Source organism: Mercenaria mercenaria, chromosome 17 (assembly GCF_021730395.1).
Source record: "Mercenaria mercenaria strain notata chromosome 17, MADL_Memer_1, whole genome shotgun sequence".
NCBI lineage: Eukaryota > Metazoa > Mollusca > Bivalvia > Venerida > Veneridae > Mercenaria > Mercenaria mercenaria.
The window spans coordinates 14293662-14437840 of NC_069377.1; the positions used below are offsets into that span (position 1 = coordinate 14293662).

The 144179-nt window shown below is 34.4% G+C and overlaps 6 protein-coding genes across 7 annotated transcripts; 2 read left to right on the top strand and 4 right to left on the bottom strand.

Moving 5' to 3' along the window:
- Nucleotides 1-1068: 1068 nt before the first annotated feature.
- On the bottom strand, nt 1069-47638 carry LOC128550305 (E3 ubiquitin-protein ligase RFWD3-like). 2 transcript variants are annotated; one of them, XM_053529112.1, is made up of 16 exons: nt 47512-47638; nt 37534-37676; nt 34721-34835; nt 29296-29374; nt 28481-28585; nt 27069-27165; nt 23226-23524; nt 22735-22820; nt 21108-21210; nt 18994-19172; nt 17701-17824; nt 15705-15806; nt 15200-15363; nt 12105-12308; nt 6167-6542; nt 1069-3725 (listed from the first exon to the last, which is right to left on the bottom strand). In XM_053529112.1, the coding sequence occupies exons 2-16, from the start codon at nt 37655-37657 to the stop codon at nt 3576-3578; spliced, it is 2307 nt and encodes a 768-aa protein (XP_053385087.1). In that variant the 5' UTR covers nt 37658-37676; nt 47512-47638; the 3' UTR covers nt 1069-3575. The 2 variants fall into 2 exon arrangements, with proteins under 2 accessions (XP_053385087.1, XP_053385086.1); XM_053529111.1 differs by having other exon boundaries at nt 23226-23527.
- A 14284-nt stretch (nt 47639-61922) lies between these two features.
- LOC123536900 (retinol dehydrogenase 7-like) lies at nt 61923-66656 on the top strand. The gene is made up of 5 exons (XM_045320396.2): nt 61923-62412; nt 62705-62966; nt 63441-63604; nt 64302-64557; nt 65293-66656. Exons 1-4 carry the CDS (start codon nt 62082-62084, stop codon nt 64547-64549), a joined length of 1005 nt encoding a protein of 334 aa, XP_045176331.2. The 5' UTR covers nt 61923-62081; the 3' UTR covers nt 64550-64557; nt 65293-66656.
- Nucleotides 66657-71692: 5036 nt separating this feature from the next.
- On the bottom strand, nt 71693-77934 carry LOC123537078 (retinol dehydrogenase 7-like). The gene is made up of 4 exons (XM_045320633.2): nt 77397-77934; nt 76060-76321; nt 75239-75402; nt 71693-73068 (listed from the first exon to the last, which is right to left on the bottom strand). The coding sequence occupies exons 1-4, from the start codon at nt 77722-77724 to the stop codon at nt 72821-72823; spliced, it is 1002 nt and encodes a 333-aa protein (XP_045176568.2). The 5' UTR covers nt 77725-77934; the 3' UTR covers nt 71693-72820.
- A 1542-nt stretch (nt 77935-79476) lies between these two features.
- Nucleotides 79477-82798, bottom strand: LOC128550219 (dehydrogenase/reductase SDR family member 9-like). Its single transcript, XM_053528772.1, has 3 exons — nt 82721-82798; nt 80732-80952; nt 79477-80170 (listed from the first exon to the last, which is right to left on the bottom strand). The coding sequence occupies exons 1-3, from the start codon at nt 82796-82798 to the stop codon at nt 79954-79956; spliced, it is 516 nt and encodes a 171-aa protein (XP_053384747.1). The 3' UTR covers nt 79477-79953.
- A 3520-nt stretch (nt 82799-86318) lies between these two features.
- LOC123536482 (uncharacterized) lies at nt 86319-95915 on the top strand. Its single transcript, XM_045319686.2, has 5 exons — nt 86319-86369; nt 89589-89711; nt 90030-90112; nt 91106-91223; nt 94449-95915. Exons 2-5 carry the CDS (start codon nt 89597-89599, stop codon nt 94604-94606), a joined length of 474 nt encoding a protein of 157 aa, XP_045175621.1. The 5' UTR covers nt 86319-86369; nt 89589-89596; the 3' UTR covers nt 94607-95915.
- A 919-nt stretch (nt 95916-96834) lies between these two features.
- On the bottom strand, nt 96835-124608 carry LOC123536481 (myomodulin neuropeptides 1-like). The gene is made up of 2 exons (XM_045319685.2): nt 124256-124608; nt 96835-98215 (listed from the first exon to the last, which is right to left on the bottom strand). The coding sequence occupies exons 1-2, from the start codon at nt 124308-124310 to the stop codon at nt 97380-97382; spliced, it is 891 nt and encodes a 296-aa protein (XP_045175620.2). The 5' UTR covers nt 124311-124608; the 3' UTR covers nt 96835-97379.
- Between the last annotated feature and the right edge of the window lie 19571 nt (nt 124609-144179).

Below are 144179 nucleotides of genomic sequence, written 5' to 3' on the forward strand. Positions count from 1 at the left end.
TAAAATTGCGATATCTCTGCCAAACATAGTCGTAATCACAAAAATGAGACCATTATTTAAAGAGAAATGACTGAAATTTTAGAAAATAACATATTTGAGTTAAATAAATGCATTTCAAAAGGTACGCAAAAACTGAAAGCAAGTAGAAAACAAAAATTTCTAGAATTTTGAACTTCAAAAGAAGATAATAACTACAAATGTTTGTGTAATTTATTATTTTTTTTGGGTTTTCTACATTACTTTTATGTGGCTTATCATGTGGTAACAATTTTGTTGGGTCTGAAAGAGTTACTTGAATAAAACAGTCCTTTAAAAATGGTCATGTCTGTTTTATTTTTTCCCTGAAGATTCATCTTTATATCGAAAAAAAAATATTGTCGAACTATCAGACAGCGACAACTACCATTGTTTTGTAGAACCAAGGTATATGGTAAATTAACATTTCAAAATAAAAGAGTTTTACAAACTTTTATTTTTGACCCCAAGTGAAACAAAAAAATGCATTTGATTGTGACTGAGGCGATTAGCAAGTCATACCAAACTTTAATGTGCGAGGATGCCACAATTGCTTTCATGGTTGAGTGATGAAAGACGTAACTACTCATCATATTTCATATGAGTAGGTGTGTTGTTTTGATGTTAACTGATGATTGTCCTTCTTTGCAGGTTTTTACTGTTTATGAAAGAAACGATATTGTGGTGTGAGGCAAAATGTTGTCTGGTGTGAACATTGAAGTTCTACATATTTCAAACGGAACAACCCTAAAAAACTAATATTTAGTCAAGTAATCATAATTGAATTAGCTTTCATCTTGACTTAATTTCTACAACAGTACAATGATGAATAAATGCGCAATGGACAAAGTGACATTATTTCTGGATCAACCCTCATATTACCACTTACTGCCATTCTTTCTTCAAGTTTTGAGGCGTCCCTCTTCCATGAATGCAAGCTTTCATGAAATAATTACAGTCCTCATCCATATTATTTCATTAATTTATGTCTGATTTGGGAACAATCGTAAAAAGAATGTTATAAAAATATCAAACAATAAAACAAACTGCGAGAACAATAATTAGTGTGTATTTCATTAAAAAAAACCTCGAAGTTAAGCATGCAGCAAATGAAAATAGTTCCATCGAATGTTTATGCTTTTAACAATCAATAGATACTTACATTACAACAACAGGCAGTATATTTATTGCAACGCATATCTTAAATTGGGAGAATGTTTTCTCTAAGCTTTAACCAACTTAAAACACACACACATTTCCTCGGCATTTAGCAAGTTGTTAGAATACAGTTTTCGATCGAGAAGTTTTTGCAAAGGATGTATTTCTTTTAAATACAACAAAGCATAAGGCATATACATAGATGTTTCCATGCAAGATCAAAACACCTTTTAACACCAGATGCTATATTTCCGCGATGTTCAAATTAATATGTAAGATATGGTGTTCACAAGTGAGATATTTTGATCTTACATACGTATAAATCAAGTAAATTTTCTTACCATTTCATGATTTAATAAAATTTCAACGCATTTACAGTTTCTTAGTATAGCATATAAAGATATATTTCACTGTAATTTTCCATTAACTCAAGCAAAAACATGTAATAAAAGAAGATATAATTTAACAAAGTTAAAAGACTACTGAATTTTCTCTTAATCACATTATATGTATGTATGTGTAACTTGTTTATAACACCCCCTAGGGAATGGCAGGTCAAAGGTTCAAGCCACTCTTGTGGTTGGCGAGTAACCAGCTCACTTTTTAAATGGTTATCTACTGCCAACCTGCCTGCCTGGTGTCTGGCATTAAAGGAAAGGATTCAAGAGGCAGAAGACTGTGAACAAGACAAAGGTGTCTTAAAAGCCAATTGCAATTGACATTATTATAAACAAACAGTTTTAACTTTTCACATCTAAAAACCAGTTATCAAGAACAATTTACTTTCATGTATGCTTAGTCTACAAATGCAAGACCACTCTAAACTTGCAATTAACTATGCATTCTCTAAGAAAAAAATTAACTGGCAGTAAAAATTTAACTGCTGGCAAAATATGCCATTACAATTTTTCTTCTTTCACAATTTTAACAGCATGCACAGAGTAGTGAGAGCAAACTGTTCTGAATTTTAGCTTATTTAACTATATGTACTTAGACCACTTTTGCCTAACCCCTAAAACACAGATATGAATCAATCTCAACAAACTCCACATAATCAAGAAGGTAAAGTATCAGTAACAACATATTCATAAATATTATCATTTTCAGCTTGCCTAGAATCTAAACATAACAGATCCTCTCAGTTTTCTAGTCACACAGTTCATGTGGCATAATACTTCTTGGCATTCAATCCTTTTTCAATAGGTTTAAGGATACTAGTATTTTTTAAATGCATTTCACATTCGAACACACCAACAACCAAAGTATGCGATACTGAGCAAATGTCTTAATTGTTCTTCTTTTTTTGAATTGGGAAATCATTAATATTCATGAGGAACTACTTTTGTTGATTTTGTTGTTGTGTAAATCAGAGTCATTTTATTCCAACAAATGGAAGTCTCAGTTACTGTACCTTTGAAATTTGAAATCCACGAATTTAAATCCCCATGAAATGGCAATTTTTGCTAAAATCACTAAATATTATGCCCTAAAAAATAACGATTATACAGTGCATCAACCTGAGATATCCTGTTATCTTGAGTTAATTAAAGCTTAAACTCGTTTATACCCATGAAAGCACATTGGTAGGTAACAATGAACACATACTCATTTTTCTCATCTGAACACCACAATTATATGTAGTGTTGAGCACATGTCCTCATTTCTCTCATTTGAACACCTCAGTGTACATATCTTCATTTCTTTAATCTGAACACCACAATCATATGTAGTGTTGAGCACATGTCCTCATTTCTCTCATTTGAACACCTCAGTGCACATATCTTCATTTCTTAATCTGAACATCACAATCATATGTAGTGTTGAGCACATGTCCTCATTTCTCTCATTTGAACACCTCAGTGCACATGTCTTCATTTCTTTAATCTGAACACCACAATCATATGTAGTGTTGAGCACATGTCCTCATTTCTCTCATTTGAACACCTCAGTGCACATGTCTTCATTTCTTTTATCTGAACACCACAATCATATGTAGTGTTGAGCACATGTCTTTACTTCTTTCAACTGAATACCATAATCATAATGCAGAGTTGTGCACATGCCTTCATTTCTCTAACTTGAAAACCTCAGTGGCATATAGTGTTGAGCAAATATCTCCATTTCTCTCATTTGAACACAAAATATTATCAGTGGGAGATTCGAGGAATGCATATTCAGGTATATAGCCTTTTATAATTCCCTGATTAAAGGTACATTAAAATCTGCTGTGTAAACAGAGCAGTAACAAATGTTTTGTTTACCCTATCATGTGAACCCAACAGCATAGTCGAATTTTTCGACAGCTCCATTTTGAACACCTTATGCTGTTAATCCATGAAAGCACCACTGTATGTTGTATAAACTGCATGTACTTTAACCAATTTTCAGGCTAAATTACACTGTCATTCCCATTTGTACACCTTACATAGTTTATCTGTCAGTGTAGCGAGGTACATAGTATTGTTTATATTCATTGAACACATATCTACTGTCACTCCCCCTGTAGCCAGTCTCTGTGATAACTGACCGCTCCCTGAGTCCCAAATGTGAACCTGAAAGAAGAAAAAGAAAACATATTCTACAAGTGATATGATAATAATGTTAATGACAGGATATTCTCTTACAAAAGAAACCCATACTGTGAAATCTTCATGCAATTTTTTGGTTTTGCTTTAAATTTGCTCTTATATGGGAATACAAGTCTTCCTCCACCATCAAAATTGGAAATATCGCCATATGGTCTAAATTTTGTCAATGTGACTTGAAACCTCAAAACAGAAAACAACTAGAGTGTTAATGAAAAAGGTATGTCTGTCCTCTGAGATAAGAACCTGGAGTTTGCACATGATACTCTGTCTCATGAAGGTAAACATTCATGACATATATAAACAAAATTCATTTATGCATGTCAAATTTATGGCCCAGACAAGGTCTGAAATGACTTTTTACCTTGAAGTGTCACCTTGTCATTTGAAATTGGAAGTTGTGGTTTGCGCATGACGTTCCAACTCAGTGAGGTAAACATTCATACAAAATACAAAAGTAAGACTGCTCCATGCACGTCAAAAATTACTGTCCGTACAAAAAAGTCTGGATGAACAAATGCATGCACTAACACACTCATGCATATACACTTAACTGCCATATGGACAATTTTTTTTTGTCTTAGCTTTTCTCAAAGGGGCTCCACAAAAAGGGTAATAATTAAAATATGGGACACCTAGAGCTATGGTTCCTTGTCACTGCATTCCCACTCACTGACCTCTATCAATATGAAAAGTATGAAGTCAATACATTACATAGTGTTCAAGCTATACCCGGGACAAGGTTTTCAAAACAAGAGCTGTCAGAGCAATCAAAGCAATATCTCAATGGACTTTGAAAATATTTGGGGTGGTACGCAAACTTTAACATTTATTCTAAGTAGGAAAGGGGCCATAATTCAGTCAAAATGCTTAATAAAGTTGCCTCCTCCTTTTCACAGACTGGGGTCATGATGGTAAACAAGTATGCAAAATATCAAAGCAATACCTCAATGGACTTTGAAAATATTTGGGGTGGTACGCAAACTTTAACATTTATTTCAAGTCGAAAAGGGGCCATAATTCAGTCAAAATTGCTTGACAGAGTTGCCTCCTCCTTTTTACAGACTTGGTTCATGATGGTAAACAAGTATGCAAAATATCAAAGCAATATCTCAATGGACTTTGAAAATATTTGGGGTGGTACGCAAAACTTTAACATTTATTCTAAGTAGAAAAGGGGCCATAATTCAGTCAAAATGCTTAATAAAGTTGCCTCCTCCTTTTTACAGACTGGGTTCATGATGGTAAACAAGTATGCAAAATATCAAAGCAATATCTCAATGGACTTTGAAAATATTTGGGGTGGTACACAAACTTTAACATTTATTCTAAGTAAAAAGGGGCCAAAATTCAGTCAAAATGCTTGATAAAGTTGCCTCCTCCTTTTTACAGACTGGGTTCATGATGGTAAACAAGTATGCAAAATATCAAAGCAATACCTCAATGGACTTTGAAAATATTTGGGGTGGTACGCAAACTTTAACATTTATTTCAAGTCGAAAAGGGCCCATAATTCAGTCAAAATTGCTTGACAGAGTTGCCTCCTCCTTTTTACAGACTTGGTTCATGATGGTAAACAAGTATACAATATAAAAGCAATATCTCAATGGACTTTGAAAATATTTGGGGTGGTACGCAAACTTTAACATTTATTCTAAGTAGAAAAGGGGCCATAATTCAGTCAAAATGCTTAATAAAGTTGCCTCCTCCTTTTTACAGACTGGGTTCATGATGGTAAACAAGTATGCAAAATATCAAAGCAATATTTCAATGGACTTTGAAAATATTTGGGGTGGTACGCAAACTTCAACATTTATTCTAAGTCGAAAAGGGGCCATAATTCAGTCAAAATGCTTGAAAGAGTTGCCTCCTCCTTTTTACAGACTGGGGTCATGATAGTAAACAAGTATGCAAAATATGAAAGCAGTATCTCAATGGACTTTGAAAATATTTGGGGTGGTACACAAACTTTAACATTTGTGTGACGCTCACGCTAACGCCGACCCAAGTAGGATAGCTCCCCTATTCTTCGAATAGTCGAGCTAAAAAAGAATGATAATAAAAATATTATACCACTGTTCCTTGTCGCTGCACTCTCTCTCATTTACCTCTATCAGTATCAAAAAGTATCAAGTCAATATCTAACATAGTATTCAAGTTATCCTACTGGCAAGAAGTGTGATGAATGGACGTACATACAGAAGAATGGAAGACGAGGTGGCGCCTATATCCTCCCTCCTTTCGTTAATAAATATTCAATTTAAAATCAATACAAACAAGGTTTACAGGTAATTACATGTGTTAAGTTACGTGTACAAACTGTATGACATTGAGACAGCACTAAACCAGTATGTCTCTCCTATTACATGTGGGACACATAATAAACATACTATAATAATCATACTTACTGTATTGTCGGTTTCATCACCAGCACAGACCAGCAATCTAGTAGTATCAGCAGGATGTTGATGCACTATCGTTTTCGAGAGGACAGTCTGCATACGACCTCCATGAAACGTATGTATCACATTACAGGTACATACGTTATCTATCACAGATGGAACAGTGCTAATGTTTCTTGAGATCAATTCACATAACTGATGCCGAATAGTTGGATGTCGACCAGTTGGACGGAAACTGGCAAGAATATGCCGTGTATTTGGTTCTATGTGCAAGCTGGTGAGACTGCCCTCTAGTGGCAACAAATGGATTCTATGTTGGTCATTAGGCAGCCATTCGAAGAATGATACCCTATCTAACTGACCTATCAGCAGACCTCCAGATCTGAAAAACACGACAAGATTCGTCAGAGGACAGCAACACTGGACTATTCAACAACCTTGTCAACTGAATGAATACAAGAGGGTCATGATGACCCTAAATCGCTCACCTGAGTAATATGAGCCACATGTTTCAAGTGGCAAACTGATGCTAAAATATTAGGAAGTAGGTCAATAGGTCACATCCATGGTAACTGAAAGTCAGTTTTAAGATCGGTATGCAAAACTGTACGTCATCCAAATTTCATGGCTGTATCTCAAAAAACAAGAAAGCAGGTCAGTAGGTCAAGGTTACAGTAAGGTGACACGTAATCACTTGGGTACAACAGGTAAATATAACTAGAACTGTCACAGGAGTGACTCATACCCCCACCATACGGTCTTGTCACAGAAGAATGGCAACCATAAGAAATCTTAAAAATACTTTGGAGTACTTCATCCTGGGCTTCCACATATAAGTAATACTAGTATAATACTAGTAAAGTAATACTAGTAAATATATTAAATCTCTAATATTAGAGATACACTAAAAGTGAATTTAAAAAAGTGTCTTACCGACCCATGTTACCACAGAAAAATGTTTTTACTTTTTACATAGGACTTATAATAAAAAAGTTAGAAAAATACCTAAAATATTGAAAATCTAAAAATAGGATTTCTAAAAATAGACTAATTACTGGAATTTAAGGGGAAGAAACTCAGTACAAAAGTTAAAAAAAAGGTTACTTCCCTTTGGCTCTAAGCCAATCAGAATGAGATATAGTGAAAATACATCAAAATTAACCTTAAATTCTAGGTAAAAGGGGACACAATTCAAGAAAAATTAGTGTCAGAGTTATGCACCTTGTGTCACATGATGTGGGTGATGAGGTGGAACATCTGTTTTAAGTCTGAATCAAATCCATTCAGTAGTAACTGAGATATAGTGAAAATACATCAAAATTAACCTTAAATTCTAAGTAAAAAGGGACATAATTCATGAAAAATTGGTGTCAGAGTTATGCACCTTGTGTCACATGATGTGGGTGATGAGGCGGAACATCTATTTTTAGTTTGAATCAAATCCATTTTGTAATAATTGAGATATAGTGAAAATACATCAAAATCAACCTTAAATTTAAAGTAAAAGGGGACATAATTCATAAAAAAATTATGTCAGAGTTAAGCACCTTATGTCACATCATCTGGGTGATGAGGTGGAACAACTATTTTAAGTTTTAATCAAATCCATTTAGTAATAACTGAGATATAGTGAAAATACAACAAAATTAACCTTAAATTCTAAGTAAAAAGGGACATAATTCATGAAAACTTGGTGTCAGAGTTATGCACCTTGTGTCACATGATGTGGGCACATGATGTGGGTGATGAGGTGGAACATCTATTTTAAGTTAGAATCAAATCCATTCAGTAGTAACTGAGATATAGTGAAAATACATCAAAATCAACCTTAAATTCTAAGTAAAAAGGGGCATATTTCATAAAAAAAATGGTGTCAGAGTTATGCACCTTGTGTCACATGATGTGGGTGATGAGGTGGAACATCTATTTTAAGTTTGAATCAAATCCATTTAGTAATAACTGAGATATAGTGAAAATACAACAAAATTAACCTTAAATTCTAAGTAAAAGGGGACATAATTCATGAAAACTTGGTGTCAACAGTTATGCACCTTGTGTCACATGATGTGGGTGATAAGGTGGAACATGTATTTTAAGTTTGAATCAAATCCATTTGGTAATAACTAAGATAATAGATTTCAGGATGCGACGGGACGGGACGCGACGGGACGCGACAAAACTGACTCCTATATACCCCCCTCAAACATGTTTGGTGGGGGTATAATAAACAGTCTAGGAAATATGATCTGATAATTTTTGAAGTATTTTTTCCTATATAACTCATATAACAAGTGACCACCAGGGTGGGGCCTCTTTTCACCCCAGGGGCATAATTTAAACAATCCTGTTAGAGGTCCACTAGGCAATGATACAAACCAAATATCAAGGGCCTAGGCATTGAACTTTCAGACAAGAAGATTTTTATTTTTACCCCTATACAAGTCTATGTTAAACCCCTGGGGCATGGCCTCTTTTCACCATAAAGTTATAATTTGAACATTTTTGGTAGAGGACCACAAGGCAATGCTACACACCAAATATCAAAAGCCTAGGCCTTGCAGTTTTAAACAAGAACATTTTTAAAATTTTCTCCTATGTAAGTCTATGTAAAACTTGGGACCCCCATTGCAAGGCCTCTTCAACCCAGGGGCACAATTTGAACAATCTTCATAGCGGACCACAACTCAATGCTACATACAAAATATCAAAGGCCTAGGTCTTGTAGTTTCAGATTTTTAAAGTTTTTTCCTATATAAGTCTATGTAAAACTTGAGGCCCCCCGGGGCAGGGCCTCTTTTTAACCCAGGGTAATATTCGAATAATTTTGGTAGAGGACCACAAGGCAATGCTACATACCAAATATCAAAGGTCTAGGTCTTGTGGTTTTAGACAAGAAGATTTTTAAAGTTTTTTCCTTTATAAGCCTATGTAAAGCTTGTGACCCAGGGGGCGGGGCTTCTTTTCACCCCAGGGGCACAATTTGAATAATCTTGATAGAGGACCATAAGATGATGTCACATGCCAAATATCAAGGCTCTACATCTTGCGATTTTGGACAAGAAGATTTTAAAGTTTTTCCTTTCGGTTGCCATGGCAACCAGAGTTCTGCATGGAATTCAATTCTTTGAACAATTTTGAAAGGGGACCACCGAAGGATCATTCCTGTGAAGTTTGGTGAAATTCTGTCCATTGGTTTTCAAGGAGAAGTTTTTTTAGAAAATGTTGACGGACACATGACACACGACGGACATTGAGCGGTCACAAAAGCTCACCATGAGCCTTTGGCTCAGGTGAGTAAATAAACGTCCAAAAACAGGCACCATTTGGTAAAATTGCAAAGCAGTGTTATGCAACCTTTACAATGCATGTCAGCTCATCACAGTGGGTAAGCCGTTCCCGTCTGTGGTAACCGAGATACAGTACCAACTGCAAAGTTAAACAAGAAGGTCAATCGCTCACCTGAGTAATACGAGCCACATGTTTCAAATGGCAAACTGATGCTAAAATATTAGAAAGAAGGTCAGCAGGTCCCATCCATGGTCACTGAAAGTTTTATGATCTGTGTGCAAAACTGTACATGTCATCCAAATTTCAAGGCCGTATCTTAAAAAACAATAAAGTTGGTCAGAAGGTCAAGGTCACAGTCAGTTGACCCCAAATCACATAGGGCCATCAGATAATTATAAGTTAACAGTCTAGGAAATTTGATCTGATAATTTTTGAAGTATTTATTCCTATTTAACTCATTTAACAAGTGACCCCCAAGGCGGGGCCTCTTTTCACCCCAGGTGAATAATTTGAAAAATCTTGTTAGACATTCACTAGGCAATGCTACATACCAAATATCAACGGCCTAGGCCTTGAACTTTCAAACAAAAAGATTTTTTTCCCCTATATAAGTCTATGTTAAATTTGGGACTCCAAGGACAGGGCCTCTTTTCACCCTAGGGGCATAATTTGAAAAATTTTGATAGAGGACCACAAGGCAATGCAACATACCAAATATCAAAAGCATAGGCCTTGCAGTTTCAGGCAAGAAGTTTTTTAAACTGTTTTCCCATATAAGTCTATGTAAAACTTGAGACCCCCCAGGGCAGGGCCTCTTTTAACCCCAAGATTATAATCTGAACAATTTTGGTAGAGGACCACAAGGCAATGCTACATACCAAATATCAAAGACCTAGGTCTTGTGCTTTTAGACAAGAAGATTTTTTAAGTTTTTTCCTACATAAGTCTATGTAAAACTTGGGACCCCTGGGGCGGGTCCTCTTTTCATCCAAGGGGCATAATTTTAATAATCTTCATAGAGGACCATTAGATGATGTCACATGCCAAATATCAAGGCTCTACGCCTTGCAATTTTGGACAAGATTTTTTAAAGCTTTTCCTTTCAGTTGCCATGGCAACCAGAGTTCTGCATGGAATTCAATTCTTTGAACAATTTTGAAAGGGGACCACCGAAGAAACATTCCTGTGAAGTTTGATTTTATTCTGTCCAGTGGTTTTCAAGAATATTTTTTTAGAAAATGTTGACAGACGGACGACAGACAACACAAAACGCACTTTGAGCGCACTTTGAGCCTTTGGCTCAAGTGAGCTAAAAAGGGGCATAATTTTGTAAAATAGCAAAATAGAGTTATGGAACCTGTGCAATATAAGTCAGTTTAAATATCTCTGTGAATATGTGTGTTAAGATTCAATCCATTCTAACATGTGGTTACTGAGATTCCAGCTTACATACAAAAACTTAACCTAATCCGGTTGTGGATGCCTATCCAGAGGCGAGTCCAAAAGCTCTCCCTAATCTGAATAACCAAGCTAAGAAAGCTTTACAACATAACACTCCTGAATTCTCATGTTCTGAAGGGTCAAAACATGCCAAACGCATCGACCTATATGTGTATTGCCCTGTAGGATCCAGAAGAATTCAACAACTGAAGATGGGGAACCAGTTTTTCATGTTTCTTTTTTTTCTTCACCTTTACTATACAGTCAAACCTGTATAAGCAATCCTCTCTATTAAGCAGCCCCTTCTCTGGAGTAGCCACTTCTACATTCCCTTTCTATACTTCAAAGAATAAAATAACCTGCATTAAGCGAGACCCTGTCTTAAAGGGTCATTTTTGCTCCTCCTCTTGACTGGCTGTTAAAGACATGTTTTACTGTATCTAGGAAACTTAAAATAAATGAGCCGTGCCATGAGAAAACCAACATAGTGCATTTGCGACCAGCATGGATTCAGACCAGCCTGCGCATCAGCGCAGTCGGGTCAGGATCCATGCTGTTCGCTTTCAGAGCCTACTGCAATTAGAGAAACTGATAGCGAAGAGCATGGATCCTGACCAGACTGTGCAGATGTGCAGGCTGGTCTGAATCCATGCTGGTCGCAAATGCACTATGTTGGTTTTCTCATGGCGCGGCTCAAATGCTCTTTTCATTGTCTCAAAAGATGTTCCCAGAGAGCCGATCTTACAACACTAAGGAAAGCAATCAAATGAGCCTGATTAAATTGTTATCATCAACATTGATTCTTCTTTCAGTTTTTATTTTGTTCTTCTTAAAAATATTCCATATGGTGAAAAGGAAGTATGATTCCCCTCACTGTTAAATTCCCAGACTGGAGTCATAGTGTGAATGTCATACTCAAGACCCGCATGATAAACTAGAGCTGTTACTTCTGATCCATACCTATACAATTCTGCTTTGTAAAAGGAAATGTGTTTTTTTTCCCCCAAGGGAAAATGTCAAGCAGATCTTAACTTCTAGGCGATCATTTGCAGGAAGTTTCACTGGAATATGTCTAAAACTGTGAAAGTATTGTAGCAACTTTTTTGCCAGATACCAACTGACCAGCCAACTGTAATATGACTAAATACAATGCCACACTTTCCGACAGTGGTTTACAAGACCATCATAAATTGTTTGTAGGATTATAAATACTAACCTGAAATCAGCTCTCCTGTCAGCACACATATAACACAGTGAAGCAACGGGAGACCGGCTCCCTTCACGGTTGAATTCTCGGACTGGGCCTTCAGTGTTACGAATATCAAATTCTTGAACCAGTCCATTTTGTAGGCCTGCGTAAAAAAAGTTTCTGTTCTCCGCATTCCATACACAACTCCATGCTGGCATGGGAGTGTCATATCTGAATTACATATATAAGTAATTGGTGATAATCAAGCATTACGTTCATTGAAAAGTCTTATTTTTAAAGAAAACTAGAGCTATCACTAAAGGTGATGAATGTACCCCCCGCATGCACTGACACAGTACACTGCAATTTGACACACACAAGACTGTATAATTATGTGGACTGTATGTATATAGACTGTATGTATACAGTATAGTAACAAAAAACAAAGTCCCATAACTATGCAGAATATTTATCTAAAAGAATGTAACATGCACCATGCACACATAGGGTTGGTACTGATCACTTGTGTGAAGTTTCATTAAATTGTGTGCAAGGGTTTGGTAGATTGGTTAACAAGAAACAAAGTCCCATAATTCTGCAATTTTTGTCGCTGAAAGAACCTAACATGCCCCATGCACAACTACTGTTGTTACTGATCAGTTGTGTGAAGTTTCATTAAATTGTGTCAAGGGGATGAGGAGAGATGGTGCGCACAAGATTGTGTCTATGTATATAGTATAGTAACAAAAAAAACAAAGTCCCATAACTCTGCAAATTTTTTTTCTGAAAGAATCTAACATGCCCCATGCACAACTACTGTTGTTACTGATCAGTTGTGTGAAGTTTCATTAAATTGTGTCAAGTGGATGAGGAGAGATGGTGCGCACAAGATTGTGTCTATGTATATAGTATAGTAACAAAAAAACAAAGTCCCATAACTCTGCAAATTTTTTTTCTAAAAGAACCTAACATGCCCCATGCACAACTTCTGTTGGTACTGATCAGTTGTGTGAAGTTTCATTAAATTGTGTCAAGGGGATGAGGAGAGATGGTGCGCACAAGATTGTGTCTATATATATAGTATAGTAACAAAAAACAAAGTCCCATAACTCTGCAAATTTTTTTTCTTAAAGAACCTAACATGCTCCATGCACAACTACTGTTGGTACTGATCACTTGTGTGAAGATTCATTAAATTCTGTCAAGGGGATAAGGAGAGATGGTGCGCACAAGATTGCGTCTATGGACAGACGACCAGACGGACAGACAGACAGACGGACAGACAGACAACCTGAAACCAGTATACCCCCCCTTACAACTTTGTTGTCGGGGGGTACAACTAGAAATTGCTTTTGTAAAAAGCATGTCTCCCCCAATGCAAAGTCCTATAGGCAAGAAGTCAATAAGGGTCAGGAGTGAAAGTCAAAGAGACACTTTGATCAAGTGAAACGAAAATAAATAGGGGTCATCTACTCTGCATGTCCAATCATCCTATTAAGTTTCAACATTCTAGGTCAAGAGGTTCTCAAGTTATTTTCTGGAAATGAGTTTACATGACCAGGCCCCTGTGACCTTGACACAGGAAACAGAAGTGGTTCTAAAGTTACTGACCGGAAATGGTTTTCAATGTTCAGGTCCCTGTGACCTTGACCTTTGACAGAGTGACCCCAAAATCAATAGGGGTCATCTACTTTGCATGACCAATCATCCTATGAAGTTTCAACATTCTGGGTCAAGTCGTTCCCGAGTTATTGATTGGAAATGGTTTTCCATGTTCAGGCCCCTGTGACCTTGACCTTCGACGGAGTGACCCCAAAATCAATAGGGGTCATCTACTTTGCATGACTAATCATCCTATTAAGTTTCAACATTCTGGATCAAGTCGTTCTCGAGTTATTGATTGGAAATGGTTTTCCATGTTCAGGCCCCTGTGACCCTGACCTCTGACGGAGTGACCCCAAAAACAATAGGGGTCGTCTCCTCCATAAGCCCTACCAACCTATGAAGTTCGAAGGTTCTAGGTCAAATGGTTCTCCAGTTAGTGCTCGGAAATAAAGTGTGACGTACGGACGGGGCAAAAACAATATGTCTCCCCCAGAGGGTGGGGAGACATAATGATTTTATTATTTTATACTGTCAGAATGTATACGAATGAAAATTACAAATCATCTATGAGGTGAACCAGCTTTCTTGCATTTTTTATGAGTATTTTCAATTGCTCCATGCAATTAACCACAAGAACCAAGGGTGGAGGACAGCTTACCTATTATATACCGTCTTGTGTTATTTGTCACAGTAATCAATGGCTTGTGAAAGGTTAGAACTTGGTACATCTCAGCTCTACCTATCAATCTAACCTCTAAATATGTAAATGAGCCGCACCATGCGAAAACCAAAAAAGTGCATTTGCGACCAGCATGGATCCAGACCAGCCTGCGCATTCGTCTGGTCTGGATCCATGCTGTTCGATAACGGTTTCTCTAACTGCAAAAGGCTTTAAAAAAGGCTAACAGCATGGATCCTAACCAGACAGCGCAAATGCGCAGGCTGGTCTGGATCCATGCTGGTCGTAAACAAACTATGTTGGTTTTCTCATGGCGCAGCTCAAATATCTTTCCAAGTTATGTCCTGCAACTTTCTCTTGCAAAATCATCCCTCTTGTAAAAGAACATCTGTTCTTTTATTAATATTTTTGTTCCACTTAAAATTTTGAGTTGCCACACCATACACAAATCATGCCATACTGCAATTTTTCTAGCTTTTGATAGTGGAAGAAGATCCTAACACCCCTTTAGGCATTGTTTAACGCATGTGCCAGCACCTTGGTAGAGCCACCAACCCTATGTATGGCAGCTAGTTGGCTTTCTCACATGGAGAATTCTATGCTTCAACTACGGTTTCGAAATCATATTGGTAAGGGTAAAAGATTTTGTTAACAACTTCAACTAATCAGACAGAGGCCTAGGCAGCTAGTTGGCTTTCTCACATGCAGAATTCTATAATTCTACTAAGGTTTCGAAATCATACTGGTAAGGGTAAAAGATTCGGTTAACAACTTTAACCAGTCAGACAGCGGCCTTGGAATCATTTATAGATTTATCAACTTTTAAACAGATACTTACGATTGAACTACAGCATTACTTAGAAGACTGGTCATTTTGACTTTCTTATCGAGCCCGCAAGACAGCAACATGCCATCTTCTACTGTGGGGTGAAACGCAACATCTCTGATAGCTTTGGAATGTATTGTTATGTACTGTGATGTTTTGAAATCAAGTGTACATATCTATAATATAGTAAATTTGACATATATTTTACTTCATGTAAACATCATTTCTATGGAATATGACACTGACAGTAACAAAATACCTCATCTTATTTTGAGAGACACTCTTCATACGAAAGTAACACACCTTTATAAAACGTACGAAGTACTCAGACTGTAACTAAAGTTTGATTCAAATAACACTGGAATGACATTTAATCACAACTACACGTAGGTAATTAAATTGGCATTTTAAGTTTATGTAAATGTAGAACAGGAACTTTAACACCACCAGTCATGGTAAAGAAGTGAAAGTTTCACATCTGTTCCTCCAATAAATTCTTCTTCAAAAACAAACATACCTTTTTCACCCCAAATCCTGGAAATAAGGGACTTGAAGATGGTTGAGAAGCAACTATGGTAGCCAGTGAGGGACAGTGTGCCATGACACGGCAGTTACCAGCCTATAAAAATCAATACATGAAAACTTTTTACCAAAATACAGCCTTGTTTTTTATTTAGAATTTTGCACCCTGGAGCTGAAATGTCGAAAGAAAATGGCGTTAAGGAGAAGCAAGTATTGGTACCTCTGCAGCTTGTGTGTATCTAGGTCTAACTACAGTCACCACTATTTACCTATATACAGTCGAACTTCGTTAACTAGAGCTTGATGGGACCAGCAAAATTTGTTCGAGTGATCGGTTGTTCATGTTATCGAACAAAATTCATTGTACAGGGATTTTTCCGGGACCTGATGACAAGTTCAAGAAAAGGGTGGTGAAGAAATTTTATTTATTTGTTGGATTTAACGTCGCACCGACACATGATAGGTCATACGGCGACTTTCCAGCTTTAATAGTGGAGGAAGACTCCAGGTGCCCCTCCGTGCATTATTTCATCACGAGCGGGCACCTGGGTAGAACCAACGACCTTCCATAAGCCAGCTGGATGGCTTCCTCACATGAAGAATTCAACGCCCCGAGTGAGGCTCGAACCCACATCGATGGGTGAAGAAATTATCCGAGTTCAAGTTAACAAAGTTTGAGTCCATCCACTTAGCTCAGTAGGGACAGTGTTGGTCTACGCATTGCTGGGTCGCGAGTTTGATTTCCGAGCGCAGCGTATGTTCTCCATGACGATTTGATAAAAGAAATTGTGTCTGAAATAATTTGTCCTCCACCTCTGATAATTCAAATGGGGAGGCTGGCAGCTACTTGAGGAGAACAAAGTTTGACTGTAGATGACTCCTAAAGAAGTCGTCTGAATTTTCAGTTTGAGGACAGAGATACAGAAGAAGCTTCCTATTTCTGTAGCAAGAAAGCAGCCATAAGCAAAACTTTTAGGAGAAACAATTTAAGAAATATTTGTTTGAGGAATGAGGGTTAAAACTCATGACTCCTGCTTTTGTAGTCTGTTGACATTATCACTGGACAACAGCAACCAATGCTCGAATAAACATGCAACTTGGTAAAAGCTTTTTAACCTTTAGCATGCTAGATAAATTGTCGTCTGCTGGAAATGTCGTCTGCTAAAATTGTAAAGTTCATTCAATTTGCTCCAAAATTGGAAGAAATATTGTCAGAGTAGCAAACAGCTTGGAACCTGATCAGACGCCGATTTAATCGGCGTCTGATCTGGTTCCAAGCTGTTTGCAAAGGCTGTTAAATTTGCCTGCAGCAGGCTAAGGGTTAATTCACTTGAAATATTGGTTCTAAATAGCAAAGTTTTTTTTTTTTAACTGACCACTAAAAAACAAGAGCTGTCCATAAGACAGCTTGACTTTTCTCAGTGCTCAACTCTTAATTAGACCTTTGCCAGTAAAATTTTTATAAAACTTGAACCAAAAAATTCTATGTTAAAAAGGGGCATAACTCTGTCAAAATCAGAGTTATAGTGATTGTTTCTCCTGGTGTAGACTTTGATAGTAAATAACTATTTTAAGTTTCAAGTCAAAAGCTACTATTGATAGTAACGGAGATATTTGACTTTATCAAAAACTTTAACCAAAAAAATCCTAAGTTAAAAAGTGGCATAACTCTGACTGTTTCTCCTGGTGCAGACTGATTGTAAATAACTATTCTAAGTTTAGTGACAGATATTTGACTTATTCGAAAATTTTAACCAACCGCGACGCAAACACAGACTGTGTCGCCGGGCGAGTTCAATAGCTCCACTTTTTCTTCAAAAGGTTGAGCTAATAAACAAAAATAAAACCTTCATAACTACAACCATAATTATCTACTGTTATCCAATCTTAACTTATATAAATTTTGCCTAATGCATTGCAGAAAAGCACTGTACAGGAAGATCATCATGTCCACTTTAAAAATTATTTTGCAAATAAAGAATGAGACTTACATCCCAGATCTTGACTTTCTTGTCAATCACATACCGTCCAGCAATCTGTGACTTGTTTAATCCTTGACCGACTTCCATCTTCTTTCCTGAATTCAAGGCTGGTAACCCTGGTAATCCTGAACCACTGTAATGAAATATCATCTTGTCAAGTACTGACTTAAAACTTGAAGACAAGAGATATTTTATGGGTGGTGGTTACCGCCAAAATTAGTAAATATACAACCCATTCATTAACAAGTCTGTCAGTGCATAGCATTTCAACGCCATCTAGTCTAAAACTCCATCCCGTCCAATACATTTGCATTCAACGCATTGTATATTGAAACCATTTAATGCAAAACTTCATTCCATCCATTTAAACATGGAACGATGCATTGAAAAACTTGTTGCGATGCATCGTAATATGAAATAATCCAACAAAACATACCATGCAGCTCAATGTGAAACCGTTTAATGCAACATGAGTTTGTGCAGTGTAAAATGAAACGATTCATTAAAGCTTGACCCAGTCTAATGCAAACTGAAACCGTGTTGTGTGATTTGGAGCAGCGCATCAAAATTTGATGCCATTGCACCCAAATATGAAGCCATTTAACGAAACACTATGCATTAGACGGCGTCAAGTGTTTTTCTTAGAAATAATTTATAGCCAAACCATGTTTTAATACTTTTTATACATGATGGGCGGTTATACATTGGGCAAAATAATTTTGTGAGCCCCGAGTGAAATTATTTTGTAAGATGTATATGATGATGACTAAGACACATACTATATCATGAGGATGTGGACACACATTAAATCATTAAGACTTAGACACACATTCTATCAAGAGGATTTAGACACACATGGTATCATTACAACTGAGACATATTGTATCATGTAGACTTACGTGTACTTGTATAAAGAGGACTCGGACATGAATTATGTAAAAAGGACTACGGCACATATTTTATCATGAACATGTAGACACACATTATACCATGAGAACTTGAGGACTTAGACACACATTAAATCATGTCAAATACACCATATGAAAACCACTAAGGGCCATAACTTATGTAAATCATCTGTAATCAGACATACTGGAATCATTGGCATTTTTAATAGTTTATAATGAAACAGCTGACACAGTCAAAATCTCTTCAGAAATGTGTACAGAACAGCTCACAAGTTTATGACAAACACACATACACCCACAGGTGTGATGACATATACCTGACCTTGACCTTCCAAGTGGGATAACAAGTATGTTTTCTTTTCTACACATATTTAAATATTATAATATTATGTACCCTGTCTTTCTAAGTTGTGCTTTCAAGGTCTCTACTTCCAATTTAAGCCTATTGTTTTCCTCTATAGTCATTTGGTACTGTAGACGAATTTGTGCCCCTTCCATTTCAGCTCTCCGTTTTGCATCTCTCTCTTTTTCCAGGTCTTTCAAAGCCCTATCTTGCTCTGTTGTATCTAAAGCCTGTAAAAAAGATTTTTATTTTGCATAAATTTATAGTCGCAATTTTTTTTAGGATGAATCTTAAAGCCAATACACATGGCTGTGTGAAAAAGCTTTAGATGAAGATAGTATAGATTAAGGCATAAAATCACTCCAAATGCTAAACTACCAAGATACTAGAGATGCTTTTGAGAAAGGCGCATGTCTCCCACAACTACCCCTATGAAAAATGACTAGTTTCTCTGGATGGTCTAGATGAATGGATTCAATTAGGTCTGGATAAGTGGATCCAATCAGTAATTCAAGGGCCATAATTCAAAAGTGCCTGGGCCGATTTGGCTAGTTATCGAACTTGGCCGAGGTCTTAAGGTCAAACACATTTTGTTCAAGTTTGGTGAGAGATGTTCCACTTAGAACGAACGAACGAACGAATGCACACACGCACGCACACACACACACTGGAGCAAATCAATTTGCCTCCCACACCGCTGTGTGGTGGGAGACATAAACATAAGGAACAATCTGTTATCAATGAAAAGAAATCAACATTTAATTTTCATGGTTAACTTTTCATGCCAAGCACCAATATTTCAGTCATGTAACTTGCAGCAATAACCTCATATTACTGCCTAACTGGAATAACACGTCAAAGATATACAACAAGATATCCCATCCGTCACATTTCACTGACATCAGGCTGACTTAGAACTATCGTCTTATTGCTATTAAAATGCCAAGCGAGAAAGCTACTAGAACCATTGTTATAGTCTTCGGTGCGATCCAGAAAGAAATCAAAAGTCTAACAATGCATATAAAGTGAATGCTAATATTTAAGAGAACAAATCTTAGACACAGAAATTTGATACAATGTTAGTTTTTGCCAAAATGGAAAAGTGATTCCAAAGATTTAGTGAAGACTGACAATAACTTGCATTCACTGGCAATAAATTACCTTTACTGACAATAACTAAATCTTAACTGACAATAACTAAACATTTACTGGCAACAGCCTACCTTTACTGACAATAACCTATCATTACTGACAACAACCTACCTTTAAGGCCAACAACCAACCTCTACTGACATTTAACTAAAATTTTCCTGACAAAACCTACTTTTAGTTACAATAACCTACCTTAAGTTTACTCACAATAACTAAACTTTTACTGATAACAACCTTCCTTTACTGACAACAACCTACCTTTACTGACAACAACCTTCCTTTACTGACAATAACCTACCTTTACTGACAATTACCTACCTTTACTGACAACAACCTTCCTTTACTGACAATAACCTACCTTTACTGACAATTACCTACCTTTACTGACAACAACCTTCCTTTACTGACAATAACCTACCTTTACTGACAACAATCTTCCTTTACTGACAACAACCTTCCTTTACTGACAATAACCTACCTTTACTGACAACAACCTACCTGACAATAACCTACCTTTACTGACAACAACCTTCCTTTACTGACAACAACCTTACTTTACTGACAATAACCTACCTTTACTGACAACAACCTCCCTGACAATAACCTACCTTTACTGACAACAACCTTCCTTTACTGACAATAACCTACCTTTACTGACAACAACCTTCCTTTACTGACAATAACCTTCCTTTACTGACAACAACCTTCCTGACAATAACCTACCTTTACTGACAACAACCTTCCTTTACTGACAACAACCTTCCTGACAATAACCTACCTTTACTGACAACAACCTTCCTTTACTGACAATAACCTACCTTTACTGACAACAACCTCCCTGACAATAACCTACCTTCACTGACAACAACCTTCCTTTACTGACAATAACCTACCTTTACTGACAACAACCTACCTTTACTGACAATAACCTACCTTTACTGACAACAACCTTCCTTTACTGACAATAACCTACCTTTACTGACAATAATCTACCTTTACTGACAATAACCTACCTTTACTGCCCTCCCATACAACACTCTAATATCCTGTCTTTTGGCCTTTGCATTACAGTGTGGACATTTACCTCCCTGACCCTTCAACCACTTTTCTATACAACTGTAAAATTCATTAAAAATCGTTTTCAAGATGTATATTCAAAACTTGTATTTAAAACAATTTCTGTCTATTTTATTGGACAGTAAATTTAACCAACACTTTCAATTTTTGGATTTAGTACTTGAAGAACCACTTAAAAATTGCACCTGCAATGTTTAATAAGCTATGTTTAAGGTATCAGATCACTAATAGAGAACCTCCTTTTTGAAGAGTATTCAATTCCTACCACAAGCCTACTTTAACTGCAATTCTTAGGGGGGGCGTAGGTTCAAGCCCTACTGGGACCAATTTTTTTTTCCTTATTTTCCTTTTTTCTAGTAAGTTTTTACTTCTTTCAAGACTTATTATTGATTTCTTGTACAAAAATGGAAAAAGATGAATCTTATAAGCGATTTCTTGGTGTTCAAAGTGAATTTACTTACTTAAACAGAAGGGGTAGAGTTACACATCTTTAAAAATATTGAGTTACATGCAGTGAAAGTTCTCTATTTTGCTTTCACTCTTAGATTATATATTGTGGAAGAAATTTAGGTAGGTTTTATGTCTGCCTTAAGGTTATTTTTAAATGGAGTAAGCAAAATTCAAAACAGAAACACAGCATTCGACCTTATTTTTTCAGAGTTGAAGTATGAATTCTGTATCATTAAATCCGTTTACTTGAGGCACCATAGAAAAAAATGATATTGACATTTTTATTTTGTGTTTTATAATTGTTTACCAATAGTTTGATGTTTCTTTTATCAAAATTAATGCTAAAATGAGTTCTCTTCAAACGTTTTGGATAGTGACTATCACTTTGAAATTTGTCTCTACTTGAGCTTGAGGAGATACCATAAGTTATACAAAATTTATTAAAAAAAACGCACGGTAAAAGTTGTTGAAAAATTGCAAAATAGTGCAAAACATGGTTACCTTTCAGAATATACCAAGCAAAGGCCATTCTGTAAACATTACTATTTGTGATCTAATACCTTAAAATCAGTGAAATAGTGCATTTAATTTTTTAACAGTTGCTTCAAATTTTGGTCATTACTCAAATCTGATTTAACTTATGGGCACGCAATTTCGTGGTTTTTGTCAAAGCAGCTCTATCGCTGGGATTACAACTTTTGAACATAAAATGAATGGGAACAGGACTTTCACAGATTGACTCAACCACAAAAGTTACAACCTCAGAAATATTACATATATATAATACTAATAAAATGGCCATAAGGTTAATTTTGCAGTGATTAATCAACAATAATGTTCATTCTGTTCTGATTAATCAATAATCAGATTCAACTTACACTGATAGATTAACAAGAAAGTTTTCAATGCCTTCCAACACTAAAAATATAAATACGAGTTATACTTAAAATATCTTTATTGCTTTTAACCATGAATTTCCAGGTTTTCAACAAGTTCATAAATTTCTGAAGTTTACATAATTCAATTTCTTTTGACTGGAATTTTCTGGAGTTTCTATAATACTCTAAATGCTATAGGCCATCGTTTTCTGCAGATAAAACTTTTATTTCTTACCTTTGCCCAAACAAATGTCCACATCTTAATGAACACAACCTATGAAGTCCAGATGTTGTCCATGCCTCGAAACAAATAGGGCAACACTGAAGAATAAATTCAACATGACCATACCACCTTGGCAAAACTCAAACTTTTTGGGTTTTCAGTACAAATGCTTCCCTAAAATGTGTGTATTCTCCTTAGAAAGTCTCCCTCTCTTGTTAGAAAAGTTTGTCATGAACAGAAATTTCACTATAAGTTAAACAAGAACTTCTAATGACAGCATACTACACTATTTGAAACCCTTCTACATTTTTATACAAGCTTACATAAAAAAGCTTTACCACAATTTTCTTAGTTGAAAAAGGTCAAAAATTCATAAACTGTATTTTGTAAATATAAATTTCTGTCAGAGCTTTTTCATCTTCACATGCAATGGAAATTAACCCTTTGTAGTTTGAGCACTAGGGCAAAGAAATGTTTTATAAGTGATAGAATACAATACATACATCACCATCCTCTTCCTCCTCCTCTACTTTCTTATCTCCACCTGCTGTAGGTTTTTCAGGGGAGTGAATTCTTTTCCTCTTTGGACTTCTAAAATCTGCTGGTGACTGGCCATGACCTCCAAGGATCTGAACAACAGGCACAGGAACAGCTGAGCTGGGTCCAGGTGTTGCCGGGGCAACAGAGGAGGCAACTGCTGGAGTTTCTACCAAAACTGCAGCACCAGAAGTTGTTGCCGTTGAATTTGAAGAGTTAGGATTAGCAGAGTGCTGATGGCTGTCTTGCTGATCTCTGTCTTGTGCTGCTGCAATAATTATATGCATTTTACATAATAGTTAAGTTTGAGATTTCACTTCCCATAAATTTTCAGGGATTTGAAAAAAATTACAAATGTATATAGTGTTATTTCTAGAGCGACGCAACGGGACGCCCCGCCCTGCCCTTTTTTACTGCCGCCACGCTGCCCTTAAAATGTGCCCTCTTGCCTTTGATCTTCTGTTAAATCCTGCCAATTTCCCTGTTGACATGCCTCGACGATTTTTTGATCAGCAAATTACGTCACGGCGAGTGCGAATCAATGAAGTGTTAAAACTAATTGATAAAGAGTATGGATCCTGTGTAATGTCAAAAAGGCGTTCGTAAGCGGCCAGCTGATTACCGAGCACGTGAAAAGTGCCCTAGATTTTTTTGTGTGCAAAATTTAAATTAGCCTGGACCGTTGTTTAGTATAATAACAAGTATATATCAATGCAGTTTGATTCTACTGTAATTTCAACTAGAAAATGCACAAATTTTAATGAATATTGAAAGTAAAAGAAAGTTTACAATGTCCGTTCACGAGTCTTATTACTCCCTATGTCGTATGCATTTTTTCCATATTTCCTTCAAAAAAGCTGACAGTCGGTGTATTTTTTATGATGAAAAACATCAAAAAATGAGGAACTATCTTTGGTTTACCCTAGTGGGTCATGTACACTGAGTAAAAGCTACTTTCAGACAACATTCCGAAAGTGTACCAGTATCCGGATAGTATATTTTGGATATGCGTTTTAGTAAACTTTAACCTGACTGTAATAGCACTTTTCTGTTAATGAAATATTGATAAAGACCTGATCAATACAACATGGCTTTTGATAATTATTACTTTACAATGTGACCTGAAACAGGCCTTTTACTATGTTGTTTACAACATGATCTTGGTTTCAAGATTAAGCTTATATTAAGGCCCTCCACTATTTTATATGAAACAAGTTGACATTCTTGGTGACATTTTTTAAGAGAAAGGCTTGAATGGTTTAAACTAAACTATAAAGTAAGTAAAATAACTATGTAAACTATGTTACTGGTTTTGGGAAGATTTACCACTTTATTCTGTGACATTTCTTTTAAGTGTGCAATAAACATAAATGGAATACATATTAACTATAGACATTTAGAAATTCAACTACTGCTATGGTAACTTTCACGTCTAAAAGAGAACCCTGCCCCTTTCGGACAGCACCCTGCCCCTTTTAGTCAGCACCCTGCCCTTTTTGAACACAGAAATAACACTAGTATATGTCGTACAGAAAACCGTATAATGTGATAAAAACAACATACTAGGAATAATTTCTAAATTAAAATTTACAGGAATTCTCAAGATACTGAAAATAAACCATTTTTAGTCTCAAATGAACTGTGAACTTAACCTTTGACCTAGCAATCCTCAAAACCACATGAAACATCTACTGATCCAAATCAACCATCCAATGAAACTTGACAACAAAAGGCAACAAGAGCACCACCTTGCGGGTGCAGACGCTCATCTGATTTTTTTGTCTCTGTATATTGTTTGTTTGTTTGTTTTGTTGGATTTAACGTCGCACCGACACATGATAGGTCATATGGCGACTTTCCAGCTTTAATGGTGGAGGAAGACCCCAGGTGCCCCTCCGTGCATTATTTCATCACGAGCAGGCACCTGGGTAGAACCACCGACCTTCCGTAAGCCAGCTGGATGGCTTCCTCACATGAAGAATTCAACACCCCGAGTGAGGCTCGAACCCACAGGAATTAACCGCCTCGAATGAAACTCAAACCCAAATCGGTGAGAGGCAAGTGATTTGAAGTCAGCGACCTTAACCACTCGGCCACGGAGGCCCCCCTCTGTATATTGTCATACCATGATTTTCTAAGTCCAAAAAGGGCCATAAGTCTTGCAAAAAGCAATGTAGAGTTACGGTACTTGTTGTACAGAGTCAGCTTTTAATGGCGGATAACTGCTCCAAGTCTTAAAGCAATAACTTTGACCGTTAAGGAGAAAAGTTGACCTAGACATAACTTAACCAAGAATTCTATTTTCCAAGTCCAAAAGGGGCCATAATTCTTGCAAAAAGCAGGATGGAATTATGCTTCTTGCTGCAGAGAGTCAGCTTTTGATGGTGAACAAGTGTTGCAAGTTTTAAAGCATTAGCTTTGAAAGTTTAGGAGAAAAACTGACTTAAACACAAAACTTAACCAAGAAATCTGATTTTCTAAGTCCAAAAGGGGCTATCATTCTTGCAAAAAGCAGGATGGAGTTATGTTTCTTGTTGTACAGAGTCAACTTTTGATGGTGAACAAGTGTTGTAAGTTTCAAAGCAATAGCTTTGATAGTTTAGGAGAAAAGTTGACCTAAACATAAAACTTATCCAAAAAATCTGATATTTTCTTAGTCCAGAAGGGGCCATAATTCTTGCAAAAGGCACAATCGAGTTAAGTTTCTTGCTGTACAGTCAGATGGTGAACAAGTGTTGCAAGTTTTAAAGCAATAGCTTTGATAGTTAAGTTTAGGTGAAAAAGTGACCTAAACATAAAACTTAACCAGGCAACTCCAATGCCAATCAAACGATGACAATAACTCATCTTTTTTTTTCGATAAAATCAAATGTGCTAAAAATGTTTTCCAGTTACATATTGAAAATAAAATTGTCTGTGGACACACAGGCATGAGCAAAACAAAATTCTTAAACAATGTTCACCAAACTTGGTCAGATTCAAGGTCAATTGGTCAAGGTCAATCTCCTCTTCAGGTGAGCAACTTAGGCCTATTTAGGCCTCTTGTTTATTATTCTAAATACACCTTTTACTTATTGATGATTGTGAAACTGGGTTTTTATGATAAAACATTTTCTTTTGCTCATGTGCCTCCACATTTGGAAGAGAGACTTATAACAATGCTACAGACCAACTTCAAAGAAGGTCCATATATCAGGTCATAAGAAGAAGTCATCTATAGGTATTTCTAATAGGTTAGGTTAACTGCCCGCCGTTACATGACTGAAATACTGTTGAAAAACGGCGTTAAACCAAAAACAAACAAACAAACAAACTAAACAGGATCAACTGCCCTTATTTGAACATGTTTGGGAGAGGACCTTAAAATGAAGCTACAACCCAAGTTTGATAAAGATCCCTTCAATAGAAGTTGTCTAAATGTATTTCTATTTTTAAAATATATCTAGTGGTTCATGAAAAGGTGTTTAAAGGTTTTCTCTAATTTTAACTCTAGCAGCCCCTGATAGCTCATCCTAAACAATCTTCATGTGAGGTAAAAGAAATAGAAATTTAAAACTATCAAAATTTATCAAAACATTTCCACACTTGACAACTTTCTTAACACCATTTATCAACATTAAATTCAGCTAACAACCCTGTTAACAAGATTATAAGTGATAGTTCTACTATTAAACAACAAGTCGTATGTGGAAATATTTTAAAACTGCTTAAACAATAAAGATTCAAGATGTGATGTATGTCTGACACGCATTGAACATCACAAAGCCATCGAGACTTTTCTTAAGTAAAACTTGAGAACAAATTTATACCTGACTCTTCAATATAGACTGGTTCATCAGGAGGTACTGGGTTTGCTGGTCTGATCACATCATCATCATCATCATCTACATCATTGTCAGAGTCACTCTGAAATTAAAACTTTCATTTGTTTTGTTTTGATTGGGTCTGACGTCATACCAACACAATTTGTCATATGGCAACTCTCAGCTTTGATTGTAGAGGAAGACACCAGGTGCCCCTCCATGCATTATTTCATCATGGGTGGGCACCTGGGTAGAACCATCAACCTTATGTAAGCCAGCTGGAGGGCTTTTCAACACCCCATGTAAGGTTTGAAACCACATCGATAAGGGGCAAGTGATTCAAAGCCAAAGACCTAAACCACTCAGCCATGGAGGCCCCTTAAAATTTTAATTTGCTGATGTAAGCTAAAGTCATTTTTTTACCACAGCAACAACAAGAGCTCACCCAACAGACAGCAAACTTGATTTGATGTTGGAAAGTGGAATGTAGAATATGTGTAGAAAACGTTCTAAGTTAAAACAAGAGCTCTACATACATTAATCTTGCTATTTTGACTTTTGTGCTCATTGCAACCTATCATCATTGTCTGAAGTCAGTATCTTTAACAATTTACGCTCTGGACATGCAATATGACAGACACAGACAGATCTGAATTTCAATTTCTGACCTTAACCTTTGGCCTTCCGACAAAGTTTAAGTGCTCTACACATAATCTTGTGGCCACCTACCTTAAGTTAGTATATGTCAATGCTTTGAATGTTTTTTAACTTATGCGCAGGAGCTCTGACCTTCACCCTTGATCTACAGAGCCAGTTTTTAAGCTATGCAGAATGTCTCACTGCCAACTACTATCATGCACAGTTTTAAGTCAGTATCTTGAATGGTATATGCTCTGTGCAAAAATTTTGACAGACAGGTCTAGTAAGTATGTCCAATGATCCATTTTTCTGAAACTCGTGTACAAGAGGGAGATAATTTATTTAAGAGACTGGTTCCAGTGTATGGACCGTGTCATACTCTCTAATAGTTATTTAACCATTTCAACAGAACTTAAAATACTCTCCCATTCACTTTACCAAAAATAAAGCAAAATATACATGCATTATACCATTTTGCCAGAAAAGGCCTCTGTTAAGATCTTAAAATCCAGCTCAAAGATCCTAATGTTTTCCTTTATCATTTGGAATTTTCTCGTTTTGTTTTTTCTAATATACTTTGTGGTCAAACACAGACATTTTTCCTCCTGACTTTATAAAAAGGAGTTACTAAATGGGTAGGTATTTTACTTGTTTACTTGTTCCTCATATGTAATTTTGTGAATTTACTCAACCATAAAATCCACGAAAATTAGTCCCAACAAATATTAATGATTTCATAGTAAATATAATTCTGAGGCCCAAGACAAAAACTGACTTACTACATGTTCTATATCTGAGGACCCTTCGCCTATCGATATGACATCACTGTTATCAGAGGATGGCCGAGAATGGTCATCATCCAATTCTATCACACCTCCAACTGGCTGAAAAAAAAAAACCACATCAGAATTAACTCACAAACCTCATAATAGGAATAGATAAACCTTTAAAATGTCTTTCTATTTTTTTTACAATAATTTACCTTCAATTCAAACAACTCGATCTAACAAGAGCTTCATCTTACAATGTTAACTCACTCTGATAGATCAATTTCTGCCAGCTCAACTGCAATGAAGGTCTGAAACTTGTCTGAATCTGTACTGAAGGCCTGAAACTTGTCCGAATCTCAACTGAAGGTCTGAAGCTTGTCTGAATCACTCTCCAGGTCTCTCCCTGGAAAAACCAGTACTGGTCTCATATGGTGACATCAGTGAGACCCGAATCCACAATTAACTGTCTGAGCCACAGACATCTTTACCACTAGACTGCTGCTCAGTCATATCAAACTGTGTAGATTACTACATCCATCAACTTTCTGCAAGTCAACTGGATAACTTCCCCACAAGGAAAAACTAGAGCTGCTTTTGAGACAAGCAGCTAACGCCTGATGGCGTTTTGGCCGGGTTTTCTGAATTAGGTGATAATGAGTTAAAGTTCACTGTGGTGGGAGACATAATTAAATAATGAATCTACAGCAGTGATGAGCAGCAAACTTAAAAACCTGATTTAATTCTAAGCAATCAAAAACAAATTTGAATAACTCCCTTTAACTGTTCTGAAATAAATAAAGATAACAAAAATTAGTTCTCTGTACCTGCACCGGTAGTCCCCCTCCGATAGTAAGTGGCCTTCGTTCTCTAATTACCCAATGCTGGAGGTCCACACCACCTGTACTGCAAGAAGCAAACAGAAATATTGAACATACATGTTTGTTTGTTTGTTTGTTTGTTTTGGGTTTAATGCCGTATTTCAACAGTATTTCAGTCATGTAACGGCGGGCAGTTAACCTAACCAGTGTTACTGGATTCTGTGCCAGTACAAACCTGTTCTCCACAAGTAACTGCCAACTTCCCCACATGAATTATCAGAGGTGGAGGACGAATGATTTCAGACACAATGTCTTTTATCAAATCGTCACGGAGAACATACGCCCCGTCTGAGGATCGAACTCGCGACCCCGCGATCCGTAGACCAACGCTCTCCCTACTGAGCTAAGCGGGCGGGCTTGAACATACATGTACAGGAATTGAAATTACCAGATAAACATACATGTACAGGAATTGAAATTACCAGATAAATAGAATCTATCTTCATTCTTTATATAGTTTTCATTCTCATACCTCAATTTTTCAAGTACATGTTATTCAGAAAGCACACATCTGACAGGATCACATGACAGATCTATGTTAATAACAGAAAACTGTACAGTGACAAATATCATACTGAAACTAGGTAATCTTGAAATTCCAGTTACTTCTAACAAATTCTAAAAATTCTTTCTTAATATTTACACACATTTAAGTCAAAGTCGTGAACTGCGACTTTGGTTGTGTCAACGTGAATTTCAAGTCTAATCAGTCAAATTCCTATGTATTTAAATTACTATTTACATGTATTTCAAAATGTCACGAGGTAAAACTACAATGTAGAATTATGCAACAGGTACATTGATCATGTTTTTAAAGTTGCCCCAGTTTGTATTGCGTTAAAAGGAAAGGCAACTGGTGATTTACCAAACACACTGTTCCATGAACGTTCAGAGGGGAAAAGTTTTAAATTCTTCGATGACTTGATGAAAACAGCTGAATTTTAGGAGAAAATGCGCCGGCTAAATATTGTTTAAGTCAAACTGACAGACATTTAACGATTTTGTGATACATACAATTGTCAAAAGAAAGTCAATCTGTAACAGAAACTATGGAGGACCATCTCAGTGTAGTAATACATTTTTGTGCATGTCGGTACAGAACAGTGCTTCATTATGCTTTTAAACTTGTCGGTTTTGATTGCATGAATTCATTTATGAATATGTAATATACCATACCATTAAAATGTCGAGTTTAGATTATTACTTCTTGTCATCAATTTTAAATATATATATATACTACAAATGTACGTAAATTTACTTTTATTCAATATTAAACCGCAATGCATGATGGTACGGTGATTAAATAAAGAGTCACGATTGTCCAAACAGAACATCGTAATAAACCATGTCATTAAACAATTTTTTTTTCATAAATGAATGTAACAGTAATCGATATTTATTTTATTATTAATCTACCAAAATCTGTCATTTTTTATAAAACATGCGAAAAGAAATGGGTGTACCAGTCACTTCATGTACCAGACACTTTGTGTACCACTTTGACACTTAGTGTACCAACTATATATTATGTAAAGGCTTTATCTTGTAAATGCAATCACAAAATAAACCAAAAACTAATAAGTTCTGTACTCCTTATATGTATAGTAAACATGTATGACTATGGCAACACATTCTGACAGCTAAAAAAAAACCCACCTGTACAAAAGTATCATGTTAACCCTTACTATGCTGGACATAACTGATTGTTCCTATGCGACCAGCATAGATTATGATCTGCACTGTTCGCCATTCAGTCAGTATCTTTTTGGTAAGCACCCCTTTAAACAGTTAATGGCACTGTCCAAATTGCAAGATAGACAAGTTCATCATAGAAATTTAGCAACTACTTGTAAGGGTTAAGCTGAATTCCGGTTATCTCATCTGGAGTTCAAATACCAAGTTTCAACTGTGCATGCCTGTTATGCTCAGACAAAGCCACTCATAAATTTCAAACAGTAATCAGTCAGTGGTGTAACTGATTTAAGTTATGTAACCTGTTTCAGTTACTTTTTCAAACATTTTATAACCTGTTTTAGGTATAAAATATAGTTAGGCATAAAAAAAAAATATGTTTGTTTCCTGTAACATGCTGAAAAAAATGGGGGTCGGTAGGTAGGGAATTTTTTTTTTTTTTTAATTTTTTTTTTTAGTAGATGTCAGAACATTTCAGTGTTTAGTAACCTTATTATCGCCAATTAACTGCCTAATCAGGCCTCAACCTTAACTTTTTTCAGCAGTTGCCAGCAGGTTCACCAACTGCTAAAATCTAGTTGACCTGCTCAGACTTTAGTGGACCTCCAATTCTATCTCATAAATTGTGATGCAGTAGACGTCATAACTTCATATGACTCAAAGAAACAGGACTTATTTCTAAATAATTAAAAATGGAAGACTGTAGCAATCTGTTATCCCGAAAAATAATTATTTTGAAAAGTGTCCCAAAATATGGACACAATCAGCACCAGTGTTGAAAGTGAAAAAAAAAAAACATCAACAATTATCGGTAATCATTCTGATGATAAACTAAGTAATTGGCCTCGTTTTCATCATCAATTAACACCCCCTCAAAGAGCTAAAAGAAGTGTGTCGGATATTGTGGCATTTGCAGAGGAGATCAGAGCTGTATAGTTTCCACGAGATTGTCATTGCATTACGTCATGTTTTCGCGCCATGTGACACATCACTGTCTGATCGTACTTTCTCGATTCCTTTTATTGTTGAGAAGATATCAGTAAAAAAGTTTTTTCTTTAATTTTTTAAAAGCGAATGTGCAATATCCCGAATAAACTGACATGTAAATGTGTCAGACCGTGAACGATGCTGACCTATTTGCCCTCAAGAAATTTACATTATTGTTTGAGAAGAATATCTAACAAAGTGTTGTGTCAAAAAATATATGTACGAAGACTCGTTTAAAACTTATTAAAAATCGCAACAACATCATACTGCCTCATTTTAAAACCACATTTCTATTTACGTTCATGAGGTCACGTAACCTATTCTGCCGTGCTAACAGAAATCTGTCTGCCAAAAAATCGTTTTACTCCATGTATTTAAATTGCTGCTGCTTTTTCATTATTTAAGATTTTTTAATTGTGTTTTTTGTATTTTCTGGTCAAAAGTCTAAATTTTATTACCATAGTATGTACCGTTTATTTACTTTAAATAGGAAATAAATAATCAAGATCGCGCTGTTTGAAATTTTACAAAACGTTATATGAAAATTTGATCGTTTTAAAAGAATTTTGCCTACATTCCTGTCGATATCTTATTAGAATTGTTAAAGAATTCAAACTGTATTAGTTCTCAAGGGGTGTTGAATATCTGAAGCGATTATATTAAAAAATGAATGCACTACGCGCGTTTTTTGTGTCAAAAGTAACTGCGATGTAAATTAAGTATTACCATGGGGCGCACGTGCTGTGGAATGGAAAATTACCAGCATGACGTTTTGATAGTTTTACGATTCGCGGGTAAATTCCAGTCAATCCAGGTAATTTTGCCTGATGTAGTTACTCAATTTGGTAAAGTTACCACGTAAAAACCACTCACCCGATCGGTGGAGTAGTCCATTCGTGCTATCCTGACTTTAACTCGCCAGTGCTTATAACTGTAGAATGCCGTACTAAGGCAAAATCAACTTTCGTTTTGTGAATTCGCCGATATGGATACGATCCCCCACCCCCCACCACCCCTATTTTTTCACTTTTAAGGGTTTTATTTTATTTGCAGACCGTGACTGAAAATTGGTTGACCGTCGGTCTACCCAACTTTTGATAGTGGACCTGCCGATATTTTTGGTTGCGTTGGTCCAACGGTCCACCGCTAAGGTCGAGGCCTGTTTAAATTACTAATCAAATAAATTTGTCGAAAATTTGCTCCCGCTTTTCAATAACAGATGTTGTTCATACAAGTTTTTTTTCTACACTGATTCCTTTTGTTCAGTAAACATTGTGTAACAGGCAAAGTTCATAGTTTTGCAGACAGACATAGCTTCAGGCCGTTTTTGCCAAATAGAGATTTTCGGGGCCACAATTAATCTTTTGTCGCAAATGGACAGCGTGACCCCTGAACAAGTGGTACAAACATGATAATAGACTGCTCTTCTACGAATTGTTTATCAATTAACGTTTACACCTTGATCAATAAACACCTTTCATAATGAAGTACTAAATACAAACCGCGAGATAACCACGTGTCAGTCGGCGCGTGGCGTGATTGACATCTGTCAGTAGCTAATTAGTATATGACGCTCCGCCTACTGCCATACTTCCGCTTGTGGCGGCGAACAGTATTGAAATTCACCGAGATTTTGATTGACAAGGGGCAGAACTTTTGAACTCGATATGCATCAAAGAAAACTTCTCGATTTTCGCGGGTGAAAACCCGGAACCTCGAGTCTACCGACAAACAGGCTTTTCGCCATGTTGTTTCATGCCGACAGAACCAGAAACGTTCGTGACTATGCGCGACGAGGTCGGGTACAACTAAATTATCCCTATAATCAATAAAGATATGATCAGAATCTCGAATTTCAGCCCATAAAAAAATTGCGGTCGGCGGTAAAAACTTACGGTCGGTCGGGTTACAGGAAACAAACATATTTTTTTTTTAGGCCTTAACTCAGGTAAGTTATTAAAAAAAAATATCTTGCTGTTCTCACCAAGTGACCTCTAAAGTGAAATTAGCAGCACACTGTGGTTAATCAAATTCTCTTTTAGTCTGATAATGACTCGATAAGCATAATGGGATGTTAGGAGTGTTATAGCTTTAAAACCTTTGCATAAACCTTTATCAGCCTTGCGTAAAAATTTTACTGCATAGTTGGAAAGATAAAAGTTCAAGGATTCAGGAAATAATTGCATTAGTCTCATTCAAAATAAGGAATTGGCACAGGAGGTCTTTGTAATATTAAATGATAACTGAAACAAGTTATGAAACTATAAGCAATAACTCAAATGGGTTATAAACTGCGTTAACTTGAAACAGTTACACCCCTGACTGTTAATTTAAAAAAAAACAACAACAAATGTTTTAAAGCAAATGTTCCCAAGAACTCCTTTAAAATTGGAGTTTTCCCCCTGGACCTCAAACCCTTACCTGTTTTCATTCAAATCCTATTGGACAACGTCATTTTCAAAAGCATATTTTTAGCTGTGTTGGGTTTTGGTGAAAAAACTTAATAAAAATTTATTTATTTTGACACAGATAACAGAGAAAGTCCTTAAAACAAAAGAACTTGAGTTAACCCTATTTAGTGATTTGACTAGTACATGTACTTGTGACTTGTGCCTTCAAGTAAAGGAACACCAGGACTCAAACCTGTAATCTCTTGGATAGGAGTCAGATGTTCATATAAATGTTTGATTACCTGTGTGCTGCTCTGTTTACGCTGCTATCAGCTGTTGAATGACCTCTCTCAGTCTGACCTGCATATACAGTTGCTATCGGCGACAATGGCTCCACATCGATTTCATTTATATCCACTGTAACAATATATAAACAAGGCAGATTTCAGTACATGTATTAGACGTAGTAACGCTTCAGCATACTTCAATTATATCAACATTCAACAAATAAATCAAGTTTTTCCTAGTTAGCTTAGAGTTGCTGCTTGATCCACTTCTTCCGAAACAATATTTTTCCCTCATGTATGAATGAATTCTGCATGTATACCCGAAGTGAGGTTTCCAATCAAAATCCATGTGGGCCAATTCAATGTCCTTAACTACTCCTCCACAAAGGTCCCACATCATATTTTAGAAATGTCTTGAGGGATATACAAAATATGATATAAAATTCATGAACTAAAAAGCAAACAAAACAGCGAAATAAATGTACTGATCTATATAGCAAGCTTAAATAGTAACGTATACAGTCAAACTTCGATGGCTCGAACTCGAGGGTCCCGTGGAAATTAGTTGAGTTTTCCGTTGTAAGAGCCATCCAAATGGCGGCCATTTTGATTTTGGGAATTCGAGGGCATGATGTGATATATTGTCATATTCTACCTTAATGTGTGTATGATACGATGATAAATAAAAAACGAACGCTGAAATATGCTTTATTATTATTTATTTTCAAACATGACATAGATAAAACACAGATAGAACACTAATATAATTATAAGAATTTGGTGAAGACAGCATCAAATAGAAAGACATGAATAACAAACCTTTTTGAATCATAGCCCAGTACAAATATAATCAAATATATTGCTTTCCTGTAGCCGACTTAGCTATCCCCCAATATCCGGGTCCTTTACTAAGTTGTTCAGCCGTGCTAAAGCAGTATGAAAGTTGACGTCGGATCTCCAGTTTTTAAGCAGAAAAAATAAAGACAGACGTAGTATGTACATTGCTCAATCATTTTAAATAATTTTATTCGTATAAATCAAAGCCCATTAAAGCCCATTAAAGCATTGCAGTGAACGAAAGTCACATTGTTTAATTTGTTTGTCGTATACCGGCGCTAATTACGAAAGCGTGTGAAAATTACGCATGCGCCGGTTAAAGGGGAAGCTTGGCGAATTGTCAGGTAGAAGTGTGAAAACTTAGTAAACACAAGCCATCCCGGCAAAAATTGTCTGTTCGACTGAATAGGTGTAATTATCACTGTAATTAAGTCGAGGGGACCACCAAATGAGTTTGAGAGTTCGAATTATCGAAGTTCGAGCGATCCGAGGTAGAACTATATAGAATAGTATCGCTCACCTGACCTACAGACCTAAAGATCATTACGATTAACATTCTGACAAAGTTTCATTAAGATATGGTCATAAATGTGGCCTCTAAAGTGTTAACTAGCTTTTCCTTTGATTTGACCTGGTGACACAGTTTTTGACCCGACATGACCCAGATTCGAACTTGACCTAAAGATCATCAAGTTTAACATTCTGACTAAGTTTCATGAATATACAGTCATAAATGTGGCCTCTAAAGTGTTAACAAGGTTTTCCTTTGATATGACCTAGTGACCTAGTTTTTGACCCCAACTGACCCAGATTTAAACTTGACCTAAAGATCATCAAGATTAACATTCTGACAAAGTTTCATTAAGATATGGTCATAAATGTGGCCTCTAAAGTGTTAACTAGCTTTTCCTTTGATTTGACCTGGTGACATAGTTTTTGACCCGACATGACCCAGATTCGAACTTGACCTAAAGATCATCAAGTTTAACATTCTGACTAAGTTTCATGAATATACAGTCATAAATGTGGCCTCTAAAGTGTTAACTAGCTTTTCCTTTGATTTGACCTGGTGACCTAGTTTTTGACCCGACATGACCCAGATTCAAACTTGCCCTAAAGATCATCAAGTTTAACATTCTGACTAAGTTTCATGAAGATACAGTCATCAATATGGCCTCTACAGTGTTAACAAGCTTTTCCTTTGATCTGACCTAGTGACCTAGTTTTTGACCTCACCTGACCCAGATTTATACTTGACCTTAAGATCATCAAGATTAACATTCTAACCAAGTTTCAATATGATATGGTCATAAATGTGGCCTCTACAGTGTAAACTAGCTTTTCCTTTGATTTGACCTGGTGACCTAGTTTTTGATCCTACATGACCCAGATTCAAACTGGACCTTAAGATCATCAAGATTAACATTCTGGTCAAGTTTCATTAAGATTGGGCCAAAATTGTGACCTCTAGAGTGTTAACAAGCTTTTCCTTTGATTTGACCTGGTGACCTAGTTTTTGACCCCAGATGACCCAATATCGAACTTGTCCAAGATTTTATTGAGGGTAACAGTCTGACCAAGTTTCATTAAGATTGGGCCAAAAATGTGACCTCTAGAGTGTTAACAAGCTTTTCCTTTGATTTGACCTGATGACCTAGTTTTTGACCCCAAATGACCCAATATCGAACTCGTCCAAGATTTTATTGAGGGTAACATTCTGACCAAGTTTCATTAAGATTGGGCCAAAAATGTGACCTCTAGAGTGTTAACAGTCAAACTGTTGACGACGGACAGACGGACGACGACGGACACAGGGCGATCACTAAAGCTCACCTTTGAGCACTTCGTGCTCAGGTGAGCTAAAAAAGGAATAAATTCGGGACTGGGCGACAAGTTCGAGCGATCCTGGGTGTTCGAAAGATCCGAGTTCGAGCCATTGAAGTTCAACTGTATTTAAATGCAATTTTAATTTAAATACAAGTTATACTTACATTCTACATCTAGTGAAGGCAGTCTTGGAAATAAAGGCAGCCTATTTCTAGCCTGTGAAATCTGTGTAGATGTTGCAACTGGAGATGGTGGTAAGACTTCTGAGTGGGACACATTTTCAGCCATTGCAGATAATCATTTTACACTGGAAATTACAAAAAAAAAAAAGATACAAGTGAGTTCAAATTTACCAATCTTTTTGTATCAGTTCAAGTTAAACAACAACACTTGACCACATAGGCAATGAATTTCTTACTTGAAAAAAATGATTGCAATGTTTTATACTCTTAGCTCATATTGTCTTGACAGGTCAGGCTTTTTAATGTTAATGTCAAACATTTGATCCCTGGTGGAACAGATGAAGAGATCCCCAAAGCTAATTAAGACACAAGCATCAAAGCCAAGGGTCATGCCACTCCTTCAAATAATGTTATCTACAGTCAGTCAGAAGTGAACCCATTCATAACTTTATCATGATATCAGGTAGTGATGGGACATCGGTTAGTAAACCGATGTGATGTATCGGAAAAATAATCGGTTGAATGTAATTTATTTTCATACTTGTTTATTCAGATAGTCATGTCTTTAAAGTGACTGTTTTTCTTAAAATTCATATGCTCTTTTGAAAAATAAAGAACTACCATTAATCAGATGTTTTAAAGCTGGTTCATGGTAAACAGAAACTTGTTTAGTAATGACTAATTAGTTGCAGCCAGGGAAACAACAATAAATTGCAATCTGGTTTACATACATGTATCATAGACTCATAGCTGTCATTTGTGACAGTTGACTGGTATACCTGTACCTGTAACATATCTAGCATACAGCAAGGAAGTACAGTCTTTCTCTGGATGACAAAAATAGTGATTGTAGAAAATCATTAAATGAATTTACTTATTTTTCGGTAATATTAATATTTTCATACAATGGTTACCATAGCCTGACACTACTGAGTAGCACCATGTTCCAACTACTTGTTGCTATGGCATATAACAATGTCATGAAGCTTGGTAAAAAATGATCAGATAAAAATCAGAGTTTAATCTGTTTCCATATGTACACTGGTCAGCGATACTGGGTAAACGGAATTTTGGCAAAAAAAAATCATGACAACTCGATGACAACTGCAATTGCATAAAAACACCAAAGTTCTTTCCATTGAAATCACGTCATGGACACGGAAATTTGATGGCATTAGTGTCCAGTTTCAACAGATAAATTCCCTCGGGCATACCGTTGTAAAATACGAAAATTTATCAAAGTTTCGCTAATTTTTTTGGCCCCACTTTTATTGACGCTATGGACGCCGCCATGTTAACAGCTGATCCTAACTGTAAGATGTTAAATCCATTTTCATTGGATAACTGAAACGAAATACTAATGATTGAGTGTCGGCATACTTCTGTTTTATCCGTTATGCATGCAGGTAGTCCATATTTCGGATATTTCTAAGGTAAACAAATTCTCACGCACCATATTTCCCTTCGGAAACCTTCGTTCATACCCGTGTAGATTCGTACCCGCTATCGACTCTGAGAAAACATAATCGATTATTTGAATCGGTTGGACTTTTCTAGCCGTCAATCGATTATATCCGCTAATCGGCCCATCACTAATATCAGGCGTTCTAATTGACCAATCAGAGGGTTGCATTTTCAAGCACCTGCCAGTTTCCACTTGGGTAAAATGAAGTATTTCTACAATGAAATAAATATCACATATTTCAGAAGTCAGATTAAATTTTTGACTTCACATGCTCGCAACCATCCTACAAAGAACAAAACCTCGAAGTTTCACTGAAAAATTATGTGGATTTAATACTTTGATTTTAGTTTAAAGTTTGAGATTTTACACAGGGAGTCTATGATAAAGTCCGAGTAAAATGTAATCATTACCCAAGTGAAATTAGTATCATTCCGCAATGTTATGGACGTGTTAAAATTATGAATTGCTCGCAGGCTCAAATCTGTTGATTCCAGCTTTCAGTAGATCATACTTATCATAATCATATGAATTGGGCTCACATTTCACTACATATTTTTCAATTTTGACACTATCATCGATCCTTATAGATGAAATGGTGGCTATCAAGATAAAACCTAAAACAGTCCTAGAAGAGTGTAAGAGATTACGAATCAACAAATTAACAAGAGCTCGTCGAACACGAAATGCCCCCCTTGATGCATTCAGTAATTGCACAAGGAACAGAAATTATTTGTTCACTGTAAACAAAAGTTCTACTGTTCTGGTTCAATGTGACCTTTGACCTATTGACCTCAAAATCAACAGGGGTCATCAGCTGGTCATGATCAACCTCCTTTGTTAAATTTCATGATCCTAGGCCCAAGCGTTCTCAAGGTATCGTCCGGAAAGGGTTTAACTGTTCCGGGTGAATGAGACCTTGACCTATGGCCTACTAACATCAAAATCTATAGGGGTCACCTACTGGTCATGACCCAACCTCCCTATCAAGTTTCATGATCCTAGGCCCAAGCGTTCTCAAGTAATTGTCTGGAAACGGTTTAAATGTTCCGAGTCACTGTAACCTTGACCTTTGACCTACTGACCTCAAAATCAATAGGGGTCATCTGCTGGTCATGATGAACCTCTGTATCATCTTTCATGACCCTTGGCCCAAGCGTTCTCAAGTTATCAGGGATCGAATTTAACTTTTTTTCCAACTAGCAAATTTTTGCTAGTGCCATTTTTTTCCACTAGCAAAATGATGGGTTCCACTAGCAATTATTTAAAAGCTGTTTACGTGCTAAATTTAAGTTGTTTTGTTGTTGTTTGGTTTCATATAAAACTTCACGGTCCGGACAGGCTTGGGACTTTCTGGTTTTGAAAGTACAATACAAACCAAAGTACTCAATGATTCTTTGGACTTTTGGCTGGAGGCTGATGTTTTAAGTTTTTTCTCAGGTCACTGCCGGTAGTGTTGCTAGCATTTTCGAGCTCCGTGGGCCTTTTTGCACCAAGAAACGTTATTTTCCTCTCCATTTTCGCAGAACTTTGCAAATTACAGACATCCAAAATGAAAACAAATATTACCTAGACGCTTACTTACATATCCGATAATTACTTTTGTATAAAGCGACAAGCGTCTAGAAGCAGTCACGTGATTATCGGTAAAATTAACTGCCCGAAAGGAGTTTTTAAAGAGAAAAGGACAGTTTGAGCGAATTCCCCGATTTTCAAACGTGATCGCGAAAATATTCGAGTGCCATGATTTTCTACTCGCATTTTTTTATTCTTACTCAAATTTTGCGAGTTAGCGACCGTTAAATTTGATCTCTGGTTATCATTCAGAAACCGATTAACTGTTCCTGGCCAATGTGACCTTGAACTTTGACCTAATGACCTCAAAATCAATAGGGCTCATCTGCTGGTTTTGACCAATCTCCCTATCAATTTTCCTGATCCTAGGACCAAGCGTTCTTGAGTTATCACCCGGAAACCGTTTTACTGTTCCTGGTCACTGTGACCTTGACCTTTGACCTGCTGATCTCAAAATAAATAGGGGTCATCTACTGGTGATGACCAACCTCCCTATCAACTTTCACGATCCTAGGCCCAAGCAACCTTGAGTTATCATCCGGAAACCGTTTAACTGTTCCGGGTCACTGTGACCTTGATCTTTGATACTGACCTCAAAATCAATAGGGACCATCTCCTGGTCATGAGCAACCTCCCTATCAACTTTCATGATCCTAGGCCCAAGCGTTCTTGAGTCATCATCCGGAAACCTTTAACTGTTCAGGGTCACTGTGACCTTGACCTTTGCCATACCAATCTCAAAATCAATAGGGGTCATCTGCTGGTGATGACCAACCTTCTAATCAACATTCATGATCCTAGGTCCAAGCGTTCTTGAGTTATCATCTGGAAACGGATTGTCTACATTCTGACCAACCGACAGACAGACCGACCGAAGAGGGGCATAAAAATATTAAGTGACAGTCAGACTGCTATAGGCACAGTGATTTTTTTTGCGCCGATTTGACTCCGAAATTCGGCGTCTTCCCAACTGACAAAAATGGTCAAAATTCCCAAAAAATGCTTAAAAATTCCCCAAAACGAGATGATTTTTCCCAATTAGATTGATTTCTTGTGAAAGTTTAACTAAAACGATGCAAATAATCATAAAAATTCCGACTCTAATTATGGTTTATTCGCAGAATTTTGTTGCCAACTCGAAGCACGTTGTTTACATAAAACGGGTCACGGCATAGTACGGCATTTAGTATGACTTTCATCACGGTCACTAAACGCTTTTTCATGCGTCAAAATGAGTCGGAAAAAAAATTGTTAGAAACTTACCTAAATTATCGAAAAATGTCGCATAATTCCAAATATTATAGTAAGAAAATAAAACTTAAACACGCCATCGGTACTCCGGACATTTGAACATCTTTTGGTAAAGTTAAAGAGAAATTAAATTCAAATCAAACGTCAGAAAAGCAAACTGATCTGTCCAAGAAATCTGAGTCCCCACAAAATGACCCTCAGAAATCAACAGAAGCTCATGGTGACCCTAAGCTATCTGAGCCATCAGATCCTGTGACATCAGAAAATAACCTGTCTGTCCTGTCTGTTCAACCTCAGTGCATATTTGAATGAAATAAATTTACCTTAAAATCAAAACTTTTCAAAATGATTTCTTTATTAAGGTTTGTTAAGTTTTCCCAATTTTGAAGTTTATCGCGCTAAAAATTCCCAATTGAAAAGGCAAAAAAAGTAAAAAAATCACTGAGGCATTGTTAATCTTGGATGGGAGAATAAAACACACAAATTCTTGTCATCAGAAATACTGCAACTGTGAAAAGATCTAGAAATGACTGGAGCAGACATCCACCTTGATTGGACCCCTGGATATGCTGGTATCAGTGGGAATGAGACAGCAGACAGACTGGCCAAAGAGGCAGCTATAGAGGAAAGCATGGCAGATGATGAGATAGTTACAAGTCAAGCAGATATCTGTCATGCTGCTAGGGAGTTGGTTCATATGAAATGGCAAAGAAGGTGGGATATCAGTGAGAATGGACGACATTTATATCAATTCAGGCAAGAAGTTAAACCTAAGTACATCAATTTCCAGGGATTGAAGAATCAGAAAACATTTCTCCAGCTGCAGATTGGTTATTGCCTTAATGAATATCAAAATAAAGTAGGAAATAAAGACATGCCATTCTGCAGATGTGGAGAACCAGAGACTGTGATACACTTTATAGACGAGTGTCCCATATATGAAGCCCATAGAGAAAGGTTAAAGCAGGAGTTATTCCTTAACATGGGTATCAGAGACTTCAGCGCTGAACTTTTTCTTGTAAATACAGCAGATGATCCCTACAAAGAACACCTGGAAAACTTGTCAGCTGTAACCAGGAAGGTCTAATACGGGGGAGTAGAAACTCCGTATAAATCAATACATTTATCTGTAATATGCTGTCGTCCATACCTGTAAATATCGACCAGTCATTAGTGAACGATATTTTGTTTTAGCCACTATCGATTAGCGTGTAATTAGCATATTACCTCATGTTAATCATGGAGCTGTAACACTTATTGTTCAAAGGGTTTACCAGTCACATGTTAAGTGACGATAATTAGATGATCAGAGATTGATCTAAAGGGATTCTGAAGCAAAAACAGCATGCGACTGCATGTGGTGACATGCTTAATTATTATGAATTAACTCGAGCTCACTTCCCTGAAGAAATATTTTACCACGTAACTTCAAACCTTTATCAAAGGGCCGATTTTTGTTGGATTTGAAAAAAAAAATTGAAAATAAAAGAAAGCTAACACTTTTCTTAATCTTGTAGAGCCATAATTATAATTATTGTTTATAATGTCAGATTTCTACATACAGAAACAAACATTCTTCTTGAACGTAGGGAATGTTTCAAACGAAATTGTTGTTTAAACTCCAAAAATTAGTTTAATAAATTTAATGTTAAAACTGATGTGTGAAAAATACAATGTATTTAAATTAAAATAACAATATTTTTTTTAAAAAAAAGGCCGACAATGAAGTTACATTTAGTATTCCGAACTTTCAGATAAAACTGCAGAAAATCATCTAGGTTTAACACGCATTTAAATGGTGAAGAACAGAGCAATATCATAAACAAATATTTTCAGGCAACAGTTTACAGTTTTGACTTGCTATTTTCATTAAAATATGTCCTAATTTTTTTCAGGGGTGTAGAAATGTTTTGAAGTAGCAGGAAAATCAATCAAAGTAGAAGGAAGGGGGGTTTGGGGGTCCTCCCCCAGAGGGGTCAAGGGGACAACGTCCCCTGTTGGGGGGATCAGGGGGGCGTAGCCCCCCGAGCCGACAGTGATTTTGACCTCTCTGGAAGACAAAACTCGAGTCATCTGAGGCAGGTTTTTCATTATTTATTTGGCTTGTTGATGAATTTAATTATGTAAAAGGAAATTCAAAAAACATTTATAATTGGCACATATAATATTGACTAGTAGACACAATTTTACATTGACTAGAAAATGGCAATATTTGGAACATCACCAACTGTTCTATCATTAGTCATCACTATCATAATCAGACTGAGAATCAGATTCATTCATTTCAAGTCTACATGATTTGTCATAAGCCAACAACTCTGCTCTAATAATATCAGAAATTTCTTCTCTGCTAATAACATTTTCAGCCATTGAATCAGTTTGAACCTCTGCTTCTGAAAAACATTTCTGAACATTGTTCAATCATAATATTACAGATTAAATATTTAAATGAAATCTAGGTCAATATTTTGAGGTTCAACACTCATAACAATTCCTCAAGACTCAAAGAAAATTCTGCATATTTATTTCAAGCCCCTTTCCCCCCCCCCCCCCTTTAAAACAAAACAAAAATGCAAAATGAATGTTATTAGTGGTCAAAAGTTCATACGAAAACAAAGCATATGACTCACTGACCAAACTTCTTCAAGAGAGTTGCTGTAAACCAGTGTCATAATTATAATTACAACAGAGGCACGCAAATTCTAGATCTGGTTCTAATACACAAACGAGTTGTGTTTTGTGTACTTTATTAAATAAAAACTTAAATATTTTTGATTAAAAGTCAGATCTAGTTAATAAATTACGTGTGTGCGTGTGTGTTTTTTGTTTTTGTTTATTTGTTTGTTTTTCGTTTAGTGACACGCTTGCGAGCCGCATTATGCGGCATATATATATGTACTTTCGTTTTGTGTATTCCAGATTTCCCGCGACAACAAATCAGTCTGTGAAAACAAAAATATCGGTCTATCACGCTGGTATAAACTTGTAGATTCAGTTGCATGATATATACGTTTTACTTACTACGCTTCCTCTGTGGTTGAAAAAAAAACAATCAAGTGTTTTTTGCTTGAACTAGTCACCCTCCATTGCGGTGTACACATCGTAAAATTTCACTAGAGGTATGCGACTAATGACGTCACGCACCGAGCTAATGCTGCAAGTGCGTGTTTAACAAGAGCACCGCCTTGCGGGTGCTGACGCTCATCTGATTTTTTTTGTGTAATAGAAATATTGTCCTACCCATGATTTTCTAAGTCTAAAAAGGGCCATCATTCTTGCAAAAAGCAGGATAGAGTTATGTTTCTTGATGTACAGTGTCCACTTATGATGGTGAAAAACTGTTGCAAGTTTTAAAGCAATAGCTTTGATAGTTTATGAGAAAAGTTGACTTAAACATAATACTCAACCAAGAAAATGATTTTCTAAGTCCAAAAGGGGCAATAATTATTGCAAAAAACAGGATGGAGTTATGTTGCTTGCTGTACAGGGTCAGCTTATGATGGTGAACAAGTGTTGCAAGTTTCAAAGCAATAGCTTTGATAGTTTAAGAGAAAAAGTTGACCTAAACATAAAACTTAACCAAGAAATCTGATATTTTCTAAGTCCAAAAGGGGCCATAAATCTTGCAAAAAGCAGGACGGAGTTATGTTTCTTGCTATACAGGGTCAACTTATGATGGTGAACAAGTGTTGCAAGTTTTAAAGCAATAGCTTTGATAGTTTAGGATAAAAGCTGACCTAAACATAAAACTTAACCAAGAAAACTGATTTTCTAAGTCCAAAAGGGGCAATAATTATTGCAAAAAGCAAGATGGAGTTATGTTTCTTGATGTACAGGGTCTGCTTATGATGGTGAACAAGTATTCCAAGTTTCAAAGCAATAGCTTTGATAGTTTAGGAGAAAAGTTGACCTAAACATAAAACTTAACCAAGAAATCTGATATTTTCTAAGTACAAAAGGGGCCATAAATCTTGCAAAAAGCAAGATGGAGTTATGTTTCTTGCTATACAGGGTCAGCTTATGATGGTGAACAAGTATTCCAAGTTTCAAAGCAATAGCTTTGATAGTTTAGGAGAAAAGCTGACCTTAACATAAAACTTAACCAGGCAACGCCGACGCCGACGCCGACGCCGACGCCGACGCCGACAACCGCTCAAGTGATGACAATAACTCATCATTTTTTTTCAAAAAATCAGATGAGCTAAAAATAGCAACGGGTTTTTCAGCGGAAGTAACAAATTATTTACTCACCAGGTGGGTACAACTATAGATTGAGCCAATGCAGCTTCGTATACCATCAAGTTTCCGCGGATTTGAAGACAAAATTGACAAAATTTATTTTCGATGTTGCGGAAAAAGTAGCCGGTGAGAATGCTCAAATAGCCGGTTGATTTTTCCGGCTTACGGCCCATTTCTACACCCCTGTTTTTGTTCTAAATACTCTGAATCAACAAGGCAAATATCATGTAAAAAACGACATCTTTCTCTCTGGGTAAGACAAACTTGTCTAGATTTAGCCATTTTCACAGGGCGAAAAGTAACATTAATGTAGATATTTTCCATTTAAAACCAGATGCAGGCAATAATTTCATGGCAGAACTTTTGTTTTCAACAAAAAATTCAACAAATGCTTTCCCACATTTTCACTGAAAGGATGAGTTAAACTGTAAGGCGTAAGTGTTTGAGTAATAGCAGAATAACCTACGGCATACGCTTCAATTGGACGACAGCATAAGATAAGATAAATGCCGGTTTCCAGTCCCCATATCAGTTGTTCCAGCTGTAACTGATGACTTCGCTGAAGCATCCAAAAGATCTGTTTAACAGGCTGGGCACATCTCCCAATCGGGGTAAATTACCTCGTTTGGGGTCATATACCCCGATCGGGGTAAAACAAGAACAATAGAAAAGTACAAAATTTTTGATAACTTTTTTATTAAGGAAGTGCTAATGCTCATATTCTCAGGTCAACTTCTTATAATATAAACAGTTGATAATATGATAATTTTTTAACAGATTTTTGTTGTAAAAATTTCAGATTTTCACCATTTTTTAACATATGCAAAATTGATAAAATGGTACATAGGCATATTTGTAATGATGATATAAAGCTTTAAAAGTAAAAATATTTATGTTAGCACTTTAAAGAAAAAAGAAATATCAATTTTTTTATGCTTTTCTATTGTTCTAATTGTACCCCGATCGGGGTATATTACCCCGAATGAGGTAATTTACCCCGACTGGGAGATGTGCCCAGCCTGTTTAAGTCTTTTTATAAAACGAAAACAACCGAATTTCGCGAAATACTATACTATGAGTCTATAAGAGAACATACTAAAGGAGAAAAACATATAACGTGTATGGTATATACCGGAGAGACAACAGGTCCATTAGGCTTTGACAAAACGAAACAGATGAAAACGGGGGTATTTTTTGTATCATGACCGGGCCATGTCTTGCTCATACATGTGGCACAACAGTCATGCGGAAAGCCTTGGCCAAAGAAAATACCATGGTCCCTACAAGCTCCCTGGTCACACCACTGACATATTGATCAGTAGGAAGGCATCTGTACCACAGAGACGAACAGTTGTCGTCCAGAACCAATTTTCGGATATTATTTACGCCGGAATCTTCTTTCATACCCAACCTTTTAACAACAGAAGTATTACCTGAAATTCAGTAAGGTAGGATATTAATTATACGCTTATTAAGCGAGTTCGTACACGCTCATTTCTTTCTTAATCAAAGTTTGGAACTTGCGCCAAATCTCGCTAACGCAAACTTTTCTGGTTCCGGTTTATTATTTAAACTCCTAATTCCCGTACCACAGTTCTTACACGGTCAGAGCCTGAGCTGTCAGGGGACAGTGACGCTCAACTATACAAATTCTTTTTACCTAATTTAGATGAAGGGAAATCAAATGATGATACCATAACAAACAGTAAAATACTAGAAAATATAACTTCAACGAAGCCGTCTAACAAATACAAACCATTTTCACAAATATATCTGAACTATCACAGTCATTTCTTATCTATAGCATATACTTGTAAATAGAAATAATAATATAAACGCCTGTATAGTGAATCTCTCCACTGTTTTGATCAAAAGAAAGTTTGTAAGTAAGTATTTAAATGAATTTAGTGTGCTAGAATTGACTAAGGGATGTCTTTCCAAATTTTCACAGCCACTAAGAAAAAATAGATTTATCTCAAATGTGCTGGAGGTCAAACTTCGTTTTAAATGGAAGACTATAGTATGCATTGTAAAAAAACTTTATTGGATCCATGCTGGTCGCAAAGCCACTATGTTAGTTTTCTCATGGCACGGCTCATTTGTGTAACATATATAAGGAGGTGCAAGCTTGTTCAATGGTTTAGAAACCAAACATCCTTTAATTATCTAAGCCTGTTTGAGAAAGTTAATCATTTAAGCTCATAGAAGAGAATACTTTCTTACATACCAGACGGGGATTTCCGGTATTTTTACCGGTGCTGGAAAAATCCATCTTAAACCCCGGGGTGTAAGATGACTCTCGTGCTTTAAATGACGTATTACGAACTACATATATGTAGAAGATTTATGTAGTTATTTATATTTCATTTCGAAAAACGAAATAAAAATCCAATACCTTGACAGTTCCTCTTTGTTCCTGATAGTATATTTCTCGATTCAAAACACGTTATTTTATCAAAAATTCATAACGTTACGCTGGAACTGATAAAACAAAACCGGAACTAAACATTGTTATTTGTCTTTGAAACGTCATGACGTCTTTCCTGTTTACGGACGTTGATTTCCCGCGCTTTGTTTAAATACGCTGCTATAAAATATAGTTCTAAAAAGAAAACCGTTCGACTGATTTTATTTTTATTATTATATCTTTATATCGGTATGCAAGAAAAAGATTCTGTCACTGGTTATAGGTGCAGATGGGAATATCCGGCTCTCGGATAACTGTTTAGGCTGTAACTCGGTAGGAACCGCGTTACCGCCTAAACAGTTACCCTCGAGGCCGGAAATTCTCATCTGCACCTACAACCAGTGAAAGAATCTTATAGGATGATGTTTGGTTGGACGTTTTCAATATGAAAAGACAAGGATGAATATCCAGCAGGTAAAGCCACGTACCAAAAATGCATGGGGACAGTCTCTCTAAAGTACAACCCACAGCACGCGGACGCACACAAAACCAACACACACAGACAAACACACGCTCAGACAAAGACCAAGCAAACACATGAGGACAAAACAAACAAATAATGAAACACAATGGGGCACCGCACATGAACGGTCAGAGTTAGATTTATGGTCTAACTTTATTCAACAACAACAACAACAACAACAACATTTATTCAGCAATTAAGCATTTTTATAAATGCTTCTAGCCTTAACAGAGTTGACATGTAGCGAGACATATTTAACATTTAATATAATAATACAGATACTGAGAGAAGCTTTGCAAGATTATTATTATTACATCCAGAACATTCTAACATACAATAACTATGTTAGATGGAAAAATGGTGTTGCTTCTAAAATGAAACTAACTTTCAATATCTTGTCTTAGTTTATTCGCAAAATAAATACATTTTGAGAGATTTAGTAATTCCTTTCTATTTTCCGTAGACATCAAATTATCAAATTTATTTAGAGTGGGCCATCTATAATAATATGGTTTTAAATATTTTCTTCGTAATTCTATATATAACGGACATACAAGAAGAAAGTGATATTCATTTTCTAAAGAATTAAGATTACAAAATTTACATTTTCTATCATTTCGATCCGTGTTGTTATATCTACCTCTTTCTATTTCCAAATTATGTGACGATAACCTAAATCTACTAAGAGCAATTCGAAACTTTTTATCTTCAATTATATTTAAGTACTTTTCAGGATTAAATGAATGTTTAAATCTACTGTAAGAGAGTAATCGTTGAGAATTGTTAATGCTAGCATACCAAGTTTGATAATAATTGTCTAATATTCTCTGTTTTATAGTAGAAAAAGAAATACTGTTACTATCTTGACTTATCCATATATCCGACAATCCCAGGTTTTCTAACAATATCTTTATTTGAAACGCCCAGTTTGAATTATTATATGTAATATTATTATTCGCATCGTTACGCAGCATATGATAAATTCTTTTTTGTAATGAGTTTTCATTCGAATTCAGTAAACGAAACCAGTAGCGTACCATATTTATCTTTCTATATATTATCATGGGAACTCTTCCTAGTTCTCCATACAGACCAATCAAGTTGGTTGATTTATTAACGCACAAAAGTTTACGACAAAACTTGGTGTGAATAATTTCAATGTCTTTCCCATCATTCATACCCCAAATTTCAGAGCAGTAGTTAAGAACAGTAGCAACTAATGAATCAAACAATATACATTTTTCGCTCATTGAAAATTCGTAACTATTAAAAATTGTAAACAATTTATGCATAGCCTTAGACGCATGCTCTGCTATGCATTTTTGTGTTCTATGCCAACTTCCATTTTTAAAGAAGTATACCCTCAAATATTTAAATGACGTTACAATCTCTAATTTTGTATTATATAAAGAAAAGTCATAATGAGTGTGTGGCTAGTACTTTTTTCAAAAATCATAACCTTAGTCTTCGTAGTATTGATCTTTAATCCCCATGTATTACAATATATTTCAACGTCATGTAACATCGATTGTAAAGTTTCTGGTGAAGTGGCAAAGAGCACTTGGTCGTCTGCATACAAGATGAGAAATAATATTAAGTCTTCGTATGAAAATATTCCATCTAAATCAGAGTTTATATTATCAACAATATCATTCACGAACATCATAAACATCAAAGAAGAGCTAGGGTCACCCTGTTTTACGCCGAAATTTGAAACAATAGGTTCAGATATTTGATTTTTGTATTTAATACATGAACGCACAATATTATACATAGATTTAATTGCTTTGACCATTCTAGAGCTTACTCTTTCTGTTGTTAATTTTTGCCAAAGAAATGACCTATTTATCCTGTCAAAACATTTTTCATAATCGATGAAAAGGGAATAGACTTTATAACAGAATTCAATAATTTTGAGATTACCGAGTGAAATATAAAAACGCAATCGACAGTACTCTTTCCTTTTTGAAAACCAAACTGATTATTTGATATTTTCTCATATTTAACTGTCCATTTTGTTAGCCTATTTAAAAGGATCTGAGAGTATATTTTTGCAAATATATTGTTCAGCGTTATACCGCGATAATTTTTTACATCAGTTTCATCACCGCCTTTAAATAAAGGTACTATAAACCCATCTCCCCAACATTTGGGATACTCGGAATTTGTGAATAGTCTGTTAAATAGTGATAGTAAATATGGTGAAATTACATCATACGACGCCTTGATAATTTCTGCGGATATGCAGTCGGGACCGCACGCTTTAAAATTATTTTGTTTAAAAACTGCTTCGCGGATCTCATATTCTAATATCACCCTATCTAGTTCCTCATCATAAATGTCTGTATTTGGCTCGTTTTCTATGTCATTAAAATTGCTATTTACATGGTCACTCAATAATGTATTAAAATGATTGTATAAATCTTCTATTTTTATTTCATCGCTATCACTATTTTTATTTTTATGGCATTTCTTTATTGATTTCCAAAATTTACGAGGTTGACTTTTCGCAATTTTTTCTAATCGTTTTCCTTCATTGAGCTTAAATCTAGCTTTTGCCTTTTTCCTTATTCTGTTATACTTAGTACGCATGCTTGTAAAATTAAGTCTATTTTCCTCATTTTTGTCTTTTACGAATGTATTTCTTGCTTTCTTGAAATTATTTTTTGTTGTGTAACAAGATTCATCAAACCATTTCGATTTATTAGATAATCGAGAATTTGAATTCGAGAATTTTATTGACTTTCCAAATATTTTTAATGCGTTTTCATGTAAAAAGTTGGTTATTATTTCAACCTGGGAATCAACTGTATAATTTTCATCATAACATGCGTCAAGTTCGTGTCGATTGTTTAATAAAAGTGACTGAAATTCGTTGACTTTTTCTTCGTCCCATACAATCTTATTTTCCGTATGATATTTATTATCCGGATTATTTGACTGGTCGCACGAAATAGAACGTTTCCCTTTAAAACTAAAATATAAAGGTGAATGATCTGAAAAACTGTTCCAGTCTAGTATTTAAAATCCGAGATAACACTATAATTCAAAAAATGTGATAAAAGATAATCCGTGACACTTAGGCCACGTGGTGAACAAAACGTGTGTTTACCTAATCCATGATCTTTATGCAATCGACCGTTCAAAATGATAAAACCTGTACTTTTACATAAAGAAACAAGTTTTCTACCGTTATTATCAATGCATCTATCCTGATTAGAACGGGTGGGTATAAATTACTTGCAATAAATCATCATCATCATCATCATCGTAATCAAGATACTTGTCATAATCTAATATATCCGGTAAATCTGATGACCTTGAGTTCATATCACCTAAAACAAAACTTTTACCAAATTTGTCATATTTTTCTATGCCTTTTTCAATTTCTTCAAAAAAATCTAAATCCCTATCATTTAAGACTTTCGTTGGTACCAATTAACAAGTTAGTTGTCTTATTTTGATGGAAGGCCATATTGTTAGACATGTACAATTTAAGTTATCAGCTTTGATAATATCACTTTGCACTTTTCGTTCAACAATTAAATGATACGTTATAGTCGCTTACATGCATTATAGAATCATCGGCATTTAGGCCGATGTTTGAGTTTTCAACTGTCAATGGAAGATCACTTTTACATATCAAAAAGAGCATGGGGTCAAGTACAGACCCATCTGTTACGCACGTTTTATACACGATAATGAAGCTTTGATATTATCTATTTGGACAATTTGAGTTCGACGCTTTACGTAATATCTAAACCAGGATAAAATTTCACTACAATGATACGGTTTCAGTTTGCATCAGAGAATGTTATGATCAATTCAATCAAAAGCCTTACGGAGATCTAGGAAGTTCAACACACCATGCACCAACTATTCTTCCTGAGTAAATAGCCTTCGCCCGTTTATCAGTTAATACAATAAGAGCCGTTGACAAGAATACGTGTTTCGGAAGCCAGGTGGCCCATGGTGTATAGTATTTTATTAATTTAGTGGTGTTGAAGAACTTATGCAGCTGGATAGCAATATTTTTCACTACCTTGAAAATGACTGATGTAAATTTAATTGCACATTTCCTCCTTAGAATACGATTTAAAAAACTGGAAATATTTAGCTTGTCGGGAAACACTCCATACTGATATCTACTGTATAAATATTGAAAAAGTTAAGTCAGTGTCGTAGCAAAACTTGATAATTCTTGGACCAGTACCATTTGCCGGTAACTTTATCACTGTTCAGAGATTCTGTTATCTTTTTTTCTTCAAATGACGTGATATAATCAATATTAAATAATGAAGAAAAACAAAGATATTTAACATACACTTGAAGTTTTAATTAATTTTGTTAAGTTGTTTTTAAACAGTCTGACTGGATTTATTTTGTTATACGTGTAGCCATTTGAAGTGTATATGGTTCGTAAGTACATGTATATAATTCAGAATACTATAAAATACATCAAGGGTATTTGCTTGGTCAAAATTGCTGGTTATAAAGTCCAGTCAGCAACTGATCAAGTCCATTTTAAATGCATCCTCATCAAAATGTTTAAAAGACCGATATCTAATTCAAGTTTGACCTGACGGTGCTTTTAAAGTAAAAGTTGTTTTTACTTTTTCGAAAAGTATACCGGAAAATAGCAGTTTACACTAATGGGCAGTATACTTACTTCTGTTCTGTAATTTTATCTGGATAAAGTAGTATAAATATGTTTGATTTAGGGAATTACTTGTTTTTGGTGATTCTGGCTGGTGTTTAATCCACTTGCTTTGCATTTAAGTTATTAACACCTGCATCTGGAGAAACCCCATACTTAAAATCTCCAAGAGGATGCACTTCTAGGATTTTGAAAATTGCTTTATTAATTTAAAGGCAGTGACAAAACCTGTTTCACGTTGAGATCATATATACATCCACATGAAATGTAGTATGTTTTTTATTTCATCTTGGGGCTGAAGTCCCGATTTCTGTAATCTTTCCTCATGCATATCATAATATCCGGATGTATTCTGTGCCTTACGGGTATGGAATGACCCAATCGTTCGGCCTGGCTGTAGTCTTGGATGCATTTCACCCGCTTTTCAGTCCCCTACTGGTTGAAAACCAGTTTATGGGACAACAGGAATGCGCTTTTCAGTCCGACATTCCGCCCGTCCGTCCATGATTTCGTGTCCGGTCCATAACTCTGTCATTCCTTAAGGGCTTTTAATATTACTTGGCATAAATATTTCCCATGATGACGTGTCATGCACAAAACCCGGACCCCTGGCTCAAAGGTCAAGGTCACAATTGGAGGTCGAAGGTCAACAGGGTTTTTTTCCTGTCCGGTCAATAACTCTGCCATCCATGAAGGGATTTTAATATAACTTGGCACAAATGTACCTCATAATAAAACGATGTGTCATGCACAACTTTCAGACCCCTAGCTTAAAGATCAAGGTCACACTTGGCAGTCAAATTTTAACATGACATGAATAGGGTCTGTTTCGTGTCCGGTCCATAACTCTGTCATTCATTAAGGGATTTTAATATTACTTGGGACAAATGTTCACCATGATGAGACGACGTATCATGTGCAAAACACGGGCCCTTCGCTCAAAGGCCAAGGTCACAATTGGAGGTCGAAGGTTAACAAGGCTTTTTTCCTGTCCGGTTCATAACTCTGCCATCCATGAAGGGATTACAATAGTACTTGGCTTAAATGTTTCCCACGATGAGACGACGTGTCATGCGCAAACCCAGAACCATAGTTTAAAGGTCAAGGTCACACTTGAAGATCAAAGGTCAATAGATTTTTTTCCTGTCCGGCCTATAACTTTGTCATGCAAAACAGGATTTAAATATCAGTTGGCACAAATATTCCCCTGGATGAGACAACGTGTCATGCGCAAAACCCGGGCCCTTAGCTGAAAGGTCAAGGTCACACTTGGAAGTCAAAGGCCAAAAGGGCTAATTTTTCTGTCCAGTCTGTAACTCAACAATCTTTAAAGAGGTTTTAATATTACTTGGCAAAAATGTTTACCACCAAGAGACGGAGTGTCATGCGCAAGAACCAGTTCCCTAGGTCTAAGGTCAAGGTCACACTTAGAGGCCAAAGGTCAGATACAAGAATGACTTTGTTTGGAGCATTTCTTCTTCATGCATGGAGGGATTTTGATTGTAACTTTATTATTACTGGCCTTAGAGAAAAATCGAGACCACTTTTCTGTGGTACAGCATGCATGTTACATCCAATTTTTAGGTGTATTTTGATCTCTGCCTGGTGAAAAGTTTTGTGTAGACTTATATTATATAGATTTTTTAGGATTAACTTCCCTTTGTTGTTACTATAAATAACTTATATTATAACTTTTTATAATTGGCCCAAAAATTTCCATATGAAAATACAGGTGCTAGTGTAAAAAATGCTATTACGGGCATATATTGTGACATTCTGGTTTATATTTATAGATGTTATGTAACAATCAACAACTGTAGGTTTTTGTATCCGAGTGTTTTGTTATAACATATTGTATATATAGTACAATATTGTTTATACATCATTGACAGATATCAGTTCATAATGTTATTCTGCCATAGAGAAAATTAGTAAATAACCATTCCAATGGGCTTATCGTTACCTATCAAACGAAATGTAGACTAGAGTCTTATCACAAAAGGGGTGTAGGGGGAGTTGATATAGACCCTGGTGTGTCCAGCTCAACGCTCACTTTTTGTACGCTTTAAACTGATGAACCCTTATTCTGTCCATTTTAGTTATCTAATTTATGGACCTCTGTTGTTATTTCACAGAGGAGCAATGTAATGTTCATTTGCACAAGACGGAAGAAATGTATTTGTTTGGCAAATGCAACAAAAATGTGCTACACCCCTAGAAATAATACAAAAATATTGTATTGATTACTAGTATTCAGTGCGTTTGCACACAATCCATCATTTACAATTGTAAGAAGTCACCATAATGGGCAAACGTTTTCATTTTTATTACTTTTACTGTACGAAACCAATAGGGAGCTTTTTGTTTTGCTTATTAACAGACACTATTTTAGATTCTACCGCAGTCTAAATTTCAAAAGCATGTTCAGTGTAACAGTCTGCCAAAATTTATGCAGTTGTTTATACATGTATCATGCTATGTAACTTCAAATCGTCAACTTGAGCTATTTATTAACTTCTGTTGCACCAAAACGATTTCTTAAAAATGAACTGCATTGGGAAAAAATACATGAAAACAGGGTCTAAATGTATAAAACCAAACCTTGTTTTGGTACCAGACTCAAATTTCCAGTATATCATTGGGTTTTCCTGAGCAAAGTCTCGAAACTAACCAATGGCCAGGTGTTATTCTAAGACCGGTCATCAAGTTAAATTTGGAACAAAGTCTAAGAATTGTACTGAAAATCAGCCCCTGACTCTTCTCAGTTGTTTTCAACTGACACTTAATTCTATTATGCATTTTCCACGGCTGTTTGCCTAGTACAGCATCGATCTACTTGCATGATAAAAGGCCAGCAGATATTTGCAGTACCTCCTCACTGTTTACGTAAAATATTTGAAAAAAATTACATATACAGCCTGCATATCTACGCCCTGTTCATGATAGTATATTCATCGAAACAATTAAAGCGATTAAGCAAACATCGTAACGTTACGATATCGGTAATGAAACTAAACAGGAACTCTGTATTATTGTTTGCCCTTAAAAGTAAGTAAGTAAGTAAGTAAGTAACGACTTTATTTCTAGAATCTACACATTGGGCTTCACTATCTACCATGTGGGCCACAGAAATAAAACGTAATGACATCCTTTCTGTTTACGGACATACATTTCACGCGCCTTGTTTAAATTTGATCTAAATTGGCCGAAACTCCCGTATCGTAACCTTTGAAAAGCAAAATAAATGTATCACTAAATGCTCGCCTTTCAGATTATTTCGAACCCGAGATTGTCAGATACTGTACATGTAATTATAATATTTGTCTGTTGCAGATGGTGGCATATTTCTTCCGTAAGATAACCTGTTAAGTTCGCGAACAGATTAAACCTTACATTTATCTAGCTAACGCGAATCTTTTCGCGAACCTTAAAGCTTTAGATTCAAGATCAAAACTTTTAAAATGAGCAGAACCAACTCATATAAAGAAAGCAGTGTTTCATATGAAAAATTTAATAGCCAATAGAACATGCTATATATTATTTGTTATTTTATCTTAGAATCCGGAAAAGGATCCCAGAATGGTTTAAATGTGATTCTATAAATGTAGAAATGTAAAACATGTACATTTTCATTTGTTTGCCATAATAATGGTCTAACTTGAGCCCTAAAACTGATATTTAAGTGAGTTTTTCGCTGATTTTTTTTTCATTGTTTCTACTTACCCACCATATGTAATTTTTGACAGATTGTCTTAGAGAAACAATTATTGTAAGAAAAATAATGTAACGATTCATATATAAAAGAAAATATAAAGTGTAAGATAAACTTCTCACAGTTGATGGTAAACAAACAACATTTTTTACTATAAAGGACATTGGACATTATGCTAGGGATTTTGCCATAAGTTCAATGCTGTTTCTTGACTTCAATAGCAGATAGTTTTATTTAATGGCTTCAAATACGGATGAATAAGTTATATTCCTATCAAACTGTCACAAAAGATAATTTCATTTCATATTCGTTTTCTTGAAATTCTAACAGTTTGTAACTAAGGGTAATATTTTTGAAACATTTAAAATGTGTATTTTTAGTTAAAATAAGCATTGGCATTTAAGTTATGTCTACTATGAAATATTTTAACACATAAATAAACTTATACCATGCAGATTATCAGTTTTATTGACATTTTTAAAAATAAACGAAAAGGAAAAAATAAAAGTGGAACAAAACTTTTGGTCCCATAACTGTACTTTAGTTATTTCCACCCGATTGCCCATGATAACTGATGCATTGAACATAGCCTATTGTTTGTTTTCTATACATCTATTGCTATACTGTATTTACACATGTACAATACTGACCGGGCATTATGTGGAGGATTATTATTGAATACATGCAGTGGTGTAGCTGGTCATACATTGGCGTAGTTGGCCTTTTTCAGTTGAAACGGAGGGGTGCAGGAGACTGCGTATTCCACTGTGGATTCAGGAGTGCCTTACTTTTAGCATTTTGTATCAGTGGAACAGACCTTCACTAGCAAGTATCAACATTTATGTAGATATTCTTTGGGTGTTTGTGTTAGTTCTTTGAAGTCCTTACTAGTATTTTGGTTGGCTTCGAAATAAGTTTCAGACGTGTGAGCGAATTGATGTTAATTCTGGGGATGTCAGTGTTAGTTCTGGGCGAGTCAGTACTAGTTCTATGGGCGTCAGTGTTAGTTCTGGAAGCAACTGGGTCAGTTAAGGAGTTGGTGTCTGGTGTAGTTCTGTTAGAGTATAGGAAGCTGGGTCGAATTACAAAAGCAAATGTTGTTCTTAAAATGCATTCTAGATTCGCTTCAATTGTATCCTACAAAAGATAAAAAATTTGCACCAAAGTGGCACTATTCCCACAGAAGTTCGTCTATATCTCTTTGTCATGTTTACTTTGAAGACGCATATATATGTAATATGTCTAAGCCACTTGCTTGGTTCTTGACTTACGACAGACGTAGTTGTCTCAATCCTGATGACACCCAATCGACGGACTTAGACCGTCAAGAGGTAACAGATCTGATTTAAAAATTCATAAGATAAACTTATAAGGATCAGTCTGCTTTCAAGCTTGACTTTCTATGTCCGCTATTTAGTGTTTTCTATGCTTGCAATATTTACAAAAATGAATAAAGCTGTAGATATGTAAGGTTTAGTAAACACATGCAACACATTCCCCCCCCCCCCCCCCCCCCCGTGAACAAGTACCATTTTCGCAGCATATGTATATAATAATTATTTACAAAGGCATGTGAAATATTTTGTTGCGTCACTGGGGGGAAAGATGTTTAAAACGTAGAAATGATTTATGTTCATATTTTAATAGAACGGAGAATGATAAATGTCTACAAAGTCTACTTTTTTGTTCATAAACTTGTAAAATGAAGTCGCGTTTATCAAGAAAGGGTCTTCAACTATCGTTACTATGCAATTGCAGAAGTCTAGCCCTATGTCACTTTTTCCTTAATTGGATAGGCAATCTGAATAGGAAAATGTCCGAGGTCCTTTACCTGTCCAAATACATGTTTTACCATACTGTCCCGCACTGCTGAGTACTTAGATTATTCTCAAAATGTTGCCCCCACGCTTTACAAAGAAATGCCATTTGTAATGAAATTCAAAATTGCTGAAAACTATGATAAACCTAGGTTTGTAAGCTTTCGTCACTGGGACATTATATAATTAAAAATGCGTCAGAACGGACATATGTATAATTGTTCTTTAAAAACGCTGAGTTTGTAAAGGTTTTTCACTAACCGAAATTTTGGACCATTTATGCGAACCTTTCCCAAAATTCAAGGTATATGTCTTTTAATTGTCAATCGTTTCATAGAACAAGATTTAGCTTACCAAAAGGTTCCTTCTAGCGCATATAAACTATTCTTTTTAAGGGATATTGTTTTAGCATAATGTTACAAATGTTTAATGATGCAATGAGAAAAATATGTTCTGTCATTTTTGGTGCAAACTTAACTATTTAAGAACTAATCTAAGTATAATATTAACAGTTTTATCATAATCCAAGGTTGTTTTTTAATATAAGCAAGTGCAGTACATATAAAGCTCTTTGGAAGCATTTGTCTTGCAGTCTGTATTTCAATTCCGGATGTTTTCATCACGCGAGTACACCATCGAGTACCTGCACTTTTAACACAAAGAAATTTCATACATGCATCTACGATTCGAAAAACAAATCGGGAAGGGTAAAAAAAGTACGCAAAAGAAAGCACTTGCAAGTCTGAAACTGGTATATTGAAATGTTAGAAGTTATAAAAATCACGTGACCAGGGACAATTTCATTACGTAATTTTTTTTTTTTGTTGGGAGTCTATTTTTAGATGATACATATTCATTTCGTTAATCTCGATTCTTTACTATGATATATTCAATTGAGAAGTTACATGATTTAAACTTTATTATTGTGTCTTGCTTTTCTATTATTTTACGTAGTTGTATTGCACTAAAGATTAAAACAAAGCCTGCATAAACGCATATTGGGCTAGAGGCTATTTGTAATGAATATGCATGAGTCCAAGATGGGGCGCCTTACGGGAATTCGGATTCCTTTGACGATACCCTTGTATCCATTATATGCTCAGTCAAGTGTGACATGTTCACCATAATGTGGCAGGAATGACTAAATCTGTAATCTGAGATGATAAACTATAATTCTTTTGATTAAAAGTACGAGTAAATACAATAAATTCTATCGCTTTACAGTACTTTCTGAAATTCGTTTACCTCTATATTTGCTTGTTTTACAGCTAAGAGCAATATGTATAATTACTGTGCACTGACCACATTATTTGAAAGTGGATTGTTCAATACGTATCTTTAGCTTTCTCATGTATGTTAGTCCTTCTGTTTTTATAGTATATTTATTTATTCAGTTTGTACTTTATAGATACTTTTCGTATACCCCTTGTATGTCATATCTGAGCATGAAATTCTCATGCATTTGCTTAAGGCAGGGTATATATAGAGCGACATTTTCCTCTTCCAGTGCTGGTTCACAGACACTAGAAAAGTAGATTTTACCTCTTGTCAGAATTCAGTCACTTTCTTTATAAAATTTAGGGTAACACTTTAGGCTAGTTTTATGATTTTTGGCTAGGGCTCCTTCAAACAATAAAACTGGATAATCCTGAATCCTGAACTGAGTTGATAGTACTTTCTATCTGTGGTCCGTTATATGTAAGTTGAACTAAAATTGGACAGAGACAGAATCCGGTTTGAACAGGCAGTAAGGATCCTGTTATAATAATATACATATTTTATTTATGTTCAATTTTCATGCAAAACAACTCTTTCTGTCTATGATTTGGTGATGTTTGAAATTCTTTTAGAAGACATACAGCCAATTTAACAGGTGATTTTACATCAGAAATATGCCATCAAGACGGAAAAATTTCATCAACATTTCACTCCAATTTTAAATTATAATAGATGTAACTAATGACCTAAAGTCTGTAAATGATATCTCCAAAGTGTGTCAATGATATCTCCAGTCTTGTACACATGTTTCATGATAACCAAAATCAATATTGTGGACTTGAACCTGTTTGAAGATAATTTTGTCTGGCTTAATTGTTATCGGTGTACGACATATAGGACTATCCTCTTTCCGATGAGTTCATAAACTGTTGTCTTCAAGTTTTGTTTTGTTTTTGTTGGATTTAACGTGACACCAACACAATCATAGATCATACGGCGACTTTCCAGGTTTGATGGTGGAGGAAGACCCCAGATGCCACTCCGTGCATTATTTCATCTCGAGCGAGAACCTGGGTAGAAGCAACGACCTTCCGTAAGCCAGCTGGATAGCTTCATCGCACGAGGAATTAACCGCCTCGAATGAAACTCAAACCCAAATCGGCGAGCGGCGGCAAGTGATTTGAAGTCAGAGACTTTAACAACTCGATCACAGAGGCCCCTCATAAAATGTTTCCTTCATTAATGTTACCGTCATTATTTGGTGTAATACCGTAGTTAGCAGCTGTCATATTATATATATAATAAAATAGATAACCCCCTTTTTTTTACTAATGATCAAAAGTATGTCAAGGGTATACCAAGTCATTTTTAAGTCTTTTTATATGTTACACGATAACCAAAATCCATACTGTGGGCTTGAACACGTATTTACGAAGATAATTTCGTCTGGTTTTAACGGTTATCAGTGTACTACATATAGCACTATCGTCTTTCATGAGTTCAATGACATGTTACCTTCATTATTTGATGTTATACCGTAGTTAGTATCGGTTATATAAAATAACTTTTTCCTGTTGCTGTAGCCATCGAATACCAGTGCTTATATGTCCAGAGGATTATCCATATTCAAATATCTGCAAAAATTGTCAAAATTTGTATCTTCTGAAGTATGATGTTGTACTTAATAGTATTTGCCGCTGTCTGTGTTGTCATTATAATAATATTTTTGATAAGTAATAGCTTATACAGGGAAGAAATATCTAACTTGTCGAAGAGGTGCGTGTTTATTACTGGATGCGATACGGGTTTCGGGAACTTGCTGGCCTGTACTTTAGATGCAAAAGGTGTTTCTGTTATCGCTGGATGTCTTACGGAGAAAGGCGCTAGGGACTTGGATATCAAAACGTCTTCTCGTTTGAAGACTGTTATTGTTGACATCACAGATCAGACTTCTGTAAGGAAAGCTTATGAGTTCACTAGTGAACAAACAAAAGATACAGGTATATTTTAATTTTTGTCTCAGTTCAATACTTTTCATGTACAAAAAGTCTCATTAAGATATATAATATCTAAATGTCACAAGATGTACTTTAACGTATGTGTTTTGCTTGCATTTTGTAACATAAATGAGTATTACTTAAGCCTTTGATATACGTTAACGATTAAGATAAATGTATATTAAATAATGACTTTAATAGCAACCTTTACTTCAAAGTATTATGAAATTTATATGTCATTAGTTACATACAGCGTACAGAGCACTCTAAAAATAAAACAATTTTGCATGTTCAGGGTTGTGGGGCGTCGTGAATAATGCTGGTATTATGCCTACATACGCACCAACTGAATGGACCACTTTAGAAGAATTTGAGAGGGCATGCAAAGTTAACCTTTTTGGAACAGTTTCTGTCACATTAGCATTTCTGCCACTTTTACGACAATCACGCGGTAGACTTGTAAATGTGTGTAGTGTTACCTCAAATTGCGGATATCCGGGCCTTTCAAATTATGTTGTATCCAAAGCGGGCGTCAAAATGTTTACATCTTGCGTACGGTACGTATTGTATCGTTTAAGTTTAATATACGACTATTCAGTAAAATATTGTTGTTGTTTTTGTTTCTGTTGTTTATATTAATATTTAAACATGTATGTATGAAGGCGGATGCTCCGGCGTCCGGCATCCATTATCCGTCGTCGACAGTTTTCATGTTAATTCTATGTAGGTCACTAATTTAATATAACTTTAAGGCAACTGATCAGAATGTTTGCTTCAAAAATAAAAAAAATGGGTCAAATAATTGCGTTAAAACGGATTTTAACACAAGTCTGAAATGGCATACCATGCCCGTTTTATCATGCGAAGCAAAAAAAAGAAAGAAACAAAAAGGTTCGAAAACAGCACGTCAGGTGCGCAACAGCCTCGGTTTGGACCATATAGTATCGTATCAAATTAATGAAGGGTATAACAACTTTCAGCAGAACTTTTGTTGCAAAATTTGTTATCCTATCAACTTATGATTGCTGTAGGCGTGAGCTACTTCATACTGGCGTCACTGCTCACACCATTGAACCTGGAGGGTTTAAAACAAACATAACAGACAAGCACAGACTATTTGACATACTACTAAAGGCCTATCAGAGAGCTGAGCCGGATGCGCAAAAATGCTACGGTGGAGATATTTCCAGATATTGTAAGGACATATATATGTACACGTTTTTTGGCAATTGCTAAATATAAATTCAAAAAATTAAAGTATATTTATTTCATTCTTCAGAAAAGATGTCATAGATCTAAGGTCAAACTTCCATACACATTGTTAAGATCATAAAAAAGATTGTGCTATGATATTTTCCAGATCATTTTATATAATGTTCCTAATAAAAGCCAATGGAATAAATCAACACATATAATGTGGTTAAATTGTTATGGAATATCAGCTTTTATTTTTCTATACGGTATCTTATTAGATACAACATATATACATTTATTATGAAAGAAGTGTTTTTCTTTTACTTATTTTACAAAGCGAAATCAATAAAAGAAAATAAAGTTATTTCGATAGAAATAATTATACGAGGGCTATCGTACCCATTCATAGACTGGCTATATTCTGCAATACCATTACTACCATTAATAGTCATAAAAACGCTATATCGCAGAATAGCTTCTGTTTATATCACACATTTCGTACAAGGTCGCAAAGCTTAAAACCTGAGTTTGGAGTCTAGTGCCCTATAGTTCTCACTACTGGTTCCGGGTCGGGTTCTTTGACGAACCTCCAAATTTCTTTTTATAACGTCGAAGTAAAGAAATGATTTTTCATGAATCTCTTTGATCGAACCCAAGACACTTTATATTGAAACTGACTTAGTTGATTCTGTTTTCAGTGATAGGTGGAATCAAAAACACCGCCAAGTACGTGAGTACTAGACCACAGAATGTCGCCGATACCATGGCGCATGCGCTGTTAGCAAAATATCCAAAATGCCGCTATCTCGTTGGACCAGATGCACATTTGTTTTTCCGATTGATGTCGTATTTACCAGAAAGGGCAGTGGACTATATACTCGGCTGGCCTGCTCCTTATGGCACCCTCTGTCCTGAACTGAAGGAGAGCAGGTTGCTAACAAACTGAGCAATTAGGTAACAAACACGTAAAGGTGACGCCATTATTTGATTCAAGTATGACATTAAAAAGAAAAGAAATGTATGATGTGAACATGATGATTTATCAAAGTCAATCATATATCTTATTTGGAAACTGCAACGGCCGCATTGTCAAGTGAACGTTATTTGCAAGCAAATGTTTTAAGGACGTATGCTAGAATTTGGTGCGAAAATTTTCCCAATAACAGAATTTCTTAAAACTTTGGATATTGAAGGAAAATCATCTAAGAAACAAAAAAAAATGCAATAAAAATCATAGGTCACCGGTATCGAAAAAGAGTTATCTGCCATTGAAAACGGCATTTCCCCCAAAAATGACGTTTTCAAGGGCAGATAACTCTTTTTCGAATCCGGTGACCTATGATTTTTATTGCATTTTTTTGTTTCTTAGATGATTGTCCTTCAATATCCAAAGTTTAAAGAAATTCTGTTATTGGGAAAATTTTCGCCCATCTCATATACAGGGAATTCTAGCGTACACCTTTAATAAAATGTGTTTGATTGACGTGAACAATCACTATGCTACCTCTCTAAAATATTGCGTGATTGAGACGTGTCTAAATATTGTTTTATACATATATGTATGCATTTAAAAAAAAATGTTTTTGTGCGCTTAAATACTTGCATTTGAAAGAAAACCATTGAATTTACATTTGTCGATGTCTGAGATGTTGTTTTATAATGCAATATAAAACGCTCTTCTTTCCACAGGAGATATGTCATAAAAAGGTCAATATATGGTTGTGGTGTGCTTAAAGTCATGCAGTATGTGCACACCCTTGGACTAGTACCATCACATGTGTGCCAGTAACGAAATTAAGCACTTAGCAGCCGTATATAAACTTCATGGGAAGCCAAATGTTTGCAAATTCCAGTCGAGACGATTACGACATCTCGGCAAATTTTGCATATAATGGCCCGACATCAGTCTAATATCGGCATGTGTTTGCTTGACCAATATGTAATGTCGTATCTACGAGGGTTGATCCAAAAGTAATGTCACCGGAGCCATTGTCGGACCGGCATGGTATCGACGGGCTGACACTCGCTCACTGGGTTAAAGACCTCAGGCCTAACTCATACACATGCAAATAATTGTGCTAAGGCAAATCGTTCGAAACCAGGCACTTGTTGGGCCAATTTCGACAATTTAGAAGTGATTAGCTATTAAAGATGTCTAATTTAGATAATTAGTTTACTTAATTTTTATCGATTCATACACGTCAGTTACATGTTTTTGTTTATCAGTAGGGTGAAGTTCAAGGTAGAGCAATATAGATATTGTTAAGTTCTTGCCTTTTGCAGTACATGACGCTAAGCGATAAAATTGCACAAAGGTTATATGCATCTGTAAATACATTTTCAGACTTAGATGCTTTAAAATAGTAAAACCTTTAAACTACTTATATTCACGAACAGCTTCGATCTTCACCAAACTTTGCCTGTAATATCCTTTTATAGACCTTGTTCAGTTTCTTTCATATGGTACCGCTCAACCCCGTTTAGCGGCCACCAGAGCTAAAATAGAAGAAAAGTCTTTAACCTACTTCTAAAGAACTGCTTGATATAGATATTCACCAAAATTTGCATGTAGCTTCCTTGTGTAGATCTCTTTTAAGTTTGTTCAGATGGTTCCGCATGGCTCGTTATCTAAAAAAGAAAAAAAACAACTTTTAACTGACTTCTTCTCATGAACCGCTGGAAGCATCTTCACTAAACTTGGTCTGTAGCATCATTATACGGACCTCTCTCAATTTCATACATATGGATTTGCTTCTATATAAAGCTGAAATTCTGCTTCTGAAGAGATGCCGTCAGTATCTTGCTATCAGTATCTTGCTAAATGAAAATATATCCAATATTTCAATTTGTTCATGTGTAAATATGTGATCTGTGCATGCGTTATTTTACATTATAGCGTGTTATAACTGAATATCAAAGTGTAATGTTTAACATGGTATTATAAAATATTGCTGATTTATATTTTAGATAAAATCTCACTACTGCTGCTAATAATTTGTTACATTTGTTCAGATGAATCTATTGATAATCATTCAAATAAAATCTGAAATTTTGTTATTACAATAGTATACATTACTATCGTATCAAAGCACGTTTGTTCTAATTTACTTCAGATAAAGGCGTAATCAGTCCTCCTACCCTATTAACTTGTTTGACCTCGGTACCACACAGGACAAAGTTTTAAATGGGAAACCAAAACCTAGTTTAAAAGGTTCAACGTAGAAGTTTTACTTGTAGCAATATTTCGTGTTTGATTTCTCAAGTAACTCTCACGAAGCTCTTAAGCTAATATTAACCAAACGTGTATGAAACATTCTAACATGTATGTGTGGTACCTTAGTGCCCTAGTAGTTGGGGTTGACTTGAGGCACTTCGGAACGCCCCTAACTTCTGATTCAAGCCGTTTTACACTATCATGTGTGGAATTCATACACCATGCGTATCGAAGCTGGCAATTCGATATTTCTTAGGCGAGCGTGTTAGGATTATCATGGCCCTCTTGTTCAAATTTATTTTTAGACTGTGGGATAGCCCAAGCATATGTATTATTCATATTCTGAGAAAATTAAAAATGTAACAAACATTTATAATAAGTATTACATGCTTAGAAATTGCGTGTAAATATTTTGATGTTTTGTACGGTGTCCTGTAATGGCCATCGCCTCATAATGTGAGCTCGAAACAACAAAAAGAACGATACTACGATGCTGAAAAGTCGAAATAACGAAACTACGAAGGTGAAAAGTCAAATCATTTCGACCTTTTATCATCGTACTTTCGACCTTTTACCATGATTGTGGTTTCGTTGTTTCGACGTTTCAACACCGTGGTTTCGTTGTTTCGGATTCTCACCATCGTACTTTCGACATTTCACCATCGTACTTTCGGCATTTCACCATCATACTTTCGACATTTAACCATCATACTTTCGACTTTTGACCGTCATTGTTTCGAGTTTTCACCATCTTAGTTTCGACTCTTCTCTTTGTCGTAGTTTCGACTTTTCATCATTGTGTTTTTCGCTTTCCTGATGTCCATGCGCACAAATATGTTTACCATTATATGAGGTAAAACGTAATCATATCGTCTGAAGATGACATGTGGATATAAATATACAATTGTTAAGGTAGATGTTTCGACCTTCGTGAATTGCATACTGAATGAATGTATAATATATGTACTTTCAACCACATTTATATATTCATTATAAATTACATTGCAAATCTGTGGATTTAAAAATGCGGCCGATGTCTTTTCAATTGGGACGGATACACGCTGCAAATAATAAAAGTAACATAAGTTACAAAACACAAATGAGCATTATTTTTGCAAGAACAAGTGCATAACAGTAGTATTACTTTTATGATAATGCACTTTCAGACCTCTGTAGATATTATGAAAGACTTTTTTCTCAGTTTTTAATTGGAGATCTATGCATTTTAGCCTTTAATATGTGGAAAACATATTTTTTGTTTTTGGGAATCGGGCCCTATTCATACCAAATGAATCCCAGAAATGCACTGCTAATACACGTGTTTAAAGGCCATTCTTGTATATGCCCTACACCCAAATTGTAGGCTCAGCTTCCTAAAAATAAGTGAATGTGAGTCAGGTCAAGAAACGATAGTTTGCTCAGCGGACCGCCCTGCAAATGGATACTAGGAAGTTATTTGTTCCTTTGGATCAGTTACAGATGTATTTAATCAAAGGCAAGGGAAGTATAATAAATTACTGCTGCAATTAAGTTGATTGAAGAAAAATGGAAGATACATAAGTGAAATGTGTTACTAAAAAAACAAGGATAAATATCAAACAGGGAATGCCACGTTCCAAAAACGCAGTCTCCCAAAAACGAAACTCACAGCACGCAGATGTGCACACTACCAATACACACTCGCATACAAAGCAAACACACGAGGACAAAACGAAAAAATAAAGGATCATAGTGGGGCACCGCCTTGGAACGGTCAGTGGCAAAAACACCACTGGGGAGCTTAAACCTGTTTATGGTGCGCACCAAACCTCACTCTTACCCCCACCCATTTTCCAAAGTCACAGGACAGTGTAAATAAAATTAATCCCCGCCAGGTGAATCTCTAACACACGCAATGGAAACAAACGGCATGGCATGTAAAAGACAAAAATGTTCCTGTATAATTATATAAAAAGCAAACATTAAGAACCAAAAACGTATGTACTCAATGCCTTTGCAGAAGACAGAGCATCGAGAGAAACACCATCAAGGGCCCGACGAAACAGGCCAGAAGACATCAAAACAGTTCAGTCCTGGTAGGATTTAAAAACTGCTTATCACAGAGTCCCTCCATTCTTCCGTCAGACACAAAGAGGGAAGCGTAGTGTCCAACTGTAAACGGGTTGAACACTAAACATGCGGTGTGTCTCAAAACAGTTGGGTCGTAACCGTTTTTAATAAAAGTTATAAATTTTACCAAATACAGTTTGAAAATTACCATGACCCAAAATCTTACGAAGTTTGTAAACCACATCCCCTTATAAATCGGGGTTTGAAATACATTGTCGCAGAAGTGTCTTTAAATAACTACTTAATTTTACCACTAAATTAGAATTACGATAGTAAAATTGAGCAAAATATTTACGTAATTTGTAATAACGGTAGCCTTGTTGAAGAAGTTTATTTGTAATATATTTATTACGTTCATTTAAATTCTCAACATGACTACACGCCCTGACAAACCGAATTAATTGAGAAATATAAACCCCATGAGATGTAGCCTGAGGTACATCCCCATCCAAACAGGGAAATTTACAATACTAAAATAAAAAATGTTGGTATGTATAATATTGTCATAAATAGAGAGATGTAAATTTAAAAATGAAGCATCAGTATCCGAATTGTTAGCTTTATTTAGCTGGAGCTCCCAGGGATAAATAGTATCCACCAATTGACCAAAAAAACCGGATTATCCATATTAAGAATATCATCCAGATAACGTGATGTATTATTAAATGCAGTAATAATGTCTGCCTGCGTATCTGGAGAAAGGCTCAACATAAAGACTCTTTCATAACAATATAGAAACAAATCTGCGACAAGGGGTGCACAATTTGTTCCCATGGGAATACCAATTACTTGTCTGAAAACTATTGCTAAACCTGACATAAATGTTGTTCAATAAAAATAAAACTTCGTCACAAGTCCACTATATAATAATGCAGCTAGTAAAACAGAAGCTTTATCGAAATTGCAAGCGAGAAATGCAGCATTCTCCCTGACAAAAGTCTTTTGAATTAGGGCAGTTAGCTTGTCATTTATTATGTGGTAAAGTGGTATACAAAGTAGATAAAACGTATGTACTAACTGAAGATACTTTGTAATTATTAGTTTTAAACTTATCCAGGATTTCGCCAGAATTTTTAATCGACCAAAATAAGTGTTTACCAGAGTTTTCGTATACTTAATCGCAGTATCTTTTCACGTGGGCTTTTACAGCAGTTAGACATGATGTTAATAACTTTGAAATATTTGTAGTGGTACAAGAGCTTAAATTAGCGATGAAACGAGCTTTATATGGTTGTTTATGCAATTTAAGAATCCAGTACATGGTTGGAAGTTTAATTTGTTGATCATCTATACGAACTTTCAAATTAGTGATGTGATCAGTGACCAAAGTTTGTTCAACAGAAGGTCTCATTGTAAAAGCTTTAGTGTTATTTAGTTCGTTTTGTAAAACATTGATATAATGTAGGCGTCAAGTGATGATAAAAACGTCATAACTATTGAATTCTATAAAAGCACTATTAAATCACCATGACTTGAATCTGAAGACTTTTTCACTTTGCAGGATTTATTTGCGTTACTATATTGAGGATATAATTGTGACATATATTTCATTTAACTTGATCAAACGAAATAGCCACTAAAACAATGGTATAATTATACATGACTGTACGAAAAGAGTAATAAAGTACCTTTAGGTCCAATAGTACTAAATAGGTAATCAAGCAGCACTTCCGGACTAATGACGGGAAAAAATACTCATTTTTTCCCGGTTAAAGTGGCATTTTCATGTTTCATGTAACTTAGCTAGTTCCTGTTTTTATTTCATTGTGGACCTATACTTGACATTTTGGTAGCATTTTCAAGGAGATTCTTTTTTTTTGCATTTATAGAAATGTAAACAACCCTTATTACTCATATGTTCATACCCACATGCTATCAGTTTGGAAGATATTCCATAGTGTTGACCTGTCAGACAAAAAATCTCTCTTAGAAGATACATGACCCCTACTTTTCTTGGTGTTTTTTTTTTGTGGTTTATAGGTTATTTAAGAACATAAAGCTAGTAATTCTTTTTTAAAATGAGCCTGGCTATGTGTTACAACTCTCAGAAGATTGTTAGTTTTATTTAGAACATATAGCAAATTTATTTGCAACTGTATAGCCTTTATTTACAGACAACATGATTACGTTCTACCCCGTGTAATGGTAAACAGACCTGTGCGCATGGGCATCAGGAATACGATACTACGCTGTAGAAAATTCGAGTCTACGGTGGTGAAAAGTCGAAAGTACGATGGTGAAAAGTCGAAACTGCGATGGTGAAAAGTCAAAAGTACGATGGTGAAATGTCGAAACTACGATGTTTAACGAAACCAAGATGTTGAGAAGTCAAAACAACGAAACCACGATGGTAAAAAAGTTAGAAGTAAGATGATGAAAGTACTAAATAATTTCAAATTTTCACCATCGTAGTTTCGTGTTTTCATCATCGTTGTTTCGACTACTATCGTAGTTTTGTTATTTCGACTTTCCAACATCGCAGTATCGTCGTTTCGTTGTTTCGAGCTCACGTCACAGTATGCGGAAATGGCCTTAACGGGACACCGTAGTTTTGATATTCATTCATTAGGCATAAAAGAAAGATTTTGTTCCGCTATCCCGGCCTACCCTGAATTTTTGGCCCGACCCTAAATGTTTTTATGGCCTTGGAGATTGTTTTTCAACTTTTTAACGAAAAGTTGCAAAACTACACTTTTGATGCTTTAAACATGGTAAGTGATTTTAGAAATCAACTTACTGATGCTCTAAAGGCATAACCCCCTTATTTGTATTCATTTTTTGACACGAAAATAATTTCCGAAAAGTCCCACTTAATAAAAAAATATCAAAAAAAAAAAAAATGACCGACCTACCTACCATTTTTTTTAGCATGTTACCGGAAACAAACATTTTTTTACGCCTTATCACTCGCTTTTTCAAAGTATGTTTTAACAGGAGTAACAGAACAACAGACATTTTTATATACGCGCAGTCCATGGCAGAATGCAAGCATATTTCGGCCCTATACAAGGCTGAGAATAAATGAACGCTTTATTAATCGACTTTAGGTTTTTACACGTTTTATGCTAGACTAGCGTTATCATATGTTTGTATGTTGTAATAACATCTGCAGAACCCCTCGAGATACGTTGGTGCCATTGCTAATTAAATTCATTTTGAAGGTGACACACGGAAACACGCACCAAGTACTGCTCAACTGATGCATCAAGTCCACACACTTTCAAGCATTATCCAAAAAGAAAAACGGAAATATGTTCGACCATTCCCTGTCTATTTAACGATCCATGTCTGCTGCTCATGGGTAAATAAGAACACCACAGACGCCTGTCTCATTCCGAAAAAATTAAACACTCCAAATACGCACAATCATACCGCATTATTACATGTATTAAAAGGAGTTAATTAAATTGCAGTAATTTGGTCGCGATGTAGTTGAAATAGGTCTCTGATAAATGGATCCTAAATTTTCGACTTTAATCGCATTTGTGTCTTGAGTGGAGGTCAAGACTTAATCATTTCACTCGTGGAATGTATTCTACATCAATTAAGTACTTTCCATGCTTATAGTCACATTTTTGGATATGCTTTCCAGTTGTTTACTGTAATATAACGACGATGTTTTGAAAACGATTTGTTTAAATCTCGGACCAAACTGTCTGTCACTCGTGAACACCTAATCCTCACTAGCCATACGTAGAAATACGTACTGCACCATGTGTCCATTCGGTGAAAGACGTTCCGAACATAGCTGAATTGAACATATTTCCTGTTACTTTAATAAAATACACTATTTCAGTTTTAAAACATATTTGTTTCCCATCGAACATGGACAAACAAAACTTTGAATATTTAATTAAGAAGTTCTCGATAGTTTCTATCCCCTTTCAGAGTTCTTCAGCTTTCTTTGGTTGACAGATCTTCCAGCTCCGAACACAGTTTTCCATAGGGTGCTGGCCATCCTATAAGTTTGTCGACTAACCATTCAGGCAGCCAGGACAGAAAACCGAAAACCAGCACGGCATCTAACCCAACAGAGTAAGCCATCTTTGGATATTTTGCCAGTAACGCATGCACCATGCTGTCTGCAACATTTTGCGGCTTTTTGTTGATGAAAATGCCAAAGAGTTTTATTGTCATGATCACTGAAAGTAATTAAGTAAACAAATATTAACATAATATTGATAATTATAACATGGGTCTGTATATAAATCGCCGGTCCATATTTTGTGCTAATGACCAGTCTAATACTAGTAATATGTTTGGCTAAAATGTCAACACTCCAAGAAAATAAATATGAAAAAAAAGATTCATGTCATATCTGATGTCATGTTATAAAACACTTATTGAATGGCTCGACCGTCGGACATTCGGTCCTGGAGCAATAGTTTTGACTATTGACTGGCAAGCCATTCAATAAATGTATATTTCATGATATTGAATGAACTAATGTGATGGTTAACAGACACTAATTTGACAAAGGGCACGAAATAAATAGTATTGAAACAGTTCTACGGTTTTATTTTGCTCTGTACGTAGCTTTTTCTCTTTAGTTTCTTGCTGAAATCACATAACAGATTTATGCTTGACATTTTGGTGGCATTTTCATTATTAAATAACTGCATTAAAGAAATTGCCATTGAAATTTAGATATCAATCTAGAGCTGATATTCAGTGTGTTTGTTTGACTCTTTTGTATCAAACATGACGTCTATTTTCCTTTATTTTTACATGAGCACGGACAATATTCATAAAGAAACTGGATTGTATATATGAACAACAATGTGTATCACAACATTGTAGGTATTCTTATTAAATGTGCCGCGCCATGAGAAAACCAACACAGTGGGTTTGCGACCAGCATGGATCCAGACCAGCCTGCGCATCCGCGCAGTCTGGTTAGGATCCATGCTGTTCGCTTTTAAAGCCTACTGCAATTAGAGAAACTGTTAGCGAACAGCATGGATCCTGACCAGACTGCGCTGATGCGCAGGCTGGTCTGGATCCATGCTGGTCGCAAACCCACTATGTTGGTTTTCCCATGGCACGGCTCAAATAAAGAAGAATGACGTCTATGTGGTGTGGTCATGCATTATGCTGAGTTCTTTTCATAGCCTGTATTTGCACATAATCAATGTTCTTGGATTTACAACATCATTATAATGGCTTTGTTTGTAATGTGGATGCTACATTTGTGTTATTATGTAACTATATTAGGTCTAAGCCTTTAATCATTAAAGAGCTTTCAACTCCATTCATGTGTATTTGTACCCGATATTTCTTCGGTCTGCTGACAGGTCAAACACGCATACCTTAAACGTTTAGACAGATGACCTCACCATCAGGTGATGTCTGCTGACCGGTCACGACGGTATGCTTATTAAACATTATATAAAATATGTACCTAGATGGTCAAGCAAGGTGAGGCTAGTTATATCGATGTCCTCATGTCTCGACCGTTTTAAGGCCACATATCGTTTGACCCTCCTAAATGTGCGACCATTTTAGAATTCCGGTGAAAATAGGTCAAAGCTGTCATTGCTTTGACAAATCCAAGACGCTTTTAAGAAGGTCAGAATGTCAAAAGTATATCACATGCATAAATTGTACATCGTTTAGCTGTTTCCAAGATAAACAAACATTTAAATTCCGATATCAGCCAGATATTTTTGCATAAAATCGATAATTTCCCGCCGTCTGCATCGTCCACATTTTTTTAACATGAGGTCAAGGCCATGTTTGTAAAAATTAAGACTAAACACATCTTTTAATTTATAGTTTTTCAATACACTACTTCTTTATCATTTTTTTCAAATGTTGCAATTTCTAATTTAATTTATTACTTTTATTTCCTATTAGGTATATTTTTGTCTCCTAGCTTCAAGTCAAGCAAAAGATAGGCTATTCTCCAAAAACACTTCTATCGGCCTAAAAGTATTTCTTTGTCCTCACTACAGGCAAAATGCAGTAAAATACATGAAAATACGAAATACAGCCAAACAATTGATTTTCTAACTATTTTGAATTATATTCAAAAATTAAAAAAGCTACTTTATAGATCATATAAACACTTAACAGTGTTTTTGGTTGTGTACATGGAACTTTTATTTAGCACTTTGTTGGTCTAAGAAAAACCTTATGTGACTCATTGTACCATATTTCATCAACAGCATGGAACTACATTTTGGACTACTTTACACAGATTTGTCACTTCCTATTTATTGTAAACAGTCTAAGAGAATGGAAATGTTTTAGTTTTTTTTTCAATGACAACGACTAAGACTATTAAAAGCGAAATAAAACTGTTTCACTCACGATATGAAGAAATATTTCCACCGTAGTAAACCTTTTTCTCGGGATCTGCTTTAAGGTAAGCTTTCTTCATTATAGCCAGAAATTTGTCTCTATTTGCAATATTCGTGTTGTAACCGCCGGGCTCTATTGTGTGTGCTGTTACACCGGAGTTTAACAATTCTCTTCTGAAATTTAAGAGTTACATTTTATGACAAATTTTCCGTGCATCATATTTAATTTTCTCTTCATTTTCGTGGGATTCCCCCCCCCCCCCCCCCCCATATCATTACCAAGGTTTGAGGATTTACATACTATCTTTACAACTGCTGCTTGTATAAGAATGGTATTCTTAAAAATATATATCTATAATAAGCACAACATATTTTACTTTACATATCATGTTCGTTACTTGCGTTTGGCGTGAAATAAATGACGATGTTTGCGTATCTGCTGAAAATATTCAAAATTACTCTAAAATAACAGCAAGTTTTTGGAATGTCCCGAATATTATGAGGTACCTAATCTTAGATACATTACTACATGATGTCGTCAGAACATGCTAACGTTCCGCTAGGGACCGGAAGTATACCAATAACATGTTATTGGCACATGTGCCAATTCAAAAGGTATTTGTGTAATTTAACGTAAATGTGTTACTTTTTATAGTAAGGTATATGATATTATTATGTAGTTCTGTGACAAGCATCACTCAATCAAATTATTTAGCATGGTCTGGGTAGCATGTGAAATTGTCACAAACGCAGAGATTTGTATTTAACAACAACAACTATAAAAAACTGGCATGTTTCTTAACGGCATTTGTGTGCATTATGAAAGTTTACCGTAAGCAAGTTGTGAATATCTTAACGCCAGCCTTGGAAACAACGTAATTTGATAATCCAGGATAGCCCCAGTTGGCCACAACGCTGCAAACATTGACTAGCCGTCCTCTGGATTTTCGTAGCAATGGCAAGAAGGTCAAGGTCACAGAGACTGTTCCAAACAAGTTCACTTTACTTTCTGCTTCAAAATCTTCTATTGTTGTCCATTCAGCTGGACAGAAATTCTGCATTATGCCAGCATTGTTTACAAGACCCCATAATCCTGTTAAAAATGTAAGAGGTAAAGTGATGAGATTAACGGGAGTACAAGAACGTATACATTTTGTATATAAAAATACCCTGAAGAACATAAACGATCATAAATGCTGGATCTTATAAGTTGACAATATTGGAAGCAGAGTAACAAGAGGCGATGTGCCCAAGTGGTTAAGGTCGCTGACTATAAAATACTTGCCTCTCACCGCTGTAGGTTCGAAACTTTGCTTGGTGTGTAGGCATTTTCCGTTCTAGTTCACGTGGAAATCACATTTGAATCTTATGGCATGTAAAGCGACAAAAGACATCAAGGGGAGGGGTGGGGGCTGATATAATTGTTTGACAATATATTTTGCATTTCTAGTATATGACGGGCATCTAAATTTGACCGTCTGTAACCATTTTTCTTATTAACAAAGTAGCAGTATTTTTACTAATACAAACTAAGCGTACTACTCTTTTTCAATGCACCTGTATGATAATGTCGAAAAATATCCAAGTACATAGACCTGACCAAGGTGGTATTCACACCTCCACCTGTCTGCTTCGGAGAATATCCCCTAGGCCCTTGACTATTCCCTTCATCATCATATAATAGCTATGTACGGAATTAATGTAAAGCGATATTTAAATAATAGATCACACAGCTTTTATTCTAAACGTACTACAAAAGTGATTTGGTTTCGAACCTCTAAACGCGTTCTGAAATTTTATTTTGATAGAATTTTAAGGTTTTTACCTCGTCTTTATTATATTTAGAGAGTGTATGAGTCTACACAAAGGTTTAATGGTCTTTGGAATCTTCTACTAAATAAAACAAAATTTACGATAGTGTGTTTGTCCCTGATTTAAGGAACAGTGTCACATAATTTGGACGGAAACATATTTGCTATACACATATATATTATATTTTTAATCTGGTAAAGTGAGTATAATCCTCTGCCAATGCCCATGTAAGAGCATATAATGCAGTTGAATGTTAGTTAGAACAATTGTTATTTTACAGGGCAACTATATTTAATAATAACACTATGAGCATTTTTAGAGTGAAAGTTCTTAACAGTACGCAATTAACGGAATACCTCGTTCTCCTACAAGCTGTTCAGTTCGTTCAAATGCCTTTTTAACCGATTCTTTATCCGTCACATCCACTATAACCGTCTTAAGCCTTGATGATGTCACTTGCTTCACATCATGTGTCCCTTTTTCTGTAAGACATCCCGCAATTACATTTACTCCTTTAGTATCTAATGTTCTTGCCAAAAGGTATCCGAACCCAGTGTCACATCCGGTTATAAAAATATGCCGGTTTGATTGGTCGTTTACTTCCAGCGTTCGCATGTATAAATTTATAATGATCAAAAATAAAATTAAAACTGCTGCGCAGACTATTCCTGCGAAGAATAACATAATTATACACTTGTTTTAATCCTACAATTTGAAAGTTAAATTCAATTTCCGTTTATTAATAAATGACTAAATACATGTTATGTATAATTTAGCTATTACTATACTGGCAAATATTTAAAATACTTTTATCAGTTATTTTGGGTTAAATAGATTATCAAATTGTTATCGTGTGTTAAGTAGCATCTTCCCCTAGCTGTTTCCAAATTTAGACACATATCAGATATCCTAAATATTATGTATAAGATTGGGTTTATTTATGTAACAAAGTCGCAAATTTTATCCCAAATATGGAAACTGATATTAAAATAGTATTGTCACTATGTACCCAAAATGCCCTTCGGATAGTTAGACTTCCAGCTTTCTGCTGTTGTAAATTCCATCCGTACAATACTAGTATGTACAAAGGCTGTTAAAATAATATCTAAACTTCTGTTATAATTTAACATCTAGTTAAAACAACATTCATTAATTTGAAAGATAATGTATGTGCTAAATATGTACCAAATCTAATTTTATCATTTGTTTAATAACAGCTTAGAAAAGAAAAGTCTTTATGACGTCAAATTTAATTTTAACATATTTACCTGTTCAATTTATTTTTATTTTTAAAACAATAAAACGTTACTTTAAAATTTATATGAAAACAAAATAACAATTAAAGAAAAAACAAACTGAGATTTGTTCATTCAAGATCCGGTTACTTACAAAAATACATTTACAGTTAACTCGTGCAGTAATATATCATTTTTTTGACATCTGAAATACATAAAAATCGAGTTATCAGAAGTATGGCTGAAAATTGCAAAATGTATTGATATGATCAGTGTCATTTTGAATAATGTAGTGTTATCGTCAGTTGTCAGTGTTTTCCCGATTTTGTTAGCTTTATTAATGTTGCATAGATTTCTATAGGATCTAGTGAAGATATATTGACATCAGAGTCAGTATGACTGCCCTATAGAAAACATTGGTCATTTTTGTTCTACTTTTAAACTGATTGTGATGACAACTGTACAAAAATGTAATTTGAACTTTATGAAAGAGATACTTTTTGTTGTGGGACTACATTGTATTCTATTGCAAATCTATCGTTATTAAATGTGCAAATATTTGTGTTATTGCATTTAAGACGTAAAACGCTACCTGGCGGGGTAGAACGTTACTACGGTTATAAAATATCATCATTTTTGCTTGGTGGCGGAAAGAATTACTGGTAATAAGTCGGGAGCCGGCAAGTTAAGCCAAACTTGAGGCTTTGCTAGGGTAGAAATGTCTTGAAACAGAGAATATGTAAAATTTCAAAATTATTTAACGAAGTAAAATTATTTTCATCTCGAAATAAACACTTTATACCTGAAACACTTCTATCCTTTTACGAATGCCGAGTTATCTTAAAGTATACACCGGATAATAGGGTTCAGAATGCACCCTTTGTAGCTGAAGTAATGAGTAGTTGCTAACGTGGATACGGCAAATCATTTTATAAAAATAAACAGGATTGTTTAAACAAAGGGTGCTGGCCATCCTATTAGTTTGTCGACTAACCATTCAGGCAACCAGGACAAAAAGCCGAAAATCAGCACGGCATCCCATCCGCTGGTGTAAGTCATCTTGGGATATTTTGCCAGTAACGCATGCACCATGGTGTCTGTAACATTTTGCGGCTTTGTGTTGATAACTATGCCAAAGATTTTAATTCCCTTAATTAATGAAATGAAACGAACGTTATGTACATATTGCAAATGTGTTTGGTATACATATGTCTCTTCCTGGGTCAACAAAGTATATCATGTATGATATGGATAACAATATGAATGTTTTGAAATCTGTAGAGGGCCAACGATATAGATCTCTTAAGCGACACAACCGTAATTTAACAAAGGCTACTACAGTAACAATCGTTCTTACGTCGCGCAAAAACATGTGTTCTCAGTAGCTTAAACCAAAAATTGTTAAGACAATCATAGACGATCAACAATGGAATGGAATGTTTCGTCTTTGCATGCTGTGTTCATAAGAACATGTAAACACTCTGATCTTTTTGGTTTATTGTTGTGCATGACGAAACAAATATTCATTGAAGGCTTTAATTAATAGGATAGTTTCATACATCAGTTATTTGTAGAGATTACCAAAATCATGCATGACCGTAAACTATTATCTTAAAAAAACAACAAAAAACAAAACAAAACAAAAAAAACATACGAGTTCACGTTGTGTCCAAAGATGTTATTTAAGTAGATAACTGGATAATCCAGGGTATCTCCAGTTGGCGAAAATGCTGCATACATTGACTAGCCTTCCTCGGGACTTCCGTAGCAACGGTAGAAAAGCCAAGGTCACCGAAATTGTTCCGAACAAGTTCACCTCACTGTCTACTTTGTAGTCATCTACTGTTGTCAGAAATTCTGTATGATGCCAGCATTGTTTACGAGACCCCATAACCCTGTAAAAAAGGAAAAGTAAAAGAGCAAAAAATGAGTTCAGTTTCTCTGTTGTCATATAGATTATAAATTTAAAGATTAATCAGATTGTCTTTGATATCATATCTAAATATTGTGACAGTATTGTGAGTAGATTAATTGTTTGATACCATAAACCTTAAGTGTATGATACTGGCAGTAATTTCAAAATGCAAAGCAATGAAACAATTCAATAGCCGTTATATCGATAAACATGGTTTTTATTCACTATACTGCACAAATGTAATATTGCAAGGAAGCTTTCAAAATTTCGGTATATATCAATTTTTTCAGCTGTTTATGATTTTTTTACTGAAGACAAAAGTTAGTATTATTTAGCTTTGTTATGTCTGATTTAGTTTGGAAAAAAAAATAAAACAAATTATTGAAATAATATTATGATGAATGTCTTTAAAACATCAAGTTTCTAAATAATAATCCTTCATTTGCATCAATCAAAATTATCAGTATTTTCGAGCTTCTATTTGTCCTTTAAAGTAAACTATATACCCCACTTTCCTACAAATTGTTCAGTAAGTTCATACGCTTTCTTTACCGACTCTTTGTCTGTCACATCCACTACTACCGTTCTCAGTCTTGATGACGTCACTTTCTTCAAATCATGTGCCCATTTTTCTGTGTGGCATCCCGCAACTACATTCACGCCTTTTGCATCTAGAGTTCTGGCCAAAAGATACCCGAATCCAGTGTCACATCCGGTTATAAACACATAACGGTTTGACTGATTATTTATTTCCAGTGTTTGCTAGTATAAGTTAATGAAGATGCGTAATAGAATCAGAATTACTAAACATATTCCTGCAAAGGATATCATGATGTAATAAAGTAATTTTCACTTTTTACATACAGTACTTGAATACATTTAATTTAAAGTTACTCGCCCTCAGTTTGGGTGAACATTTTCAATTGGTACTTTTCCACCAAGTTTGGCATAGAATGTATATATGACACTGAAAAATGATAAAGTGGTGAAAATAATAGTTAGATATTGGTAAAACAGCAAGAAGAATGTAAATTTTCAGTATTGTTTCAAAAGCGGCGCAATGAATTACTACCTTATGGACAATGTTTTTGGTTATTTATAAGAATATCTTGCAAAAATCTTTTATGTCAACAAATTTGTACCACTGATCATTTTCAGAGTACGTACTTTTAATGGATTTTTGAGAGAAATGCTTTTCGCCTAAATTCTGTGGGTAAGTCCCTTTAAAACGTTGTGAATGTAATCACATGACGGCATAAAGCACATTGACACACAAACAGCTTGACCCTTTTTAGCTTGACCTTCTTATTAGTCATTTCGATTTTATCAAACTGATTATCAATTTACAATTATTATCGCATGTCAAGTGGCAGGTCAATAAGACATGAACTGAAATAACGTATTGTGAACAAACTAAATCTTAGTGACATAAACAGTTTATAGTTTAATGAAAAGGGTTTAAAATCTAGATAATATTAGAAGATACAATTATGTACAAGCAATGGGCCTGTACATGACAGAAATATAATTCTAGTATAAAAAATGAGTTTGGAGAAAATATTTAATGTTCGTTGTTTAAAATAAACTTTTATGAAATAAACAAAGTCCCCTGTTGGACTAGCGTAGTATTGGTTTATTGCAAACAAAAACTATATATTGTGGTATGCATATGTTTTCAAAATAAAGAAAATGTTTTGTTAGTTAATTTAGTAATTGAATGAGGATTTTTTGTCTACATTGCAACAACAATTTTAGTCAGTACAATATGTAAATAAACCGTCTAATAAGCGTCAGTAACTATTGAAAGGTGATATAACAGAAATAGAAGATATCTAGCTGTATATTGAAAAACACCTTTTTGAATAAAATTGCTTTATCATTTTCGATAAAAGCTTTCCATTTGGTAGAAAAAGAAACATAAGCACGTACTTTTAATGGATTTTTGAGAGAAATGTTTTTCGCCTAAATTGTGTGGGTTAGTCCCTTTAAAACGTTGTGAATGTAATCACATGACGGTATAAAGCACATTGACACACAAACAGCTTGACCCTTTTTAGCTTGACCTTCTTATTAGTCATTTCGATTTTATCAAACTGATTATCAATTTACAATTATTATCGCATGTCAAGTGGCAGGTCAATATAAGTACACAATTCAGGTAACTTGAATATCTAAAGGATAAAAATTGTTGATATTGTCTGAAAATGAAACCTTGAATATCATTAAGTGCAGGGGTACGCAGTTAAACTGCTGTTGTAGTTTACGAAAGAAAATGCACACCTTCTTGAATTTGTGATCATATGTAAAATAACTTGTATACATTAACTTGGTGTCTTATCTTAGTAACAGATGTCAAATAAAGTATGGCATATTTATATAATTGTTTTCCTATTTACAAATCGATATAGAATATTCATGTATTCGCCATTTTACCTACATCAATACCAGAAGTTCAACTTCTATCTCCGTCACAATTTATTATTTTACAGTAGGCCATAAACAATATTAATATGTCTTGAAAAGTAAATACAATTAAATGGCAGTAGGCACCGAAGAAAAAGTCATTGATCATGTTATACACATCCCATAGATAAACCATTGGAACCATGGTGTCCCTAGGAAAATTTTAGCCCATTTTAACCGCGCATTTCTCACCTAAACGAACAGTTTGCTTATAACTATTATATCGAACAAATGATGATTTATCCTTCATCGAGCACGAGTTATATTTTCTGAATGATTGTCGTCAACGTTATAAGGAAACCTTGCATAAACTTCCCCAGCCGAAAAGAAATGCCTGATAAAATGGGCTGGTATTTTTATGCCCCCGAAGGTGGACATATTAAAATCGCACTATCCGTCTGTACGCCCGTGCGTCCGGTAAATTTTTGTCCGGGCTGTAACTCTTCCCGCCATAAAAGGATTTTGAAATAACTTGGCATAAATGTTCACCATAATGAGACGACGTGTCAGGCGCAAGACACAGACCCCTAGCTCCAAGGTCAAGGTCACACTTACAAGTCAAAGGTTAACAGGGTTTCATGTCCGGTCCATAACTCTGCCATTCATTAAAGGATTTTGAAATTACTTGGCATAAATGTTCACCATAATGAGACGGCGTGTCATGAGCAAGACCTAGACCCCTAACTCCAAGGTCAAGGTCACATTTAGAGGTCAAAGGTTAACATGGTCTGTTTCTTGTCCGGTCCATAACTCTGCCATTGATGAAGGGATTTTGAAATTACTTGGCATAAATGTTCCCTATAATAAGATGAGGTGTCATGTGCAAGACCCAGACCCCTAGCTCCAAGGTCAAGGTCACACTTAGAAATCAAAGGTGTTTCTTGTCTGGTCAATAACTCTGCCATTTATCAAGGGATTTGAAAATAATTTGACACAAATGTTAACCATATTGAGAAGATGTGTCACACTTATGACCGAGGCCTCTTGGGTAAAGGTCAAAAAATGATATGTGATTTTTGTGCGAATACAGTTGGGCCGACTTCGGGGGCATTTGTCATCAATAGTGACAGCTCTTGTTTCCTTTCGGGTACCATGACTCTTAAGGTAATCAAAAGGACAGGTTATAACATGTATAATGGCATTGTATCTCTGGTCCGAGGTCATTCAAAACGGTGATACGATCTGTGCACTTTAAATCAAGATTTTCACTCTTCATTTAACAATATTTCGTTAAATAAGATTTCACTTTAATGAAACAATTATTTTACAACTTTGTAAATTTAAAATAATCAAGTATCATTTTGTTATGTAGATATACGTACCACTGTCAAATTTGCATGCTTTACAAAGGTACAAGTTAAACATTAGGGTGCGTATATGTCTTAGCTCAAACACCAAACGCATATAAAAAATAAATAAATAGTGTTTCTTTCAAAATACACACACATATATATATATGTGTGTGTGTATTTTGAGTTTAGAGTTTTCAAGACAGAAATATTAACTTAGGGTAATCAGTAATTTTTATAAATACGAACATATTTCCGTCACTACGAAGGGAGACAACAAATATTTTCACGAGCGCGTAGCCTGCGTGAAAGTATTTTGTTTTCTCCCTTGGAAGTGATACAGATAAATACCATATTTGTTAACATTAACATATCTTGAATTTATGATGGAAATATGAGGAAATGCGATGCTATTTATTGTGGCGGAATGAGGTGATGAGAGTGATTAATACAAGTTGTAGAACTTCCTTCACAATCGACCTAGAATAAATTATGTATAAAATGTAATGAAATGTGTTTAGTGTGAAAACTAATACATTTTTCATGCGCTAAAATAGCCATTGAATTATGTACACACTTATTCCGAATGCTAGGTATTTAACCCCCAAATTGACTTCACCTTGTTTTTGAAACTCACTTGAACATCCGCGTTAACCTATAGATGTTTTTTACGATGCTAACGATTGCTATGCTATTTCCCGGATATCCTGGATTTTAGCGAATTAATTTGCACACCAAGACAATTTTCTAAGAGGGATAACATCGCAACGACACAATTTAAATGACTTTAATGAAATATTTCTACAGGAGTTTTTTTTTAGATAAAGTATTTATTAATCTTTGGTTATAATACTAGTATACTTAATTTTAATATAGTATTGACTATTGGGGCCTATCAACTACAAGGAATATTTAACTTCAAGCCCTTGGTAGAAAATGAATTAGTACGAGAGAAGGTATATGTCTATATTCTATTATTTAATTTGAAATTTTAGCGTTTCATTTACGTTCGAATATATATAAATTCAATTCAGTTGTTGAGTATTAACTCCTCGGACCACACTGTACATTATAGTGTTTGGACATAGAGAATTTTCATGCTCTGTGAAGAAATTTAAGTACGAAAAAGTATGCATCTGCCTGTCAGAGACTGTTGGTAGTTGGATTTGCTATCCGGGACGTCACGTGTGCTTGATGTAATGTGTGGTTATTGAAAATATGTATTATAAATGAAAATGAATTTCGTCTTTTGTGAAAACTGCACTTGACAGAAAAATTTATTATGTTTAACACTGCACAAAAGATGTTTAACACTGCACAAAAGTTAAGTACGAAACTTAAGAATTAGTCTTTTCTTCTTTGAAAATTAACATTACTAATAAGCATGACCGAAACATCAGACCATTATCAATAAAATAATTTGGTAGTGAAATATGATTTTTCACGAATATTTCGGTATTTTACCGAAGAGTGTTTAATAAAAAGTTTTTTTTAATCAAACAAATTAATAGTACAATTGAATTAGAAAGCTCAATATATGTGTCAGTAATGGTGTTGCTTAAAAATATATAGAAACACTATGTCAATTTAGTTATACCAAACAGTTTTGATGGTATTAAAATCTCATTATTATCATTAAGTGTAGCCCTACAGTGAAGATAAATGTTATTGTAAATATTGTTGCAATAAGCTGACAGCGATATACCTTCCAGCACAAACAGCTGTTGTCATATTACCTTTGGTCTTGTCGCACATTGTTAGTGTTTATTCTGCGGTTTTGTTCTGTTTCTGTGTTATTGGTATACATATAAGTTCTATATTTACTGTTGGTTGCGAAAATAGCGTCCATTTGTTCTGTAGAACATTATGGTATAAGAATTTTATATTAATTAGCGAGTAAAACACAATTTTAAACTGTATCATTATGATTAAAACGCAATTTGTATCATATCTTATACTGGACCCATTATAGTTTCTGCAATCATTAAGTTCAAAGTATTTGTGTGCAACTGAGTTATTACTGGGTCCCTTGATAATTTATATTGTCTGCAGGCGGGCAAAGTTATGCCAACATATTCAATAAGACAAAAAATTAGTGAAACAAAGAAAAGGAAACAAAAATTTAAATAGATATCAAATATACCGAATTATTCAAAGTAAGCGTGAAGATCTTCAGCATCTTCACACATTTAAACTACATGTACAGAAGTACGATTAGTTCATTATTCGAGTAGAGTAAATGATAATTTTATGCATCACTTCCATGTGTGACCATCCTATCTATTTATCATTTATTATATTGTATATATAATTAATTCATTGTAACATCTGCATTTTCGTCTAATATAATGACGTATTCGGCTTTGTATACATATCGCATGTCTGCAAAATGACAATTAGTTCAACTTTGAAATTAAGAGAGCTAAGGTAAGCATACATAATTATTTCTATTTTATGAACATTTTGCTTAATTGTCTTGATATAGTACTTAAGTTTCATGTTCTTATTTGCAATTATAAAATTAATTTTGTTTGCTTTTGTTAGTTGATTTGTTTTTTGGTCTTCTGATTTTTCCAAATTATAAACTTTATAAATTAGGAATAGATACAATGCATTAAGCACTGTTTTAAACGCTCGTCATTTTTGGATGATTTAAAGGATTTAAATACTAGAATATTCAATATTCAGACAACAATGTAAAAGCTTACTAAAAAGAAAGATAAACGGACATTTGCATTTATACATTTTTCAAGGACACACTTGATTTCCATGCACAATGCGAGAACGCTTCCATTTCATGATTTCCACGCTAACGCGAGAAAAAATCCATTTATTGATTCCCGTGCAAACACAAGGACGCTTACATTGCATGATTCCTATGCAAAGCGAGAAAGCTTCCATTTTTTACTGCCGCTTAAATTCAGTAACCGTGCTACCATGTAAACTGATAAATTAATTATGTTGCTTGTAAATTATGTGACAAGTAAATGCCAGCTTTTTTTTTTTTTTCGGCGACGACGTCTAAATTCGTTTTCGTTACCTATGCCACGTGATTTCAGTTTGCAAATCAAACTACTTGATAACGCATTATAGATTATTTATCAAAATAGAAGATTTATGCAACACTCTGCCTGATTGGACGAGAGTGTCAATTTCTTTCACTCTGTTGATTGTGCTACGCTGAGTGAAATGTAGACAAAGCGTTTATCCTAAACGACGCTGTTCACAGTTTTAAAGTTAACTTTGGCTCAGTATATTTAGCAAGAATATTGATATATCTCAAAATGATAAGTAAGTTTAATAAACATCATAAAAACCTGTTCAAATACCAACATATATCAAATTAAAGAAAGAGCTGAATACGGTCTGCGTATCACATGAATAAGGGTGTGATAAGAGTCTTTTATGTAGAGAAGTGCTTTTTAAAAGATTTTCCTTGTTATAATTGTCGTCTGTATATGAAAAGGTTTCTTGCTTTTGTGACTTATTCAGATTGCATATTAAAATGAGTACTTGATTGCTTTGATATATTTGTTATAAATTATTTAACTGATTTATTATATATGAATATTTTTCTTTAGTATTGTATGCAAATATTGAACTCAGTTGAAATCTGTTTTATTATATATATATGCTATATAATGACTGAATCTCTGGAATGAAGGTACGCTGCATACAGTTTATCTATGTGATATGACTACGGTCAAACTTTGCTTATGAAACAGAAATATTGAAATAATTACAATTGCATGTTTTGCTTGACCTTCACTTTTTTATAGGTGTGACGTCATTGTCCAAAGATTCATGAATAGCGAATATGCATTTGTTTAAGCGGGATCAGTTGGCCTATTTTAGAAATAAATAAAAATAAATAATAAAAAAATCCTTTAATTGATTTTTTTCTCATGTATTCTAATCAAACTTGATTTGTAGCATCTTTATTAGGCCCGCAGCTAACTTTGTTCAGCTGGGACATTTAACACCTTTTAGGGGCTGCTAGAGCTAAAATGCCTTTATACAGCGTCTCATGAACAGCTTGGTGGATCTTTGTCATACTTGGTCTGGAGCATCATTATAAGGTCCTCTTCCAAATTTATTTATATAGGAACTTGGGCCCTATTAGGGACCACTATAGCTAAAAGTAGATATGCCTTTCTTCGCATTAACCACTAAAATGTAATGGATTTTTATCAAACTCGATGTGTAACAATATCGTAAGGTCTCCTGCTATTTTGTTACAAATGGGGATAGGGACCAGTTTAGCTAAAATATAAACACGTTTAATGACCTCTTCTCATGAACCGCTTCATGAATCTTCATCAAACTACTGCTGTAATTATTCGTCTAAGGATAAACGAAACAAAATTGTAACCCTACCGTAACCTTTGCGAAAAATTAAAAGTGAACCATTTAAATGGTTAAAGTGCAGTGTTTAGTTTTGCATCTTGAAAAATGTTAGATGAAAGATGAATGTTGAATGAAAAATTCATAAACTTCTTTCCTTATTACAATTCGCCGACTATCATTTTTAAAGATATTTCTTGTTCGTTTTAAAGAGCTCAATATATACATTGCTAAATAGTTCAGTCGGTTAAATGTAGACACCAATAGCAAACCATTAGGTCGTTTTCTATGAGCTCGAGACCTCATGAAGAGTTCTTAGCATATCATTTTTTATTGTTTCTTTTTTATAATTTTTTCCAAAACGTTTTCGTTTCTGTTCCAATTTTCTTTATTTCTTTCTTTGATATTTTGTATTAACATTTTGATTACTCTCTTCTCATTTATATTTATGTTATATAAATTGTACTTGCTTTTAAATGTTTGATTCTCATATGCAATATCGGCTTCTGAATATTTTTTTTGCTGTTGTGTAAAAGAAAAAAAAATAAACAACCAAACGAACCAAAATATTTGTGTGCAAAACATTACTGTCGTCGCTGAGTTTCGAACCAACATGACAAAAGATCTGTTGAGCAAAATCTGTACGAATTTCGTATAAGCCATTAATTTCTTATTGGATATTAAGATTTTGAAACATTTGAACTATTGATGTTATATAAGCGTGTTTTTATTTAATGTGCTTTCATGCCATAACTTCATTTTTTTTTTTTTGTTGTTAATTTCGCTGTTTTCCAAACTTTTTATGTATTCTTGTGTAGTGACTGCTGTATAGCTAACAGACATTTAATGCATCTGAAAAGTGTAACAATGTTTCTATCATTTTAAATTTTTATATAATTTGTACGCAAAATAAGGGACACTACTCAAATCACAAAGACCACGTCACTCGTGCAATACCTTATTGCATATTCTATGAATAATATAAAATACTTTCGTGAAAAAAATCTTATTTTTACATTGTTTTGTACGAAATTCCTAAAGTGGTGCTGGACACTTTTATTCAAATGTTATAAATATTTCATTTCAGTCCGTAAAAACTATTATTTCGAAAATACGAAATATTGTTCTTGTTTCATGGAAAACTATTATTTTCGTTCTAAAGAATTTATGTTGCGTAAATGCGAGAAAATGAAATAATATTTCGTATCTTCAAATTTGTATGAGATAAAGGTTAATGTAACATCTAAAATAAAAGTGCAGGACGTTACTATAGTTCTGGTTACTGTTTTTCATTGAACACAGAAAGAAATATGCAGCCACAATGGTATATATTTGCTTTGGCTATGGTACTTTGTATCTTAAGGACTGCCTTTGGCTGCTCTTGTGCGGAGTCATTTGAACAAATGATTGGAAATGCTGAATTTGGTAAGATATTTTTTGCGATTATTTGTTGCTTTTCTGTCCTTCTGTTTCATTTACCATGCTGCATTTGCCTCTTGTTTTCACTTACATTTTTCAAGTGCGTTAAGTTTACACTAAACTATTTGTTGTATAGTAATATTTATTAAGTCATGCTTACTAATTTTTATGGTTCTGTTTATTAAGAAGCCTAGGTACAAAGTTCCTGTAGGACTTTACGAACATATTACCATTAAAAAGAATTACTACTACTATACACATGTTTAATTTTAACTATATTCCAATTATATAAAATAGATACTTAACAAATTCTTTTCGTTACAGCCGCCCTAGTCAAAGTTACTTCAGATGAGATACCTTCGTCTAATGGACATTATTATGAAGTTGACAAAATATGTGTTTTAAAGGTATGCTATTTGTTTCCGAAATCTTCAAACTTGGGTCCTGTTTCAAAATATATATATAGAAGAGTATTCATTTTCTTCAGTTTGTAAATCTCCGGCAGACATTTTTTTTTCTTATTAAGCTAATGTAAGGTAGCGATTTAATTGATAAACATACATATATACAAGTATTTTATATAGAAACTAACTTTTTGTTCTTAAATAATCTAACATTATCCATTAAGTTTTTTTTTCTTTTTAAACCAGAAAAAAATATAGGGAGAATTATATCAGTACCGATTGACTTAAATTTTTACTGAATTTTCAGTCTCGTTAACAAGCATATTAATACTGTTTAAATTACGAAACTGGTCTGGCATCCGCAAGTTATTAATAAAATAACTACATGTATGTGCAGCAACAGAGGTGAAGGACACATGACCTTGGCCGTGTTGATGAACACAGGCGTCGCCCAGAGTGCGAACCTATAAATTCTGACTAAAAATCATGCATCCATTATGACTTTATACACCACTCCTTATATAAATCACTGGTCCATACTTCGTGATATAGATAAGTCCTCAGTTCAACACTAAATTCTGCTGGGCTAATGTCTAGTCTTGAAGAAAGATATTTTGAAAATATATTTCTGATATGATATGATAAAACTCTAACCGAATGGTTTGCCGGTCAATAAACTGAAAATGTTTAGCTTAAACAGTTGACCGTTAAGACATTCAATAAATGAGCCACACCATGAGAAAACCAACATAGTGCGTTTGCGACCAGCATGAATCCAGACCAGCCTGCGCATCCACGCAGTCTGGTCAGGATCTATGCTGTTCGCTTTCAAAGCCTATTGCAATTTGAGAAACCGTGTTAGCAAACAGCATGGATCCTGACGACCAGACTGCACGGATGCGCAGGCTGGTCTGGATCCATACTGGTCGCAAATGCAGTATGTTGGTTTTCTCATGGTGTGGCTTAAATGTATTGTAATACAATTGTTTAACTCAGACGCCGTATGGGACAGACGTGGAGAGGGTCTATTTGACCTCCCGTAGGATGCCAGAAGGAGTAAGGACGTCGTGTGATGGACCCAACCTGACAAAGGAAAAAGTTTATCTAATCATAGGTAAAATATATGTTACTAGTATTATTTAAGGGTATAGAAGAAATTTAGCTTTCAGTGGAGTTTATAATTTGTTTTTTTATAGCCTTCCTTTATTGGAAATATGTAATATAAGCATACAGTCAAACTTGTGCTAAAGACAATCTCCGAGGATAGGCCACTACTTAAAAACTTACCCTGCTTAATTCCTATAATGAACTTGTCTATCTTTTAATTTGGACAGTACCATTAACTGTTAAAAGGGGTGCTTACCAAAAAGATAGTGACTGAATGGCGAACAGTGCAGATCATGATCTACACGGGTCTCAAAGTCAGAATAAATCGTGCCCAGCATGATAAGGTTTAAAACTTACTTATAAAGATCCGGCCCCATGTTCACAAAACATTTTTCGGTCTCAGTTGAATTTGAGTTTGAAATTTTGCTATCAATTTTACTATAGCTTCAAGGTTGAATTCCAGTAGAGACTCGCCACCAATACTGAATAGTCACTAGAAAATTGTTATTAACTTAAAATTTAGTTTTAAACATGCTATTTATATATTAATGACAAATAAAGTTTCATTATCAAACTCAGCTGAGACTGAAAATATTTTGTGAACATGGGGCCAGATCGTCTGATTACAATTAGTGTAGTAAATTTATCTTTCTTGAGAGGCCACCTCTCAACTAAGACCATAATTTTTGTGTTTCCTAAGGACGGTCTTTGATAGACATGACTAACCGTATTTTGAAGCCGATGTTCGGAACAAACTGATTCAAAGATATTAATAATAATTCGATTTGTTTACAATGGTATGAAATTTTAGCATCACCAGAATATTAGAAATGAGTTTCAGACAAGATTTTATCCTATATACACGGACGAGATATGAAATGCAACAAACATTTGCCTGAATATATTTTTTACTACAAAAAAGCATCACCTTGAAATGTTTAACACAAACATACTTTATACCATAAAATCAACAAAATGGTTATAGAGTATCGAAGTGTGTAGGTGTTGAACATTTCAAAGTGATGCTTTTTGTAATAAAAATATATTAAGGAATATGTTTGTCGGGTTTTCATATCTCGTCAGTGTATATATTTGTTATTGTTTAGATACTTGAAGTCGCACCAATACACAAACAGAATATCTGGAAATGTATATTTGAAGTTATACCATCATAAATTTGAACTCTATAGGCAGTCAAATTGCATGTTACTTATTAAAGTAGTTTTGCACGTTTGATCCACCGGAAGTAATGCAGAACGTCATTTATCCGGATAACGTAGAATAAAGCCTTGACTCGTTAGGAAATGTAAAAAGAAAATACTTTTTTATGAAATTAATGGCAAACCGTGTGTAAATGTATTAAGGTAGTAGAGGTGTAATAGCAATGTTTACAAAATGGCATTTGCATGGTATATTCTTAAAGATGACCGTGTTTTGCACTGCATTGCAAATTTTAAACAACTTTTACCATGCCGTTTTTTCTAAATTTTGTATAACTTGTGGTATCTCCTCTAGCTCAAGTAGAGAAAAATTTCAAAGTGATGGACGCTATATAAAATGTTTGCAGAGAACTCATTTTACCATTAATTTTAATAAAAGAATCATCAAACTATAGTTAAACAATTATTAAACACAAAATAAAAATGCGGATATCATTTTATATAGTGTTCCTCAAGTAAACGGATTTAATGATACAGAATTCTTATTTCAACGTTGAAAAAATAAGGTCGAATCCTTGTTTCTGTTTTGAATTTTGCTTACTTCATTCAAAAATTACCTTGGGACAGATGTAAATCCTACCTAAATTTCTTCCACAATATGTAATCTAAAGAATGGAAGCAAAATAGAGAACTTTTACCACATGTAACTCAATATTTTTACAGATGTGTAACTCTACCCCTTCTGTTTAAGTAGTAAATTCACTTTGAACAGCAAGAAATCGCTTAGCAAATGTTTTTTTTTTTTCATTTTTGTACAATAAATCTATCATAAGTCTTGAAAGAAGTAAAAACTTACTAGAAAAAATCGAAAATAAGGGGAAAAAAAATTTGGTCCCAGTAGGGCTTGAACCTACGCCCCCCTGAGAATTGCAGTAAATGTGGGCTTATGGTAGGAATTGAATACTCTTCAAAAAGGAGGTACTCTATTACACATCTACTACCTTAAAACGTCATCAAAACTTTTTCAAAAGATAAAATATGATATTAAAATGCTTGGCATTTCAAATTATTCCTAACAGTGTCTATCAGAGCTGTTATATTATGATCTTTTCAGATCGTTGTGTTATTGGTACTGTTTAGTTTTTCAAATTAAACATTTCATTTCCAGTACTCCCACTTTTATAGCTAAGGATATTGTATAATTACCCCCACGGATATGGTGCCTGCTTTTTAATTTTGTCTTTTGCCAGTTTCTGGGATATGCAGGCTCCGTAACCTCAGATCCCTTTTTTAAGTTCCAGCTTGTTAAGTTCTGCCCATTGTGTTTTCGTTTAGGGCAAGGGCATAATTTTTCTGGGGACCATACGCCACTTTTCATGGAATTACACACAAGTGTATCTTTGAAGGTTCGATGTGTACCGCCGTATGAACACATCTGCGGATGTCTCTATATTGTTTTTTGGTACTTGTAACATGTGTAATGTTGAGTTCTGCTCAACCCGGGGCTAGTGCGCGTTGACGGTAGCATGCATTTCCACTGCCGTCCATGAACAGGCTCAAACCGAGCCTGCAACAGATTCATTTTGGTCATGTTGAGCGACCTGTGGAGTTTCCACGTTTTCTATTTTTCTTAATCAGCGTGTAATATGTGGATTTCTTCAGTCATGGGTAAATATTCAAAAACAAGAATACGGATCTTTACATTTCATTTCATCATATTTTATACCATACATTTATTCATTAGGACTGGGAGATTTTTTAATTAAAATATACATTGAAGAAATATTCTGGCGAAATTTTGTATCAAATTGTGATTTACACATGATCGCCCATTATGAAAACTTGTGCCTGTCAACAATGGTCAAACTTTTTTAAATCAGTCTAGCAAACAAAGTCAAACACACGACCCTATCCTTTCTGTTTGCCGAATTGTCCAAGTATATTCTGAAGTTTTAAAAAATCAGGGTTTAAGTAAATTCTACATTGTATGAAAAAATGATCCGATTGGGCAGACCTAACTTCAGGGAGTAATAATATTTTGCTTTCTTATTCATATTTTTTACTGTATATAGGTCGGTTACACGACACAGACAACCCTGATGTTGACTCCATTTCATATTACGGATGTGGTGGATTCGCTATACAATGGCACCCGCAGATGAGTCCGCGGACGAAAGCAAACATGAAAGAACTCCTGCCATTTGAAGACTGCCCTAGTGAACACTCATAACATGTGATCGAAAATAATATTTGACCGATAACGGAGAAAAAGATTTCCAATTAAAATGATACTTGAAGTAGTTGTAAATTTTCTGTAGAAATATGATATATATCATTTTGCATGCAAGAACATTTAATATACATTCAAATTGTGTCTAGAGACATCATGTGGGTTTATCAGTGGGCCGGTGGTCTAGTGGTAACACGCTTGACTGTCAATCCAGTGGTCCGGGGTTCGAATACCGGTCCAGACACTGGAAATTTCTGAGATGCTCTTGAGTGTCTCCCACCTAACTAAGAGGCTTGCACTGGTTCTTCCCTCGCATGTATCGGTGCTATACACCAGGCACGTTAAAAAACCAGACTGTCTATACGCACATTTTTATGGCCATCTCATGTAGTCAAAGACATGTTTAGTTTGAAAGCATTGGGTTTGGTAGATTTCTTGTCACGCGGACGCTGAAGTCGAAAGTTAGGATCAAAGGGTTACCGATCAAACCTTAAAAAATCCACATAATAAGTATTTACTAATAATACTCTATATCTGCCGTAATTCCAGATACAACGTCAAAACTTATACATCAAAATACCAGAATAACAATCTACATGCCCAGTGACCCCATGGAGAAAATGTATACAGGTCAATTCAAAATATATATCTATGGGAGTTATTTTGCTTGCCCTATGTCGCCAATTAACGAGCGCCCTATATTTGTAAGTGACGGCTTTTTTGCTTTAATGATTGTTGTAGATGGTTTGATTAGGTTTTAAAGTATGATGTCAAAACAAATATAATTAGATTTCTATGTTATCCGTAAATTTTAAAGTGCTGATCCGAAGATTGAATTCTTGCTCAGAATGGGAGATCAGGTATGTGGATACTTGCAGTTTTAATATTCGTGACACAGGGAACCACCAGACATTGCGCGTATGCCTAATATATCTATTTTGAAATTAAATACCCGCTTGAAATATCTATGACGACTAGTTAAGAAGTGGCAGATTTCATAAAAAAATCTTTGAAAATAATTTAGGTGATAAAGTTGCAAAAAGATATGAAATGTACATGTGTGGCAGAATTGGACAATTAAGATAAAAATTGCAATTTCATATGCAGAAAAATAAACAAAAAACTTTTTTCTATTTTTATGTGAAGTAATATATAGTTCAACTTTCGACTATTAAGATATTTAAGATTCTTTTAAAACTTAAAAAAAATGAAAGCTCTTCATGGAATTACAAAAGTTGTGTTATTTGATATTTATGGGTCATATTATTACATTGATCAATACTAAAGCTGCATTGGTCCTCCAAAATAAATTGCGTGATTCTGTCTAGTCAGATTGTTATAAAGTACCATTATATTGTCTGTTAGTTGCTTAAATAGATATACACTGAAATGCTTTTGTTTTTACTTATAAGCGTCTTTGCAACATGCTTTCTCTTTGTCCAGTTCTTGCAAAACTTCAAACACTGGTTAAATAATCAGACTGAAATACGAAGTGTATCATGTTGTTTAAGTAATTTATTTCTAGAGGGAATTGCGATAAGACGGTGGTGGCTTTATTTTGACCTCCAGTCAAGTACGTCTGAGAGCTGGTGTGCACTAATAAAACAAGACAATTAAATTGTTGAAAGCAAAACAAATAGCATCGAGTTTGAAAGGATTAGCTTGCACTTTATACTTTCATTAAGTGTTAAACATTATATCACTTCAAACCAGAAGAGGGTAAATTCATAACAATAGTAAACGCTGTTACAGCAGTTTTGCAACTAGGTGATTATTTTCTGTACCAAAGTGCAAAGTGCTTAAATTCTTTTTCTTCTTCTCATAAATAAGTAAAATATAACGCTGGTTTAATTGTTTCAAATATGAGATAAAGCTATTAATAAATAGAATATATGATTGCTACAGATATGGTTATGAACTACTTGATTGTGTTTGAATGTGTTACATTGTATTTGGATTCAAGATAATCGTGTAATATATAATCAAGTAGAGACTTCAAGTTTGGGTACCTTTTGTAGACAAAGTCGCGAAATTGTGCATACTTATGGTAATGCAAAAATATTTATGCAACTGTAGCTGAGATTTCTATGTTTTAGAGAATGATTAAACAATATAGTGATTAAAACAAGTTGTCATTTCGAGATTTCTAAAAATTATTGCCCTTGTAAATCCTACTTACTCCCTTGCTACTTCAAACGTTGTATGCCGCTAACTACAAACACATTAAATTACTTTGTGACACAGATGTTTTATTGTATATCAAACACAAAAGAGATACAAATAGATCTTGCATTAATAAAATATTTAACCAACATCAACAAAATATAACATACAATCAGTATAAAATTTTCGTACCATATGTTTTGCAGCAGTTTGAAAAGTATATAAATACACACGTTAACCTACTGTACTTTGTTTGCATTTTTTACATCATTGCTCTATTTCGTTCAAGAAGTAAATAAATTCCACATGATGTAATGATTTTAAAAGAACCGTATTGTTAATTTGATTTACAAAATAGAGTTTAGTTTTGTTTGTTTGCTCTTTAAGACCGATAAAACCCAGTCATTTCTGTTAAAGAACAAAACCAACTGTTTATTATAAACAAAGTATTCCAAATAAGATGATGCTCTCTTAACTTAATTTTATCTTGTATGCCCTTTTTAACATGACCAAGTTAAATATGTATGTATCCATCGCAAAATAAAATCAGAGATTCAGATCAAAATTTCAAAACAGTTTTTATGTTATTTTGTATTTGTTTGCTATTTTATCACGATTCATCAGCGTCGGACTTTTTGCCAAGTCTCAGTAATCTTAATGCTCTTTTTTCTTCTTCCATGTCACCTCTACCCATGCGCAACATCGCGAATTTAGGACGCTTTCCTAATCTGAGTAGTCGCAATGCACGTTTGTCAGCTTCCGTCACATCTTCGGACAAATCAGAGGTCATTGGGCGTTTTCCTAATCTAAGCATTCTCATTCCTCTACCTAAACGCAGCATTCGCATAGCTCTTTTGTCCACATCGGCTTCATCATCAAGATCGTAATTAACATATTTACCGTACCTCATCAGCGGAGCAACTCTTGCACTTAGATCATCGTCATATCTATCTTCAGATTCTAAATCGGGAATGTCATCGTAAACTTGATCAGCGCCTACGTATGTTTTATCGTCACTTCCGGTAGCCATTTTGTCTGTTGATCTTCTGTATCTGCCCGGGCGAGGTGCTGGGCGAATTTGCCTTTCATTTGTAGATTCGAGATCGTAACCTAATCCATAACGAGGCTCAATATCTTCGTCATATGCACTATTAAGTTCAGCATTTTTCAAAGCATTCATTAACATATATTGGAAGGCTAGATCTTTTCCATAACGAGGGAGTGGTACCTGTCTATCGTTTCTCATCAAGTTAAACAGATACTGTAAATCTTCTTCTGATAAAGAATCTGCACCAGATCTGCCCATTCTCAACATAGGTAGAGCTCTCTTTCCAAGTCGTAACATCTGCAGGCCACGCCCAAGTCGAAGCATGCTGAACCCCCCACGTCGGACTCTACTAAATGACTCATCGTTTGTTGAATCTGTGTTTGTAAACTCTTCGGACCCTGAAAATAGAGAAAAACATATTAGATCAAGTAAAACGTTTTTGGACATCGCTGAAGTCACGATTGGTTCGTTTCTGGACTTAAGGCAGTGGGCTCGTAATAACAGTAGGCAATTGCCATGCGATTACGCATACATGTATGTTATTTCGGCCTCCCAAGGCCATAACACAACTTTTTTATTACAACCGGACAATGCCGAAATCGTATACGAAGAATACGAAGTCAAGCAAAATTCGCCGATTGTCCTTACGTGTTCAATACCTTAATACTAGTTAATACGTCGGTATACATTGCTTCATATTGTTGTTTTTTTAATTTGTAAAGAAAAGAAAAAATACAATTGATATAAAAATATAAGAAGACCGTTTGAAAGCATAGAACGCAAACAAGCAAAGTAAAAAGCGGTCAGGGTCTCCTAGTGAGAGGAAGTGAAATGTAAAACATCCCTTTCTTCCCCAATTTGCTTTTTATGCGGAATAGGCAATTACATGATCTCAAAGGATCAGAACATAGAACAATACCCAGTCCAAGTACATAGAGAGCTATTAAGATTGCTATTTGCTGGCTTGATAGAGCTAATAAAATCTATATCAAGATCCTTTGAATGTATATAATGCAACACTGCGTTCTTGTCTGTTCAAATTATATTCCATTATATTTCATTGAAAAGTATTGGCCACGGAAAGAATGAATCAAACTAATGTTGTAAAGGTGTTTCTTTTATAATAACGGTTTTCATATGATTTCTTCTTTTTACTATAAAGAAACCAAAGACAAATTTTCCAATTACGAATTTGTTCAAATAACCAATAAGCAGAAAGTTTTATCGATGTTATGATAAAACAGCTAATAAAGTTGAACAAATATATTAATAATGTTTTGTTATCCATAATGAACAAGTTCAGTAAATATTTGCCAGTATGATATGATACCTTAGCATTGTGTGAAAACACCAATTTACGATTATGTAAATATAAACATATGTTTTCTCTATGAAAATATTCCATACACTATTAACTTTGCTATATTTGAAAATCTAATGTAACAAACCAGAAATTTTGGTAATGAGAATTTAAGGCAAGCATAAACAAACAAAGGTGGATTGTAAAGTTTATTGCAAATAAGAGTAAAAGAATTTGAGACATCTGTTACAAATGAATTAGAAAGGATTTCAAGCAGCTAGAATACGAAAAAAGGGCGTAAACAAACACAGTTAGAATTGGAAATTTAGTATCAATAGCAGTAAAAGAATTTGAGGCGTCTGACTATTACAAATCTATTTGAAAAAAATTAAATAATGACGATACCAAAACGTTTGAATTTCTAATTTTTGGGAAATGTACCCGGAATGACAATTTCCGTGTAACTACGTATGTACTTTCGGTTGTTAACATTGTCCGGTGAATGCCGATTGCATACAATGTATACGTAACTGCCCGGAAATTGACGATTGTCATAAAGTGGCACTACTCTAAGTGCAGATGAAACCGAAATACTTTTCGGACAACTGTCCTATTTTACCAAGTATAGGATATTGGGACAAGACAAATAGGTGTCAATAATTATTGACAGACATGAATATATATTTTAAACAATGGGAAGTCGTTATGTACAGTCTACTGTAGAGTGTTCCGTACACCTGAAAACTTTCTTCCGAAAACAAAATCATTGGTTTTAAATTCTTCAATGTCAAGCTACTTGATTTGATTAATTATTGATCGCCCATATGAATTAATTTTAACAGAATTAGGTCAACTAATGTGTGTAAAATTGGCCCGTTTTTCAACGTTGCGTGTGATTATAACCTACGCAAGAAAACATAGTTCCACCATAAAATACTTCACAGAACGGATATTAAAAAGTTATGCCCGTTTGACAAAATAATAACGTAATAAATAGGTTACAACAGAAAATATAAACGATTTAATTATGATTGATCAATCGGGCACGGTCGCTTTATTGTGGAAAATTGAAGTAATTATGTTTCTGCATCGCGGGGTTTCTAAGAGCATCGCTGAGATAAACATTCGATTTTTCGTTTGATTTCTGACCAATCAAAAAGAGACAAATATTTAGTGCACTGAACTTCATGCTCAATCATTTCTGTTTTACGTGATATACATCAAAAGTGTTTAACCATCCAGAAAGGAGTGTCTGTTAGATGGGAACGGCAACAAGTCACCAACTGGTTACTAATAAACATGCCCCAATATACAATCATTTTGCCGGTATTCAGGTTAACTATCATATTGAAACTTGTCATTTCTTTCATGATTTAAATTGCATTTTATGAATATTTCTGAAAAAAAAATGTCATAACAGTTCAGTTTACATTTAAATGTTCCCATTTATTCGTCGAGTTTTTATATAAACAATTCATTCCGCAAATTTATCAGAGCTTTGGTGCCAGATGTTTTTAGATGAACCACAGTGCATTTCCGATGTTGCCGAGAAGCACCCGTAGCTTGTAATTTCAAAGCATGAATTCAACTTATTTAGTTCGAACGTACAAATAAAAAGTGGCAGCCTTTAATATCAAACGATAGTCACCTTGATTTTAGTGTGTCTAAATATATTCTAAAGTTTACACATGAACATTTTGTTGTGAGCACTATACGCAAAAAAAAGTAACTTAAAGGCTTCGCTAGAAGTCTTTTAATGATTTGGCGTAAGGAAAGAGTATTCAAATATATAAATGTTTAGCACTTGGCTCGTATTCCAATATAGAATTTTCCTTTCTAATATTACAATTTGAATTTATGTCGTAAATGATCGACATTTTAATTTACGGAATGAATGATTATTCATCACGGTGACAGTCCCTGTCGTGATGAGACAGAACCCGAGACATTTCAGACATTTTAAAGACCTTCCTCCCACATAATTTCCATTTCACGCCAACAGTATCAAATATATGATGTTCTCGGCATTGAATTTATATCATCTAGATAAAGAAAATGCTGACTGATATAGCAGTACTAAATCATAATAAAAATATCAAAATTGCTGAGGAATTTTAACAGTCAATAGACAATATTTTGAGGCAGATAAATAAAATGTTGGTTTGACGCCCGGAAAATTAAATTTAAAGTGTCCAACATAATTTGTTATTTATTTACTTGATCACTCTCAGGCATACAAACAAAGAGTCTGGCTATTTCCGAACCAGTTGACTAAAATAAATTGTAAAACGTGGTAGGCAGGTGTGTTTTATTTAATTTTCTCAGACATCGGAAAATGCCACGATTATATCAGATTTATTTTTGGAAAACCACATACTATAAAACCAACGAGGAAACTTAAATGTGAAATTTCGACCGAATTAAATTCTAATCTATTACCTTCACATTATACGATAGATTATATAGTAACTGGTTAATGATATTCCGCCTAAAACGCAATTTAATTTAATTTAATTTGATCAATTCTTAGAAACATACTTCTTGCTAAGGTCATTTTCTCTTTAATAGTACATAATGCAGGTTATGTTAACTTTCAAGTGCATCGTTTTCTATAAAATGCATGACGGTATATAACTTATGAAAATACATTGTTTTAATCTTAACATAAATACATGAATAACATGAATTAGAAATTTAAAAGCTTTTCATACAAATTTTGAAATAAGTCTTAGCATATTTTATTGACAATCCGAGGTTGTCGTGTATAGCATTTATGACAATATGTTCGCTAAAATCTTCAAAGTTTTATCTTTGTCATTATTTTAATATTCATAAGATTAATTCTTATCTGTTCAGAGATTTAACAGACGTTTCCAAAAATATATGAGATAAAGCAAAGGAAATGATGGTGCTTATGACTGCGGAAAGATATATAGCACGCAAAAGAGAATAAAATATCGTATTTGATTTGTACAGAGATATGAAACACATTTTCCAAAATGTGTAGGTTAATATACGTTCTAGATATACGGTCTAGTGGTTAAGGTGTCGGCCGCTCAACCCCGGGGATCGTTAGTTCGAGGTCCACAGGGATCACGACAATGACTTCTCATATGACACCAGTACTGGTTTTCCAGGAAGCGGACTCGAGAGTGGTTCAAATAAGCTTTTAGCTTTCATCACAATGGAGCTAAAATAAATTAGTATAAACAAAATATACGGTATTAAAAAAAAAGGTAGAAACTTTAATGTTTTCAGCGAATAAAATTTCATAATGCGTTATACACCACATTAAAGAAATTTCTCATTAATGACTGTTTTCTACAATGAACAGTTGAAATAAATTTTTCATTATCTGGTACAACATGAATCAAAACAAGTGTTATATCTCACGATGCAAATCAAAATAAAGACAATTCCAGATGTAATAATTTCAAGTTGCCTTTTTTAGATGAGAAGACACCATTTAAAAGGATGAGAGAAGAAAAATGATGGAAGCGATATGGTGCCAATTATGTATGTGATAAGAACATTATTGTGCATTTGATTCGCACGCGCCAGTAACTTGGTGATAAATTGGCAGGCAAGTTATTGATATTCTGCCAGAAGAAGTAAATATACTGTGAAAAATGTAAAGTTATGCGTTATAAATTGCACTGTAATGTGTTTAGATAAAAGTCCGATCTTATATTATGTTTTCGCTTATGTTTGTTGTATTTTTATAAATGATTTAATACATAGTGTAAATCTTAGATATTATGATAACGTTTTTGAAATAGAAGTGTTTCAAGTGGAATAAATGGTTGAGATGTGAATTACACAATGCATGCAATGTCTCTGCTGTCTGAATGTTCGTGTTACATGTCTGCGTTTAAAGAAAGCAACATAATATAAGAAAAATAACAGAAACAACTCCATTTAAAATAAAATTTGTCAATGCGTCTATCTTAGCTATGTACAGGCGGAGTCCAGTGCAGTTACGGATTCAAGCAATGCGCTGTAAAGTATTTGAATACAGATCCCTTATTTGTTTTGTTTGATAAGAGCTTTATTACAAATATGTGGAGAACATGTGCAGCCAGACTTGGAAACGAACCCATCGTGTTTCGACTGAGCTACCGGGTTACATACTAATTTTCCCGCAAATTTGATAATGAAGTTAAAAGCCGTGACACGAAATTCATATACTTTGTTAATAACGCATACATTCTTTTCTTTTTATTGTGCAAAACAATACGAAAGGCCATACTTTTTAAATGACGTCATTGCCATGCAGAGATATAGTCATCATACCATAACTGACGTCTGAAAATAACTTTTTAAAGCATAAAGATTGAAATATACATTCACAAGTGTGCCTTTTTAAACTGTATGATGTATACTTTAGATTCTTTGATGCAATAGCCAGTTCCGAATCGGATATACAATGTTTTGTTTATGCAGTTACTACAGAAGTCATTGCCAGTTGTACGACGAAGGTTCATAAAATGCTTTGTATATCTTAATAAAAAGCAGTTACAAATAAAGATACAATGTAGAAGCTCTTAAAGCTTAAATGTCTTCAATTTATTCAATTTAAAAGCGATATCAAACTTTACGATTTATTCAATGATTTCTATCAAAGTACAAATAAGTTTAATCAAAATGGAAAGAGGTGCATGTTTAGAAAGTATTTTGCTTTTGATGATGATGCAACTTGCCATTGTCTGTGTGTTTGTTTTATGATAAAAACTGTAAACATCTATTGTGGCAAAGAAAAACAATTCGGTTGCATCCCTGACCTTTCTGCCACGAATATACGTCTGAAAATTTGCCACTTTCGTAATGCAATCTAATTTCTGTCTACTTTACAAGTCTCTGCACGTCTTTAATTACCAATTAACTTAATCCGTGTAGATTTATGTCGTTAAACAAAGACCAATTATCAGTAATTGAGTTAGAATATATTTACTGAGAATCCTCATTCAGTGGCTGCTCTTTCCGTTACATGCTGTTAAAAGTATTGGGTTTTGAAGTGTGTGACGAATTCTTATTCCGCTATCAAAGCATTAAAGAATCAAGCACAGCAGACTGATATTTTCAATAATGGTTTTCGCGGATTTTACAGAGATGAACATAGTAATTTATCACAGTCAGAATGTCAAATACAATTTTCATTACTATATAGGCTTTCTGTTGAAACAGAAAGGTTCAATAAAGAAGCCATTGAACAAGAAATATAGCCAAAAAGGATTTTTTTTATAACTTCTGTCTGTAAGCAGCTTATCCGATGAATCAGTTAAATCTTTTTCTAGATTTGAATTTTAAAATGTTTTTGTAGTAGATATATGCCGTTGATATATATTTCAATTTTTTCCCATGATATAAGTCAGCCATTGCGAGAAAGAACTACCAGAAAGTGCACTTTGGAATGTCCTCCATCATTAAAAACTGGGAAATCCCCATGAGATCAAGACATAGGTCGCTATGAATTTAAACCGAATAAAATTATCAAAGCATTTCTGTTTCATATTCTCATACTTAACAATAAAACGTAAGAACTGTTTGTCTGTTAACGTTGTGTTTGTAAATTCTGTGAAGTTCTCCGTTGAAAAGTATCATTATCTTTCACTCCGAAGACTTTATTTTTTTCTGTTTAACCTAATGAAACCTGAATGAAATTTAGCCAGAAAGCGAGAAGCTTAATATAAATGTTTTCGAATTTCAATAAGAAGTGCATAGATTCTCAGGAGAATGTACGGTCCTCTAAAATAACATCATACCTCGTTTAATTGCCAGACCATATGCTCAATGACGGACCGTAAGCTGCACCGTCTTGCCTACCTTGTGTTGAAGGACGTTGCCCAAAACAATCAACTTATATTTTCCGAGGGAAAAATACATGCTGCACGTGAGGTTTGTGACATAACAGTGGCGTCAAAAACTACCTGCACAATCTTGTTATTTAAAATATGTTGCAATGGTAGCCAAGAAAATGACCTAAAGCCTGTGTCTGAAAGAGTTTTCATAACCCAAGAGCACATCATTTCAGGCGTTTGAAGAAGCCTGATCTATACAGGCTGGCATGTAGGTTATAATTAAAGGACGAAGATGCGAAACAAATACAACTCTTCTAAGAGTTCAGAAGAAAGTTCACAATATTCCAGAATTTCTTTTTGCAAAAAACATGTTAGTTTAAAAGCAGCCTCTTTTTATGTCCAAAGGTATGGTTTGTTCCATTTGTTCTATAAATATCATGTTATTAAACGGCAAAATGGATCGGTTTCAAACTGCATAGGTCAATCGCTAAACGACAGTGGTGAATAACTAAAGGACATCAGTCAAATGCTAAATAATGTGTTCAAGGCAGGGCAAAGATGCTGTATGAATATATCCCCAAATATTTTCCATTTATTTTTTTACGTTGTATTATTTCTTTCGTTATTATTATAAAACAATTTATTCATGTAGGCTTGGCCAGATTATGAATACTGTTTATTGCACTTGAGATAACTCTGATTACTAACTCTTTTCCAGATATGCAAACTTTAACACTTTTTGAGCAATAAATGATAAAGACAGCATTTAGACATTTTGTAGTATTCAAATGAAAAACATATATCGTCTTCTACAAACGCTTGAACAATTTTCATAGACAGGGAAGTTAAGTTATTGACAAAGTCTTGCGTATTTTGTACTTGATCATCTTGATTTATAAATGTAAGCTGAAAATATTCTTGATTGTCAGTTAAGTTTAACATCACATCGAAATAGCTTATGATATGGGTATGTCGGCATTACATATTTTCATGATTGTGGAAAATCCCAAGGTGCTCCTTATGGCATAATACCAGGCATAGATGAGTAATATCGGTGAACCATCGGCCTTCCACTAGCCAGCCGGACAGTTTTTTTTTCATATTGTCGATATTTATATTCACTTTTAGTAATTCAAAGTCAGAGATTTTTATATGTTTAAATTAATGTACATCAAATGCATACAGAATTTAGAAGAATTTTTGTTATTTTTCAAAAATTCCTGGCGACACATGCAGTCCAGACATTATGATAATGCACTTAACTTCGGTTTTATTTACACAGTCAACAGTAAGAAAAATTTTGTGTTTTGTTTTCGTTGGGTTTAACGTAGGTCATATGGCGACTTTCCAGCTTTTGATGGTGGAGGAAGACCCCATGTGCCCCTCCGTACATTATTTCATCAAGGGCTTCCTTGGTAGAACCACCAACCTTCCGTAAGCCAGCTGGATGGCTTCCTCACATGAAAAATTCAACACCTTAAGCAAGGCTCAAACCCACATCCGTAAGGGGCAAGTGATTTGGAGTCAGCGACCTTAACCACTTGCACGGAGGCCCCAACATTAAGAAAAAAGTTTATATCAGCAGGTGGTAGAGAGATAATGAAAAGGGTTTATATTCTATCAACACGTATTCCGATGAATATTCATATACCCTGAAATCCCGAAAATAAGCCGGTTTTTAAACCGTTACTGGATATATGTACTCAAAGTTCGCCGGACTAAAAAATAAGCTGGTCTCTGTAATAAGCCACTAAATCCTTACGAAAATTTCAGGGTATTGTGAAACTGTTGCCGAAACAAGACTGACATAATTTACTATCTACTTCATGTTCCACTCGTCCAAATCTAATGCAATTTCAGAACGGTGTAATTATACATTGATAAATGATTAATTCCTTTTCGTCGTTAAGGTTAGAAAGTTCATCAAATGACAAACCGGTGGTAGCGGTCTACTTCAAACAGACTTTTTTCATTGCTCTGCCTTGATACAAGAAAACTCCATAAATAGTGATATAATATTATTGATATGCCATTTCTTCAGGAAACATTATTTATACGAAAACCATCAGTAATTTTCTACAGATTTAATCGCATTGATGGTACTAATAAACCTTTCTTTCATTAGGATAGATGTTCATAAATTGATGCAATTAAACGCCCGCTGGGAACGAGTTGCATAAGGTTTTTTAATCTATGGCCATTCTTATCATTATTTGGAGTATTACGGCATATAAATGGAAGGATATTTAGAACTGATTCACGCCCGATTCGTAATAAAGAATGGACACAATCAGCCCATCAATTGGTGATATCGATTGCAGATATCTTTCCCGATTTAGATTAATTATGATCTTGTAGATTACACATTCAATCAGTCTTTATTTATATTATTTATAACAAGATATTGATATTTTTGGTTAGAACAAAACAGTTTCAGATGTTGCTAATCGCGGCTAAAGATAAAATCATTTTGTCTTAATGTAATGACCATCGATATTCACTTTATGGCAGCTGACCCTTTACGGCACTCGGCCATTTGTGATTACGCATTCTTATTTTGCAATTTGGCATGCTTCGGACTTAAATATAATTTTACGCAAATATTCTAGAAAACAGCTTTAAACATCAGTTATGTTTCACTGATAGGATAGCTAAGTAATCTGTGAAATTAGAGACAATAGAATCATACACATTTTGAATATAAGTACACAATCTTAAATACACATATTTAATCAAATCTACCGCAATATCCTTTGGAAATATTGAACGCAACCGAGCGGCATAACAGCGTTTGATCGAGCCTGATGAACTGTGCCACACCTCTCATGCCCCTAGCATCAGCTTAAGCGAAATTTTATTATATAGCAACATAGAACGGAATCGGTGATCTCGAAGGGCCTGACATAATAATGTCCAATATTGAGATAACGTACAGGACGACGATTTACGATCGGCATGCGACACTTAAAACTGCTTTTCTGAAGATTAATCGAGTACTAGTATATAAGAAGATTCTACGAGCCAAAACCATAACTGCAGATTCGGTTTGACTCTTCACACGTCTTAGTAGCATCGATTCAAATGTCACTCTTTGTTGTTGAAATATCTAATTACGGCTATATTGAACAGTTTAAAAACATATTTCAATTCATAGATGTATCTGAAGTTCACAAATATACATAACCGGATATTTCAGAAAATAACTTTTTGTAATGTCTGTGTATGACGATCTTAAATATTTTAGTAATACTTGTCACGAGGTAAAGGCGCAGTAATCATTTAGTTTTCCATAAAATGGAAACTTAATTTTAGCTTTGTCAATCATAGAATCCAACAGGGATTTATGCATAGACGTCTTATAACCTTAATATAAGTAAAAATGGATTTCATTCCAAACATGTCATAAAGACCGCACTATAATAAAGAAAATTGATGCGTCTTACCATTTTGGTATTACCCAAGACCTTCCCAAGATGGTTACATAAAGCGGAAAATATTAGTGTCTAGTGCGAGATATATCGCATATTCATACGATTTGCATATGTCACTCGTAACAAAAACCAAAGCAAACTGCATACTAACTCCATACTAAGATATCGGCAGATCCACGCAAAAGATCATTAACGTGTCTGTCAAAGTCACTTCTATGACGGTTTATTGCAAAAATTACTACAAGATTTCTCTTAGATGCTACGACAGAAGCATTACTTTTGAAGTTGTTCACGGCGTAAAATGATAACGTTGGCATAAAGTATGATTCATTCGGATTCCTTGATTTCTAAAATTGGAAACTTTGCTGTCTTATCATTTGGTATAATTATTGATCTTCCTTTGATGTTAAAGTTCATACTTTCTAATGGTTTGTCCTTAGAAAAGCGTACAATGCGTCAACATTTACAGCTAAACAGACTTTCACTACAAGTAAACTGTTTGGGACATAACTGAAACATCACACATGTATTCTGGAAATAAAGGGAGATATGAATGACTTTTTAAAAGTTAATAGAGATATAGTATCCGTAGGCACAGTTGAGAAAATGAATAGATCTTTAGAGGTTATGTATACTAAATATATTACAAGCCTCAAAAGGCTAAAGTGCGACCAATTCGTAAGACTATCTTCTACAACAGGAATTGATTTTCTTTTCTTTAAGGTCGTAATGACGCTCGGCAAATTTCGTGATCTCCGTACGCGATTTCGGAACTTTCCGGTTTTACCATAAGTTATATATACGTTTTGACCTACTTTACGTCACAAGAATGACAAATTAATTAACTCAAAATACGTACTAACAAAGACATTACCGAGTGTTAATACGGGTTCAGTACCTTAATGGCATTTTATCTTAAGTTACTTACAAGTATAATGTTTTTCTTAACGTTTGGAAGTTCTACATGTTTTTATGTCTATGGATTGAATTCATGAAATGAATAAATTTATTGTGGCATAGTTTATTTCATTGAAAATTTGATATGTAATCACCAGTATATTATTTCAAGCCAACGGTTAATATTAATTTTTGTACTTCGTTTCTTTTTAAGTTATTAGCAAAGTCACAAATGGTGTTTCAGCAGTTTTGATCAGCACCCATAAGCCGCCATAGCCCATCGTTTGACTAATTCTGAGCATAAATTTTGAATAACCCCATGACAGGTTTCCATTTTTGACTTTTGTTAAATTATTTATGCCTTTCTCGTAGTGGGCGACTATTATACCTTTGCCTATTATTTAAATGATCAAATTACAATGTCTAAATATTCACTGGCGTTTATTTTCCGTTTCACCACTTTCATTAATACGCAATGATTATCGTTAAAATTGCTGAATAGATAAAGTTTGTAAAAGTATAAATTCTTCAAAAGGCATCGACTTCTATTTCCATTAAATATCACCTGGATATTCCGGTTTGGCTGATTATTTTGTTTCATATTCATAACATGGCTTTTGAAAACATGGATATCAAATTCCTAAATACCATTGATAATCACAGATATGGAAACGTGCAGCAAAAGAAGCTTGTGATGGACGGATAGATAATTCCTACACGTGGTTGCTTTTAAGAATTATATAATAAACAGGTCAAAATTTCAATAATACAGTTAGATACAGACTAATACATAAATCATCGCGTGTTTTAAAGCAGGATATCGATTAACACTCTATTTGAAAAGAACAACAGGTATTTGTATCGTGCTTTGTATGGATTTCGCTGGGAAACTGCATCTTAATTTATAAAATGCATGAATAGTTATGCAACATTCTAATAAATATTTCAGACGGCAGTCAAAGAAGAGATATACATTACTACTTGAACGTACTTGTATTTTTTTTTGAAAACACATACGAAACTGACACACATAAAACTAAATAGTTACATTGTTTCATCTCAAACGGATGAGTCATTGCACCAAATTTATTAAACAAACAAGTTGTTAACGTCTTGAGACATGCATATTTTTCAGTCGGCGAGAAATATTTTTTGTTTGTTCCACGCTACAATTTGCTGCTTACCTTTTTCAAGAAGTGGCCATATCGGTTTCATTAACTAATTAAAATTATCATTATTTCCGTCGTTTGTCACCATATGTCTGTTTTTACAATTTCTTGCAAACCAGTATAAGCCTGAACTTGTGAAAACATCTAGAACCAGTTTACAATACCAACACAAATCTAACGTTACGTACGCACAGATTTGACACAAAAGAAGGTTCAATTACCTTTTTAAAAGGAATAAGACACGAATTACAGCATTTCAAGAAATTTAGGTTAATCTAAAAGAGTCGTCAGGTGCATTTAAATCAGAATTAAGAACTACGAAAACTTGAACACATAATTGCTTCTAATACGCTTGTTAAATACTTTTCTGTTGACATTTCGGAAACGGAATTGTGGCCTTGTCTAAACGTACATTTTTATTTTATCGAATATCTGTAAAAAGAGACACGTAGACGACACAAATTCAATTTCCTCTGACGGCAGAGCTAACATGATCTTCGTTGAACAAATGTAACTTGATAAGTTTAATCGAATATTTAAGGCAAAACATGCAGAAAATCATGATTTAAGTACATCATACAAAGAACGTAGGTGCAATTATTTCAACAGGAACGAAGGTGCAAGGCATTTTTTTTTGTGTTTCTGAACTTCTATTAAAAAAAAGCTCGAATGCAAACTATTCGTAGCATACATAATAAAATCTTGAATGTTAGATTGTCGAAAAAAAGATAGATTGTAGATAATCTTGATGAAAATCTGCCTTTGTCTTTAACTGTGTATTTGAAACGCTACAAAAGGGAGCTGGTACGTGTAAAGTAAAAAAGACATACATTTGAATTAGTTGCTTTGTGCTTAAATTTTTAATCAACATTTTCCGTAATTACTTCTATAATATTTATTTATGCATTGAAAGTGCTTAGCCCAAATTATGGAAATTATATTTTCTGAAGTCTTAAGCTGAATATTTCTGGACATTTTTTTTCAAGTAATATTTGCTCAACTTTTTTATTACGTAAACAAAAACACGTAACACGCACGCAGCGCTTTAATTGTTTAATAAAATAAATCTGTGGAAGTATAGGCACTTTGTTTTGAGGCATACATATATTTCTGAATATATGTATTAATATTAATACGTACAGAAATAAATTTTTGTTTGTTCAAGGCTACAATTTGCTACTTATCTTTTCATGAGGTGGCCACATCGGTTTCATTACTATTTAAAAGTAGCACTAATTCTGTAAATTTAACAGTGGCGTTTGTCACATTATAAGCCTGTATTGATATTTGCTTGCAGTGTTGTGCAAGCCAGTGTAAAGTTTCAAATTAAAATTTTCTATAATTACCTCCATTATATTATTGCTCTGAAAGTGCTTAGCACAAATTATGTAAATTACATTTTCTGAAGTCTCAAGTTGCATAGCGTTCGGACATCTTTTTCCAGGTAATATTTGCTCAACATTTTTATTACGCCAACAAAAAACACATAACACGCGCGCAAACGCTTTAATTGTTTAATAAAAAATCTGTGGAAATATTGGCACTTTGTGTGTAGGCTTGTCATTAATAACAGGAAAAGCAATAACAAGGCCGCAACAAGTATTAATTATACCATTTATTGAATGTACTCTATCGTCACCATGATAATGAAAAAACAATGGCAGAATCAATGAGGTCTTAAAGACAAACTCTCTCTTGCACTCGCTTATCAAATTATATGACAAAATTTGATTAATTTGTGTTTCTTCGTATTAGGCTTGCTTCACTTCTGTTGATTTGGAATGCTTAAGGCGCATTCCAGATCTATTGCAAAGAAAGAATAACGAGAAGATTAGTTACTTTACATCGGCAAATATGCTAGTACGAATGTTTCATATAATACACAGTCTTAATACGAGCTTTAAGTTTCATAACTGATTCCAACACATGGTGCTGATTTTTGTAGAGAATTTAGGTCTGTACAGTAAATGTTCATTGTAGAGATGACACTTATGCTACGTCAGCAAGCAAAACATGTAAACTTCATAACAGTCGTGCAGAACATCAAGAACTTTGCTAGTGTACTGATAAATCTTACCTATATTCCTTTAATCAAGTATGAAAGTAGGACTGGACAGGACAGATGCACCGTATATTAGTTCAATCCATACCACTTGAAAGTGTTTATTTAAACAAGTTAATGAACCATTGTGGGTTCTGACTCGAAGACTTGGGTAAAGGTTGAATTCACCACAATGTGGCATTTCCAACATGCGCCTCTCTGAATATGGCCGCTTGGCTGCAGAGTAAATACCAAAGGGTCTACCGCCTACAACCGCTACTAAATGGATTTTATGTTGTCTGCAGAAAACAGTGGCAGGTGCATATCAAAAGCACACGACAAGCATAAATTCTGTTAATAAAATACAGGGCTCATAATTTACAGAGATGATCACTTTCTGAAATATTTGTTTCTCTCCCACCATCATAAACTCGTACCATAATTTACTAAAAAGATCTTAAAGTTCTTTTCATCTTTTTTACGTTTACTACAGTCATATACTATTAAATGAATGATGAAACCGTTCGAGGCAGAGAAAAGTTTTTGAAACTTTTCTTCTGGGTTATGTATATCTGATGTGTGTTTCGTTCTTTGTGTTTTTGTTGTGGCTGTGTTTGGTTCTGTTAGTTTGTAACAGGTTGTGTTAGGTTGTATCCTCTTGTATTAGGTTAACTAGGTTGCATTAAGTTGGATTCGGTTTAGCTAGGTTGTATAGCCAAGATCTGAGACTGAGTCTTGAGCTCAGGCGCTCAGAGATAGAAAACAGGTTTTCTACTAGCTGAAATAGTAATTCTTATATCATATGATTCTTTTGAAATTTGTTACTTGAAGTGTTATTGATTTCGTTTATTAAAATATAAAGAATGGAATTAATATAATTTCACCGTTTCATACGGTGAGATTATCAAATGTATTTTTTTTTCAAGTAAAGTATTAGCACAGTGTACAAAGTGATCTTTTGGAACCATAAAGACAACCAAGTATAATAAAAGCGGACTCGATTTAGCTTAAACAGGTTTAATGTGAAACATGAATAATCTGAAAATTGTAAGAAACATGAAACTAGCATAGACATACTTGCTTACAAGAACGTATATGCAACTTCTTACAACATAAAAGAAATATGTTTTATATAAATAGCTTTTTACTTTTTTCAAAATTTACAATGTAACGTGTAATTCTGAGTGAAGATGCACGCGGTTAACGTCATTGCAAATACATGACAAAATATACTTTGCTTGTTTTATTTATAAAAACGTCACACTTTCATCGTTATCTTTCACTCGTGGAAACAAGATCACTTCATCAGTGCACTCAGTGAAAGTAATTCTGATAATTTGTACTGGAATAATTAAATGGCCTCTGCATGACGTCTGTTTTCTTTGATTACATCTTTTATTTGTAATGTTTTCGTACTTGATGTTCTTTTTATCATTGCATTTGGATGTAAACTTAGATAGAGCACAAGCTGTATTGATCGGAGCGAGCATTTCAAAGGATAGTGTAACATACAAGGGTGGGTCCAGAGTGGGGACGTGCTTTCCTTGAAAATCCGGCGTGTATACATTTTGATAGCTTAATGTTGAAACATCAATCATTTAAGATGAAAGTTTCGGCTCACCTTGCTCGCAGAAAAATACATCGGTAGTACTAATAATTGCTGGAGTGGGGGCACCGTGCGACATTCAAATTTAAAAGGTATCGTTTCGATCAAATCCATTTTTATTTTTTGAAACGTTTTCAGTGACGCCCAGTGTACCCATGTTACGCTTTTCTACGCTCCGAATTTCAAATACCAGCAGTAATTTCTAATCTGGAAGCATATCAATCATTATGTAAATTCTTTTTACGATCAATATTTATTACATTCTAAGAACCTTTTATAATCTCAGTTTCAACCGTAAGTTTAGAGAAATACGTGCTAAAATATTTATAGGATCGCATTTCTGTTTAACAGTGTAATGTCTTTAATCAAATAAGGTAAACATTTTCCGAAACGAAAGAATAATTGCACAATACAAACCATTCTCTCGCTCTTTTGTGTATTGTTATGCACGTAATGGTGTTAACATATGTAAGCCCTTAAATGAGATTAAAGTTCATGACTGCTCAGCGCATTGAACTGCATGTTTTGTGCAATATCATATCTATCAACATATGCGTTCGTACTGAAAACATATAACGGTATAATAGAATTAAGCCGGTGCTGTGAGGCTTGAGAGGTGTTCCACTTTTCCATACCTCGCATTAGCAAACTCAGTTAGGCCGAGTCTTCTATTACTTTTCTTGGTTGCTTTCTATCTTCTACAGGATATTTTGTCCAGGATTTTATAGATTCAGTGGAGAATTGGAGAATGGATCATTTCAAGGTAGTTTCAACATCATTTAAAAAAAGACATTTTCAAACAAAATTAACAAATATGAGATGGGTTGCAGAGCTGCAGTAAAGTCAAGTATAGAAAGTCAGTCCTGAATAAGGTCTGAATAATTGACTTTGAATCACTTAAAATAATATTTTAACAGTGCTGTGTAAACCTACTTTGATTCAGAAAACTTCACTACATTGTGAAAGCTATTTATTTGCAGTTTTGATGAAAACTTTGAATATGGTTTATCACAAAATATCAAAATGTTAATATGACATCGAAAAATAACCGTACATATGAATTATCAAAATCTATAATTAGTCCTTTCATGAGATGTTATAGAAGGTCAACACCCTCGCGGATATCTATTACATAGGTATTGAATAGATTCCCTGATCTTCATCTCCTTCAGCAAAATTCAGGACAAGAAAACATTTTTAAGAACACTTTCAACGTATTAATTCAACATCCCTGGTAACATCCATTATCTAAATCTCATGTTTACAGGCTTTGTTGTCGGTGGTAGATTAAGGATTTGGTTCAGAGGAGGCGTGGAATTTCTGACTTTTGCAAAAGTACGCCAATGGTTAAAGCGGAGGTAATTTGGGGCTAAATATGTGCCATAATATCAACTTTTAAATTTTGTACATTACTAAAAGCAATGTGATTAACACGACAGCTTTAACCCTTAGCCTGATATATTTCTAAAATGGAATGGTCCATCATTCAATTTGGGCAATACCATTTATTATTTGAAGGGGTGTTTGTTGAAAATTTACTGACTGAATAGCGAACAGTGCAGACCATGATCAGCCTGCACTGGTCGCAAAGGCAGAAATATTCGCCCCCCAGCAGGCTTAAGGTTAAAATCCGACCGCATCCCGTCTCTCCAGTAATGAATACCATTAATATCATGTTTTGTGAGCGAAGCGAGCCGGAAGTTTTATCATTGAGTCACTTATGTCTCGACTCCAGGCTATGAATATTTATGCTCGCCAGTTTTTAGACGGGGTGTGCGCCAGGTGCGCCCCATCTCGTTTCGTACTTGATCATCGCACTTCAACATTGTTGTTACCAATAATGTAGATTTAAAAATGCAAATATTTTTGTTCAGCCCTTTTGCTTTTCATGTTTTTTGAGAAATTGTCTAAATTATTATGAATTCAAATGATTATTACTGGCTCCCGTAATTCTCCTAGCGTAGGAAGTAAAATTCTGTAAAATATAGTTACAATTTCCACTTCTACACTTCCCCTCAAGCTTATCTCTTGGGGGTTTTCATAGATCAATTAGTGCGTTTTATAAAATAAACTTCTAGTTGAAATGATAACGTGTTAGGGTTATAACCCCTGTGTTTTATAATATAATTATTTTCACTATCTTTATCAGTGTAAGAGTTATTTTTAAGCATATTCTTGGAAAATGTCTGTTGCAAGCAGTTTGTGAAATTTGTCCACGATTTGATTAGAGATATCTATTACTGTAATTATTTTTTGACAAATAATTATTCACCAAATATAATTATAATCTTTGTCTTGTCTTTCCTCTTGGCGTTAAGGGAAATGATTTTAGCTTGTTGATTATTTTAAAATACTTGAAAGGTAAACTTGCCTGATATATCTGCAGAAGTGTTACTTATGTCTAGACAAAACAGTTTTTATTGTTAAACTTTTACAGGGGTATACATTCATCTCTAAAGATGGCCAGAAATGTCACCTATTAAAATATATTTTCTTTAAAAAATAGTTTTAACTGAAAAACAAATGAGCCATGCCATGAGAAAACCAACATAGTGGGTTTGCGACCAGCATGGATCCAGACCAGCCTGCGCATCCGCACAGTCTGGTCAGGATCCATGTTGTTCGTTTTGAAAGCCTATTTGAATTGGAGAAACTGTTAGCGAACAGCATGGATACTGACCAGACTGCTGGTCGCAAACCCACTATGTTGATTTTCTCATGGCACAGCTCAAATACGTTACTGATAGAACAAATGAAACCTATTCATGAACGTTTTCATACAACAGTTTAATGTTTATTATGTATACAACTTTTTTAAAAGTAATACATTTCTGAATTGTTTTATCGGTGTCGAAGATTTTTAGGTTTCAAGCACGTTCAAATGTAAAATGAAAGAAATACTTGCTCTTTATGTGTAATATGTTTTCTATCTAACATAAAATACCTCTTGCTCTAAGTCTGTAACACAAATGAATGATGTTCTTAGTTTGCAATACTTTAGATAAACATTTGTTCGGTAAATATATCAAAAAAATGATTGTTCCTAGTCTGTAATACTTTAGATAAACATTTGTAAAGTAAATGTATAATAAAATTATACTTGCTCTTAGTCTGCAATACTTTAGATAAACATTTGTTAGGTAAATGTATCACAAATACATTTGCCTAACAAATGTTTATCTAAAGTATTGCAGACTAAGAGCAATTATCATTTGAGGTACTTTTTATAATGGACGTTTAATCGAATTCAGAGATTAATTATTAACAGTATCATTTTTATACTAGTTGAATGTAATTGATCATCTGTAATTAATTAATTAAGTAAGTAAGAAAAACCATGGAGATAGACCTATTATATAACTTTCTATTTTCGTGGGGAAAAAAACATCATTGTGGGCGGTTATTCCAGAGACCTGTAATATCTTCTTACCAAAAACAGACAGACCTTTGTTTGCGAAAAACGTTCCGCTTACAGTAAACATTGCTTCGCTTTTAGTAATTAAATTGAAGTTTTTCCTGTGGAAACAAATTGCTGCTTTGTAGTAGGAATTTGTCTGGAAATAAAATTAGACGTGCATTTTCAACTCATCGGTTATGTGCTAGTTTTCTGGCTTTCGACATCCAAGCCTTACTTTTGCCTTCTGTACCCTGTATAACTTTGTTAAAATTAGCAAATATCTTTACATTGCATGCGCGGATTTGCAAAGCGCCCCCACCCCCTCTCCCCGCCCCCAGGAATGACAGCAAAAATACAAAAGCAGTAAAATGCAAGAAATGCTTTTTTAAACAATACAAAAACCGAATAGTAATATCGATGTTCAAAACTAATTTTAAATGTATATTACTGGTTTTGTTGTTGTTTAGAAGTTGTCAAACTATACAAGACAGCTCTACGCATCTTCTCTTTCAAAAAGAAAACTAAAGGCTTTAAAAGACAATTTTTAGAAATTATCATTTCCCAAACCAGCTTCTGTCAGAATGAATGATTTCAAAATTTTGCATTTATTAATGTAATGATAACACTATGACACTGAAAAAAAACACAGGCTAACAGAATAACAGATACACGGTGTAAAGAAGTCCAAACCTTTGCGTTTTACTCTATAAAAATGAAAATGTTCTGTATACTTTACACTATTTCATATAGAGACTCGTGCATTTTGTAGTTCAAATTGCTAAGATATGCTAGTTGTGAGCAATGAAATTTTAAACAACACCAGAAGACAACAAAGTTCGATGGCATACTTTGTAAGGACATTGTCAATATGATTTTAATGAATACAAATGTGTTAAGGTAATCTTTATATTTCAAAGACTGAATAGATTTATGACAAGAATTCCCATTTCACGAGGACACGTAATGGTTTTATTTAAAGCAAATAACATTTGCAGGATTGTTAAGGAATTGATCACGCTAGACTGGAACGGTAAATGAAATAAATGAGACTATATGTGATAAAAGAATTAAAGTTGTCGACTAGTTTCTGTTATAGACAAACACATTTACTGCCTGAAACAATGTTTTCGGCAAAGTATAACCTTTCTTTTGAAAGGATTCAGATAATTGTGTATTTTAACTAAATAGAAAAGTAGACTGGAGTTTAGTTTTGACTTAAAACGTAGCATGAAAGGCAAATAAACTATATTTCAGAGGTACGATTTAGTTTGCAAGGGTCTCCATGCCCTTCCACGACAATAAATTCTCACGGGATTTATATCAGGACGGAAAAGTTTGGAAAATGTCCAGTTGTGTTATTCTTTTACCACCATATTTAGAAAAAGCCAACTAGTTATGATGCATGAACATAAACTGCATCGAAAATATTTCCTTTTGACTCCCTTTGAAAATACTGCCGTAGGATCATCTTTACAATACAACAAGTATTAATAAAGAAGAAGCGATGATACATGTGAATTATTTTGCCACCTTCTCCGAGTCCGCCCTTTAAAACGTTTTATCTGAAGCACCAATAATGAAAAACAAGGATGTGCTAATGATAATTGGAGATGACAACCTGACATCTACGTCTATTAATGAAGAAATTTACGGTAACGTAAATGGTTTTCATGTGGACAAAACAAAAACAAGTTGGCTTGAAGAGCAGAGGTTTCGTAGTATTGTTTTTGTCCGACAGTTTTTGGGTCTCTGGTATGGTGTTCTCAAACTACAAAACAGACATATTCTGTTGTAGTTTTTTTGACATTGCATAATTTATGTTAATTAATATCATATCTAACTACAAATTGACTTGTATAGATTTTACTTGAAATACATATTAGCTATTCATTTTGTCATCAGGTTGTCTTGAGAAAAGTAACAAAAAAAAAAAGAACAGTAAAACATCCATGCAGTAAAATCATAACAGTCGCCAAATATCGCGTAAATAAAATTTGTCTTTGTTGATATTTCCAATTAAACGGGTCTATATGCGTCGCGCAAAAACTGTTATCCACGATTTTTCTCAGTTTTAAGACATAATAATTAGTCAATTCATTCTGTATGATATGAGACTGCGTAATCCGTCGACTAACATTAAAATATTTATTTATTACCAGGAAGCAGACACTGTTCTTTGTATGTGGTGTGTTGCAAGTTTTTTTGTCGGTCTTCTGATAAAGTTATATTTAAAATGTCTTCCAATGAAAAGGCACACCATGAACAAATGTAACTCGTAACAATTTCTAGACAGAAAAAAGTAAGTATGTATACTTTCTGAAATAGTTATTGAAATTCTAACAAAATTCAACAAGAAAGTAAAGCATTGTAAAACATATTAAAATACGTCATGGCATAATTCAGTTTCCAAATACCGAAGTGACACTTTGCTGTTTTAGTTACTGTAACCTCAACGCCATTGCGCTGAAGACAATACTGAATTTGCGGTCTGAGATCTCAAAACAGCTAACCCGCCATTTGCTTTTTTTTAAATCTCTTAAAATTACTTAATATACTTTTCTAAAATTAAGCATAATGTTTCCATAAACATATTATTGATAACATATCGAACTTTCCAAAATCATTGAATCACCCAGTAATATAACTTTATCTACCAGTTTTCTAAACGTAACAACAATACATATAAAAGTCGTGTTTAAGAAAACGGACGAATACCATCTATAAGAATACAGAGTGTAGAATTTGATTTTTTGTTTGCTAGAAAATGGTTGCATACACATATGAAATGATGTTTGTACGATAACGACGTTGCTTTGTTTCGTGTCGTCATATTCTTCAATAATAACGTTTACAGCTAGTTTGTAATGTATGAAAATTTAAATGTATTTTTAAGACTTAATTAATTAAAAATAATTTAATGTCCTAAAGTGAGGCAATTTGAACGATGTCATTATTTGATGTTGTTGAATTTTGAAATTTTATCAACAACATATCCTCACATCGCTAAATTTCAAGAAGCTGCTTTCAGTAATATCCAAGACATTGTCAATATAACAAATGGCGTTTTACCTGTTTTGTTCAGTATATAATACAACCTCTTGCCCAAATATGGATATAACCCATTACACTGAATTGGTGAAACACGCTTAGTGCGCGAGCAGTAGTAAAAGAAATAAATGATGCCATTATATTTCATCCTAAATGTTTAATGTTTAACATATGACCTGTCTTCCGATAAACTAACATGATAAAGCTTTGTAAAATAACATTTAAAAAGTTTTAAGCATTTGTAAAACTGATAGATTTAAACGTTATCCTTAAGCTGACTTCGATATAAATCTTACTGAAAAAAAATGTTCTTAACATCATAATGTAGAGTTATTTCATGTGAGAAAGCCACCGGGCTGGCTTCGTGAGGCCTCTGGTGCCATTTCGATCCTGAAATAATCTCCGGGTTGTCTCTACCATTACAAGATAGAAAATCACTATGTGATATAAATTGTGTAGATGTTTCTTCAAAGATGAATGTTTTATGGCGTTGTCTTTACTCGAATTAGGTTTTAGCAAAAGTGCTTACACTGTCTTTACTTTTTTCTTACGTCACTTTTACGACAATATGCTACCATTTTCTTATCCGTTTCATATAATTCATTACAATCGAATGACTTATGGTTTTGTCTCAAAGACTGACAACAAAAAGAGTACGTGTTAAATACGACCATCTCTTCATAGGCGTTAGCTATGCCAGTAATCAAGCCAATAATTATTAACAATTAGAAAATTAAGGGATCTTAGAAAATTAAGGGACCTTCCTTATTGTCTTTTCACTCAACACTATCAATATCTTTTTGTCAAACCGGTTAATTTGACGTAATAAATAATATGTATCAAAAATAAGAAAAGTTAAGTCAAAATCTGAGAGAAAAAATCTTTCAGTGTCAGCTAATAAGTAGTTATTTTGATGTGAACAATTACGGTCTTTAAACGTTTAAGTCATTGACTGAAAACGAATGTTTGATGCTGAGTTGCGGACAGTCCATATGTCCTGGGGAGAAGCATTTTGCTAGGACCGAGAAATGTATGGCGGCCTTATGTTTTAACAGGCATGAAGTCATTTAATGTCAAAACTAGACACGGCTAAAGACGACCGTTTAAGCTGTTATTGACAAATGAAGGACATTTGAAATATACCTAAAGTGCATGTAAGATTGAGATATATTCGAAAAGAGAAAATCGTCTACTTATTCTGATATTTGCCTAATAATTTTATCTAGTCTGGTGCCATAAACCAATTTACAGATGACGTATCTAAGACTGGCGATCGAAATAATAAATATAAGTAATCTCTTCTTTGAGTAAAACATATTTCATATGTATTGCTCTTAAAAGGATAGCCAATACGTACATAAAAAGGCATTGTTTCAACTGAAGGCAAGGACATGCAAAATGTACATATATATAGGTATTGATTTAACGGAAGGCAACGTCTATGAATACTATAAATACTAATAAAAAATTGGTATCATCTAAACTAATATCGTATGCAAACTTAAGGAATCCGATATACAGTAAGTTCATTGAAGTTTCCTCTATACAGTCAAACCTGTCTTAAGCAGCCAGTCATGGGAAGAAGAAAATATGGCCCTTTAACACAGGTGTTGCTTAATGCAAGTTAACTTCACCTACTGTAAAAATCACAGAATAGAAGTGGAAAGTAGCAGAAGTTATTGCTTAAAACAAGTGGTTGCTTAATAGAAGTACCGCTTGAAGACGCATTCTATTGTTTTGTTTTTATAATTTCCGTTTGAATACTTATATAATACTTCAACTCTTGTATCCATTGCTTTTATTCAATAAAATTGTAACTCAGTCTTCGACGGTAAATTAAAATGTTTTTATTTGTTCTTTAATCCTTGATTGTAGTCAGTTTAGGACTGTTCAACGTTGAAGTAAAATAGAAAAATGCTCGTGTGTAAAATTTAGTTTTGTAATCAATTTTTTTCTTATGATAATAACTAACTGTCCAACACCATGTGCTAAAGAATAGATGATTACATTATTTGAAAACACAGTTTTTGAACCGTCTTGTTTAGTTTCTTTTCGTTATTTTCCTCTTAGCGGTTCCAAAATTCGCAAGCATAAGAGAGAATATTCTCTTAAAGGTGTTTCACTACTAAAAGTTTTGAAGTGCATTTCTTACTTTAAAAACACTTAATTGACATTAATCAGTAAATCTAATAAAAACACGTCGGCTCTGTGTTTTATAACAGTAACGTATATATTACATTTTGACATAAATCAGCAATGGAACGACAAAATGTAATGTTACTCGTCCTCCATATCATTTTTGTTACAATGTAAGCACTTATTGTGATAAATGGTTAGACGATTTATAGACAATTTCTTAGTAGGCACAAGCACAACTGAAAACGAAAAAAATCTGAAATTTAGTATTAGTGTTTTAACTTTGTAAACAGGATTTCAACCTTAATTATACAAACCTTAACTTTTTGGAAATGTTTAAGCCGTATAAATACATAAAAAACGCTTTAGTCTGAGAGACCGCACTTCCTGCATTTGGTTAATAAGAAGCATATTAGCTGATATAGCAAAGATTTTATCGAATCAGACATATAAATCGCAGCTTTACTTTGGCGACATTGGATAACCAGCTTACTTCTTGTCCCTGTAACTAGGCAAATTGAAGAAGGAAGAAAATGGTTAAGAGTCACCACTAAAAATGATTGGCTGTTTAATGATATCAAACTTTCATTTTCTTTAATTCTTAAAAGCTCAAGAAATGCTAATTTCGTATAATATATCTGTATTTGCGTAGTCAGCGGTACCACGGCACGTTAGACATGATTGGTACGTTAATTAAATTTGAACATCTTTTTCCCCACGACAATTCAAGCTTGTCAATTCTAAAGTAAAATATCGTCAAAAAATGCTTTTGCCATTAGACAAGACTAAAACAGATCAATGTTTTTACATTTTTATGGTTACTTATGTCAAGGCAGTCGCTTAAAGAGTAACACATGCATAGTTTATTACGATACATGGAGATTTTAGTAATCAGGCTTTTTGATTAGGAGAGATCCTCATCCTCTGCACAATTGTGTTACGAAATAACATCAGAGATGTACAATAATTTATGAAAGAATATAGGTTCAAGTCAGGATGTTTAAATGATACACTTTCTTCTGTTTTTGGTGATTTTTCTTTGGCGAAACACTTTTATATTCATTTACTGGTAGCCCGTTCTTAAAATATTCTGATAATCTAATGAGTTGTATATAAATCATTTTTACCAGACAGGAAATCTAATCATCATTTATGCATGAATAAAATTGGCTCTGTTGTGGCGTCAATAAAAATTATTTTCCCGTCAATGAAACTTAATTTGATTTAAGGATTCGATTATTAGATCGAAGGCTTTACATAGTTGTTTAAAGAACAGCATAATTGAATAATTTGCTTGCAAATTTGCAAAGGATATAAGCGATAGGTATTTTTTATTTGATCGAGACATAAACTTATATTACTCAAAACTCAAAGAATTTTAGAAATGTACTTTTTTTCGTTAGTTAAGTAGATAAAAATGCTTGACGACTTAAAATTTAAACATAATCATGTAGATAATCAAAATCATATACAGCTAATTAGTCAATCTGCAACTTCTCTTTTGATATATAAATGTTATCGCAATTAATAGTAGATTAACAATGAAAACATTGTTATTAGTTTCTAACAGTCTACATTTAATAAAAAGCAAATAATAAATAAATAAGGTACATACCTGATGCTGTGTATAAACTTAATAAAACAACTGCCAGTGATATTTTGTAGTACATAGTTCTTCTGTTTCTATGAAAGACTGTCAATCAAAATGTCGCAGTCTCATATAAAAAGTTATCACAAATTTTGTTGAAGACGACTTCACAAATGTTAGACAATTCTGAAATAATAAACCTAACCAAAAACCAATGTCCACAAGTTCTGCTGCAAAATTAAATGTGTTCTCGTCAGTTATCGTTTCTAGTCTCCGTCCTTCTCGAAATTCTGCAGTGTTTAAATTACCGAGGTTGTGACGTATTGAGCTGCCCTGTCTTTTCTCCCACACTAAGTCACGCCTAGCTGCTTAGAACGCACTCTTTACTTTTCAAATAAACGCTCGCAGACCGGAAATCAATTCTGCGGTCGTTTCCGCGCAATTCTCTAGAAATTCTCGTTTCATGCCGGCTAAAAGAGAAAATTGATGTCAATTGAATATAATTATTTCAGCAGGTATTTAAACACCAAAATAAGAGTAATTACCAAATAAGTCTATAAAAGTAAGCTCCACCTCGCGTTTAGCCAATCAATCAATTTCCCGCGCTCAATATCCCGCTGTCTGATTGACAGACGTGGAGAAAACTATCCGAAGCTAGCAGATTATCAACAGTATCAACAAGGTTATTTGCAATTCGCAATTACTGGAAATGGGAATACCATATCGTTTTCTATAATATATCTTTCAAATAACATTTGATAATAAAAATTCATCTTTTGCACTGTTTAAACCGCAAATACTTAAGTGTTGATAGTCAAGGAAGACTAGCCTAAAAGTACTAAAAATCTTGACGAGGGGCAATAATTTATTATGTTTTTATGATAAGCGCGACCGATAGTCAATGTAATGATGAAAATGCAAAAAAAAAAAAACAACATTATAACAACAAATGATTTTGAAACAGAAATACAGCACTACAGGGCGCATTATGGAAAGTAAGAACAAAACTTTTGAAAGTATTTTCCGATTTGTATTGCCTCTTTAAAGCTCTCTGTATACATGGTATACATGTTTTTTATGTAAAAGTATCAGAGACGCGCCAAAGGTCGGAAATGAGAGTAAACAAGTTTAGGATGTATTGGCCGTAGTAACGCCCGAACGTCGAAAAGTAAACTCCTCATAATTGTTTCCTTTTGTATTACGCAATCGTAAAAACATGAATTTGGCAGTAAACTGCGCATGCGTGTATGTATTTTGTGGTACGATTCACACTAATCGTGTGAAAAAAAGATGAAACAGCGGTCATTGCCTGAGCTTTATTAAAACAATTGCATCGTTCCTTTACGGAATTGTAATGTTTAGTACTTCATCATATTCGAAGCATCATCGAGACTTAATTTTTACTGACAAGAAAGGAAGTTACATAGGAAACCGACAAATAAGTCTTGCTAGAGAAAAAAGTTGATTCTGACATTTTTGATGAATTTGAAAACAAATATAAAAAAAGTGTGTAAAATACTCTGTCGCTCGGCAAAGACTTAAATATGTGTAATAATTTTATTCACAAAAAAAAAAATTGTGCACGCCAGTGGTTGAGATGAACAAGTAAAACACTTGGTTAATATATTTATTCTCTTATCATTTTTCTAGTATTTGTACCTTCAGAATAAATATGAGCCGTGCCATTGGAAAACCAACATAGTGGCTTTGCGACCAGCATGGATCCAGACCAGCCTGCGCATCCGCACAGTCTGGTCAGGATCCATGCTGTTCGCTTTCAAAGCCTATTGCAATTAGAGAAACTGTTAGCGAACAGCATGGATCCTGACCAGACTGCGCGGATGCGCAGGCTGGTCTGGATCCATGCTGGTCGCAAAGCCACTATGTTGGTTTTCTCATGGCACGGCTCAATTATATCTATCAACAGAAAAAATGCAGTAAAGACTCAAACAGTTTTATCATATCGTAATATTCTTAATTGACTGCAATTTTCCACGAATTACCATGACGTTTGAGTAAACACGCAAAGAAACGAGCGTAACTGTAGCGTTTCACTTGCATAACCTCACCTCCTGATGTTAAATCAGTACATCTACAGTCTTTTCGAAAATATTGCGATTGAAAACGTTTTTAAAAATACCTGAATACCTGAATTCTTGTCTTTTTATATAGCTGTAGGGTGTTAATTTATGTACAAAACAAAATACCAATAATACAAACGAAAAGGTTTAAAATTATTTTTGATTGATATAATTTAGTGTTCTAATTAGATTGATATCATCTTTTTACAACTCTCATCTTGTGTTGTTATTCATTATTTATTATGCAAATACTCACGTGACCAAAACTCGACCGGTGCAAACATAAATCTTACATTAACTATCCTAGTCAATAAAAATGCTATTTTTTGGTACGAAAATTAGAGTTACTTTAAGGAATTTCATGGAGAAAATTTAGGAAACGTTTGATATCGGTATGGCATTTGTAAAAAAAATGCAAGGGTAACTTACAACATAGATAAATCTTTAAGAAAATATAATTTGCAATTTAAACCTTTTAAGCCAACTCATCCATCATCTACATTAAATTTTGCTCTCTTAAGGATAAAAAAATCGTGATAAAGCTTTTCTCCAAAAAGCAGTCATGTTTCATTTTTATAGTCAAGACATTACATGTAAAACTCAGTGTTCATAGCAGATAAAGTATTTTCATTTGAACAAAATATTTCGACAATCTCAGCGTTAATTATAAGTAAAACTGTTAATCAGTTTTAAAAGTATTGCGAAAAAAGATTTGTTATTTGATACTGACAAATGAACTAATAGAACACTGTACATTTTGTCAGAATGAAAACCTTTCTGTTTTGAATTCATAAAAACGTTGTCAAAAGCACAGACTATATTCATTGAATATATGTGTCTTTACTGTAATATTATATGGCAAGTACATGTCAAAAATCAGAATCAATAATGAATTGAAAAGACTTCTGATTTTTTTCTAAAGCATAGTAAATGAGAATAGAACGGAACAAATATATTATTTAGATACAATCTTCGACCAAGTTACATTTATTTACCAGGAAACAACATGCTGAAACGCTAACCTACTTTATTAAACAAACTTTCAAAGACCATGATACTGATCAATTCTATGGTTTTAATATATTATCGAAGAGCAATATCAGTACAAAAGTTAACTGACAAGTTGATGTCATATTCGATGTAAGAAAAGTATTTTCGTTTACATATAATAAAAGAATGGTGTGATTTAAAGCTTAAAATGTATTCCATATGCCGCTTATATACTTCTATCATACTACAGATATTCAATAGTTTGTTTTGGAAGGCGTGAGTTTGCACTAAATGTACCAGATCATGTCCTTTTGCACTACGTTTGACTGGTGTCTTTGAACTCGTTTAAAGTAACACGTTTGATACAACACTTGATTAAAGATATGCTGGACTCACATTTCATATATATGAACAATTAATAAATATAAGTTATGTAAACTCGACTAGTACATGTGTATTAACAGGGCTATGTATTAGAATTAAAAAAGTAAACACTTAATGCACCTATAGTTAAACACAATATAAATATGTACCACAACTACTAGACTGGAAATCCATTTTAATAATTGTCTGCTACTGCATGACGTTTTATCTTATTATGAATATAGCTCTACATACACAATCAATTTATTTATTTATTAAAATTGAATAAGTTTGATGACGATTTCCTAGAGTAGAAGTTAATATCTAAAGATAAATGTTTTTGTAAATGGTGAGCATTAGATATCTTTAATAGTCTGTACATAAACGCGAAATGGCAAACATAAACACAGCATCTATAATTTAGATTATCGTTAATGTTAAGGAATGTCACTTTAGATTATTCCAAAAGGTTAATATTTTCAAATTACTATTACATGCTTGAAGTCACGCCAATGGAATAAAGCCAGTACATAATTAAGGTATTAACTTTGATGTTTGCGTCGTTTTAAGGTAGTTCTGCACGTTTGATAAACCGGAAGTAATTAGATCTCTTTAATTATGGGTAAATACCTCAAAACAAGCACAAGAACCTATACATTTTATTTCACCATATTTTCATTTACAACTGTGAGAAATCTACATCGTAGGAAAATTTCTATTCGCGGACATGTCACCAAAATCGTGATTTTTCAATAGACGCCCATTCTGAAAACTTGTGTGAGGTCCAAATTTTTTAAACCAGTCTAACACAAAATCAAGCATACGCCCCTATCTTTTCTATTTGCCGAATATTTCCAAGTGTTCTCTGAAGTTTTGAAACATTAGGGTTTAATGAAATAATACATTGTAGAAAAACTTCTAATCCAAATGTGGAGAACTGCCTTAAGTTATAGGAAACGTAGGTCGAACTGACTTGATCTATGACAGGTAAAAGAAGAAAGCAGGAACAGCATATATGTGATGAAAAAAATTACAATTGTGTCATTTCGAGTTGAATTTATTAAAGTCGTTGAATTTTATTATTTCATTCAACTCATATAATTACTTTAATACAAAGAGACACTCATATAATGTTCTCTATTTATATTAAATTAATTTTCATAGTGTTTACAATAGCACGCAATCTTTCTAATTAAAAGAAAATAGACATAAATGATTTCAGATACCATGGATCACTCTTTACCATCGTTAAAGTATTTGATAGGTATGATTTGTATGTTTAGTATATTTACGCATACAAATATATGTCTTCCTCTTGATAAACGCACATAAATGATGTTTCCATAAATCGAATCGTCCTATGATATGACTTATTTAGTGTAAACTCAATCAACATTAACAGAGATAATAATGATTTGCTTTGATTCTATGAGGTTCACATTTGCTTCGTATTCAATTGTTTTTGTCCTTTTAATCTATAGATGTTAATGAAAATGAAATAAGGAATAAATCAGAGTTTGTCCTTTTTGATTAACATTAATTAATGAGAACTAATGCATAACAGAAATTTACCGTTTTACTGCTTAACTATTGTAAAATAATTGAAATATTGAATAAAATATAAGAATAGTGACTTTATTTCGTTAAGTGTTTGATTGTACTGTATGAATACAATGTCATCCTATTATTTAAACTGTACTGTATGAATACAGTGTCATCCTATTATCTAAACTGTACTGTATAAATACAGTGTCATCCTATCCTATTATTTAAACTGTACTGTATAAATACAGTGTCATCCTATTATTTAAACTGTACTGTATAAATACAGTGTCATCCTATTATTTAAACTGTACTGTATAAATACAGTGTCATCCTATCCTATTATTTAAACTGTACTGTATGAATACAGTGTCATCCTGTTATTTAAACTGTACTGTATGAATACAGTGTCATCCTATTATTTAAACTGTACTGTATAAATACAGTGTCATCCTATCCTATTATTTAAACTGTACTGTATCATCCTATCCTATTATTTAAACTGTACTGTATGAATACAGTGTCATCCTATTATTTAAACTGTACTGTATGAATACAGTGTCATCCTATTATTTAAACAAACACCAGAGGAAGAACAAAAGATGAACAGTTTCAGGTCCTTTAGGATGATGGAGAACATGCAGTTGTACTATAATAGAATTTCACTGAAGCCGTTGCTAGGGGCGTGAGTGATGTTGAACATTCAATTACCTGTTATGTAAAGCTCAATAAATAAAATCTGGAAAGTAGATCCCTCGGAAGCACCGAGAACAAGGCAAACAGTGAAAATTGCAGACTCGGTTTGATTGAGTCTGTTCATGAGCTGTAATGGAAAATGCAACACTGCCCACGCCCCCTAGCACCGGCTTAAGCAGTATTCAATCTTCAAATCTAAATGAGTTGAAATCCATGATTCCGAAGGACAAGAAAATATAACAACACTGATAAAACCGAGTCTGCTATTATGTTGCAAGCTATATTCCCAAAGGATCTTTACCAGATTTTATTTTTTAAGTGTTTACGAGTTCAGAGGTATGCATTTCAATATACAAAATTAACAACTAGTGTGGTGGAAACTTGAAGGCATGTAGATATATGATGTAGTGTATTCACCCTTTTTATCCATAACATATACATTGTGTGTATATAGAAAGTAGGGAAGTTGAACCAGATTTAGGACCCAGACGTTTAGCTTGCAGTCAACGCTAGGGTGTTCCAATATGACCAATCATTGACCTTATTTATTATTATTATTATTATTATTTTTGAAATGTGCCTTTGAACGGATGAGCAGCATTACATTAAATATAGTGCCAAAACGGACCCATCTTGTTCACAATTATATACATATACATGTATACGAAGAGAAATCCAATGGTGTCCATTAGTTAACTTTTAAGGATTCCATAGATTTCGATTTTAAATATGTGTTGGGGATGGGAAGAGGGAGGAGAGAGAAAGAGAAGGAGGGAAGAGGAATGGGATAAAACAAAAATAATGATGGCACACTTAATATAATGACTTTTTTCACAGTCAATCTGGCATTAACGGGGAATTAGCTGTCTGTCTTTTAAGTCCCTCAAATGTATGCTCTATACTGACAAAATATATTCCGTTAAAGTGTATTTCTTAGGCTTTGCAAACATAAATTTTGATTTAATATGTAAATTCACTTCTAATTTTTTGACTAACCTAAAACGATTAAGCACATTTTTACCTCTAATAAACCATATGTATATAAATATCTACAACTTGTTCTGTTCTTGTTGAGTGCACATTTATATGTCGTATAGTGACTATATCTTTTATCCAGTTCCTTATCAGATAAACCGCTTTTAAACATTATTTCTTCAATATAGAGGAATATCACCAGGCTTTTCTTTCGAAATTTATATCAATAAGGTATTTTAATAAATAGTAAACAGCATTTCTATGAGTTCTGTTTAAAAAACAAAACAGTCGTGTTGTCCGACAAATAAGTATAAACAGCTTTCCACCGAGATAATAAGGCCTACAATTTATTAAATCAAAAGGAAACTTTTATATATACTATATTCATATTGTCTTGGATAACACTGATTTTAGATTGTTGATATTTCAAAGGAGTTCCTTTCTGCTAATACACAAATATCATGGTGAACTTGGTTGGCCTGTCCCGTAACCCGTTATGTAATATTTCTACTAAAGCAGTTGCAGATTATACTAATATATAACATTACATTCAGTTCATGAAAATAAGCAAGACCAACACATATCTATTTCAGTCAGCGTTAAATCTTTTAAAGTACTTTTGCAGAATTGCCCAAATTGCATTTGATAGTTAGCTGCATTCCAATGTGAAGTAGATTTTAAGTTCTTTTAAATATTATTAGTAGCATTATTATGATTATTATCATCATTATCATCATTAATTTTTAAGTCATTAGTCACACTGTAGTGCATGGTCTTCTCATGGCGTTGTCTTTCGACACTGGAATCTGTATTCGTGTTCGTTCCTCTACAACGTTTATTTCGTATTGTTTACACATCGAAAAGACCTGTCTTTATTTCATTGTTGACTCATTCTGTTTCTGTTTGCGTATCTAAGTATATAGTGTATTCTAACATGGCTCGAATTGATTTTCAGCTAAACAAAGAAGAAAATCTAACGCAATATATCCTGCGATAAACAACGGTTGACGCGCGGACCGGTAAGAGAGCATTATGACGTCAATTTTGACGTCATGTAGACGCCTGACGTCCGATACATTACTCCTCGCGTAAATGAATTCCAGCATAATATTTATTGAAATATATCAACGTCCATGTCAGAATGAAAACAACCAAGGCCTTCTTGTGATTTATCGTCTAATTTACAACGGTTCATCGTTCAGATGCTTCAGTATTAAACTACTCGGGCTAACGCCCTCGTGGTTCAATTCCTACGCATCTAAACTCTGAATCGTGGTAAATTAGACGATAAACAACGCGAAGGCCTTGATTATTTGTTAAATATATCATGAGCTAAATTATTTACATAAATAAATTGCCCAAATAACTGTTAAACGAAGAACCCATTTTGGTTAGACATTATCATGATAAAAACGGATTTGTCTATATCCTAAGCAATAAAAGACAAACTAAATACAGTATCTTCCTGACCAGACGATCGTTTCATGAAAATTGCAGCAATTACTAACACATGATAAATTAGAAAACGAACACTCAAGAAGAAATCAATTCAATTATATGGAGCAAAGTGCAGCTTTAAGCGACAGTACAATGCATCATTTTAACTATAACTAGTCGCTGTCAAAAACATCCGGTTATTCGGAAACCTTCGGAAGGAAATCTCATCAAACTCTAGACGATGATGATATAATCTTGTACTCGTCAATTTTTCATTTACCAACGTTCGGAGTAATTACAATATTTATCGATAAGAATTCCCAAATTAGTCTAATCTGTAATGGTTATGTTTGTCAATTGATGAAAATAAAGATATTGTTGTGTGCTAGGCAAAGTAAGGAATGGGTCTTATTTATTTCATGCAATGATTATGGTTTATTTCTTCTCGGGGGTGTTGTAATAAAGCACATACTAGTACCAAAGCTGTCGTATCAACAGATTAACAAATGTTTAAGTTTAAAGGCCACTTGTTTCACTTTATAAGTTTATTGAATTGTATCGTCCAGTAGAAGATAAATGATTTTAACTATGATACTGAATTAAAAAAGATACATAATGGAGATGACGACACGTGCAGAATAACCGTTCTTTGTTTAATACTAATATATTTTTAACCAATTGAAAGCTTTTCTTTTCATCACATGATGATACAATAGCCACTAGTATTGTATTTTATTATTTAAAATGCATTCACAGTTTCTGAAGTACATATAACAACATCCAAAATATACAGCCCAAAATCTCCGTATATTTAATATTGGACTCGAGCCCAAATGCCCATATCTTTTTATATTGAACGAGATAAAATTTCCAGTCCTTTGGAATTGCTACCTTTATATAATTATAGCATTCTTGTCTGCAGAGAGATCATTAGAATTTAAAAGAAAATGTGACAACTCACTTATTTCTGAACGAAACATTATGTGTGTGCACTCCATGTTTTAGTTAGGACATTTTCTATCCGATGATTATGGTTTCAGTTCAAAGTTTGATGAAAAGTTGTCTTCTATATTTTCTATTGGCACTGGGAGTATGAATATATATCTACTCGTCAATAATTCTCATGATTTCATGTTTTATTATGGCATGAATTAAAGAGGTAATCTAACAGTTCCGAGTACAATAGTTAAATAACTCCGTAGTCTTTCCGAAAGTGTGCGAGTTTGATTCCAAAAATTATCAATTAATGCAATCTATACACGTAGTAACAAAATAACAAAAATTCATTATTCTCGTTTTCACAGAGTATTATATTACACCCAAAACATTACACGAGGAAATGGTCGCGCATGTAATTCTTCAAAATGCAATCTTACACAAACAAAAAGCAGTAATTATTTAAGGCAAGCTTGTTAACTAAATGCAATGTATAAATCAATACGTATACAGTATTTGACTTTTTTTCCAAAGGAATTTATGTTTTAACGCAACATAATTTATGTGATTGCATTCTTTCGTCAAGTAATCTTATTGATAGGTATGACCAAACAACAAAGCGTTGGCTACGATTTGTTAAGTGTGGTTTATCTAACTCAAGACCTCACCGAATTGAAAATTGCTGAAAATGAAAGATAATAAAATAAATTCTAAACTAAGCCCAGCACTCATATGAAAAAAACCCTTCATAGGTGAGAAGGTAGGTCTCATTTAGCAACCTCAAATTTACTTTGAACTTAGTGAGTTATTCACCACAATTAAATCATATTAAACAAAAGTGCTACAAAACATAAATAATATGTCGACTTTTTACACAGATAATGCACCTGTCAATATTTTGCCCGTCCGGGGGGGGGGGGGGCGGCGGCGGGCTGACCCAGGGGAATTTGACATTTCAAAAATGTTGTTGTCTAAATCCCCACCCTAGGGACAACCTTTTATGTCTAAATCCCACCCTAGAGCCTGGTTGGTACATCAAATGTTTGTCAAATTCCCAAAAATATTGACAGGTGCATAAGTAATGTATGTTTTATGTCTTAAAGCAGATCGATAGATCTACTAAATATGGAATAGTCTCCAATTTTTGCTGTTGTATTTATTATACATAATGGTAATATGCAACTAGCCGATATGAAAAACAAAATCATACAAATTTATGTGTTATTGTTTTCCCAAAGGAAAGCTTGTGTATCACTCTGTATAGAAAACTCAACAACTGTATGAATTGAATATCCTTAGGACAACGAGTACATTTTCATCCAATCTCGCCAGGCATATGTTTGTTTATGTGTGTGTAAGATATTTTCGTTTTTGTGAGCTGCATACCTAGACATTTCAGAAATAATTTCAAAATGAATTTCGTGTAATAAATGTTGATTCTAAGTAGGCGTGAAAGGGCCATCAGACGCCAATACGTTTTATTACGTGCGGAAAGGATATAGGGTATTTATTTACAAAATACCGGAAAACAAAGTTACATTAAACTGTACAGAAATAGGAGTTTTCTATATCCAGACAACAAGAAATCGTCTTAGATAGCAGTCTAACATGTAATTTAAACCTTTTAAGCTAACCCATCTATCATCTGAATTTGTTGTCTTCAAAGAAATCGAAGACAAAATATCATCATTTAAGCTCTTGTCCAAATTACCATGCAATCATGTTTTATTCTGCAACTAAGTCATTATATTTCACGATCGCATGTCGTATAAGCTGTCTGGGACAAATTAAATGAGCTGTGCCATGAGAAAACCAACATAGTGGGTTTGCGACCAGCATGGATCCAGACCAGCCTGCGCATCCGCGCAGTCTGGTCAGGATCCATGCTGTTCGCTATCAGTTTCTCTAATTGCAATTGACTTTGAAAGCGAACAGCATGGACCCTGACCAGACTGCGCGGATGCGCAGGCTGGTCTGGATCCATGCTGGTCGCAAAGCCACTATGTTGGTTTTCCCATGGCACGGCTCAAATTTACTATTTGTCTATAATGTACATTACACCTTACAACGACTCATTCATAAACTATGATAAAAAATATAGCTCCATGAAAATTGTCGTGTGTGACAGTGTGTGCTTTGGCATACGCAAGTTTTCCTAAAATACAAATACAAGGTTGTTAATGATATACTTTAAAATGACGAACAAATTCACCACTTTATGTACGTTTTATCAAATACTCAGTACCGTATTTCCCCTTTTTAGCAAGATACATAATATCTTCTTCAGTTTAATTGACAATTTTAAAACTTTTCACTTCAGCTGCGATCGAATTCTTAAAAGTCCTACAAAATTGACAAAATTCGGTTCAAGCCATTGAAAATGTATGAATAAAAAGAAATATATTTGTTGAAGAACAAACGTTCTCTCACTAGTGAACACAGATCTGTCACTGTCACTCGTGACAAAGCCACTCGCAAAATAAATCTACTAAGAATCGCTATTTACAAGATGTCCCAAATGTGACTTTTGCCCATCTAAACGTACAAAGAAATAGCATTTAACTGAAGACATTCATTCAATATTGTATGACAATTATAATTAACAATGCTTTTGGCATTTTCCAACAGCCATTTTCATTTTGAATCATACTGCAGTGTATTGTTATTTCGCTCACGAAATACATACTTACAGTCAAATGACAAATTATTTTGGCAATTCGTTTCAGAAACTTAACTATGATACATACCTGTAGACTAAACTCAGCCTTGACTCTAGTGCTCTATATTAAACAGTCTATATCTATACGGTACGTTTGTTTTCATATGTCTTTTATTTTCTATACAAAATTTAACTGATAATACATTATTATGGGTAACATACACGATTATGGCCAGTCTAACATATGGTCCTCTTAAATTCAAACAGAGACTGTGGATCCTTGAAATGTGCAACCGACACCCCTCTAACCCCACGAGCACCGGTTTTACCTGAGTTCTGTTATTATAATAGTAAAACTCCATGACTCCAAAAGGACCAGAAAATATAACAACAATTAGTACATGTAGATCTTATACAGCCACGATACGGCAAGTTAAAACTGCTGTTGTGAATCTGTTATAGTAAAATTTCATGACTCCAAAGGAACAGAAAATATAACAACAATGATTACATGTAAGATTTTTTACAGCCACCATACGGCAATTTAAAACTGCTGTTGTGGTAGTTAGTAAAACCTGTAAGAAGATCCATCAGAAGAATAGAAAGCAACAAAGCAAAGTAGTAGCAGGCTTGATTCAGTCTGTTGAGAGAGGTAATGAACTATGCAGCACGCTTTACAGTATGCAGTACTGTTGAAGGAATTGAATAGCTTGGCAAATGTACCAGCGGTTAAAGTAATTCGGACACCAAAACTCGGAAACCTCGTTTGTGAGGAAATACGGGAAGCATTTGGTTACTTTAAAAGGCAACACTGAAATAAAGGGAAGAGTAGTCGAAATAAGTTATTTGTAGTATTTATAAAAAGGACGGATTTCCCAGCAAGGTATATTTCTTAAGCTCTATTTTGAGTATCCTTTCATTTGCGTGCTTCTTATTGTCAGGCAATGAATTACTACAGATTGCCATTGTTGTGTAATATTTCATAACGTGCTAGACATCGCCGCTCTCGTCACATTTTACATTTTATTTCGTATATTTTCCACTTTTGTCTTATTTCATTGCTGATCCCTTGTTGGCCATTTTCGCACTAAAGTGTAAAATGTTCGTTACGTAAATAAATTGAACAATTTGCAGTAAGCATGGATAGTATGTTCTGACATGGAATATTGCACTAGTTATATTTGTTTGTATTTAGGCATGTCTATCCGACTCATCTAGAAAACTGTAAGTAGGTTTAGTTCAAGACACAGAAGACGTTCCAGTCCACATGCTTTCTACCCTGGTTCTTTAGCAAAACAATTGTAAATCTTTCCAGCGGGTCCCTTATCCAAAAGTTAATTGTTTTAGTAGTAACTTAAAGGTAGTGTTACCATTGAAGAACTGCGTCCGTGTTTGCACCAATAACTGTAACACTTAGATACCACACGTGACCCATTATACAACGTCTCGAACGTGATTTGATAAACAATGTCTTCACGCTAAAATTCAAATATTTTCTAAATATCTAAATTATAACCTGTAACTTATTATCCTGATGATACTTCCGGTCAGTATTGAAGGATCGGATTTTCGTAACTGACCGCCTGCAGACTTGTTTTTAAGCTGGATAAACACCTTTTATAAGTACTTATAGTGAAACGAACCAACAAATATTTTGTCCGGAATTTATTCATTTATAAAATGAACTGTGAAAACAAATTCAAATCGATAATAAAGTATACTGTCCATGGAGAATATTGTTGACTTCCCGTGCCTCTTGTTAAAACATTACTTGTATCAACCAGTAAATAGTGGACTTTAATGCCTTTAAAACGGTTCTGCTTACAGTGCCCACAGTGTCTACAGTTAGGCTGTAGTGTCTACAGTTAGGCTACTGATAGTATGCAAAGACTGCTATTGGGGTCATTATGACTTTTCGTGATATCAGTCGAAGGCGTAGTAGCTCCAGGTTGATATCACTTTTCCCATAGTTTGAATATCCCCGAAATGACTGAACTCAAAAGGCATAAATTGTTTTATTATCAAATCCAACAAAAGTAAATTTGAGAAAGTGTAATCACAACCAATCATTTGAAGTGGCTGGTACATTTTAGCAGTTGTTTGGTTTTAAATTGTGAATGCCGTCAAAATGCACAGTTGGAGATCTGATACGTGTATTTGTGTGCGCCGATGATAAGTAAGACTTTTAACATAAATCATGCGGCATAGTTCATATCAATAGACAGGACAGCACATATATATTTAATCATAATAGTATAATTACAACAAACAGGCCATATGCCAGTTGTTCCAACCCACGCATCATTATACAAGCATGCAAAATATTTGACAGTTCTATAATAACTATACATTCCGGAGAAAATACCCGAATTTTAATCGTATTGCGTGTAATCAACTTTTGTTAAATTCAAAATATTTCAAAAGTGTCATTTAGTAAAATTGGCAGTGCCCAAGTTAGTCCTGTTATAGATCTCGATCTGTCAAATGACCTAGAAAATAGTCTACTAAGCGTTTAAACCTACTGATCTAAGACCACATATATTTTACAATATATTCTATATAGAAACTGTACAAATTTTTTCTTGCAATTTTACATTTTACCTTCAGTCCAAACAAAACATTATTACCGGCACTTAACAAAACTATTCAAGAGAAAACATTCCAGCCACAATGGACATGGTGTTGACCGGCTTTTTTTCCCCCACCATCCAAGACTGAATCACATTCGTATAAAAATAGTCGCTACTTGGCTGCAAACCGACAAAATGACTCTATCGAAAAGTCATCTCGGAAAGTCATGTCATGTTATGCATATTGAGTTGTACATGTACCTTCTGTTTCATATCTGCTTTAATGAATTATGACATTTATCGCAGACCTTGCACTCAAAACTTCATCAATATTCACCATCAAACAAAATAACTATTTCCTGCGTAATCACTTCCTTATTGTGGTCAACCAATGGCAAATAACTGTGATCTTGTGCATATAATTGCACTCGTGGTTGGCGCAAAAGAAATTACACTTGGTAAATATTAAAAGGTTGTATCAACAGCCACATTGTCTAATACAAGGCTACAGCAAAAACAGGTTTATTAGCATTTAAATAAATCTGATACATATAAAATATTTTATGTATTATGTAATATAAATGTCTAGTTCCATTTTTACTTTCTAAAATGGTTAATATATAAATTATCTAGCATATTACATCATAAAACTCCAGTAGGATTTGCACTGGTGGAACTGGTAAAATAAAAATAACTACAAAACGCTGAAAGAATATTTATGGTTAAAGTTGTATTATAAATACTAAATTAATTGCCAATAACCACAATCATCTGTACGATATGTGCTTATTTATTACCAAATTAACTCACTAAAAAGTAATTAATTCCAGAAAAAAAAAACACTTCGCGATTCCTTTAAACTTCCTAGTCTACACAAAAAAGTGCTTCTCTTATGGCTAGACATAATTTAATTTTCTTACTTATTGTAGCAGATTTGTTTTATGTGTTTTGTAACTGGATAACAGCTAAAGATACATATTGAAATGTCTTCATCTGAACCCAGCATTGTATTCAATAACTTGACAAATATAAAACCGCAAACTCAGCTATTACTGATGCACATATTATAAGGCATAGTTAAAATTAAATCTTCTAAAGGTGCTTAGTGAAAACATTCAAATACGTCAAAATGTCAAAATGAAAGTTACATGTATTCTAAACATTCCTAAGAATATCATCGATATTAAAAAAAATAATTTAATCTTAACTTCACAAGACCTGTCTTAGTTTAGCACAGGGACGGAAATCAATGAATTGTCTTTGCCTTAAGGAGGACAATAACTTTCTGGCCCTTTGGGATCATGGAGTAGACTCATTTTTATTGCAATACAATTCCGCTGATGCAGTTTCCATTACCTCTCATGAACAGACTCAATCAAACCGAGGATACTATCACTTACTTGGTTGCATTCTATGCTATCATTATCATTATTGTGCCAGATCAATATAGAGTCCTTTTCATGATAAACACGTTCAAAGGCGCTTTACATATAGCAAACGCAGCCGCACAGAGCGCGAAATTCATTTTCTACTAGTACAGATACAGAGTGATCTGACCAAAGGGACAGAGTAAGATAAAGCCCCCTTAACAGATAGAGAGAAATTCTTTTTAGATACAAGTCCGTCCGGCTAGATTAGCATAGCTCTTAATGAATATCCAGTTTGGTTAATTAAGGTGCCCAGTGTATAGCTTCGATACACGCGAAGCCGTCTTTCCTGGGAAGAAGCAGTACAGACCTGTTAGTTAATTGGGAGACACTCAAGAGAATCTCAGAAATTTCCAGTGTCTGGACCGGGAATGCGAACCCCGGACCGCTGAATTGACAGTCAAGCTTGTTACCACTAGACCGCCAGCGCTTATGCCTTCCAAAGTATCTTTTAACAGATTTTATTAATAAAAGAAAAGCATCAATCTGTCGAATATGTGAAAATTTTGACAATCTTTACCAGTTGAATTTCGATTTTATGTCCATTTTTTCACATATTAAACAAATCGAAGCTTTTCACGTTACATAATGATAAAGAAAATAGACAATATCTATTCCTTGGCTAAGAAATCATTACAGATTAGACTGATTAATAGCAAGTAAAGTTGATACATGAAAAGTTGATGAGGACAAGATTATAAGAGCCACACCATGAGAAAACCAACATAGTGCATTTGCGACCAGCATGAATCCAGACCAGCCTGCGCATCCGCGCAGTCTGGTCAGGAGCCATGCTGTTCGCTTTCAAAGCCTATTGCAATTAGTGAAACCGTTAGCGAATAACATGGATCCTGACCAGACTGTGCGGATGCTGGTCGCAAATGCACTTTGTTTGTTTTCTCATGGTGCTGCTCAATTATTATCATCGTTTAGAATTAGATAATATAACGTTCCCGGAGGTTTTTGACAGCAATTAGTTTTACTTAAAATAATGCATTGTAATGTTGCTTAAAACTACACTTTGCTCCGCATAATGATACTAATTTCTTCTTTAGTTAATAGAGCTTGCTGTATTTTATTATGTGTTTGTAATTAAAACAGTTTACAGGAAGCAATTGGCTGAGTCAGTATACTATAGCTCTTTCATTGGTTAAAAATGAAAAAAATAGATCTCCCGCTAAACCACCATCCTGATTTGAACCCTTAGTTACCGGCAAGTGTCTCCTTAAAACTGCATTTTACAATTTATTTATTGTACAATTCGTTATTGAGTTAATTTAGCTCATATCTGAAAAACGGAAACACCAAATGACTGTTCAATGATGAAATACAGACGATTACGAACAACTGCGAAACACAAGATGTACGGAAGCAATCGTAATACCGAAATACAAATGCACATATCGAATTAATAATCTTGCACAGAGCTGACAAACATCAAACTTGGGTTCAAGAGTAATGTTTTAAGGTCTGACCATCGGCAAGAAACGTTACTTAGGGTTGCAGACCAGTAATGACACCCAATAATTTCCGTGTTCTTACATATTCTCGTTAGACAACTCTGCATTCTTTAAACGTACATATAGCTCAATGCGAGCATGGTATTCCATAAAAAAGACGGAGAATGCCGAAATCGCACGAAGAGAACACGTAATATGCCGATTGCTATCCTAGGTCCATTACATTACGAAATACGTCAGATTGGTATGCTATGAATTGAAACATAACAATTTTTCAAGATAAATTGTCTTCTTTGTGCGTAAAATATTCTTTATTGTCTCGTCCATTCAGCTAGACTAGCTTTCATACAAATAACTAATTCAGACGATTGTAACGGTGTTGCTAGACAAGTTTTCTAGCAAATAAAGTATGTAAAACTGAGGCCGGGAATTCAATGTTAAGCAAAAAGTAAAGCCTCAAAATCTGAAAGTCCCGTACAGAAAACGGGAGATAGGCAGATGATGTCCTGCAGTAGCTGTATAATTCTCCCGCAGGCTATTTAAAAACACGTAAATATATACAGCTTTCACCAAAGATAAGGTGAGATTTTTCTTTACTATGTTATATATGTATAATAACGTTACAAGAAGTTATGAATTTAGCTTACATTCTTTATTTTTTCTTCTTCTCCTCCTCCTTCTTCTTCTTCTTTGTATTCTTTTTATTACTATTATTATCAATATTTTACGAGAGTCAATTAAGATTTAAAATGTTGCGGAAGAAAACGCGAATATATTTTTAAGATAAAAGTAAGATTAACTCCCGCATTAAAAATGGGGGAATAATCCCATTTTTAAAACAGGAGAAAACCTCCCACAGGTGAACTGTTCCGTGGGAGATCCCTCAATACTACATGTGAAACATCTCGTGGGAGATTTTCAAAATGTTATTCAAACCCCATGGGATTTTGCTCCCGCAATTCGTAAGATAGGAGAAAAAGCCCATGGGACCTCGCACGGGATAGCAAAAACCCCACGGAAGCAAAAATAATCCCACGGGAGGACCGACTTTGATATGGTTTCTAGAATTTATACTTTAGGCTATGTAAAAGGAAACGACCAATCATTTCTTTATGAGACCTAAACTATAGTTAGATATCAACAAATCAGGCAAAGTTAAAAACAAAAGGTAGTTGAGTTTGCGAACATTCCGCGGAATTGCATACTAAATCCGGAGACTGTTTAATCATAAATACACCCCTTAAACGTACAATACACTTCCTTATTTCACACCTATAAAGTTTAAGCAGTTGAGAGCTTTTCTTCCTATCACATGCGATACAATGGAACCAAGTATTGTACTATATGTGATTTTAAATGCATCTACGGTCTCTTTAAGTATGTATAACACTGTCCGAATCATACAGTTCTAAAACGCCATTTTTTTCATATTAACCCTTATCATGCTGGACACGACTAAGTCTGCCTTTGCGACCAGTGAAGATCATGATCAGCCTGCATATCCGTGCAGTCTGATCATTATCTGCACTGTTCGCTACTCAGTCAGTATAGTTTTGGTAATCATCCCTTTTAACAGTTAATGGTACTGTCCAAATTTAAAGATGGAAAAGTTCATTAAAGAAATTTAGCAGGGTAAGGGTTAAAGTAAAAAATTGAACGGGACAACTCTTCTGCTTCCTGAATGCAAAAAGTTATTCGGGATTACTCCCCATGTTTGCAAAAATAGGTAAATTTGAAAAATAAGACAACTATGAAGCACATAAGTGTGAGCACTCATCTCCACAGAAAGGATTTCCAATCCGATGATTATGATTTCGATTAAAAATTTGATGAAAAATTATTTACATTTTTTTGGCGCCATGATTTAAAAACATGATAACGCACACATCTACCATTAACTATGGACACATATAGCTACGTATACATTAAACAAGGACCTGCATTAACATACAAACTATTAGAGAGGAATTTTAATTCTAATTGCATATATAATGCTAGAATATTTCTTTCACTATTAGTTCCTTTTGTGTATAAAATAAAGAGGTGTAGATATAACATAAATATTTGAATTTATCCCGTTCTATATGTTAATACAAAACGTACAATACTAACAAACTTCAAACGATTAAAAATTGCTGCGTTCTTACGTTTAAAAAGAAAGCGTTGAAAAAAAAACATACAAAAACAATCTAGATTACGTTTGCAGACGCAAAATTCAACACAAGCAAATTCGATGAATTGGTATCCCCCGCCGAAAGGGTTTGTGGTGAGGAATGGCAAAAAAAGATATATCCGGCAAAAAGTTAAGGATGTTAATAAGAAGCAAATAATTTCATTAGTCAAAATTAATTTAACAGAAAACAAATGTTTAATTAAAGAGTACATAATAAATGTATGATACTTTGATCCTGACTAAAGAATTTACTTTGAATGGGATATGCTTACTGTAATAAGCTTAGCTTTTAAGATTAAATGCACTTATTTGAAATGTGAGCTTGAAGTTTAACTGGAACGAAATATTGTCTTTGAGTGGTTTGGCACCAGGTGTTGCTGTTTAACATGTACATTTGAACTTAAAAGAACAGATGTCCTTAAGAGCACACAATCAAGTAAGATATCTTGAACATAGCTGAGGGCAAGGTTGGTGCAGTCACAGCTTAACATGTTGAAGGTTTGAACATTTAAAAAAAAAATAGGAATGGAAATATATATATATATAAATATATGTTTATATTTATTTTTATAGGGGGTGGGGGTGCGGGGGAACGGGTGAGGAAACAACATTTCACATGTTGATTATAAATATTGATGGAAA

Bases quoted from the DNA above. Each gene is read 5' to 3' on its own strand.
- LOC128550305 (XM_053529111.1), bottom strand. From the start codon at position 37,657: ATGGCTGAAAATGTGTCCCACTCAGAAGTCTTACCACCATCTCCAGTT. The intron at 21,211-22,734 runs GTAAGAAATAAA...TGAATTTTACAG, and splicing joins GGACATTTGTTTGGGCAAAG to TTGTATAGAAAAGTGGTTGA. The intron at 3,726-6,166 runs GTAAGTATGATT...TTCTTCTTTCAG, and splicing joins GTGATGAAACCGACAATACA to GTTCACATTTGGGACTCAGG.
- LOC123536900 (XM_045320396.2), top strand. From the start codon at position 62,082: ATGATGTTGTACTTAATAGTATTTGCCGCTGTCTGTGTTGTCATTATA. The intron at 62,413-62,704 runs GTATATTTTAAT...TTGCATGTTCAG, and splicing joins TGAACAAACAAAAGATACAG to GGTTGTGGGGCGTCGTGAAT. The intron at 62,967-63,440 runs GTACGTATTGTA...TGATTGCTGTAG, and splicing joins ATGTTTACATCTTGCGTACG to GCGTGAGCTACTTCATACTG.
- LOC123536482 (XM_045319686.2), top strand. From the start codon at position 89,597: ATGCAGCCACAATGGTATATATTTGCTTTGGCTATGGTACTTTGTATC. The intron at 89,712-90,029 runs GTAAGATATTTT...TTTTCGTTACAG, and splicing joins GATTGGAAATGCTGAATTTG to CCGCCCTAGTCAAAGTTACT. The intron at 91,224-94,448 runs GTAAAATATATG...TACTGTATATAG, and splicing joins AAAAGTTTATCTAATCATAG to GTCGGTTACACGACACAGAC.
- LOC123537078 (XM_045320633.2), bottom strand. From the start codon at position 77,724: ATGTTATTCTTCGCAGGAATAGTCTGCGCAGCAGTTTTAATTTTATTT. The intron at 76,322-77,396 runs GTATTCCGTTAA...CATTTTTAACAG, and splicing joins ACAGCTTGTAGGAGAACGAG to GATTATGGGGTCTTGTAAAC. The intron at 75,403-76,059 runs GTAAACTTTCAT...CTTAAATTTCAG, and splicing joins ATATTCACAACTTGCTTACG to AAGAGAATTGTTAAACTCCG.
- LOC123536481 (XM_045319685.2), bottom strand. From the start codon at position 124,310: ATGTACTACAAAATATCACTGGCAGTTGTTTTATTAAGTTTATACACA. The intron at 98,216-124,255 runs GTATGTACCTTA...CTCTATTTTCAG, and splicing joins AAGTTTATACACAGCATCAG to GGTCCGAAGAGTTTACAAAC.
- LOC128550219 (XM_053528772.1), bottom strand. From the start codon at position 82,798: ATGGTTCCAATGGTTTATCTATGGGATGTGTATAACATGATCAATGAC. The intron at 80,953-82,720 runs GTATTTACTTTT...AACTTATACTAG, and splicing joins GTGCCTACTGCCATTTAATT to CAAACACTGGAAATAAATAA. The intron at 80,171-80,731 runs GTATGAACTTAC...CCTTTTTTACAG, and splicing joins AAAGAGTCGGTAAAGAAAGC to GGTTATGGGGTCTCGTAAAC.